This window comes from Amborella trichopoda, chromosome 11 (genome assembly GCF_054954075.1).
Source record: "Amborella trichopoda isolate Santa Cruz 75 chromosome 11, AtrichopodaSantaCruz75HAP2 v2.0, whole genome shotgun sequence".
Lineage (NCBI taxonomy): Eukaryota > Viridiplantae > Streptophyta > Magnoliopsida > Amborellales > Amborellaceae > Amborella > Amborella trichopoda.
Window position 1 is genome coordinate 25900572 of NC_142346.1, and position 144179 is coordinate 26044750.

General features: G+C 42.4%; 1 protein-coding gene and 2 long non-coding RNA genes across 5 annotated transcripts; 1 reads left to right on the forward strand and 2 right to left on the reverse strand.

Annotated features, from left to right (window-relative positions):
• Positions 1-17226: 17226 nt before the first annotated feature.
• LOC18425841 (TonB-dependent heme receptor A) lies at positions 17227-30541 on the reverse strand. The gene is made up of 2 exons (XM_011631128.3): positions 30409-30541; positions 17227-17744 (listed from the first exon to the last, which is right to left on the reverse strand). The coding sequence occupies exons 1-2, from the start codon at positions 30479-30481 to the stop codon at positions 17524-17526; spliced, it is 294 nt and encodes a 97-aa protein (XP_011629430.1). The 5' UTR covers positions 30482-30541; the 3' UTR covers positions 17227-17523.
• LOC148779817 (uncharacterized) lies at positions 20060-27802 on the reverse strand. The gene is made up of 2 exons (XR_016044972.1): positions 26236-27802; positions 20060-26139 (listed from the first exon to the last, which is right to left on the reverse strand). It is a non-coding gene; the product is annotated as an uncharacterized LOC148779817 (long non-coding RNA).
• A 6844-nt stretch (positions 30542-37385) lies between the features above and the next one.
• Positions 37386-103184, forward strand: LOC110006510 (uncharacterized). 3 transcript variants are annotated; one of them, XR_016044974.1, is made up of 5 exons: positions 37386-37628; positions 37927-38035; positions 38315-38548; positions 93966-94033; positions 102977-103184. It is a non-coding gene; the product is annotated as an uncharacterized LOC110006510 (long non-coding RNA). The 3 variants fall into 3 exon arrangements; XR_016044975.1 differs by having other exon boundaries at positions 102991-103184; XR_002279538.2 differs by lacking the exon at positions 93966-94033 and having other exon boundaries at positions 37388-37628; positions 102991-103184.
• The last annotated feature ends 40995 nt before the right edge of the window (positions 103185-144179 follow it).

Sequence of the window (144179 nt, forward strand, 5' to 3'; positions counted from 1 at the left end):
TTGGGGTTCCTTTTGGATTTTCAGCCCATTGGAATTATTGTTATTTTTTTTGAAGAAGAAGAAGAAGAAGAGAACAATTACAAAGGAAGAGGAGGAGGAGGAAGAAGAGTCAAAGGTGCCCATTTTTGTTTTTAGCAATTCGCCTTAAGATCATGTAAGAATTCGATCATCTTTTCCTCCTCCAAGTGGCAGGGAGGTTCTAATATCGGTCTTCCTCTGATTTCCCTTGACCTAGGTTGGCATCCAAAATCTCTTTGACGATGATTGTTGAATTTTTGTTGAACTTTTCCTTTAAACTGCTCCACTTGAACCTTGATTTTGGGATTAAAAATCACTTTCAGTTTCCAAATCCCGTAGCCTTCTGTATGGACGGATAGGCTCATCAGGGTTTTCCCATTAATAAAGTACTTCATGTTACACATTACACGTTAATGCCTTTCGAAGTGTAAGGCATGAATGCCTCATTTGGTTATTTGCATGGGGTGAGTGATCACCCAACTCCTTTTCGGTAATCTTTTTCATTGCAAATTTCGAATTACTTTTTGGAGGTTAACTCCGTAGCAGGCTCCTGCTCAGTGCTCAAGCTTAGATGAGACTCTCGCACTATAAGAGTGATTAAGTTGGTATTAGATAGACTTACGGCATGTTGGGAATCAACGGAGAAGCGTTCAGTGTCATTAGTTGCCCCTATTGTATCCTCTTCATGAGAGGAGTTTGCCCCTCTTGAATATTTTGACGGAGTTTCCCCTGCAGGGCTTTCTATTCCATTGGGAACTTGCTCTTCACATGATGAATTCTCTTGATATGGTGGTGCTCCGATTATCAAAGTCGTGCTCATGTCATTAATGACTTTTAGAGAGCCTGCCTCTTGAGGAGGTAATATGGTTGGATTTTCAATATCCAATTCTTGATCCCAGATTGGTGGATCATTCTAAAAATCTTGTGAAGGTGGTCCAAGTGAGCCCCTTAGAATTTCTAAAGGTTCGAACTCTATCAACTCTAGTAAAGATGTCAAACCTTTGGGAATAGTCCAATTGGGCTCTTTGCTTCTACATCATCTATAACTGGGTTCACCTCAAGAGGTGACTCGATTAAATATTTTAAGCTTGGCTCCTCATCCCATGTAGGTGGGTTTGCGAGGAAGTCTGGTGAAGGTGGCCCAGGTGGGCCCCTTAGAATTTTCAAAAGTTCGATCTCTTTTGATATTTGAGGTGTTGGCCCCTTATTTGGAAGCGTAATGGGAGACTTTGGGGTGTTGACCCATTGTTTGAAAGATGATCCCTTCTCGTTGATCTGGATCACATCAATTTCTGAAACATCGTCCTCATCATATTGATCCCACTTAGGTGGGTTGTTAAGGTTTTGAGGTGACGGGCTTCCTTTTAGCACTTGCTCATTTGCCCCCTCACGAGTTGGTTTCCAAGAATTAAGGTTTTTTTTGGCGTCATGGGCTTGGGAATCCATAGCTTTAAAACCATGGTTGAGTTTATGCTCGAGTTCATATTACTCTTGCAAGTTTGATTCGTTGCCATACACATATGGACCATTTATTGTGTTAACTTGGAAGTACGGGTTGAAAGGTTTATATGCCCTACTGTGGCTCTTGACGATGGGGATTTCTTGTGCTACTTTTGGGAGTGTATCTTGGAGTGGAATTCCATATGCAAAACCCTTTTATTCGATTATGGTCTTGGAGCTAAGATCATCCTCACTGCTTTGATCTTGAGTATCTTTAGTCATTAACCCCTGGGTGAGGTTATGCTCATTTTGTTCTTCATCTGTTAGACTTTCAAAAGTTGATTTCTTCTTGTGCTCCAAGGACTTTGTGGATGTTCTTCGGGTTTGGGCACAGCTTGTGATTCTCCTGAGTTAATCAAGATGACATCAGTATCCTTTGTCTGGACATCTAGAGTTTCTGATTCTTCTTTGTTGTCAACATCTTCCTTTTTGACACTTATCATGTCATTATCGATGAGATCTTGAACTCTATGTCTGAAAGCTCGACATTCTTCAGTGTTATGAGCATAGTTTTGATGCCAATCACAACATCGAGATGTATCACCTCCATGGAAAGGAGCAATCTTGGCTGTTATCGGTAATTCTATGAGCCTTGCGTGAAGCAATTTCTTCATGACATCGGTCATAGTCTCATCAATGAGAGTGAATTCCTAAGTGTGGAAGTCTGCATTCTCCATGTGGTAGAATGAATTTTAGTCTATTCTTGTGAATGGTTTGTGAAAGGGTTGATTTTCTTGATCATGTTCACTTCTCCTTCTTGAGAAGGTTTTTTGGCTGCGGCTTTATCTCCATTGGCTCGCTCATGTCGTGATACTCTTTCAAGCATTTCATTAAATGAGTACGGGCCTACCCCCACACTGAAGAACGTGACATATTCTGTAGTCATGTTCTCTAATGTTATGCTTACTTTCGCAACTTCAGGGAGTGGAGTTTCAATGACTCGCATAGCGGCCTCTCTGAATCTGGTTATAAACAGGGAAGGATACTCGCTCGACTTCTGTTTGGTGAAAGTTAACTCATCGACAGGTCTTGGCCTTCCTCCACTATAACGAGAGGAAAAGTGTTTGAACATTTCATCAGGAATTGCTTGAGGGTCCTCCTTCATGAATCTTCGGTGCCACATCAAGGGTTCTTCTTTTAAGTAATGAGAGAACATGACCTTAAGTTGGTTGGGTCGGTCTCGCAGTGTATGGACCATCAATAAGTAGGCGTTGATGTGTGCCTCAGGATCCTCTTTTTCTGAAAATTTGTTTCTAAACTGTGGCATCACAAACCTCACTTGTAGATCTTCTAGATTTCCTAAAATTTCTTGTACATAAGCCTTAAGAGTTGAGAAATCTCATTTTCCCATTTTCTCTAAAGAATCTTGGAGGTGATTTATACGAGCGAATTGAGCCATTGTTGTAGCTATGAGCTGGCTTGGTTGTGGTCTGTTGAACCTGATTTTGTGGTATGTGACTCGTATGAACCGGCTGTTGGGCCCATATAACGGGTTGCCCCAAGGACTGAGCCTGAGGAATGTGTTGAACTTGATGTGTCGGTTGTCGGCTTGTAGACTCACCTGAGTCAAATTGGGTCAAACAATATCCATTACTCGGAGGTTGCGTAGCTTGGCCATGCAAGGAGACCTGCAGGATAGGATCACCACTTAATTGGAATGGACGACTCAAGCTGCTATGACAACTAGACCTCTGACCTTGGGCGGCTAGGTCTGCCTGACCCTAATCTTGGTTAGATAATCTATCCCTAGGGTTAGGGTATTCTCTTGCCCCAACACTGGATTGAAAGAGTGAAGGAATGCCATGACTACTGCCAGAGGGACTCTACCCTCAAAGTAGTCTTGGGCTCAAGTGATAATTAGAATTAGACCTTGACCCGTAATGGGTTGGATTGGCAGACTAACAGCCCTAAGATTATCCTAGTGTGAGCCAAAATGTTGGACTTGGCCTAGGGCTTGAGTTTTGTACCTGACTTTCTTAGACTGAGTGCGCTGGATGGTGAATCCTCTATTGAGCAGGTCTTGAAAGTAAGCATGCATTTTAAGATTGTCTTTATATCGAGTTAGATCACAACCCTGATATTTACTAGTGACGGGTTGCTCGGGTAGACCTTTCTTAGTTGTATGTGAACCCACTTGCCCACTAACTGGCTGATTGCCAAGATTGGAATGTTGGGCAGCTATATGACCATCGGGGTTCATACGACTGAGATCGACTGACTCAGAGATTTGTGTCAGGGCCCTATTCTTGTTGTGCCGACTGGATTTGAGGTTAACCCCTATGTCTTGGAGGATTACCCCTGACCTGATCCCTTAACTATTCAGGGTATTACGAACCTTATTAGCCTATTAGCTCGTAACTTCTAAAGGGTGACTTGAAGGTAGCTTGGACGGTTAGGTTTGGTTCCATGCGGTTCGAGAGTCGGCTCACTGACACGAGTGCTATGGATGATTTGTAAGAGAGCACTGTGACGGTACCTCTCAGACTGACTAGGTTCTCTGGATCTAGACTTGGTGAGATCTAGACTCGACGCCTCATGGTAGACCTACTATGTCTCTCAAAGTAAAACACTAACTAAGATCTAGGCTAGTATTTGACTGGATGAAACCTGTTAGACTCAATGGGTTTTGGTTTGAACCCTGACCTGGGGTAAGCCTAGTCTAGCTCTAGAGGCAACTCTAATCTTAGACCTATGCTAGAACCTAGACTAAGATCTAAACTATATAGGTCCTCGGCTCCGACCAAGAGTGGGTCTGGGTTCGGACCAGGTTCACACCTGGTTTGAACCTGAACTGAGCTGGATGCAAGCCTAGACTTGGACCTAGAGGGTTATGAAACTCGGACCGGGTGTGGACCCGGACTGGATCAAAGTTGGTTTAGGTACAAGACCAAGAGGGGGCTTAGGTTTGGACCTAAGTGTGAACCTCGTTTGGACCTAAGCTAAGCTGAGTACAAGCCTGGACTTGGACCCAGAGAGTTTTGATGATCAGCCCCGGTATGGCCCCAGATTGGATCAAGGATGAACTTGGAACAAGCCTTCGGCTCGGACCAAGGGGGGACCTAGGTTCGGACCAAGGAGAAACCTAGTTCGAACCAAGGAGAAACCTGGTTCGGACCTGGGCTAAGCTGGGTAAGAGCCTGGACTTAGACCCAGAGCATTCAGCTTGAACCAAAAGTGGGTCCGGACTGAGACTATGATTAACCAGCCAGAAATAAGCAAGCAAGCACATGAAAACTTTTGATCAAGTAGTATAGGTTAGCTTCAGAGTGGGTTCTTAACTATTGAAATGCGGCTAGGTTGATATAGGTCCCCACATACGTTCTGGCCTCCTGTTAAAGGATGTCCACCAGGTCCTACTATATGCGGAGTTGCTTTGAGGTAAAGGATTACGGAGGGGCACTCACAGTTAAAGTTACGCAAATCCCAATAGCCTTGACTCTCAAAGCTAGGTTTCCCTCACGCCGTTAACGCGAATTTTGAGCATTTTGAAATATTAGTTTGCTGATTTCCCGAGCACTCCCGATCCGGTGTGTGCTGGAGTGTGTAACGAAGCATGCAATTAAAATAAAGTCAAGCACACAATGCACACAAAACAAAAAAGGAAATAAGTGAGCATTCGGCATTGATCATTCTTAACGATGCGCACTTCAAGGCAAAACTTGCTCAAAGTACAGTATAGATGGAGGGGTAAGCGACCCCTAAGAAGGTAAAGTTAGAACAATGAGACCAGGCAAGGTCCGTGCTAAGTTGAGCGTGGCCTGAGTCAAGGGTGACTCGAATGGGACATAGTTTAGGAAGGATGCAAGCAGCCCTCGATGTATATTTATTTTTTTATTTCTTAATTGTTTTTTATATTTTTTAACCTTGATGAAATACAGTTAAACTAAGTACGGTGAAAGTATGGAAAACATGGTTTCAATCAAAATTAACAAACAAAAATAAAATAAGAGTCAGAAACAACACAGGACCTATCTGAAGCAAAATATTGTTTTTATATTTTAAAAAAAATTATTTTAAATCAAAACTTGGTCAACAGGGAGCCAAAAGTCCCTGGAATGGGCCTGTAGGGCCCTAGAAATTTTTTGGGACACTTGCAATTGGGCGACACGGGTGGTGTCACCCTCGTAAGATGGGTGACACTACTACTGTCACTCAAAAAAAAATTTATTATTATTTATTTCATTTTTATATATTTTTATCTTGTTAATCTAGATGAAATAAAACTGCTTTAAACCAGGAAGAGGTATGAAAAAAAATTATTTATGATGAAATAAATTAAAACAGAGTAAAGTAGAACAGTGTAAACATAACAGTAAAATATATATTTTTGGTATTTTTAAAAAATTTATTTTGCTCAGAAATTTTGTGGACAGTCACAAGAGAGTCCCAAGACTCAGCCTACAAAATTTCAAAAAATAATGACTTGGGCGACAGGGGGCACTAGAGGGCGTGTCACCCTGAATCCAGGCGACCGCCTTGTGTCGCCTGGGCGGCACGCCTCGTGTCGCCCGGGCGGCACGCCTCGTGTCGCCCGGGCGGCACGCCTCATGGTGCACAAGGCAAACAGGATCTTCAAAAAAAATTATTTTTTTATTTTATTTTTATATTTTTATCTTATTAATCTTGATGAAATAAGACTACTTTAAACTTGAAAGAAGTGTGAAAAAAATATTATTTATGATGAAATAAATTAAAACTGAGTAAAGTATAATAGTGTAGACAGAACAGTAAAATATTTTTCTTTGGTATTGTTTTACATTTTAGTTTTCTCTGAAATTTTGTGGACAGTCACAAGAGAGTACCAAGAACCAGCCTGCAAAATTTCAAAAAAAATCTGGCTTGAGCCACGGGGGGCACAAGAGGCTATGTCGCCTTGGACCTTGGCGACATGGCCCGTGTCGCTTGAGCCGCACGTCCTGCGTCGCTAGGATGGCACGCCTCATGTCGCACAAGGAAAACTGGTTTTGGAGCACCGAAACCTTGGGTCCTTATCACAGCCGGGTTCTGGCCCCTTTTTGGACTGAAAACAATGAAAATAGTGAACAAAATTCGTAATTTGGCATTTAGATCAATCTCAAAATTCCCCATGGAGGGCGCCAAACTGTTTATGATGAAAAATCGTACACATCTGGTGGTGAAGGTCTCTAGGATCTGACACCTTAAACTATATAACATGCAATAAAAGAATGGTAAAGAAAGTGGGACAGATCAAATTCAGATCTGATGCCAGATCTACCAAAAAGCGAGCAGATATGCTCTCAGATTTGTGGCTGGGACGGCATGATTCGAAAATATCCAAATACAATTTTTAAGCAAATTAACCAAAACAGAGCAAAATAAAATTAAAGTAATGAAATAAGAATAAAAAAAGAAGGAAGAAAGTGATACCGAACAGGGCCAGATGGCCCGGGACGCCTGAGCCCTTTGAGGCCCGGCCCATACCAAAACCGGTCTTCGTTTGCCTCTCTGATCGTGATATTAGCTAGCAAGTCCCTTTAGTATAGGGTGGTTGTGCTCTATAGATGGATCTAGGCTATCACAAGTTTTAGGGTTGAAGTTCTAGGATGCTAGCTTTAGGGTTTCTCATCTCTCTGAAGCTCTAGGCTTTCCATCTTTGTCTCCCTAGGTTTTTCTCTCTCTATCTCCAATCGTATTTTCCGTCTCTCCAAATGACTATGAAAATAGGACTTATAGGGGTCAAAGCTTGTTGGGAAGGATATGCGCGCATAACAATCCAATCCCTCAGTCAAAGATGCACATTTTGAGGGCCACGAATTTGTGCGGCACGGGTCGTGTCGCCCAGGCGACAGGAGGTATGCTGCCCAAGTAAATTGAAAAAGTCAAAAATTGATTTGGGGCTGGTCGGAACTGGGTGGCACAGGTCGTGTCACCTAGACGGCACTCCCTGTGTCTCTTAAGCGGCACACTCTATCACCTGTGCGGCATGCCCTATGTCAATTGGGTGGCATGCCCCGTGTCGCACATACCAATTTTGGTCCAAATTGAGATTTTTCACTAATGGTGTGTTCCTTAGCCTCTTGTGAGTCTCTTAGAGAAAATTTGGGTCAAAACATATTTTTTTACTATTTTTAATGTTTTTTTGGTAAAACAGTGCAATTGTATGATGACTTGGGTGACACGCCTTGTGTCGCCTAGGCGGCACGCCCCATGTCACCCAAACCAAAACTTGTCCAAATTGATTTTTTTCAATTTGGATTGCTCCCCAGCCTATTGTGAAGCTCTCAGAGAAAATTTGGGTCAAAACGGATTTTTTTACTATTTTTAATGATTGTTTTGGTAAAACAGGGCGTTTATATAAATTTGGGTCAAAACATAGTTTCTACAAGGTTTCGAGCAGGCAGACTGGTTATGGGTCACAAGGTAGGTTGTGTGAACTATGGAATTAGGTTTATTAGGTTAAGTGTGATCCTAAGGGTTCAGGAAACTATAGAAATTGCCAGATTTAAAATAAGGTGTCTACAATACTATGCAAACAATGTTTACATATAGCGACCTGTGCTTGACGGTCTAGGCCAGTCGGTTGAGAAAACCCATATTACCTAGGCATAGAGTATAAAATGATAAGGGTTGAGATGGGTCATCCCTTGATGAGGTCGGAGTATGCACAGATGAGTAAGCCGAGGGACTGTGTGACCCTTGTGTATGATGGTGGCCTGTAGAGACGGCGACCAAAGTCTCATCCTTGTACCATCGTATGGCATGCATATTGATAGACCGTTTTAGGAAAACAAGCCACCTCTAGGGTGAAGCGTATGTATGTACGAGAGATATCCATACGCACTATAGGAGCTGTGGTCTCATTAGGTCTAGGTAACCTTGACTCTTCTCTATGGGAGGACCTGTAATCCACATACTGGGATTGCAACCCCCTGGCTCATCGGCCAGACTTTGGTGACCTGCGAATGAACCCTTGCTTAGACTGTGGGTCATGAAAAACACTCGGTCGGTTTGATAGAGCAAGTGTGGTCTGTAGTCTACAGTTGAAGGTGGAGTGCCCCATGATTATTCCTAAGTCATATGGATCATTTTCCCATCATATTAAATTAATTATGTTTGTTTTATGGTAAATATTATTTTAGAATTATTATTTGAATTTTTATAAACCTCTGGATATTTTATTTATAAAATTTGGATTTATAAAATTAAAGATATTGATTTTACAATAGTTTAAATATTCAAATAATATTTTAAAAGTTATTTTAGATTTTTTTAATATAAAATAAATTTTCATGGGGGCCCATTGTACACATGGGCCTACCATGTTTTAGAAGGTGGGGCCCACGTAGCCCCCACATAGGTGGCACACCCCACCCTCTTTGGATACTCCTTGTTTTTTGGAAAGAGTCAATCTTGACTTGTAGTCAAAGATTATCTTATTGAAAACATGAGTAGGCTTTTACTATTTTATGGAATGCACAATATTTGATTGAAATTAATTTGACTTAATTTTTATTGATAGGAAAATGGTTTAGGAAAGGGGGATAAGGGTTCATGCACCTTCCATAATGTTAATAGCTCATCTATAGAATGAATGGCTCAGATCTCTTACCCCATAAGTCACACTTTATCGATAGTCCATGTTCAATCTCACTTAAGAGGTAAACTATGAGAAACTCTAAAAAACCCTAAATCCAATTTTTCATTATAAATAGGGGTGTATCCTCCTATTCTTTACACATATCTCTCTTCTCTCTCTGTTGTCTCTCTCTCTCTAAGGGGCATGCCCCACTCACTCTCTCCTCCCTCTTTAGCTCTTCTCTCTCTAGCCCTTCTCTCTCCTAGCACATAGAGGGGGGCACGCCCCAACCCTAGGGTTTACCGCACTCTCTATCATCTCATTAATCCTAAGAGTTGGGTAGTATGGGATATGCCAAAATAAGTCATAGGTTTAGGATTTAGGCTTGATGCATTCTAAAAGTCTACAAAATAGTTTGGCTTAAACTTGCTTTTTCGGTTGAGATTGAAGGTAGATTGTTGATCCCGTGATCCCGTGCCATCGGATGGTGGTGACTCGGTGTGGGGTGTAATAAGCCCAGTTGAGGTAATCTCCGGTACTCTTAACTTTTATTTCTTGTAATCTTATCTTTATATTCTCAAGCATAGTACATAGTTATTTCAATGGCTTGGTTTTATTGTTTTATTGATTTTAGTTTGAAGTATATGTTATTGTAATAAAACCACTTGTAAGTGATCTTTTTCCAAAACAAAATGGGTGAAAATATATATATATATATATATATATATATATATTATTCCCATTAAAAGATCACATCGGTCTTTCTTTCAATATTCATTGGTAAACACTAAATTCATTATAATGAATGAATTGCAATATATTATAATACCAGTTCACTAATGACCATCAATGAAAAATCATACGTTATCAATGATTGTTTTGTTACCAATTATGAGTATATTATAAGTAAATTAGTAATTATCATCTTACTAATGATGATTATATTAATTGTTAATGGTCGTACATTTAATAAAATTAAAAATTTTAACGTTATTCTAGGTGTACAAAATAACATATCTTTACCAATTTTATGTCATCTTTAATAGAAAATTTATTATGAAATTAAAGGTTTCTTCTAATTTAAGGACATTAAAAATTTGAAATAAATATTATATATTTATTAATTTCGTATAAATCTGAATTTAAGAAATATGTTATTTTTTAGAAAATGAATTAATTCTTTATTTCGGAATTTTAATTTTAAAAAATAAGTCATGAATTTTTCTTAATTTTTTGATACTAAAAATTTAAAATTAAGAGACAATTTATTTATAAAATTCGCATAGTTATTACTTTTAGATTTTAAATAAAGTTAACACAGTTCTTATTTTTAAATTTTTAGTGTTTGAAAATTAGAAATTAACATAATCCTGAATTTTAAGAGACATAACATTTTAATTTTTACATATTCTTTGTGAAGTTCATTTTATAATACTAACATTTTAATATCTTATTTAGAGAAGCATAGTATTTGATTTTTTACAAGCTTTTAGAGTTTTTTAATTACACTTATTGGTAAGGGTGGACTTTTCTATCTGTGTACGTGTTGTGCTGTACTTGAAAAGACTAACTCTTCACTGCCCAAACGTTTTTGGGAAAGCTTTCTATGTTCCTGCTAAAACATAGAAGTTCTATCTTCCCCTTTATCCAACCGTCCATTTTCTAATGGTGGGCTCCCAATCACAATGTCACATCTCTACACTGTTTTATTTTTAATTATTTTTTATAAACTGTTTTGACACCAAATGGTGGACATCCATTCCTCTATTAAACTCGCATTAATGAAAAATAAAATAAAAAATATTTTTGATAAAATAAAATGACCAAAATACCCCTAAAAGTTTCAAAGGGTATTTTGGTCATTACGTTTTATCAAAAATTTATTGTTAATATTTTTTATAGGTGCGTCCCAATGATAAGATGGCACGTACTAAATTTAATATTCAGAAAAATTGTATTAAAAAAACTAAAAATAAAATACTTTGAGACGTCGGATCTAAAATCAAATAGTGAATGGCTCTCTTGATAAAAAATGGACAGCTGGATGATAGGGGAGGATAGAACTTCTATATTATAGAGGAATAAAGAAAGCTTTCCCAACTTTTTTATCAGCCTTAAACCACCCGTACTCACAAAGGATGACACAAAATCCCAACCTTTGGTTATGGTTGACTGTGGCTGATTGAGTCATGCAACTTTTCATGGAACTCTCTTTTCTGCACTGCTGCTTTGCCCTGCTTACCACACTCGTCAGATTCATAGGTAGCAAGTCTATGTGTTTTTTTTAATAAAAAATTAAAAATAGGAGATTTTTCGAAATCCGATAAGAATTTTGAGTTTTTCAAAAGATTATTAAAAAATCACATTTTTTTTATTTAAGCCGATATAAATCCGCATCTTTTTTCAACAAAAAACTTCTTTCATATAACTTTATTTCTTCATTAATGTAGTTGTATTGTATTCTGGTTTAAAGATATGAATATTAACGGTCAGGAGTAAATTAATAATCTTTATTTAACAAAACATTCCATCAAAAATTTCACCAATTTTTAAAAAAATTTATGAAAAGTACAACCAATATATTCTTCAAAAAGAGATATCAAAAGAATTGTATATCTCAAAATAAGAGGTAGAATTAGAAGAAGAGTAACTAATGAAAAATCTTTTCTTTTTTCCTTTTAAACTCATAATGTCCCTGTAAAGAGCAAGAGAGAGATTCAACAATACTAAATATTTATGCAATTACGAATTCAATGCGAAATTCGAATTTGCTTAAGCCTTTTTTTTGTTTTCTTTATGCAAAGAGAAGTGATTTCATATTTTTTTATTGGTAGATACAATATATCATTTTAGATGGACTATTATTTTACATATTTGGATCCATGTTTTCTTTTAATTAAATGCAATCCTATATTCAGGGTGTTTTTATTTTTTCTTTAAAAATAATCCTATAGTTATTGCTATTTACTAATTAGTCTTCGTGTTTAGTAATGTTGTTTCATTTTATGCTCCCAATAAATCTTTTGTTTTTTTTTGAACAAATGTTAACAACTTTATTAATGAATGAGGTTACAACGGAATTACATCATCTAAAATTAAAAGAGCATGCAAAGAAACACCTCTCTTAGCAAGAGAATCTGCTAGAGAATTGGCCTCCCTAGAGACAAGTTAAAATGAGATTGTCAAAGTAGCCCTTACTCCCATAACTTGGCACCAAAGGGCTCGAAATTCCCAAAGCACCCATTGTTCATTCTTGCACCAATAAGTCAAATTCGAATAATCACCTTCTACTATACAATTAACCCCAAGAATTTTGGAGGAAAAAATCTTAAGGCCTTGTAAGAGCGCCGCAATCTCAGCATGGTTAGCAGTCGCTAAACCAATAGGGCCAGCAAAAGAGAAAACTACGACCCCATTCCAATCTTTAACCACACCTCTTATCCCAACTTCACATGGATTACCATAAAAGCTCCAACCAAAATTGAATTTAAAGCAACCATGAGGTGTCCATCTACCTACCAGCCTACACTTTACTACCTTAAGACCGAAACAAATTTACAAGGTTCAGCCTCACATCCACTTCGGAAATACCCTACCCTTAGTCATAGCCAACCAACTCGAGAGAGAATGGATGATATTATTAATAACTCTATCAAAAAGAAGCACTTCCCCATTAAAGGTTCTTCCATTGCGCTCTTTCCATATCTCCCACAAAACTGCACCCTTCACAATTTTCCATATAATCTTCCCTACCTTTGGAAGAGTGGGAAATTCCAAATTAGTAACTATCCCCAAAACATTTTGAGGCAGTGCCACCCTCAACCCCAGTTGTCAAATGATTATATATCAAATTTTGGAGATAAAGTTGTAATGCACCAAAAGATGTGGCCCTAAATCACGATCCTCCTCATATATTAGATATATATTTGGAAGGACTTTACTCTCTTGGTAAGATTATCGATGGTCAATATCCTATCTTGCACTACCAACCAAATAAAACACTGAACCTTGTGAGGAATAGACCATTTTCAAATTGTAGCAGCTTGAGGCAAGGACCAATGTGAACCGTCATAGAGCAGTAAATCATAAGCTAAAACAGTAAATCATGAGCTGACTTCCCCATATATTGGTTCACTTTCAATATCCCACATCACCTCATCATCAAACCTCCTCACAATATATACGCCATTCAACTCCTTCATTAGAGATTTAAAATGTGTCATCATTCCATCATCCAATCTATTGTATCGAAAGCACAAATGTCACACAACTTGCTGGCCATTGAGATAATAAACACATGTACCTTATCAAATAACTCTGGGAAAGACACTTTCAGCGGACAATCTCCAAGTCATTTGTGATGCTAGAAGGATACTAGATTGCTCGCCCCTGTACATCAATGGATATTTGACTGAAGTAAAGGCTTACATAAAAGATACCTTTCCAAAAGATAGACCTATTTAAACCGTCTCTCCCACCCCCAATCCAAAAAGAAAATCTACCAATAACATACTTAACTGTCACAACTTTGCACCATAACTAATCTTTTAGATGAGAACTACGGCACCACTTGTATAATAATGCCGGATTCATTGGAACAATCTTTCTAATGCCCATACCACCTTCTCTTTTTCTTTTTTTTTTGAAGTGTAAATCCTATCCTCTATCCAATTGAAGAAGATGAAATTTTTTTTTCTACACCAAAGGATCCTCACATAAAGTTTCACATCATTTTCTCAATAAACTTAGCCACTTCTAACGGGGTTTGGATAAGTGACGTCTGATAAGTAGAGAGGTTTGCCTAATAGTATCTAGGCAAAGTAACTCTCCAACCCAAAGACAAGTAGCTTCCAAAAGTCTAATTTAAATTGAACTCGTTGAATGACCTTATCCCAGCCACATTAGGTCCAAACACATTCGTCAAGCACCATACAAAAGAATCATGACCATTAAAAAGAATAAAAATAGAACGAAAGGATAAATCCAAAACATGTCCCATTAATACATAGGAGTTCCAAATAGATAAAAGGTCTCTGGAGAGGACAATAGAAGGAACAAAATAAAAGTCTAATGGGCCACTGCCTCAAAAATTTCTAAGAAAATGCACATCAAGAGAAGCAATACTACAAATCAATTTACGCAGCACCCTCCTCCTCCTGACATCACCAAGGCACCGGACATTCCACGAGATCATTAAGGATGAAAACCTCCACCCCCTAGTGGCCCAGTGGCACCAGTAGCAAGTGGGTCAAAAGACAAGTCAGCAACCAGATCATCAACCTCCTTTTGCAATCGATTGGGAGGCCTCCGAGGACAGGGATTCTGAATCACCGGGACATCGACCAGAGCAATCGCTTCTTCCACCAACCTAATCTCTCATTTGAACTGGACCTTCATACCTTTCAGCATCTTAGCCGCTCACTCTCAAGCCACACCCCTCTTGAAGGCCTTGATGGACCACTTTGCAACGTTTGGGGGAAGATCCTCCTCAAAGGAATCTAAAGACTCTGTGACCAGGATAAGCCTATAAAAAAGGAATTGTGTCTATCCAAAATATCTACACCTTATCTTTCTATCTCTCTCTTTTAAGAAAGTTTCTCTCTCATGTTTGATCTTTCTCTCCCACATTGTGAAAGAACCTAAGGGTTTAGGTTATGAAGTTCTTCTCTCTTCTATCTCTCAAATTTGGATTTATGACTAAGGGTTTTAGGGTTTAGCAAAAAGAGAATCCATCTCTCTCAAACTAAGTTGTTAAAAGAATTCACCTAGGGTTTGAGTTTGTGATCAAAGGGGTTCATGTTTCATTGGCATGGTTTGGCCGAAATTTACTTTCTCGGTTCGAGATTGAAGCTACACCGTTGATCCTATGCCATAGGATAGTGGTGACTCAGTGTAGGGTGTAATAAACCCAGTTGAAGTAATCTCCGACACTCTTCTTTTTGTTTCTTGCAATCTTATATTTTATTCTCAAACATAGTATATAGTTGTTTCAATGACATCAAGTTATTAAGATCTTGGCTCTATTGTTATGTTGATTTTATTAAAATTTATTTTATTATAAAAAAGACCATATGCAAGTGATTTTTTACCAAAAAAAATATATATATACATATAATCCAATAAAAAATCACATAAATTTTTCTTTTAAAATAGATTCTATGCACGGCTAAAATAAAAGAGTGTGGTGATCGAACCTGCATGTCTTATGACGGGAGAAAGGCAAAACAAGATGGGTTTAAGTACTTTTTCGAGGGCACCCATCCCACCATCATAATACCCGCCGCCTTCAAATCCTCTAAAAAAAATTTTTCGGGTATGGGTACAGGTTCAATTGGAGCCGACCCGTTGCCACCCTAACAGACCCCTTATTAGTTTAGAAACCAAGGTCCAAGGCTGATCCGATGCATCAACACAAGTATTCTTGTCGACACCCAAGTTGCTGGAGGAGGACTCCTTCGAAGACGAAGGGAACGACGACACAAACACTAGAGGGGATGCCCCCTGTTCTCAACCTGGATAGAAACACCAAAATAATCACTGGCTACCTTTAAGATAATCTTATTTGGGATAGGGGTGCCTAGTGTTGGCTGAATCTTCAACCAAAGAATCCCAAAGGTCAATCCACTTGAGATTATCTAGTCAAACTCAATGGTAGTGAACACCTCTTTGGTCCAAGCCTAAATAAGAATACCCAAAATTTTCACCCAAGCGGCAAAAAAATGGATGAGAAACTCATTGTCCTGATTAGACTATTTTTCGCCATTATGAGAACACCTTTGAACCTCCAGAAATGTTGTTTAAGCACCCATAAGGTATCGTTTTTGTTCAAAAAGAATAAGAGCTTTGCTCGGGAGCGCTTGCCAAGACTCCAAAGCTTTTGCTCCAATGTCAATAATTTTAGCCCCATGGAAGTCCAAAACCTCTTCCTTATGAGAGGGCACAAAAGAGGGAAAACTCAACTTCTGGGATGCGCCAAGACCAAAGCAAATCTCCTTCCATTTTCCCCAGGAGTCGGAGCACCACGAACCATTTAGCCAGTAACCCTATGCAAGCCACCAGACAAATGGTTAGAACCAGAACCCCCACTAGAAGGTGAATCCTATTTTCTCCCTTCACAAAAAGCACCCAAATGGCCAGAACTGGGGCAACTTAAACCAAACCTCATAATCAATAGCTAAAGCACAAAAGCAGAGAAAGAAGGGCCAGAGAGGAAGGAGGGCCAGAGAGGACAGTAGATAGAGAGTGAAAGAGCTCCGCCATCACGCTTACCTCTCAATCCGTGGGACGGCTCTTTTATGGACCACTAGCTACGCTCTCTTAAGCACTTGTTGCATCACAGATGTTAACAAACATCGGTTTCATACTCCATGGAAAATCATATGCATCAACAAATTCCCCCTCAGAAAGAAAAACAAAAAACAATCTCAATGGTCTCCATCGAGACCCCTGGATCTAACAACGGCCCTGGAACACTGAAGGAGCTTGCATCGAAATTTAATTTTGCCAAACCCTAATATAGAAGATGAGACAGGAAATTCAATTTTGCCAAACCCTAATATAGAGGATGAGACAGGAAAGTGGGCACGCACCTGCTACGAACAAGCTCACAATGCAAGAATAAGCATTGGAGTGATTCATCATCACATTTGCCCAGCATGCATCTATTCATAACATAATACCGCAAGGCATGAGATAGTTGACAGTAATGGCCTTGTTATGAATGGCAAGGCGCCCAAAAACCCTGGCTCTAGCTAGCCTATCACTAGCACCGCGAACCAGGCAAAGTGAGGCAAACCAATATTTATAGGCATACACTGAATTCACCAGGGAAATTGGGAGCCAAATCATGGCAAATCTCCAGGATTGGGTATGAACACCTCATAAAGAAGTGCCACGAGTCCTTGAAAGAATCATATTAGATAAATTACTTCTAAAATCATGGCTTGACAAGCCAAAAATATTTCTTCCGCATAGATAGCCAACAGATATATCACAGATACAGAGAGATGCATTCTCTTTACTGAGTGGGATACAGTAGTTTCTGTAGGTCCTGCATTCTAACAAAGTTCTTCCACAAACACGTACACCAATTAAACTGAAATTTAGATAGTGTCCCATGCATAAATGCCTTATTACTGGTACCCAAAAGTCAAAGAACCAAGAAGAAAGACTTCAAAAGAAGAAAGCAATGCATTATACATGAAGCGGAAACCACTGTTTTAAAAAGAGGAAAGCATGAAGTGCAGACCAAAGAGAGGACCAAAGAGAGTTTAACACCAACTTTCCTTGGGCAAACATATATCCAGGCAAGAGTGCATTATTCATGACCAAAAATTTACCTCTCCCAAAAATTGGAATGTATAAGAAACAAATTCAACTAAAATTACATTGCATTCCGTTTCTGTAACAGTGTCAGAAACGGAATGCAATCTCCACATTTATTTCATCCACTGAAAGATAGTGATAGATCAAGCAGAGGCGGTCTTATTTTGCTGGAATATGACTGCATATACTGGGACGAATACACCAATGCCAAAGCAGGTCCACACCATAAGAGTCATCTTCAGCTTCTGATGCTTCATCCTGTCCAGGTTATACATGTGCTTTGCGTGAAGGTAATATGGCTCTGAGTGATCACCATGTCCTCCCCCCATTTTCTTGATCCCAGTCGAATGTATCTCTCGTGAAACTGTTCCAGATAATTTGAAAGTCAAACGAAAGACCAGAAGCATGGAGTGTAGCACTGAAACAAAATCTAATTTAGCATAGAATTGTTTGGATTGGAGCATATTAGAGGGTCTCCTATGCATCATGCGTAGAGGATTTGAACAGAAGAATTATTGATGGATACATCAAAAATTCCCAATAGTGCATCACTTCTTGAGCTGCATTCAAGAAAGTCAAAGGTATACATAGGCCACTTCAGCTATGACATGCAATATTCTTGTTGGTAATTCAGGTTCATAGGAGGAAAGGAAAATAGCAAAGAGAAGAAAAAAAGATGTGGATCCTGTAAAAACCATTCATTTCTCTCCTTTGGTTACACAGAAGGACCAGCATACATGACACGTTCTAATAAAATGGCATATGATGATCAATCTAAATTCTATAATCTCACAGCATACATGGATTCAAGAAATATCATTCATATACCAATACCTAGTCTCCTGTCAGAATCAATAGAACCAATGGCCATTTCTTAATCAAAGAACATAAAATACAAATAATGATGGAAATCACCTAAGAGGTATGAAACAGCAAGTATCAAAATTTAATAAATAATGTCCATCATATTGTTCTTTAGATCCCTAATAATGTTCACATGTTAAGAGACTATTTATCTTTTGTACATGGAGGTCACAATCATTCTTGTTCCTTGAATTTCAAAATGGTTTAAAGTGGATGTTGTCAAAGAGTCATTGAATAGATACAAAGTTCAAACAAAGAAAAATTCTCAAACTTCATGACTCACCCCAAGCCATCCAATTTGACAAAATGATTATGACCTCCATGTATCTATTAACTTCCCTTACAATATGAACAAAATCGCTCATGTAAAAATTACAAAGAATGCCCTTCGCTTCTTATACAATCCTCGCCAGTTTCCATGGGCTAGGATTCATTCATCCCTTGAGCCCTCTCCTGGTATTTAAGGAGTCTCCTGTAATGAGTGGGGTATGACAGTTAACTAGTCCAGCACTTTTAGAGTTGCATATACTGCAAAAGTGCTTCACTGTGGTACCATCTGTATTAGTGACGAACCCATCATTAATCAGCAAGCCCTTAGTTGCATAACCTATCTATGTTATAGGATTTGTACATTCCTTTCCTTATCATCCAATGGTTGCATCATACAAAGAAAGAGATTTTCATATAATAACTAATTCAATGTTAAGGATTAATAACTAATTCAATGTTAGGGATTTGAACATTCCCGTCTTTACATCCTAAGTATATTAACATTGGATGGAAGTGTGATCTATTGTCTCAAGAGCAGATTATTACACATGGACATTTGTATTCTTGTACCTAAAGTTTTCGATGGTTATTAACAAGTATTTTGTCCTTGAAAACAAGCCAACAAATGGTAAAAGTGTAGGTCTTCATTCTCAATAAACTCTGCATCTCCAAGCAGCTTAAGATAGATAAAATGAATAGAAAATTAGCTAGATGGTTCCAAGTCCTATGTGATTGTGTCCTCCTATTGCCCTTTACCACCCATCATTTCAGATTTTGTATGCAGACCGGATAAGACCCAACATTCCATCTAAGATCAATATTCCAATTTGTACTATGCGGGCCTCCGAAAATTTGCTTCCACTGCTATCACGAAGTGAATTCTAGAAGCTTCTCAGCTCTAATATATCTTACCAAATCAGCATCTCTGGCCACTACTGATAATTGTCTTTAGACTTACCTTCATATCCTCTCCAAGTGTCTAAACATTAGTTGCTTTCTTCCATCTACCATCATTTTACACTTTCTGATAATTGAGAGCACGCGCTCACTCTTGGAGACAATCACAAACTCAAGGTTTTCTCTTATATATCATTTCACATATTCATCCACAGGTTACATACAAGTTACATACACTCGTTCCTTTCACAGGTTGCACATATCTACAACCACATGCACACATCATTTCAATACATAGAGCCCATATATATAAGTGTTTACAACAAAAACTACCCACTACTTACGGGATTGGATAACAACAAACCATTACCTACATGGTTGGATAACAACTACCCATTAACACATGAAGAGAGAGATAACTACCCACGATCTTAACTACCCCCACATTCCACATTTACGTAGAGAGAGACAAAGACACGACTCCACATCTCCTATTATTCAGCAACATCTACTAGAAGAGAGAGAGAGAGAGATAAGAAAGACATGCACATGCACCCCACATCTCCTATTATTTTGCATCATCTTCAACACTTCCCCTTGATGCAAAATTTCATCTTTTTCCTTTAAATTTCTTGTTCTTGCTTCTTGTTTCTTCTTACTTCTTCTTTTGCTTCTTGCTTCATTTTCTTCTACTTTTTATTTTTTTTTAATGTTGCTTCTTCTTCTTCTACTTGCTGCTTGCTTCTTGCTTCTTGCTTCTTGCTCTTGCTTTTGCTTTTGCTTTTGCTTTTGCTTTTGCTTTTGCTTGCTTTTGCTTTTGCTTTTGCTTCTGCTTCTACTTCTTTCTTCTTGCTTCTTCCTCTTCTTCTTCTTTCTTTCTTCTTTTTTTTTTTTTCAAAAAAACACTTCTTTTTTTTTTTTTAATGCCTTCTCATGGCATTATCATACCTTTTCATGACATGACAAACTAGGACTTCAATGTTCTGTTTTTCTAAACACAATTTATTTTTTGTGCCTTCTAATTAGGCACCCTTTTTATGCCTTCTCATTAGGCACCCTCATGCTTGTTCATGGCATCATCATGCCCTTTCATGACATGACAAACTAGGACTGCAATGTCCTGTTTTCTAAATACAATTTCTGTTTTATGCCTTCTCATTAGGTACCCTCATGCCTTTTCATGACATGACAAACTATAATTGCAATGTCCTATTTTCATTTTTTCAAAAAACGTTTTTCCTATACCTACACTATGCATGGATTTCCCATCATGCGTTTCCATGGCACGACATACCAGGACTGCAGTGTCATGTTTTTCTTTTCTTTCCCAAAAATCATTTTCATTTTTCCTATGCCTACATAGGCATGGATTTCCTATGAGGACTACTCGTGTCCCCCTTTCAAAATTGTTTTTTTTAAATCTCATTTTCTGAAAGGTTTTGCAAAAACACAACATCAAGAGCTCTCCAAATTTGTTTCCCCAATTTCTTTTTTATTTTTATTTTTTACATCTCCATCTTTTTTTTCCAAGAACATCACATCTAAGATTTTTTTTTTTTTGTTCCTTTTTTTTATTGCAAATCACCTAACATTTTAATCAAAATATTTTTTTTTCTTTTTCAAAATCACCTTGTTTTTTTTATCAAGACCCAAATGTTTTCATTTTAATTTTCCAATACTCATAAAATTCAATTTTGAAAATTGGAATCAATAGTTGAAAAATATTTGTACTACTATGGTGTGCCATATGGAATAAAGCACGAAATTAAATATAGAAATTTGAATTTTGATCACCTTTCCCTTGAATTTTTTTTCTGACCTGTTGGATTAAATTTCCACCCCAATTTCTTTGGCAACCTGTGATCTCCTTATCTCCTTTTTGGCAACCTTAGCTCTCCAATGCCTATATTTTTCGTAACCTGGGCTCTCCAATGACAATCCTCAACTTGGGCTATCCACGCCAATGCCTATCTTTTTCTTTTTTTTCACAACTTAGGCTCTCCACGTCAATGCCTATCTTTTTTTTCACAACCTGGGCTCTCCACGCCAATGCCTATCACCTTTTTACAACCTACGATCTGATACCATGTTGAAAATTTTATGGACAAAGCTCTGATGCCACTGATAGGCACTTCTTTTTAAGTATGCGTAGCTGCTACCACTTTGGGTTATTTCGCAAAGCACACACTCACTCTTGGAGATAAACACAAACTCAAAGGTTTTGTCCACATATATCATTTCACATATTCATCCACACGTTACATGCACTTGTTGCTTTGCACATATCTACAACCACAAGCACAGGTTGCACATATCTCATCCTACAATGCCCATTTATAGGCGTCTACATCAATTATGCAACCACCCACAACTTACGTGACTGGAAAACAACTATCCATTACCTACATGATTGGAGAGATAAGAAAGACACGCACATGCACCCCACATCTCCTATTATTTTGCATCATCTTCAACAGGTTAGGATACCTGGCTTTCACTCAGACAACCCAGTCTCAAACACCTAGTTGAAATTTTATGGACAAGGCTCTGATACCACTGATAATTGAAAGCATGCACTCACTCTTGGAGATAATCATAAACTCAAGGTTTTCTCATATATATCATTTCACATATTCATCCACAGGGTACATACAAGTTACATACACTCGTTCCTTTCACAGGTGGCACATATCTACAATCACAGGCACACATCATTTCAATACATGGGGCCCATATATATAGGCGTACACAACAAAAACTACCAACTACCTATGTGATTGAATAACAACTACCCATTACCTACATGATTGGATAACAACTACCCATTAACACATGAAGAGAGAGATAACTACCCACGATCTTAACTACCCCCACATTCCACATTTACTTAGAGAGAGAGATAAGGACACGACTCCACATCTCCTATTATTTAGCAACATCTACTTACAGAGAGAGATAAGAAAGACACGCACATGCACCCCACATCTATTATTTTGCATAATCTTCAACACTCCCCTTGATGCAAAATTTCAACTTTTTCTTTTAAATTTATTTTTCTTGCTTCTTGTTTCTTCTTACTTCTTCTGCTTCTTGCTTCTTTTTCTTCTACTTTTTTTTTTTTTTGCTTCTTCTACTTGCTTCTTGCTCCTTCTTCTTTCTTTCTTTCTTTTTTTTTAAAAAAAAAAACACATTTCTTTTTTCTTTTTTTTTTTTATGCCTTCTCATGGCATCATCATGCCTTTTCATGACATGACAAACTAGGACTTCGATGTCCTGTTTTTCTAAACACAATTTCTTTTTTATGCCTTCTCATTAGGCACCCTCATGCTTTTTCATGGCATCATCATGCATTTTCACGACATGACAAACTAGGACTGCGATGTCCTGTTTTTCTAAATACAATTTCTTTTTTATGCCTTCTCATTAGGCACCCTCATGCCTTTTCATGGCATCATCATGCCTTTTCATGACATTACAAACTAGGACTACGATGTCCTATTTTCATTTTTTCAAACATCATTTTTCCTATACCTACACTAGGGATGGATTTGCCATCATGCCTTTCCTTTGGCACGACATACCAAGACTGCGGTGTCCTGTGTTTCTTTTCTTTCCCAAAAATCATTTTCATTTTTCCTATGCCTACATAGGCATGGATTTCCCATGAGGATTACTCATGTCCCCCTTTCAGAATTATTTTTTAAAATCTCATTTTTGGAAAGCTTTTGCAAAAACACGGCATCAAGAGCTCTCCAAATTTGTTTCCCCCTTTTCCTTTTTTTAAATCTCCATCTTCTTTTTCCAAGAACATCACATCTAAGATTTTGTTTTTGTCCATTTTTTTATTGCAAATCACCTAACATCTTAATCAAAATATTTTTTTTTTTTTTTCAAAATCATCTTTTCTTTTTTTTTTTATCAAGACCCAAACATTGTTTTCCTTTTAATTTTCCAATGCTCATAAAATTCAACTTTGAAAATTGGAATCAATAGTTAAAAAATATTTGGACTACTATGGTGTGCCATATGGAATAAAGCAAGAAATTAAATAAAGATATTTACATTTTGATAACCTTTCCCTTGAATTTTGTTTCTGCCCTGTTGGATTAAATTTTCACACCAACTTATTTGGTAACATGTGATTTCCTTATCTCCTTTTTGGAAACCTAGGCTCTCCTATGCTTATATTTTTGGTAACCTGGGCCTCAATGCCTATCCTCAACATGGACTCTCCACGCCAATGCCTATCTTTTCTTTTTCACAACTTGGGCACTGATGCTTATCTTTTTTTACACAAGTTGTGCTCTCGGCACCAATGCCTATCTTTTTTTCCTTTTTTTTGTTTCATCCAGAAAACAATCAACTTGGAATCAGAGCACAAGTTGTGAAAAAAAAAAAGAAGATAGGCATTGACGTGAAGAGCCCAAGTTGTACAAAAAAAGATAAGCATCAGAGCCCAAGTTGTGAAAAAAAAAAAAATAGGCATTGGCGTGCAAAGCCCAAGTTGAGGATAGGCATTGGAGAGCCCAGGTTACCAAAAATATAGGCATTGGAGAGTCTAGGCTGCCAAAAAGGAGATACGAAGATTACAGGTTTCCAAAAAAGTTGGTGTGCAAATTTAATCCAACATGTCAGCAAGGGAAAGGTGATCAAAATTTAAATCTCTTTATTTAATTTCCTGCTTTATTCCATATATAGCACACCATAGTAGTCCAAATATTTTCAACTATTGATTCCAATTTTCAAAGTTGAATTTTATGAGTATTGGAAACTTAAAATGAAAACAATGTATGGGTCTTGATTAAAAAAAAAGGTGATTTTAAAAAATACATATTTTGATTAAAATGTTAGGTGATTTGCAATAAAAAAAGGAACCAAAAAAAATTTCTTAAATGTGATGTTCTTCCAAAAAGAAGATGGAGATTTAAAAATAAACAAAAAATAAAAATAAAAAAAAAGGAAACAAATTTGGAGAGCTTTCAGAAAATGAGATTTAGAAAAAACATCTGAAAGGGGGGGACATGAGTAGTCCTCATGGGAAATCCACGCCTATGCAGGCATAGGAAAAATGAAAATGATTTTTGCGAAAGAAAAGAAAAACAGGACACCGCAGTCTTGGTATGTCATGCCATGAAAAGGCATGATGGGCCTAGTGTAGGTATAGGAAAAATGATTTTTGAAAAAGTGAAAATAGGACATCATAGTCCTAGTTTGTAATGACATGAAAAGGCATGATGATGCCATGAAAAGGTATGAGGGTGCCTAATGAGAAGGCATAAAAAAGAAATTGAGTTTAGAAAAATAGGACATCGCAGTCCTAGTTTGTCATGTCGTGAGAAGGCATGATGATGCCATGAAACAGTATGAGGGTGCCTAATGAGAAGGCATCAAAAAATGAGAGGGCATAAAAAAGAAATTGTGTTTAGAAAAACAAGACATCGAAGTCCTAGTTTATCATGTCATGAAAAAACATGATGATGCCATAAGAAGGCATAAAAAATAAAAAAAATAAAAGTGCTTTTTTTTAAAAAGAAAAAAAAAGAAGAAGAAAGAAAGAATAAGAAGTAGAAGAAAGAAGAAAGAAGCAAGAAGAAAGAAGAAAAAAGAAAGAAGCAAGTAGAAGAAGAAGAAGCAAAATAAAAAAAAGTTAAAGAAAAAGAAGCAAGAAGCAATAGAAGTAAGAAGTAAGAAGAAACAAGAAGCAAGAAAAGAAATTTAAAAGAAAAAGATGAAATTTTGCATCGAGGGGGAGTGTTGAAGATAATGCAAAATAATAGTAGATGTGGGATGCATGTGCGTGTCTTTCTTATCTCTCTCTCTCTCTCTCTCTAAGTAGATGTTGCTGAATAATAGGAGATGTGGAGTCGTCTCCTCCTTATCTCTCTCTCTAAGTAAATGTGGACTGTGGGGGTAGTTAAGATCGTGGGTAGTTACCTCTCTCTTTATGTGTTAATGGGTTGTTGTTATCCAATCATGTAGGTAAGGGGTAGTTGTTATCCAATCACATAGGTAGTGGGTAGTTTTTGTTGTAAACGCCTATACAAATGGACCCCATGTATTGAAATGATGCGTGCCTGTGGTTGTAATATGTGCAACCTGTGAAAGGAACGTGTATGTAACTTGTAACCTATAGATGAATATGTGAAATGATATATACGAGAAAACCTTGAGTTTGTGATTATCTCCAAAAGTGAGTGCGTGCTCTCAATTATCAGTGGTATCAGAGCCTTATCCATAAAATTTCACCACATCTGACCATAGGCCTGCTCTCTCCAATACCAAGCTCTGTTTTTTGGATTCTTCTATCCCGAATACCATTCTCCAGATCATTCAAATATTAGGGATTTATTGTCCAATTTAAACATCGATGCCCAAACCAGCTAGACTTTTGAGTTCACTTATCTCCTACTACTCAACAAGATAGGACCTATTTCTCTAGGCCCTATTAGTATCTTTCTGATAAGTGCTTCGTAGATAACCAATTAATTTTGCATATATTGGCTCTGAAGATCTTGGAAAAGGACATACATCAAATAAGTATGCTAACTGATGAGGATCATAATCTTGCTGCCATAAAATTGTTAACACTTTATGCCTCGCGAGCCATCTGTGTAACAGTTAGTGAAGCATCCCATTGTAAATAGTATCATAACAAGGAAATACCTGTTTTCTTGCCTTAGGACCTGTATTTTCACTACCCGCTCCAATGCAAAAGATACTGGCCAACACTGCTTTGATGACCAACCCAATTATAACCAAATGGTAAAAATGATTCGTTTTAAGCTCTTCCCAGATGTTGGGCCTCAAGTTTTCACCACACCAACCTCTTTCTATCATCCGTAGGAACTTTGTTCCATATGTCATCTCCTACAGCTCCAGTGTGAAGATGTAGGCCTAAAAACTTCGTCGGAAGCTCCAGAATTTTGCCTCAAAAAACTCGGGTTACAGTCTCCAAAAGTCCTACCTGCTCCCAGCACAAAGGCATAGCACAAGTTTTCTCCATGTTAACTCTTCAGCCAGATGGCAATTCAAAACATCTTAACATAAACTTTACAGCTAGAGCTTGTCCAACTGGCAACCCTCTATATATGATTGTATCATCTGCAAATTGGAAGCAAGAGACATTTGGCAAGCCGGTGATGGGAGAGAAGTGCTCAATCCACTCCGAAGCCAGTGATGGGAGACAAGTGCTCAATCCACTCCAAAGTATGCCCCTCCTTGATAACATGCTGAGTTTTCTGCAATATTGGTAAACAAAAAGGGGAACAGTAGATCACTTTGTCTAAGGAACCTAGAGAATAGCCTTTGGGTTCTCAATAGATCAACACTGAAAAAATAAAACAAAAACTTTACCATCCAGTAATTTACAGCAAAACTTCTACGATTTCATGACAACTTAATTTGCTCTATCGAATAGCAGTTCTTTCAATCATTTGCCCAAATGATTACATTCAATGATCTTCCATGATAATTAGCAATAAAGTCACACAATTGACCTACATCAGCCTTCTGAAAAGGGAAGCTAGCTGTTAATTTTGACTACAAAAAGGTCATATGAAGCATTTGATCGTCTGATTACACTAAATACCTAATAGCTCCACCAGTGCCCTCCTAGATTCTCTTTCCTACATTCAACAAACTTTAGAGCATTCAACATTCCATCTAGATGAGTTAAACTAAAACATGAACAAACCAGCCAAATGCTGCTTCTGTTACTCAATTTATTGAACAAATTTACTCTTGCCAAGACTTTGTCTAGTCATAGGATCCAGACACAGGGAAAGGATTTAAACATGACAACGTACACAAGTATTTAAACTGCACCCTATAAGGATTAAGATCACATCCCTACACTTTTAATAACTTCAAATCTATTAGTATCCTCAACTTGACCAATAAGTTCTTGGACTCCACTACATCTTATATTAAAAAATCAATAAATGTGGAGAACAACTTTGCAATGTCAAGGAACAGGTCCAGACACCAAAACCCAAAAAGGAACAACGGCTAAGGTTGGTACTTATCTATGTTTTAAACAAGAATATCTGGAATTACAAAAGATTACATTTACTAAATGGAAAAGTATTTTTAAGTTTGCAGTCACTGAATCAACATTTTAAACCCTGAAACAGCTTTGAAAGAGTTTAAAGTCCCGGTGACTTTGTTCTCATATCTCTTATCTTAGTCATATTTTAAATCCAGAAGCCACTTCCATTATTATATGGAGATAGTCATGTAGTCCTGTTGTGGAACTTCCAATCCTGCCAACGCTTTTGCGTTGGAGGGAAAAATAAATGACGCGCGAGAATAAAGGGTTAGGTGAGGTAACAAAATGAATTTGCAGCCCAGGATGATGGAAATCAGGGAAATTTATGGTATTGACCCCACCCCACCCCCCCCCCTCCCACCACCACATACACACACGGCGGGAGCCTTCTTTTCCCTCTTTTCCACTAGGTAAGCTAGGTCAAAGTTGCAAGTCTTCCAATTCAACAATGGTGAAACCCAAGGGAAGTAATTATATGTAGGAGAAGCTCTGGTACATAAAGGAATAGATAAGAAGGATTTAGCAACACAATTGAAAAAGAGTTATGTAAATGACATACAAGATGGGAAGATTGTGGAGTCCACAAAGCCCAGTTAGTGTAGGCCCACAGCTCTCCAGGAAGATGAGTTAAGGATTCCAAAGAGAACCAAAAATAGGTGTGGTTGGTGGAGGGAAAGAGTAGAGTTAAGGACAACCCAGTTAAAGATTTTAGGGTGCAGAGCAGGGTAATCATGTTGAGAAGGACAAGGGCTCAGATGAAGAACCTAGTAATTAATGAATGGGAGTAGAATAAGAGAGATGAAAAATTTCAAAATACTCGAGGGAGAAGTCCAAAGACTTAAAAACAGAATCTCCTAAACTCTCTCAAGTTGGAAAACTTAACCGAAAACAGCCTGAGACTCATTTAGTAAACAAAAAAATCTCCTAAACAAGGAATTTCAAGTTGGGTTCGGAAGGATTAAAATGAAAACGGGAAAACTTGATGGAAGTATATAGAGGTTTCCAGACCTAAAGGGAGAGGGGAAGCAGGGGCAAAGGAAAATGACAAAGAGGTGAAGCCGAGAAGATACCCAGAAACAGAGTTGCGGGAATTCCAAGTGAGTGATGCTGGACAGGACGTGACTTGTAGGCAAAGGGTCTCGTGAAATGAAATGACATTGGGGAAGGGATCCAGTTTTACTTAGGAAAATAGAGACCAAAAAGGATTTTGGAGAGCCATGGATTCCCAATCTGGCAGTTAGAGAGAACCAGAAAGGGGAAAATCTTTAGGAGAGATGAAGTTGGGGCTGTTTGTCTATGGTGAATGTGAAGAAAAGCCGCCATATTCTCCAGCTTGAATTGCTTGTCGATGTTGTTTTGCAAACTGAAGCTATGGTGGTGCAGCTGTAACTTGTAGTAACAGAGAGCCATTGGAAAAAATCTTGGCTGGTGTAAATAAAGTCTAGCTTAGGTTTGGGAAAAAAAAAAGGAGAAAGGAGGAAATGTAGATGTCGCATGTTGGACCTTCAACTAATGCAGTTAATGCCTATATTAGCCGATAGCCATGCTGATTGGGAGGACAAAATGATTTCCTACACATTTGGGTTCATTTTGGTCAAGCCCATGTGAGAGATATGGGTGGGCTATGGAACAATAGAAAAGGCAAGATATGGCAGTGCCCATTCTCCAGATTAAGAGCTTTGCACGAAGGAAATTCTCCCTAGGCCCTCATCTTTCTGTATTGCCAATCCCCAGTAAAAATGTAATGGTCATCTCCAGCTGAGTTCTGCTATTGATGATGAACATATTCTCCTCAAAAGAATATCTTAAATTGTACTGGCCCTGTTTCGGATGCCTTGGGCTCATTCCAAGGCTTTAGTAAAGCATATTGAAGAATCAAGCTAGTTTAATGGAAGACTAGATTTTCATTACTGTAAAGGGCTATACTCCTCAGAGTCCTTCGAATAACATTGAAGGAACTGAACAAAAAAAATATTCAAAGCAAGAATTCAAGGAACAAAAGGCCAAAGAGGAGGTCAACTGGGTCATCAAACAAACCCTCATGGAAGGTATGAAACTGAAGGCGTAATTGAGGGATGAAGTTCATTACAAGTTTTAGACAAAGAAACCATTGTACAAGCATACACACAAGTTACAAAGTAGTATAGAAGATACAGCAAATACATGATACCAAAATTCCAATAATGAATTCAATTCAGGCAAGGGGAACTCCCAGAATCAGACCTCAAGATCAACTCATATAAACAAAGCTCTCATATCCTTGATGATTTTAATCTTCAATTAATTACTGAGGAAATTGAGTCCCATCCTTCAGTTTAAGGAAGCAAATTTGCTTTCTCCCCCAACATAAAAGCCTATACGTATCAGATCTAAAATCACCAGCAGAACAGCACGTTCATCATGAAAGATCTACAAGTATATGGAGTGTTGCTTGTTTGACTAAAGTTCAATCAAATTAGTTCACACCGCAATGAAAACATTTCAAAAGATTAAAGGCTCTAATGACAGTCATACATCAAATAATATATACTGCAAACCGATTTATATCAATCACAAAGGGAATCACTCCACAAATTTGGACCATCAACATAGAAGAAAGTGACAAATCAATCCAAGATATGCCTTTCGAACAAATGGACATATCATTAGCGCCAGAATTAAAAGAAACACTGTGTTTCTCTCTGCTACCAGATAATAAAAATTTTCCATATCCCTATGCTACCAAAATAATATCTTCTGCACTTATTAAATCTCCCATCTGAATAGCTTTGCATTTGAAACCTAAACCCTAGCTAACAAAATTTAAGGCTCTAATGAAAAGAATGAAATGAGCCAAAGCTATAAACCACATGAAGATTAACACAGAAATTGGTAGACAGCGATAGCTAAAACTCACAGCAGGACCCCAAAGTGCAACACAAAAAGGAAGTGGAAAATGATAGAAAATTGCCTGTTTTGCAGAGAGTGGCATTTTTGGTAGAGTTAAGGAGCTTGAGGCCGGACCTAAAACCGCTGAAAGCCATGATTTCTCTCTCTCTCCTCTCTCTCACTCTCTCTGCAACTATGCCCTAAAAACGAATGCTAATTGAAAGGTCATCGCTCCAAACTTTTTGTGTAAGAGAATACAACTACGAAATTAAGGAAATTTGTTTCATGCTGGCTGGATCGCATTTCTACACTATGCGGTCTCAAAGTATATTTAAAATAAGGGTGCAGTTTGTATAGAGCCTAGGCTCTAAACAATCAAATTAGAGCCTACCTTCAAATGGTATCGAGAAATGTAATTTTAATATTAAAAATTTTTGTAAAAGCTTTAAAATATATTTTTATATTTATGTATAAAGTTTAAAGCTTCAAAAATAGTATAGATCAACATGAAAACGTGAAAATCTTGAAAATTGACGGTCCAAAAACATGTTACAAAATACACTATTTTCAAAACTTGAAATCCATTTGTTTCTCACGCCCATGCATATTGATGTCGAGATGATCGATTAGAAGATATTTAAGCATCAAAATAACCTCTTCTAATGAAATTTTTGATGTAGGCTCAAATTTGATTGTTTAGAGCATCGGCTTTATAAAAATTACATAAGAAAACCGAAATTAATAAGGTAGGGAATAGCTTAGTACTTGTTTATGTATATCATACATGTGGACACGCTTTACAATCGTCCGATGCAATAGTTGAGAGTCCTGATTCTTTGCACAAAGTTCGCCAACGCTCTTGAGGGTCATTGAGGACGCGCACCAGCCGTCAATTCTTCACGTCGTAGGTCGAAAGTGAAAGGATTTTATCATTTGCGAAACTCTTTGTGAAAATTTTACATTAGACCTATTCTTAGACTTAGAGTTGGCCGTTGGGTTGGGTAAACTTGATTAGGGTTTGGGTCTAGGTCTGGGTTTTGGACCCAGTAGAACAGATCCATGTCCAAAACGCCAAGTCCAAGTTGAATCTGGGTCAGGTCGGGTCCAAGTCAACCTGATTCGGAATTGATCTGAACATAATTATACACACACATACATATGGTTATACATACATACATATATTATTATATATATTTAATACATATACATATATGATATAATTAAAATATCTTTTGAAATATATAATATTTTGATAAAGTTACGTGTGCGTGTGGATATTTGAAATATATTTTTTGAATATTTTTTTAAAATTTTTTGGTAAGGTTCTACACCCAGACCCGACCTGGACTTAAACTGGGTCAATCCAAGTTTTTGACCTGATGGCTTGGATCCATGTCCAAAACCTTGGAACCATGCTCGGTCCAAGTCCAGATCGACCCAGACTTGACCCCACCCCTAATTAGGCTACAAAAAAATTATTGGGATCAGACTACCTCTAACTAAGCCACAAACTTTTGTTAAAAACAAAAGAAGAAAAAAAAAGATAAAGAAAAAGGAAATTTATAGAGAAGGTTGCAACCTTAAAATGTAGAATTGCAGGTGCACCTCAAAAATCAATCATAAAAAGTTGTTTGGATGTTGAAAACCCATCTAATTAATCATCTCGACATCGAGATGTATGAATATGAAAAGAAAAATAGATTTCGAGTCCGTAAAATAGTGTATCTTGCAACACATTATCTGTACCGTCCATTTTCCTGATTTTCATGTGTTTAGAGATCTACTTGACTTAAACCATTTTTAGAGTTTAAAATTTTATAACTAGAGATGAAAATAGATTCTCAAGCCATCTTAAGAATTTTTTATATCAAAATTATATTTATGATAAAACTTAAGGGTGTGCCATGATTAAATTGTTTAAGGTTGCAACCTTATACAAAGCACACCCTTATGCTTAAATATAACATATACAAAGCACACCCTTATGCTTATCATATTTAGAAAAATATATGTTATGTAGAGTAATGATCTTATGAGACATTCCCACACCCATGTGTGTAGGAATTTAAACGATCATCATTAAATTTGGCACAGATCTTTAGAAAAGTCAGGTCCTTATATATTATGCAAATGTCTCATTTTCTTACCTTTTTTAATCTCCAAATTTCTCCTATTTAAGAACTAGGCAGCCAAATGGATGTCGTTTTGTTAATGAGAGATTGGTTCAGATATTGTGAATCCGAGTTACTCCACTTATGTATCTTTTTGTCTGTAGGCTTATTGACATCCATTGTATGACCAGTCTCTTACTTAGAAAATCACAAGTGGGTGGATTCTAGGGGGTTGTAGAAGGGTCTAGTCGGGTTTGGGTCGACCTTGACTTGGACCACACGCAACTGAGTCCTAGTTGGACCCTAACCCAGACCAAGTCCAAGTCATTAGACCCAAACCCAACCGGGTGAGTTACTGGTTTATATAAGAGTATACAAAAATTTTATTATGTGCTTAATAATAAATAAAAGTATTATAGGTTATTCACATGCTGAAAAGGCCTACTAGACTTCATATCTTCCGTTGTTTCCAACACGATCGCACACATTTTTTAGGAAATTTGCACAATTTTAAACACATAGCACAAATACCATAGGATCGAAGGCCTCTTTAAAGGTCCTATGTCTTTGTCTTGCTGGTTCAAATGCCAATAAGCACCAAAGAGCCATCGAGCCCATGCACCCAATCCCTCTTTCTTTGGCGCCCCATGGGCAAGCTTTCGAATTTTGTTGAAAGCCTCAAAAGCATAATAAAAATTTCAAATATTTAAGGCAAATGACAAAGCATGATAATCCATTAAAGGAGAATTCTAAACAAGCCTAGCCACCTGGACCGGGAAGTGTGGAGATCTCGAGGCCCGAGTGGAAAGACATTATAATAAATAATTTAATAAAATATTTAATGAAAAATTTTTTAAAATAAAAATATTATAACATCCAAACAGCCGAAATCTATTTCGTAAAAAACACTTTTCTCGAAATATATTTCATTGAAAATAAATTTTTCTAGGTAACAAACGCCCCGTGAGGGAACCAAAAATCAAAACCCTCATGTGCTAAACAAATAGACGCTATGAAGTTTCGCATAGGGGCAATCAAAATCAGGAGACTCACGAGCCAAGAAACATTAGTAAAAGTCAAAGAACAAACTCAACAACCAGCAGATGTTTGTGCCAGAAATCAAAGACAGAGAGAGAGGAAGAGATAGAGAGAGAGAAAAAGATTAAAAAAAAAAAGAAACTTTTGTCGGGTTAAACACCTAAAAGGGCCCGTCCATCCCTATGTAATAAGAAAATCCCTCTTCCTCTGAAAATGAAAAATTAACGCCCGAGTCCAAAACTCAAGGAGTCAGGGATCAAGGGGCAACGCCGCTCGACAAAACACAAAAACCTTACCATCCGAACTCTATAGCGATGAGGATAATATCGAAAGCTCAAGGTGACCCAACGACACTAGAGGCATTGTCCGTTACTTTCTAAGACCAAGGCTCGATTGAAGTCCCCCAAAACTTCCCTTTGGATCATGACACAGGCCAAGATATCGAGGACGTAGAATACTAAAGGATCCCAATCCTACGATCCTAGGCAATTGAGGGCAAAAGACATTAAATAGATGCTTTACCCATTTGCAATTACTCCAAATCATGATCATGTGTATTTTGGTATTAAATTAAACTGAATAGGTTAAATATTGAATTATTAACTAAAGGTTTAAAAATTCGATCACGATCTGATTCTCAACACGGCTTATCCGGTTAATTCCCTACCACAATTTTAAAAAAAGTAAGCCTGCCAAACTTTTATACAAAGCTTTCACGTGTGTTACTTTTGAGTGAGTCAAGTTTTCTCTCGCTCTCTCTTAACGTGAAAATAGGCCCTTTATAGTTGGTCTCTCTCTCTATATTTCTCTTTCTCTCTCTTAACTGAATAATGATCTATATCCCTGTTTCTCTCTTAACTGAAATTAATAATAATAATAATAATAATAATAATAATAATAATAATAATAATAATAATAATAATAATGATGATGATGATGATGCTGATGATAATAATGATAATGACAATAATGATGATAATAATAAATAATAATAATAATAACAATAAGCCTTTCATAGTTAACTCTGAAAAAAATAAGCCTTTTATAGTTGGCTCTCTCTCTTAACTTTTGAAAAAAAAAATTTAAACAAATGCCTTTCATTGTTGTTGCTGCTATATTGAAATTTTAAAATATCATAATTTGATGTATTAAATTTTTGTGTTATTAATAAATTATTATGGGTGCAGTTTGTAAAGAGCCGAGGCTCTAAACAATCAAAATAGAGCCCACCTTCAAATAGTGTTGAGAAATGTGGTTTCAATACTGTAAATCATTGTGATAGACTTAAAATATATGTTCATCTCCAATTATAAAATTTAAAACTTCAAAAATAGTGTAGATTGAGCATATTGATGGTCCAAAAGTACATTACAAGATGCACTATTTTCAAAACTTGAAATCTATTTTTTCTCATGTCCATGCATCTTAATGTCGAGATAATCAATTTGAGGATGTATGGGCATCAAAACAACCTTTTCTAGCAAAATTTTTGAGGTGTGCTCTAATTTGATAGTTTAGAGCCTCGGCTCTATATTAAATTTTCCCAATTATTAATGTTACATAGATTATATTATTTTCATATTTAATATATTTTGTAATTTCAAATTACTATATTAATAACTTACACTTATATTAATAAATAGCTTATTATTAATTTGTTGTTGATATATTAACTTATTTAATAGAGCAACAGCAGTTTAATATAATTAATATAATTTTAAATTATATTAAGTTGTTATTCTTATATAGAATATATAATAATTTATTCAAACAATTCTAAGGCGTATATCGAACGACTCGTTGAATTGTCGAGAATTTTTGTTTTCAAGGATCATTCACCACTCTTTTTATCAAATGTTCAAAACCATCGGTCTACATGAGCCAACATGCATGCAATGATAATTATAATAGTACTTAAATTAGAAAAAACTAAAAAAAACTACAAAAGAACAACACTTAAGTTTGCCAAAGCAACACCTTCTTTAGCAAGATGGTCGGCCTCCATATTAGATTCACGAAACACATGGCCATACATAACATTCAAATTGCAGCATTCCATACCCACTTCCCTCACCATACCATGTAAGAACCATCGAAATTCAGCTTCTCTCTTTATCCTCTTAATCACATGTAATGAGTCCCATTCCACCACAACGATCCACTTCCCTGACCAAACCTTGTAATAACCATGGAAATTCAGCTTCTCTCTCTATCACCTTAATCACATTTAATGAGCCCCCTTCCACCACAACTGATTTGTTAAATTAGTTAACCAATTTAATACCTTGAAGCATAACGGTGAATTGTCGAGACAATTCATGAGTGGAACCAACACGATGAAGAGGAAGAACAATTACGTGTTTCATTTTGGTATCAGGTTGTATTTTAATTGTTGGATGTTTCATTTTAGACCATATATTTATATCCATGTTCATTATTTTAATCTCTTTTTTCAGTGATATGAATGAATGGTTAGCATCCATCTAGATAGGAAACAACGTCACAATATTCCCGTATTTTTACAAAAGAATGAAAGTACATAATGCACCACTCCCAATTTTTTTTAGAAACTAAAAAACCACTAACTTCATAGAGTTTTTGAATTTTTCTTGGGTTGAAACATTGATCCGCCCAATTCTCCAATCTGGATCGTTGATCCGCCAATCCAACACGATTTTTGGGGAGGCTGATCCGAATTACCGATCCGGTTTTTCAAACCTTGTATTGAAATCTTGTTGCCTTTATTTAAATTGACAAAAACATAATATAGTTGATGAATAATGCAATTTAGAGTGAACCACACCAAGTCTTGCACCTCTTAAAGACCAAACTCGGTTCCCTAATGAGCCCGATCCAAATCAAGGACTCCTGGTCATCATCACTTTTCAAAACGTTGGATAGGATGAAGATCTTATTTCTACCAGAAAGAGATGAAAGTCACATTTCAAATTGTTTACGAAGTTCATGTAATACTGTGTCTACCACCCGCCTTGTGCTTGCTGGACTGGACCAGATCCAACCCTGGCTGGAATTTATTGTGTCAAGGCTCGAAGCTAAATTACAACTTCTGGCCAAGTCCTGACAGGAAAATTGAATTGACCCATCGCTAATTGGGTTAGGCATACATATTGATATAATTATACAAATTTTTTGTCCGGGCTCATGCCAAGCAAAGGCTCCTCACTCGGCCCAAAGATTGCTGGACCCAAGCCTGGGTCAAAGGCCACAAAGTGCCAGCCGAAAGGAGCCCAATGCCAGGCCAATCGTGGAGGGCCATGGACCTGCACAGCCCGAGAGGCATCCATAGGAACTAGGGGCACCCCTTGAAATTTAGGGCACTCTATGGCTAGTTCATAATCCATCAACTCATTGGTTTTTGTCTTATCCAGATTGCTCTCCATGGATTTCATACAGGGAGTCCCTATTTTTTGATATGTTAAATGAAAATATTAGAAAATGCAAAAAATTCGTGATAATGTTTTCCTTTCTAGACCTCATTCTTTTCCTTTAAAGATAAATGAATGATTATCTTAGGAATATAGGCATGGGTTAAGTCCATTATTTGAACTAGTCAATAATTATAAATTATATTTCAATTCTTGTATTTTCTCATTACCAAAAATTAATTTTTCGTTTAAATTGGCATACAGTTTCTTTCTTTAAAGAATAATTAGTGGCAGTTAAATCCACAAAACTTTAAATATATACTTTTCATTGGAAAGTGGAAATGTAAAAGAAAAAAAAAAAAAAATCCACAAAATCAGGTATTTTATATAATAACCCTAGGTATCTAATCTCCACGTCCAACTTCACATGGACTCCGATTAAATAGAGGATAGATATCGACTCCTATTAAATAGAGGATAGATATCCCATTAATAAGATTATGTCATAGAATTTCCTTCTCTCTATCTTGGTTAATTTTCTTGATTCTTTTTCCAATATATATGGAATGATAGATTGGTTGATTCTTCTCTTCTATTAAAACAAAATTATCATATAAATTATTGATGAGATTTACTATTTGAATAATTCATTCTAATTATTGTCTGATATTATAAATCTTCTTGTGAGAGGAGGGAGATATTTGAAACCTTTGGCAGAGAGAGAGGAGAGACGTATCAGATTTTTGCAGAGAGAAGTAAGCAGCAAGGTATCTCATCTTTCTACTTGTTCTCTTTAATTTTTTTTGTGTGATTCTTTTACTGTATATTTTATTTGTTTCTTGTTGAAGATGTGATGAATTTATGGCTCTATTTCTCAAATTCATGTGAGTAGTCTATGAGATCTGAATTTTTGTTACAGAATTTGCTATTCAAAGAAACTTTGTTTTCGAGCATACCAAAAATGGGTTCACTTCTAGATCTTTTCTTTCCTCCACCAACTTTTTGAATCTTTGTGTCTCTCTTCATCATCAGATTTTCACCCAAATTTGGACAATGGTTTTGCAGTTTTAGGGAACAACAGCAGGTTTGTCGTCAGGCAAGGCTTCAATCATGAGAGAGATATGCCGGATCTCTTGCAATCAAACATGGGGAACAACAAAACCACCTTGAAAAGGTAATATTCTCTTCGCTCCTTTTATGTTTTCTTGGGTCTTTTTTCTTTTATATTTTGCTTTTTAAATTTTTCTTGAATGAACCAAGATAAACAAGAAAACAAAAGAGATATTATGCGAGAGATATTGGGTTTCAAAATTTAATCAAATTGAACACAAATAGAGAAGACCTAGAGATAAATGGGAAGAAAAGATCCATGACATACTTAGAAAGAATGGGTTCTTGATTGGGGGATTGTATATATTTTTGTTTTCTTCTCAATTACTCTTTCAAGTTTCAGGTCTGGAAACACAACAGGCAAGAGCATGAACGAGGGGAGAGAGCAATTGGTTATCAAATAAAGAGAGAAAATTATATTCTCGTGGGGAAACTTGGAGGATGAAAGATTGCAATGAAAGTTCTAACATTCGGTGGAATTACAGCCGAGCTACCTAGGGACGAAAGATGGACTGAAACTTCAAAAATGTGCATCAACAGGGGAGTGCACTTCTACTTGCGGAGCGGCCTCTTGTAGGTGAGAGTCTCTCTCTCCCTATGTATCTTTCTAAGTTAGGTTAAGGTTATTAGGACTTGTATGTGTCAAATATTCTCTCTATATGTGAGGCTAAGGGTGGCAACGGGCTGGTTTAAGGCTCCCTAGCCCTATTAGGGTTGGACCGAGCATAAAATAAATGAAAGTTCTGTAACAAAAAATTCAGATCTCATAGACTACTCACATGAATAGCAAATTCTGTAACAAACTAGGCTAAAACTCAAGCTACCTAGTGCTAGATTGGGCCAAACTAGGCCAACATTGGCCCTAGCTCAGCCTTCGGCTCAGTTCACCCATGCCCTACTTTCTAAGGCCGAGACGACTAGGCAATCCTGCTCGGCCCATTGCCAGCTCTATGTCAGGCTAAGTCGTTAGGACTCCTACATATTGATGTTGATTTGGAGGTAAAAGAACTCCTTTCTTGTTGTTAGTACTTGTACATTGTTTATACTCGGATTTGTATCGGTCACAAAGACAGATCAACTCAAATATTGTTGCAGACACCTCCTTCAAAATTATGGCTAAGAGAACTCCTAAAAACCTCGATTTTGGTCCTAAAGAACCACACAACCCCTAGTAGATCATAGGTAGCTTAGACCTAATTTAACTACTCCAAAACTATCGAAATCCTATTCAGACTTGAAGTAGAGCCCGATATTTTTCCAACGGTCCAAGAATCGCTTGAATAAGACTTACAGATAAAATGATATAACAAATGACAATTTAGTCCATGTGAGACCCAAGTGCGGGCCGCGAGCCGAGCTGTTACGCGGCCCGGAAGACCCATATCCAGCTTAATGATACAGACGCGGCCTGATGGTGTAGTCAACGTGTTTTATGAAGTAGTAAAGGCGTTTTCTTGAATTAGATAAAGCTAAAACTTCAAGATAAATCCAAAACATTTCGAAAAAATTTTAAAAAAATCAAGATAAATCCAAAACATTTCGAAAAAATTTCAAAAAAATCAAGAAAAATCACCAATTGGATCTTATAAATACCCCCTCTTGGTAATAAAAAAGGAGGATGAAAGAGAGACCAAAAAAAGAAAGAAATCCCTTAAAAATTTTTGAAAATAGAAAAATGGCCCAAAAATACTTAAAATAGGAAAATCCTTTAGAAAATTATTAAAAAATTAGAAAAATCCCCAAAAATCAAAGAAAATATTTGAATTCATATTCAACCTTTGGAGATCCCAAAAAACTTAAAAAACTAAGAGAAATTATTCTCCAATCCCAAGAAATCTTAAGAAAAGCATAGAATAGACCCTACCTAAAATTCCCAGCTTTTCCCCCTACTTTAGGAACTAGATTTAGGTAGAAGAACCTTAGATTTTACAATTTCAGCAAGAAAAGGCATCCAAAAATAGAAGATGCTGGCGTAAATTAGAGGAGCGGCTTGATCCAAATCTGAAACTCCGGGTTTTGGTTCCCTCGAGGTAAGTATCACTTTTTTTGCTTGATTTAGTTTGTTTTTATTCATTTAATTTACTTTTTTTTTTATTTTATTCTAAAAATTAAATTAATATTAGATTTAATTAAATTTAGAAGCGTTTTTAGGTCAAAATATGGATTTGGAGATGTCGCTACTAGTGAATTCAGAAAAGACCGGATCTGTATAGATCTAGGATTTTTCTGAACTCATAATTCAAGCGACCCCACTCTCTCTAAATTTTCAAAAGTAACTCAGTTTTTGCTAAGATTTGAACAGATCTCATCCCAAGGATCAAAGCGTAATCGACGTAGATAGGAGTGTAAACCGTGTTTATGCTCCGATTTGTTCTGATCCTTGGGATGAGATCTGCTCAAATCTTAGTAAAAATTAAGTTACTTTTGAAAAGGTAAAGAAAGTGGGGTCACTAGAATTATAGGCTCAGAAAAATCCCAGATCTATACAGATTCGGTCTTTTGCTGAATCCACTAGCAGTGTTAGCTCCAAATCCATATTTTAACCTAAAAACACTTTTAAATTTAATCAAAGTTAATAATAATTTAATTTTTCAGGAAAAAAAGAGGATAAAATAGAGAATTAGATGAATAAAAACAAACTAAATTAAGCAAAAAAAAAGTGATACTTACCTCTAGGGACCCAAAACCCAGAGTTTTAGGCTTGGATCAAGCCGCTCTTCCGATTTGCGCCACCATCTCTTTTTTTTTGGATGTCTTTGCTTGCTAGAATTGGTAGATCTAAGTTTCTTTGACCTAGATCTAGGGTTCTCCAGGCAGAGGAAAAACTGAAGATTTTAGGTAGGTCTACTTAGGCTTTTCTTGGTATTTTTGCTTATTGGAATTGGTAGATCTAAGGCTCTTTGACGTAAATCTATGGTTCCTAAAGTAGGGGAAACATTGGGGATTTTAAGTAAGGTCTACTTAGGCTTTTCTTGGTATTTCTTGGGATTGAAGAATAATTTTTCTTAGTTTTCTAAGGTTTTTAGGTTCTCCAGAGGTTGAATATGAATTCTGAGATTTTTTTTGATCTTTGGAAATTTTTTTAAATTTTTTAGGAATTTTTATAGTTTTTTTTTTGGGTATTTTTGGGCAATATTTATAATTTCGAGAATTTCTAAGGGATTTCTTTCTTTTTTTGGTCTCTTTTTTGTCATCCTTTTGGGTTAGGGAGAGGAGGTATTTATAATATTTAATTGGTGATTTTTCCTGATTTGTTTGGATTTTTTTCGAAATTTTTTGGATTTATCTTGGAGTTTGTGCCTTATATAATTCAAGGAAACGCTTTTACTGTATCATAAAACATGTTGACTGCATCACCAGGCCGTGTTTGAGTCATCAAACTGCATATGGGCTGCCAGATAGCGTTACAGACCACCCGTGGCCCGACACTTGAGTTTCATAGGGACTAAATTGTTATTTATTATATCTTTTTATCCGTATGTCTGATTTAGGCGATTCTTTGACCGCTGGAGAGATCTCGAGCTCTACTTTAAGTTGGGATAGGATTTGGATAGTTTTGGAGTAATTAATTTAGGTTTCCTATGGTATACTAGGGTTTGTGTGGTCATTTAGGACCAGAATCGAGGTTTTTAGGAGTTCCCTTAGCCAGAATTTCGAGAGGGTGTCTACAGTTGCCCCCCTTTGACATTCATTTGGGGCACCAAATGAATGGTAAAGAAGTAGACACCTGAGACACGATGAGAAGGAAAACCTTTTTCGAGGGATCATTCTGTTGAATGATCAGTACCCTCTTGGGTAGGAGGTACGCTGATGGATGCTTTTGATCCGTAAGACATCGAACTGACACTACTATCTTTGAGTCAGTGTGGTTGAGAAGTCTCCGACAATTGGGATCCGAAGTGACAGTCAACAGGAACCGTGCTATCTTTGAGCTGGTGACACTTCTTGTTGCAGTCACTCCAATGTTATTTGGGAAGCTGCTAGTGTAGTCATCTTTGACTTTAAACCGCTTTTCTAGGGTCTAATTCTCTAATAAAATGATATTTTTATTTAGAAAAAATGATGGGATGGTGAATTTATGGCTAATTGAACTTCTTGTTTGCTTTCGATTCTGATTATTGGAGTCCACAAATCCAGGCTTTTTTGGTATGAGAACCTATGGGTTGGTCTCTGTGTTCCTAAGGGTTAGCAAGCGTGGCAGTCCAGGATTTGGTGGCGGCGGACGTATCATATCCAAGCCTCTATGAAACTCCTTTGTATTTTAAAAAATTTTAAAAGGGTTTTAAGACAGATTGATTTTTGAAATAGAAACAGAGTTTCAGGCTATGTTTTAACCAAAGAAATTAAGGTTTTTGAAAACTCATGAGATATAAGGGAAATTTTGAAAATGGATGAGAAATTTTGAAAACAAGTTTTGGTAAGCAGTTTAGGCTCATGCTACCATGGATCTCTCTCTTCTTCTTCCTTTGTTTTTTTTTTTCAATGAGCTTGTCGACTTTCAGGACGAGGAATCACTAAGTATTTCACCATCTTCCAATCTTGGCTCCTCTGTCACAATTCAAGGAAGACTTTTTCTTGTTTTCGGAACAAACCGGTGTCTTAGATAATATGAGATGTGCCTCAGAGTGCTCAAAATATCCTTGGACTTCCAATTTTGTTCCTCCACTACTGCTCTTTCAAACTTCAGATAGTTGAGCCTCTTCAAGTTTTCTTGAATTGATGCCTTCCTTTGCTTTTTGACATCATTCTAACTTGAGAAGAGAAGAATTTCTGGAGATTTTAGAGAAGAGACGAAAATATAGAGAAATTCTATTTTTTCTATCACCCCAGGGTCCCTTTTCGGTGATCAGCTCGGTAGCTTTTTTTTTTCCAATGCTTGGGGTTCCTTTCGGATTTTTAGCTTGACGGAAATTTTTTTTCTCTACTGCTAGGGTCTCTTTCGGGTGTTTAGCTTAGTGGTTTTTTTTCCCAACACTCGAGATTACTTTCGATTTTTCATCTCAGCGGATTTTTTTTTTTTTTTTGTAGAAGAAGAAGATGAAGAAAGAGGAGGAGGAGAAGAGTCAGTGGCATTTTTTCTTCTTGTGGCACTTCGTCCTAAAAAATAGAGAAAAACTCCATCATCCTTCCTTCTTCCAAGTGGTAAGGAGGTCCTAGTCTTGGTTATCCTTAGATTTTCCTTGCCCCTAATTGGTATCTGATACTTCTTTGGCAAAAAGGTTGTTGAATTCCTATAGAATATTTCCTCCTTAGACAACTTCACTCGAGCTTTGATCTTCAGACTCAGAGTCACTCTCAGTTTCATTGTCCTTCAATCTCTCGTTGGGTTGGCTGAACTCATTCTTTTTTTTTTTTTTTTCTTTTTTTCAACTCCTTAGATTGTCAATACCACAGAGTAGAAAGCCTAAGCAAAGCATGGATGCCCCACTTGGATTATTTGAAAGGGATGAGTAAGTGATCACCCATGCCTTTTTGGTAATCTTTTTCAGTTGCAACTTCATGTTGCTCTTAAGGAGCACATCGCCTCAAGGCGTGTTGGGAGTCATCGTATAATGTGTGGGCCTCATCGGTTGCCCTTGCTTTATTTTCAACATCAAGTGAGGGTGCCCCTATCAAGTGGTTTGACAGGGTTCCCTTGTAGGGTCTTCTCCATTTGATGAGACAATCAGTATCTTGGATGAGACCGCCTCTATTGTATTTTCATCAGATGGGGCGATCCCTATCAAATTGGTGGATAGGACTGCCCATGTTGGATCTTCTTCTTTTCTTTCAATGTGGGGTGCCCCAAGTAGTGGAATCATGCCCCTGCCCCTATCATTTTCTTTGGATCATTTCTCTTCAGGGAATAATATAATTCTATATGTATGGTTCTTCATCTTGTATAGGCGAGTTATTCAGAAAATCCTGTGAAAGTGGCCCAGGTGGTCCCCTTAGAATTTCTTGGGGTTTGATTTCTTTTAACTCTTGCGGAGGTGTTGGATCTTCAGGATTGATCAAATTTGGATCCCTTGCTTTTTCTGCGTAATCACCTGTTCATCCCAAATAGGTGGTTTTACCAAGAAGTCAATTGAAGGTGGCCCAGGTAAGCCTCTGAGGATTTCTAGTGGTTTAGTTTATTTCATCCATTCTTGAGGGGATGGATCTGCTTTTAGGTTCACATTAAGGGATAGTTCAACATAATTTTCTAGGCTTGACTCTTTTGCTTCTTTGTGGATTGTACTGTTGAGATTAAGGAATTCCTCACAAATGTAGTCTTGGGAGTCCCTAGCTTCTATTGAGCTCGTTGATGACTTGAGCCTCCTGTGGGTCATCCACTGCACTTATTTGAAAGATGAGATCATTTTCTTTTGTGGAGACATGTATCACAAGGATGTCTTGAACTTTTTGTGTGCTCGTTTCTTTGACCAAAATTGAGATATTTGTTGTGCTTTTCTCATTTTCTTGAGTTTTAAAATTCTGGCTACAGTTATCCTCATCAATTGGAATATTCCCCCCTGCCCCACGCCTAGGACAGGTGTCTCTTGAGTCTTCTGTAAGTTTGTTTCTTCCACTTCAATTGGAACTTTTTGTGGGATAGTTTGCTCTTCCATTCTCTCTTAGATCATGGACCCTAAGCTAAGGCAATCATTGGCATTTTTTTTATGAAATTCCCTAGCCACAGGGTGTTGAGTGCATTCATGCTCATCTGGTATTTTTCTCATGGGGTGGATAAGTTGGTCCTTTTGTATCTTCATATTCTTAACTTTTATTGAGAATTGTTTCCTCCTTTTGTGGGTTGGACTTCTCTAATTCTATAGGAGCTCCCCATTGAATAGATTTAGACCTAAGGCAATTCTTATGATTCGGTTTCTGAAATTCCTCGATAAAATATGTCACTCTAACATTTTGATCTTCATTTTTAGGGTGATTTCTTCTTGTGTCGCAAGGCCATATTGGATGAATTTCAAGCTTGAACATGGATTTTAACTCGCCGATCTTTATCAAGTTTTTATCAAGTTGATACAGTCTTCGTTTTCATGGCGGTTTCTTCTTGTACCCCAAGGCCATATTAGATAATTTTCATGCTTGAGCAAGGACTCATCGATCTTTATCAAGTTGATACCAGCTAGGACTTCTTCATCTTCATCAATCCTGTCAGCTAATATTACATGGCTTTGCTTTGAATAAGCCCCATCTATATCTTTAAATGATTTGGTTGATGGTTTTGACTTGGGGTCGCCTTGCTTTGAATAAGCCCCATCTATGTCCTTAAATGATTTTGATGATGGTTATGACTTGGGATCGCCATCAAATTCGTCAATTGTCATCTCTTCGGGGTTACATTCAGATGAATCTTCACTATAGTCAGGCTCTTGTTTCTTCATTACTTCATCTCACTCTTGCCCCAATATGGTTTCATCAGGCTCTTGCCCTAGTGTAAATGGTAACCGATCTTGGGCCTTTTTTGTTGCACTCTCATAACGTGAAACCATTTCTAGTATTGAGTCAAAAGAGAAAGGCCGAATGCTCTATGGCCATACCGATCTTAGAGGATTCAAAAAGTGTGCAATCAACGACTTTTGATGCAGCCTTCCAAAATCGTTGGACAAAATCTATAAACAACTCACCCGGATTGAATTTAATGGAGACCAATTCATCAAGGGTCATTGATCTCTCCCTGGTCCCGTGATATTGCTCAACAAAATGTTGAAACAACTCATATGGACTTTGATTTGAGTATTTTGATACCACCTTTCGGAACCATGTTAAAGCTTGTCCGGAGAGAGTGTACTGAAACATGGCCTTGAGATGGCGAGGTTTCTCTTCAAGTGCAGGAAAAATTAATAGGTAAGTGATGATGTAGTTTTCAGGATCACCTTTCCCATTGAACTTATTTTCAAATTGAGGGAATTCGAAACCCGAAAGAAGAGGTTCGACATCCCCAAGAATATCCTTGATGTAAGTGGTTAGAGCCCATCACTAATTTTCTATGACATGGTAGACTTCTGGAGGACCGTGTCGAGCACAATAGCTTGCGTCGAATGTCTACCAAGTATACTTTCCTTGAAGGATAAGCTCTCTTCAAACGGTCATTTGACAACATTCTTCTTAAATGTGTGGACGCAGAAGAAACAAATAAGGTCGTGAAAGAAGTACACTTGGGAATTTGTGGATTGCATCAGTCCGTTCCTAAGCTCTATGGATGGATACGCAGATTGGGTGAGTATTGGCCTTCGATGATTGCTGATTCCTTAGACTATGCTAAGATGTGCTAGGTGTGCCATATCCATTCAACCCTCGTTCACCAGCCTCTAGAGCACCCTACAATGGCATCTTGGTCTTCTCACAATGGGGGATGAACATTGTAGGGCCTATTGACCCTCCTTCGGCAATGGGTCATGTCATTATTCTAGCTGCAACAAATTACTTCTCTAAGTGGGCTGAAGCTGTCTCCCTTAAAAAAGTTATTAGGACCACAATAGCTAATTTCCTGGGACATCACATCATATATCGGTTTGGAGTTCCTGATCGGATTATATCGGACAATGGCCCTCAGTTCAGAGGTTATCACATTGATCGCTTGGTTAACCAGTTCGGTTTCGAGTGGAGGTACTCAACGGAGGTACTCAACTATGTACCACCCTCGAGCCAACGGATTAGCTGAAGCGTTCAATAAGACCCTGTGCAACATTTTAAGGAAATCACTATCAAAGATGAAGAAGAACTTGTATGAGAAACTCCCTAAAGCCTTGAGGGCCTATCGCACTACCACACGAAATGCCACTGATTCCACTCCTTATTCCCTAGTCTATGGGGGAAAATCAGTTTGACCCCTTGAAATTCAAATCCCTTCGCTACGTGTCGCTATACATCACGGACTAATAGAAGATGAGAGAGTCAAACTTCGATATCAAGAATTGGATGCACTCGATGAAAAAAGGATAGAGGCTCAGCAGAACATCAAGCTCAATCAGGGGAGAATGGAGAGGGATTTTGACAAGTCAATCAAGGTCCTCTCATTCTCCCGTGGCAATTTAGTTCTAGCCATCGAGAGGCTGATAGTAATGCATGTGTAGACACCCCATTTTTAATCTTGCAAATTCTGTGGTTTTTTGAACCCTTAGAACCATACTTAACCTAGTAAACCCAAATCCATAGTTCACATTGCCTACCTCGTTATTCGGAAGCAGTTGGCCTGCCCAGAACCCTGCAAAAACCCTTTTTGACCTAGATTTATGTTTTTCCAAAAAAATCATTAAAAATAGTAAAAAAATCATGTTTGACCCAAATTTTCTCTAAGACCTTCACAAGAGGCTGAGGAACACACCAGAAGTGAAAAATATCAATTTTGACAAAAATTAGTGTGTGCGACATGGAGCTTGTCTCCCAGGCGACACGACCAGTGTCGCCCAGGCCAGGTCTGAGACCTCTAAAATGCGTGTTTAGCTGAGTTTGCTGGCTGGTTACGGGAAGATATTCTCCCCAAAAAATTTTCCCTCCCTTTTAGCATCTTTTCAGAACCATTTAAAGGGGGACGGAGAGAGATATAGGGGGGACTTCAGAAAAGGAAACACTAGAGAGAGAAAAACCCCTTGCAGAGAAAAAGAAATAGAATAGATAGACATGGAAAACGTGAGGGAGTTACAGGAGAGAAAACCCTGAAAATTGTGTCAAGTAGCCTTAGCCCCTTGAGAGAAACCCAGATCTACCCTTAGAAGACATACCAGATCTACCCTTAGGACACAAAACCCTAAATCAAAGCCTACAAACCGAAGAGATTTGCCGATAAACATCCGACTCAGAGAGACACAACAGGATCGGTTTTGATACAGGCGAACCCCTGAAGGCTCGGGAGTCCCGAGCCATCCAGCCCGGCTTGGTACCATTTATTTCTTTTTCTTATTATTGCATTATTTTAATTTTATTTTTATTTTTTTTGTTAATTTTATTTAAGATCGCATTTTGCACGCTCTAGATCATGCTGACACTACCACAGATCTGAGAATAGATATGCACGTTTTTGGGCAGATCTGGCCTCAGATCTGAATTCAATTCGTCCCATTTCTTTACCACTCTTTTAATGCATTTTCATTTAGTTTAAGGTGTTAAAATCTAGAGATCTTCATCGAAAGCTCTCTCTGATATTTCACGGTAAACAGTTTGGCGCCCACCGTGGGGCGTTGTCTTTTTTATTTTTATTTTTCTTTTAAAATTGGTTGGAAGTTTAGGCTCATGACATATAGGAGAAAAAATTTCATAAAATTGGTTGGCAGTTTAGGCTCATGCCACCGAGGAGCATTTTGGCGCCCACCGTGGGGCATATCGAGCGTGATCCGAGCATCAAAATTTCAAAAATCTCAGAATCTTTGGAAACTTTTCAGGCATGTTCTAGGTACCATTTTGTGAATGTTCACAAATTTTCAGGTCAAAATAAAGTATTTAAAAATACAAAAAATATGTTTTTGTTAGATCTGCGGTCCTCTCGTGTCGGTTTATTTTAATTTATTTTAAGAAACAACGTTTTTTTTTGCTGTTTCTCCAAGTTTATAGTAAGCTTATTTTATCAAGATCTATAAGAAAAAAATATAAAAACAAATAAAAAATAATAACGTTTTGGGCAACATTAGGCGTGCCACCCAGGCGACATAGAGCGTGCTGCCCAGGCGACATGGGTCGTGCCGCCCAGGTCCAGGGCGACACGCCCTTTGGTGCCCCATGTCGCCCAATTCAGATTTTTTTGAAAATTTTCAGGCTGGGTTTGGGGTCTCTTTTGTGACTGTTCGCACAATTTTATAGCAAAATAAAATTTTTAAAAATGCCAAAAAGTTATTTTGCTTAATACAGGTCTGTTCTATCTACTGTTCTTCTGTTTCAATATCCTTATTTTATCAAGATAAACAAGATAATTCTTTTTTAAATTTTTTTTTTTGGGCGATATGACCTGTGCCGCACGGGAGACCCGGTCCGTGCCGATCAATCACAGAGGTCCCAAACAAATTCTGGGACCCACAGGCCTATTTCAGAGCCTTCAGATAAGTCTGTCCTTCTCCTGACTTTTCTTTTTCATTTTAGTTTGTTAATTTTGATCGAATTCCTATTTTTCCTTCTTTCATCATGCTTATTTTAGTTGTTTTTCATCATATTTAAAAGAAAATATATATATAAAAATATAAAAAAAAAAAAAATTGATTGAAGGTTGCTTGAAACCTCCCTGAACTGTGTCCTGTTCGAGTCATCCTCGACTCGGGTCGCGCTCGACTTGCACGAACTGTGCTCGATTTCACTACTTTGGCCATACATTCTTAGGGGTTCTGCACCCCTCCATCTATATTGTGCCTCGAGCGAGTTTCACCTCGAAGCGCGCATCACTAGGCACGATCAGCGCCGACTGCTCACTTGTTTTCTTTCTTATTGTGTGCCTGTGTGCTTGAATTTATTTTCATTTGTGTGCTTCTTTACACACTCTAGCACACACCGAACGAGAATCTAAAAAAACCAGAAAACAAATTTTTTGAAAACCTGCAAAATCTACGTTAATGGCATGAAGGGAACCCAGCTTTGAGAGTCGAGGAAGTTGGGATTTGCGCAACTTTAACTGTGATCACCCCTCCGTAATCCGTCGCCTCAAAGTAACACCGCGTATAATAGGACTTGGCAAAATCCTATAACAGGAGGTCAGGAGCTATGCGGGGACCTATATCAGCCTAGCCGCATTCAGTAGTTAGGAACCCACTCTCAAGCCAAACCTACCTACAGTACTATACTAGGTCAAACTGTTTCGTTTGCTTGATTGCTTATTGATCTTAGGTCTCAGGCTGAATTTGCTTTTGGTCCGAGCTGAACCCTCTGGGTCCAGGTTTAGACTTGTACCCAGCATAGCCCAGGTTCGAACCAGGTTTCGCCTTGGTCCGAACTTAGGCCCCTCTTGGTCCAAGATGAAGGCTCGTTCCTAGTTCATCTTTGATCCAGTCCAAGTCCATACCTATTCTGATCATTAAAACTCTCTGGGTCCAAGTTCAGGCTTATACCCAGCCTTGCCCAGATCCGAACCAGGTTCACACCCAGGTTTGAACCTAGGCCCCTTTTGGTCTGAGCCAAGGGCTCGTTCCTAAACAAACTTTGATCCAGTTCGGGGCCACACTCGGTCTGATTATCATAACCCTCTAGGTCAAAGCTTAGGCTTGCACCCAGCTCAGTCCAGGTCCGAACCAGGCTCACACCCAGGTCCGAACCTAGACCCACTCTTGGTCCAAGCCTAGACTGGCACCCATCTAGTCTAGATATTAGTCTAGGTTCTAGGATAGGTCCAAGCTTAGAGTTGCCTCTAGAGCTAGACTAGGCTTACCCTAGTTAGGATCTGAACCAAAACCCATTGAGTTTAGCAAGTCTAGATTCCGGTCTAGTCCTAGCCTTGGTCTTAGTTAAGGTTTTGCCCCTAGAGTCAGGCTGAGTCTACCCTAAGTCATCGAGTTTATATCTTACCTAAGCTTAGACTCTAGAATCAGGCAAAAGAAAGTCATCATGTTGGTTACCCAAAACGATTATGATGACCGCTCCACGGCTGACTCTAAACCGAACCTTCCCAAACCTAGGGACCAATATGTCGCAATCCCTTGGGATTACGGCAAGAACTCAGGCCAATCCATTATCCATCATCCAGATCTTCAATTAGAAGTTGAGTCCCAAGGATCCACTCCTAACCCTGAGCTCTGTATGGTCTGAAATTTGGCTCCACCTGAAAAACATTGAACAGCCAGGGGGTCCGGCCTGGCATTATCCTATAGGGAACCTTACGTAGCCACAATAGGAGCTGTCTGACCTTAGGCAACCAAAGCAAGAGCAATGCGAGGGAAGAAGTTCATGCAGCATCTAGCACCAATTCCCATAACTCGAACTAAGATAACCCCGAGATGCAGCGGTCTCAAAACCAAGACCCACTTCGGTCTAGGAGATCCAATCCAACCTCGAGCCACCATAGTATCGCTCACGATGTTCTTAACACTAAACGGAGCAGAGGCATCAGTTTAGATCAACCCTTAGGCGAGATGGGCATTCAAGTTGCCCTTAAAAGTCTGGTTGACTTAGATTACAATGTTCATGCCTCAACTCACGGGTCAAACCCAAACCAAGTTAGCAGTATAAGTCAACTCCTGGCACAACCAAGTCAGCCGATTCTTCAATCGGTCCTCTTAGTCCATACGGTCCAACAAACCGTGCCATTTCTGCAACTGGAGGGGACAACTATGGGCCAGTATGCCCCTCAGGCACAAATGTATCTAACCGTTTCGGTAACCGCGACCCATCAACCTCAGGCCCATATAGGCCCACATCTACCCCAAATCTCAACTTCCCAATCTACACTTGGGAACCCACCGACCGGTGGGCCTACTCTCATGCCAAATACCCAACAAGCACCTTAAAAGCGATACAAGATATGCTTGTAAGGATGAGTATGCATGAAATCCTACCCCTAAAGGCCTATGTTCATGAGACCCTTGGAGGCATGAAAGACCTTCCCCTTGGGTTTGTCATCCCAGAGTTTAAAAAAAAATTCCATGGGAAGAGTGACCCAGATATTCACGTCAACGCGTACCTCCTCTCCAGTCGAGCCTTGCAAGATAGGCCTAACCAGTTGATGGCCCTGTTTTCACAAACTTTGACCGGTGAGGCTTTGAATTGGCATCGGAGAATAATGACCACTCAACCAAACATAACTCCAGACGAAATGTTCAATTTTTCTCTCATTACCGTGGGTCAACACCAAGATCTCTTTCCCTGGACGAGCTCAGTGCAACCAAACAAAACCTAGGAGAATGTCCACTTACCGACCACTTACCGACCCAACTAAAATCTCCATGGCCTTAGAAAATGCAGCTTTTGAATACAAGACCTTCTTTAGCCAGGGACTTGTCCCCCACTCTTTCGACTCCATGATCGAGTGGGTGGCATGACATGAAACGTCGAGAGGGACACCCCTCAGTACTAGGCCCGATAACAAACCCATCACGACTCCCCAGAATAAAAATAAGAGCAACGACAAGGGGAAAACTTCTGGTCAGGTTAACAAAATTGTCGTTAACAGACTGGCTTGGGGTTTAGCCACCTAGCACAATAATAAGAATCAAAATCGAAGGAGTCAGCCTAGAGCTAATGCTCAAAATAACAATCTAAGGAGAGAGGACAACTTCACTCCTCTCAAAGACCAGTTAGAAAAAGTGTTGAAGTTACTTTTGAAGAAAAACATGGTTCAACTCCCACCACCATCTGAACCACCATTTGAGGTTAATGATAAGAACAAATGGTGCAAGTGGCACAGAAACGATGCCCATGATACCCAAAAGATGGGTATCTTCACAAACCTACTCCCCAAAAATACGATCGCAACGATAGAAGAAACGGGAACTCCGAGTAACTCAAAGAGGATGTTATCAAGGGGCAAGCCTACACTTATTCTCCTACAAACACTTGCTTGTAGTTCTTGACCTCTTAAGGCTAGATCACTTGAAAGAGCCCGAGCTGACCCCCTGATCACCCCTAATCCTTCTTCAAGGGGCACACACGTGTCGCCATTACAGACGTCCCCTTGCCCTAGACTCGGGCCTTTGCATGACTCAATTCTTCTCCGACCCACTCCTTCATCGAGCAAGCACCTACAGCCTTGGCACTCAAAGGTTTCCCCCAAGAGTGCCGTCCTGTACCAGGCCTGTCACTTTGGTCATGTCTCTGGAGGTCACAAGAGACCTCAAGGCATTGACCTGAAGGAAGATCGAGACCTTCATCCTCTCTGGCCCAAGATGACTCTAGTTTCTATCCTTCATCCATTGCTGCACCTGATGGAGACAGCTCTCTCCCGTGCAAGAAGGGCTGACCAGCTGCAACCTAGATCACAATTTTTGTGTGAGGTCCATCAAAACCTCAAGGCTAAAGGCGATAGAGGTCTACAAATTTTGACTAGGGAGGTGACCAAGGCAGTCAAAACAATCAATTTTGACGACCCTCTTCACCTGAATCCCTTCTACCCCTTCAGATGATGAAGCCTGAAGAAGAGCTTCATGAACCTTGTGCTTTGGTTACTGTCATAGAAGAAGACCTAGCCACTCAGCAGCCACGGTCCCAAGATCATCGAGAACCGATCCAAACACTATCAATATACAAGAGTTGAGTACAGTCAGGGCCCCCTACTGGCTGACGTACCATGTACGACCCATCAAGTTTGCAAGCCCTCAGTTGCCACCAACGTTGACCTCCATAGAGAAACGGTCAGTGTAATGGTTGTAAGGCAGCCCGGTGATGCGCAGGAAGAGTGCATGAACAAGTTTGAGGATATGGTGCACTTGATAATGGAAAAGATCGATCCTATCGACATCGCACGCCAGTCGGCTTATCATGAGTTCAATTCCCATCATTCTGATGGTGCACCTCCATGGCAGCCCCCTCCTTCTACCTCACAGGACAATTCTGTCCCTCATCTCGTCTCTTAGACAGACATTGATGCTATGGTCACCCATAGCCTAAAGAACAGACAAATCCCAAGGATACAGGGTGCGACGCCTTATTAAAGGCCACACCCCTCGTATATTGATCAGGTCCCATTTCCCTCCGATTATAAGAAAGGGATGTTTACCTTATTCAATGGAACCACGTCCCCAAACTAGCATATTGCCCACTTTCAGACAGCATGTCGAGAAACAGCGGCTGATGGGAGACTTCTTCTTCAACAATTCGTTGAGACCCTTGATAGCCCAACATTTCAATAGTATGCCCGACTTCCTTCAAACTCAGTGCATATAAGGTAGGAGATGGAGAAACTGTTCTATCAACACTTCTATGAGGTTGAGAGAGAGGGTCAAACCATCGAACGTCTCACTCTGACTCAAGACCCCGATGAGCCCATGGATTAGTTCATATCAAGATGGAGAAATTTGGCTTACCGCCATCTTAATCCTATACATGAGAAGGAAGCAGTCTAAACTTGCATGCAAAACATGCGACCCGAGATCGCTCTACATGTCGAGGCCTCTAATCCGACCTCCATGTCAGAGTTGATCTCTAAATTAGTTCACATAGAAAGTTTATCATGCCACCATGGTGGGACATGACAACCATCTACAAGCTCAGTAAACAACAGGGGCAATAGTAGCTTTTAGAATAAGACACGGGGTAACCAACATAAAGGGGTAATCAGTGCAGCCGTCATAATCACTGACTCAAAGAAGGCTCCCTCCCAGACTTTGGACCTCTCTAAAGGGGTAAGCACAGAAAAGGTAACACCCCAGGATGGCAAGCAACAACAGTTGTACAACCGGGTGCCCCCACCTGCCAACCTTGATCAGGGTGATTATTTCACCAGGCATAGGAACAAGGTCTATCCCTTCAAGAAGGAATGGATCCCTACGCTGTTCCGGTTATTATTGGAACAAAATATGATCCAGCATTTGGAAGCCAAGTCCCCTGAGCAACCTGGCCTTGACACTCAGGCGAATTATTATGCCTACCATCGAAGGATCATCATCCCACAGATGACTGCTACATGCTGAAAGATATTATCGAGGCCCTAATTCAGAAGGGTCAAATAAAGTTCGAAGACATAAAGAAGGCCTTTGGGGCAGTCAAGGCCTCCCATGTAGTAACCATTCAAGAGGAAGACGAAATGTCTGCATTCCTTTACTCCTTCTTCATTATAGTGCTTCAGGAAGGCATAATCACACTGAAGCAGGCAAGGCAACCTTGTCACCTTGCTAAGGGGACTGAAGATCATTGGTGCCCATACAATCAGATAAGAGGCCATCACCTGTTAGAATGCACAAGCTTCCATGATATATTCGCAAAGAAAATGCGGGAGCGTCAAGAGTTTTACTATCTCCCTATAAGTGATCCCCAAGTCATTCCTCTATCGGGGCAAGAAGATCTCACAAAGCAAGACCTTCCTATCAATGACTCGGACTCTGTCGAATCTTTGACTTCCCAGTCATGGATAGTCTGCCATGGCCGAAGAAGACTCAAGTCCTTAAGGCGAGAAGTACTTCGCCAAGCTAGAGCTGTTCGCAAGCCTAGCAAGATGAATCAAACATCACCTCCGAAAGCCAAAAAGAGATGGCCACCAAGGGCTACTCACCGAAGAAACAAGACTGCTCAACCCATAGTCGAGCAGGAATTTCTCAGGCTCCTTCCTCCTTTGGACTTCATCCTTGGCATGATCCTTCTTCCTTCTTCATCCTGTCAAGAAGACGTTCCCGTGCTAACTCCCACCCAGCACATGTCCAATGTAGGTGACGACGTTAAAAGCACTTCCCAATGGTCTAAGCAAGGGAAAGACCTAAAATAGCCCCTGCACCCGTCCAACCCTGGTAATGACGTAAAAAGCTGCTCAGATCGGTCTGATGAGGGGACCGACCTTAAAAGTCCCCCAACTTTTAACCCTTCTCGTTCGTCTTCTCCTACTTTTCATTCTCCCTCTTCTACGTTCCCTGCAGGTGCAACCTTGATATACCTAGACTTCGAGGCTCTCGATCGAGAATTCGAAGGAATCAATATAAGCAGGACACAGTGAAAAAGATTGAGAAAGACCCTAGCATGTGCAGTCTCCATCATAGAAGTCGGGCACCTTGAACTTCACTAGTCCGCCACTGCCTCCTAATTCAAAGACTAGTCTTCCTATCGTACAGCTCCTTGGTCTCCTTCCTAATCCCAATACTTTAAACAATCCACCTATTCTCCAATTCCTTGAGACCCATTTGATCCCATACACCCAGTCTCTACCAAAACCACAAGCGTTTGTCATACAAACCAAGCCTGCTATGCAATCAAGTTAGCCAGCCGGCCAAAACAAACCTTCTCTACTCAAACCTGCTCCACAACCCAACATACCACCCAAATAAGTGGCAGGACCAAAAGAACAAGGCTTGGATCAAGAAAAGGTGAAATATGATGTGATAGGGCATCTACGAAAACTTCCAGCACTTATCAGTATGTACGACTCCCTCATGCTCTCAAAGGTTTACCTGATGGATTTGGTTCAAACTCTCTCTAACCCAAAAGTGTACAAAATCGAAGTAGAACCTATTGAGGTCAACCCAAAAATTTTAGAAGGATGTATGCCAATCACCTTTTTAGAGGATGATCTGTAGCTCGGGAAAAATTTCATAATCGCCCTCTCTTTGTTACTGACGAATTACATGCTTGCCCCATCAACCGAATTATGTTAGATGGAGGGTCGGCAGTCAACTTTATTTCAAGGAGGATCCTTACTCTATTAGGGTGGGGTCCGAAGATCTTACCCCGACCCATGTCACAGTTCAAGGGTTCAACCAATCAGGAGAGATGCCAGCTAACATGGTACGCCTTCGTTTTAAGATCGATGAGTTGAATGATTACGCCTAGTTTCATGTAATCGACACCGACACTTCCTACAATATTCTCCTCAGTCGGTCATGGCTCCATTACCAGGGGGTGGTTCCATTAACATTACATCAATGTTTCAAGTATAGCCGAGATGGGAGACAACATACGGTCTATGCTGACAAAAGACCGTTCCTTGTGGCTGAAACTCACTTTGCCGATGCTAAATATTACTTCACGGTGGTTAGGTGCCTCGATCTCACCCTCTGGATCCCTAGAAGATTGAGCGACATGTGTCTCGGGTTTTAGGAGAGACCCAGGACATCAGATTGCTCTCTTGGGAACCTCGTTTGAAAATGGGGGCAGGTGTTACCAACCGGTGAGAGAGGAATTAATGGTGGGTTCAGGACTTACTCAAGCTGATTCTCTTGGGCGCCCTCTTAGATCACGAAGAAATCCTCCCAGTAATGAAACTGGTTCAGAATTGCCTCCCTTGGCTCGTATTCTTCTTATTTTGTGCTTTCCTGGAATCACACACATATATGGAAAAGGTTATGGGATACATGGGTCACACCTCACCTTTTTCCTCTTTGATGATTATAGGCAAGCATGCGTATTCAAAAAGAAAGAAAGACGGGGGGGGGAGAGAGAAGAATTCCACTAAGCGAGAAGATCAGAGCAGTGACTAGGCTGGTGGATAATTGAGGGTAACGTGGTAGCAAAATGGGCTTGATAATCGAGAATAGCTCACTGGATTGCTACTAGACGCTATTGCCAATAGCGACTAGCTAAGCATGATGGTCGGTCTGTTGTGGCAGTAAAGCGGGCCAAGCGAATCTGCGTAACAACATTATGGCTAGACGATAGAACTGCCATGAGATGCTAACCTCAATCCTTCTTGGTCGAATGAAAGAGTAGCATAGGAAAGATTAAAGAGATGAAGGGAATGGACAGAAGGAGAGAGAAGAAGGAAGAGAGGAGGGAGAAGAAGGAGAAGGAGATGCAGTCAATGCTAGACATTGCCGACTATTTCAGGAGATGGGGGAGATGAAAGCAGTCAACGCTAAGTTTTGCCGACTGTGTCAGATGAGAAGAGAGGAAGAGAACCAGCTAGAGCTAAGTCTCATCAACTGACAAAAGAAGAGAGGAAAAACCAGTCGGCGCTAGGTCTCATTGACTGACAGAAGAGGAGAGAGAAGACCAAACGGCACCGAGTCTCGTCGATTGATAGAAGAAGAAAGAGAAGATCAACCGGTGCTAGGTCTCACTGACTGACAAAAAGAGAGAGAGAAGACCAATCAGTTCCAAGTCTCGCTGAGTGGTAAAAGAAGAGAGAGAAGACCAACTGGCACTAGGTCTCACTGACTGGTAGAAGAAGAGAGAGAAGACCAACCGGTGTTAGGTCTCATTGACTGGTAGAAGAAGAGTGAGAAGTCCAACCAGGGCTAAGACTCACCGACTGGTAGAAGAAGAGAGAGAAGACCAATCAGCGCTAGGTCTCGCCGACTGGTAGAAGAAGAGTGAGAAGACCAACCGGTGCTAAGTCTCACCGACTGGTAGAAGAAGAGAGAGTAGACTAACCGATGCTAGGTCTCGACAACTGGTAGAAGAAGAAAGAGAAGACCAACTGACGTTAGGCCTCACCAGTTGACAAAAGAAGATAAAGACGAGAAGAGAAAATGAGAGAGAAAGAGAGAAGAGAGAGAATGGAGAGTAAGAGAGAGGAAGAGAGAAGAGAGAGAAGAGAGAGTGAAGAGAGAGAAAAAGAGAAGAAGAGAAAGAAGAGAGAGAAGTGAGAGTTGCCTGACCAAAAGGTACTGCTGCTTTTCTTCTCTCTCCTCTCTCTCTCCAAGATGTACGCACAGGCTCAAGCAAGGAATCAAAATTTTATTTAATCTTCCAAGAATCAAATGAAGGTCGGGGGGGCTGTTTACAATGAGGCAGTGCATGTTTATATAGAATTGTGCCCAAACATGGGTGGATTGATCAAAATTAGACCTAATTGTAAAAAACTAAGATTTAATTGAATTAAAAGAAATTCTAAAATTTAGTGCCAAAGGACTATTTTGCCCCTGCTTAACAATGTGTGGAATTCTAGAATAGTCCCTGCTACTGCCCGAGATCTTGCGTGATCTTCCATGGTTGACCCGAGGTTGTTCTGATGCCCATTTAATTAAAATATTATTGTTTTCTTATAGGGCTCGGCATGGCGATCATTTTGATACCAACTTCGAGTCATGAATCATGTTTTTGAGCCATGATCATGAGACTTGAAATTTGTTTGAATCTTGGAAACTTTAGATCGATAGTGTGGTTGTTCCTTAATGTTTTTAGTGATTTCTTCATCATAGTGCACTGAGCATGCCGTCACACTCTCGTGGCAACAAACGGAACCCGATTTGGAGCCTGAATGAAGATTTCACAACTTTTGAGTTTTGGTCGAAATCTGAAATCTAGTGGCCAAAATTTCTTTCACTTCGTCAGCTTCGTGTATGAAATCTGACTGTTCATCATGCGCGGGGTTCTGACCAATGATAGCCCTAGACCTTATGCACATAATGGAATTGGTTTCATGTCAACCAATTTCGCGAGCATCGTGATTTGGTCTATGGCATGTCGCTGCTGAATTTTCGGCAACTTTTTCATGGATTCCCTTGCTCAGACCATTGGGGAGTACTTTTAACATCATCACCCTCATCAGACGTTTGTTGAGTGGAAGATGTCATGGGGACGTCTTCTTGACATGACGAAGAAGGGAAAAGGATCGTGTCGTGAATGAAGTCCAGCAAAGTTTGCAATGGAGGAAGGGGCCTGAGAAATTCCTGCTCGACTATCGGTTGAGAGGTCATGTTTGTTCGACGATTAGACCTTGGTGCCCATCTTTTTTGGGTTTTTCGAAGAATTGTGTTATTCGTATCACTAGGTTGATGAACAGCCTTAGCTTGACAAACTGCATCTCGCCTCAAAGACTTGAGTCTGCTTCGGCCATGGTTGATCATCCATGACTGGGAAGTTGAGGGTTCCGCAGTGTCTGAGTCATTGATGGGAAGGTCCTGCCTTGTTAAATCTTCTTGCCCTGATGAGGAAGTGTTTTGAGGATCACTTACTGGAAGATCATAGAATTCTTGATACTCCCGCATCTTCTTTGCAAATATGTCAAGGAAAGTTGTGCATTCTGACAAGTAATGGCCTTTTATCTGATGGTATGAACACCAACAATCTTCAGTCCCCTTAACAAGGCTTGCCTACTTCGGTTTCATTATGCCTTCCTGAAGCATTATAATGAATTCCTTGCACTTCATCCTCCTCTTGGATAGTTACAACATGGGAGGGCTCAGCTGCCCCGAAGGCCTTCTTTAAGTCTTCAAGTTTTATCTGATCCTTTTGAATCAGGGCCTCATTGATGTCCTTTAGCATGTAGAAGTCATCTGTAAGATGATTAATCCTCCGATGGTAACCACAACAATTCGCCGATTGTCAAGGCCAGATTGCTCGGGAACTTGGTTTTTAGAAGCTTGATCATATTTTGCTTCAATAATAACTTGAACAACGCATGGACCCATTCCTTCTCGAAGGGATAGACCTAATTCCTATGCCTGGAGAGATAATCATTCTGACCAAAATTGGCTGGTGGAGGTACCCTATTGTACGACGGTTGTTACTTGCCAGCCTGAGGTGTTACTGTTGTTGCAGTTACCCCTTTAGAGAGGTCCAAAGTTTGGGGGGGAGCATTCTTGAATCAGTGACTATGACAGCTGCACTGATTACCCCTTTATGTTCTCTACCCCGTGTGTTATTCCGAGAGCTACCACTACCCCGGTTACTTGCGAAACTTGTAGATGGCTGTCGTGTCACACCACGATGGCGTGGAAAAATTTCTATGTGAATTGATTTAAAGATCAGTTTTAACATGGAGGTCGGATTGGAGGCCTCGACATGTGGAGCGATTTCAGGTCGCGTATTCCGCACGCAAGTTTGGACTGCTTCCTTCTCAGAAATATGATTAGAATGGCCAAGTTTCTCCATCTTGATATGAACTGATCTACAGGCTCATCGGCGTCTTGAGTCAGGGTGATAAGCTTGATGGTTTGAACCTCTCTCGCGACCTCATAGAAGCTTTGATAGAATAGTTTCTCCATCTCCTCCCATGTATGCATCGAGTTTGGAGGAAGTTGGGCATACCATTGAAATGTCGGGCTATCACGAGTCTCGACAAACTGGTGGAGAAGAAGTCTCCCGTCAGCTGTCGTTTCTCGACATGCCTCTTGGAAGTGGGCGACATGCTGGTTTGGGGAGTCGATTCCACTGAATAGGGGAGACTTCCCTTTCTTATAGTCTAAGGGGAAAGGGACTTGATCAATATAGGAGGGGTATGGTCTTTGATAAGGCGTCACCCCTGTATGCCTGAAATTTGTCTGTTCTTTAGGCTATTGGTGACAATAGTGTCAATATCAGACTAAGAGATTGGATGAGGGGCATAATTGTCATGCGGGGTAGATGGAGGAGGCTACTGTGGAGGTATACCATAAGAGTAATGAGAATTGACCTCATGGCTAGCCGACTGGCATCCAACGTCAATACGATCGATCTTTTCCATCATCGTGAGTACCATATCCTCAAACTTGTTAATGCGATTCTCTTGCACTTCACTGGGCTAGCTTACGACCATTATGCTAACCGTTTCTCTAGGGAGGTCAACGTTAGTGGCGATAGAAGGTTTGCGAGCATGACAGGTCAGACATGGTAGGTCAGTCAGTAAGGGGTCAACATGCCCTGGCTAAACTCAACTTTTGTGCACAGATCGTGTTTAGATCGGTTCTCGACGGTCTTAGGACCATGGCTGTTGAGTGGCTGGGTCTTCTTCTGTGACAATAACCACATCACAGGGCTCATAGGGCTCTTCTTCGGGCTTCATTGTCTAAAGGGGGTATAAGGGATTCAGGTGAAGAGGGTTGTCAAAATTGGTTGTTTTGACTGCCTTGGTCACCTCCCTAGTCAAAATTTGCATACCTCTATCATGTTTAACATTGAGGTTTTGATGGGCCTCTTGCTAAAACTGTGATCTAAGTCGTGGTCAACTCTTTTAGCACAGGAGAGAGATGTCTCCATCAGGTGTGGCAAAGGATGAGGGCTTGAAACAAGAGTCATCTTGGGCCGGGGAGGATGAAGGACTCGATCTTCTGTGAGGTCCATGCCCCGAGCTCTCTTATGAGCTGCAGAGACATGACCAAAGTGTTGGGGCTGGTTTAAAACATTGCTCTTGGGGAAAACCTTCGAGTACCAAGGCTGAAGGTGCTTGCTCGATAAAGAAGGAGCAAGCGGGAGCAGGGTTGACTCATAAGGAGGCTTGAGTCGAGGACGAGGGGAGGCCTGAGATGGTGACACGTGTGTGCCCCTTGAAGAAGGATCTTAGGGGACTTAGAGGTCCACCTGGGCTCGTGCTGGTGAGCTGGCTTAAGAGGCCGATAACTATGAGCAGGTGTCTATAAGAGAATAGGTGTAGGCCTGCCCCTTATAGGGAGCGCTTGTGTGTGCATGGGAGGAGGACAAGGAGGTCCCCTCCTATGTACTCAGGTTGGTGAAATAATGGCATTGCCCCGAGCAGTGAGATTGCATAGGAGTGGCGTGTGCAGGATCTGGCCTTGGAAGGTTCGATCTTGGAGATGGACTCAAGGTAACATAAGGGTTGCCTCGAAGTGTGACTCGAGTGGGTGACCCATGAGCCTTGTGGTGTGAGTAAGGGGTGGAGACCATAAGGTTTCCACCTCGATGTGTTGAGGCTCTAGGGACAAAGACCAATGGTGTAGGAATGTGGGGGGTAGCCTTATGGCAACCCACAGAAGTAATGGCAACTTGCTTGCCTTTTACAGAAAGGGACTAAGCAGCCTTCCGGCATACCTCAGGAACACGACTGGCAAGTGACTTGCCGATGGCTGGGTGCATGCTGTGTTGGGCAACATAAGAGCCACCCATGCAAGGCGCCTTGGTAGAGTTTTCACCAGAGCGAAGAGATGGGGAGTGAAGGACATTCAAGTCCCTCCTCACACCGGTCCATGTTAAGACCTGGGAACTAGACAAAGGGTCTTTGCTCAAGAGGATGGTCGAGAACGAAGTCGACGGACCTTGTTCCCTAGGGACACTCTTGAATAAGGTGATAAGAAAATTCTTGATTCAGATAAATGGGTTACAGAACCCAGCAGCCATAAGTGAATGTGAAAAGAGAATGAAAATAGATAAAGAAGAAACTAGCCAAACAATAACGATCCGACTAAAGGGTAGTAAGTCCACAGTGGAGTCGCCAAGCTGGTTAGGTGCCTCGATCTCTCCCTCTGGATCCCTAAAGGACCGGGTGGCTCGCGTCTCGAGTGATCTTTTGAAGTGCTGATGACCATCTTTGAGCAATTCTAGGGCTATTCTGAGACTTTCGGGTATTTTTCACTATTTGTAAGCTTTATTGACCTGCTTCCTACAGGGAACCAAGGTGATGAAAAATACATTCAAACAACTGCATGACCCTAAACTGCTCAGCCTCGGTCAATATTGCATGACCCTAAACTACTCAGCCTCAGTCCATACTGAATGACCCTAAACTGCTCAACTACAGTCCATACTGTAAGACCCTAAACTGCTCAGCCTCGGTCCATACAGCATAAACTGCTCAGTCACAATCCATACTGCACCCTAAACTGCTCAGCCTCCGTCCAATCTGCATGACTCTAAACTACTCAACTTTGGTCCATACTGGATGACCCTAAACTGCTCAGCCTCGGTCCATACTACATGACCCTAAACTGCTCAGCCACCGTTCGTACTGCTCAGCCTATGTCCATAATGCATGACCCTAAACTGCTTAGCCTGGGTTCATACGCATGACCCTAAACTGCTCAGCCACGGTCCATACTATATGACCCTAAACTGCTCAGCCTCGGTCCATACTGCAAGACCCTAAACTGCTAAGCCTAGTTCCATACTTCATGACCATAAACTGCTCAACCACAGTCCATACTGCATGACCCTAAACTGCTCAGCCTCGGTCCATATTGCATGACCCTAAACTGCTCAGCTTCGGTCCATACTGCATGACCCTAAACTGCTCAGCCTTGGTCCATACTGCATGACCCTAAACTGCTCGGCCTCGGTCCATACCGCATGACCCTAAACTGCTTAGCCTCGGTCCCTTCTGCATGACCCTAAACTGTTCAGCCTCGGACCATACTGCATGGCCCTAAACTTCTCCCCTCGGTCGATACTGCATGACCCTAAACTGCTCAACCTCGATCCATACTACATGACCCTAAACTGCTCTAACGCGGTCCATACTGCATGACCCTAAACTGCTCTGCCTCGGTCCATACTACATGACCCTAAACTGCTCAACCTCGATCCATACTGCATGACCCTAAATTGATCAACCATGGTCCATACTATATGACCCTCTATTGCTCAGCCTCAGTCTATACTGCATGACCCTAAACTGTTAAGCCTAGTTCCATACTTCATGACCATAAACTGCTCAACAACCGTCCATACTGCATGGCCCTAGACTGCTCAGCCTCGCTCCATATTTCATTACCTTAAATTGCTCAGCCTTGCTCCATACTGCATGACCCTAAGCTGCTCAGCCTCGGTCCATACTGCATGACCCTAAACTGCTCAGCCTCGGTCCATATCGTATGACCCTAAACTGCTTGGCCTCGGTCCCTACTGCATGACCCTAAACTTCTCAGCCTCGGTCCATACTGCATGACCCTAAACTTCTCAGCCTCGGTCTATACTGCATGAACCTAAACTGCTCAGTCTCGGTCCATACTGCATGACCCTAAACTGCTCTGACACGGTCCATACTGCATGATTTTAAACTGCTCTGCCTCTATCCATACTGCATGACCCTAAACTGCTCAGCCTCAATCCATACTGTATGACTCTAAACTCCTCATCCACAGTTCATACTGCGTGACCCTAAACTACTCGGCCTTAGTCAATACTGCAATACCCTAAATTGCTCTGCCTCGATCCATACTGCATGACCCTAAACTGCTCAGCCTCTGTCTATATTGCATGACCCTAAACTCCTCAACTATACGGTCCGTACTGCATGACCTTAAACTGCTCAGACTCGGTCCATGCTGCATGACCCTAAACTTCTCAGCCTCGGTCCATACTACATGAACCTAAACTGCTCAGCCTAGGTCCATACTTCATGACCTTAAACTGCTCAGCACCATGGTCCGATATATATGACCTTGAACTATAGCGGAGGTCTAGTTGCACAACCTCAAACTGCATAGTCCTCGTTGTAAGACTTTAAACTACATAACCATGTTCCAGTTATATGACCATAAACTATAGTACACGTCTTGGCAGCATGACGATAAAAGGCTCTGCACCATGGTCTGAACAATATGACCTTAACTATAGCAGAGGTCTAGTGGCACGAGCTTAAACTGCATGGTCCTAGTTGTATGACTTTAAGTTGCATAACCATGGTCCAGTTGTATGACCTTAAACCATAGTACATGTCCTAGCCGCATGACGATAAAAGGCTCAACAACATGGTTTGAACTATATAACCTTAAACTGTAGCAGAGGTATATTTGTTCTACCCTAAACTGCATGGTCCTAGTTGTACGACTTTAAACTGCATAACCACGGTCTAGCTGTATGACCTTAAATCATAGTGCACGTCCTGGCTGCATGACGATAAATTGCTTTGCCCAGGTCATGAAGGCCTGACCATAAACTCGCCACCACATATGCGCACAAGCTTTTTCGTGCACTTTCATGCATGCCTTAACTAACCTACCTGTTAGTGTGTGTGCACAACCTTCATTACCTCCTCAGTGAGTTCATTCCTTTCATCATCTTACATCATTCCCCAGTGAGTCTCGGTCCATACTGCATGACTCTAAACTGCTCTGACACGGTCCATACTGCATGATTTTAAACTGCTCTGCCTCTGTCCATACTGCATGACCCTAAACTGCTCAGCCTCAATCCATACTGTATGACTCTAAACTCCTCATCCACAGTTCATACTGCGTGACCCTAAACTACTCGGCCTTAGTCAATACTGCAATACCCTAAATTGCTCTGCCTCGATCCATACTGCATGACCCTAAACTGCTCAGCCTCTGTCTATATTGCATGACCCTAAACTCCTCAACTATACGGTCCGTACTACATGACCTTAAACTGCTCAGACTCGGTCCATGCTGCATGACCCTAAACTTCTCAGCCTCGGTCCATACTACATGAACCTAAACTGCTCAGCCTAGGTCCATACTTCATGACCTTAAACTGCTCAGCACCATGGTCCGATATATATGACCTTGAACTATAGCGGAGGTCTAGTTGCACAACCTCAAACTGCATAGTCCTCGTTGTAAGACTTTAAACTACATAACCATGTTCCAGTTATATGACCATAAACTATAGTACACGTCTTGACAGCATGACGATAAAAGGCTCTGCACCATGGTCTGAACAATATGACCTTAACTATAGCAGAGGTCTAGTGGCACGAGCTTAAACTGCATGGTCCTAGTTGTATGACTTTAAGTTGCATAACCATGGTCCAGTTGTATGACCTTAAACCATAGTACATGTCCTAGCCGCATGACGATAAAAGGCTCAACAACATGGTCTGAACTATATAACCTTAAACTGTAGCAGAGGTATATTTGTACTACCCTAAACTGCATGGTCCTAGTTGTACGACTTTAAACTGCATAACCACGGTCTAGCTGTATGACCTTAAATCATAGTGCACGTCCTGGCTGCATGACGATAAATTGCTTTGCCCAGGTCATGAAGGCCTGACCATAAACTCGCCACCACATATGCGCACAAGCTTTTTCGTGCACTTTCATGCATGCCTTAACTAACCTACCTGTTAGTGTGTGTGCACAACCTTCATTACCTCCTCAGTGAGTTCATTCCTTTCATCATCTTACATCATTCCCCAGTGAGTCTCACCCATGCTCACAATATAGCGAACCATCCCACCATTTATAATCGTTGTAAGTTGGTGGGTCACCATCATCCACTCACATTTCATACATCATCCATCTCTTGTAGATATCCCCGAGCTATCTCCCCAAGTGAGTCAATCCACCACCATACTCACTCCATGGCCTTCATAAGCTGCCATCCATAACCATTACGGTCCAACTGTAGGACCTTAAACCATAGTGCATGTCCAAACCACATGACGTTAAATGTTTTGAACAGGTCTAGGAGGCATGACCTTAAACACGCCCTCACAAAAAAAATAAAAAATAAAGGAATAACAGGCATGGTCATGGTGTATACCTGAAAGAGGGGAACACTATGAGTAAAAATTATGGATGGGCATGGTCACGAAACCATGAGTAAAAGAGTTCCGTGAATAAAACAAAACTGGGCATTGTGAAAACCCAAAAGGGCATCGTGAGTAAAAATGGACGAAAAGGGTGGGCATGGCAGAAAGTCATGGGTAAAAGAACTCCAAAATAAGAAGAAGTTGGTGAAAACCTTCTCTACTGTGTCGCTTCCCAAATTCAAGTGAAATTCCATAAATGATGCTTGGATCAATAACTAGGTTTATGCAGCACTCGTCTCAACAGGTGGCTTCAACCCTCACTCAAAAAGAAGAAAATCACCGGTGTCACAATACCAAGACACCAAAAAATCACGAGCTTTAAGGAAAATATTCCAACGGCTTGAGTTCATTTACTAAGAAGGACTTGAAAGACAGAAGATTCACCAAGAAAGCAAGACAAGTCTCATGACAAAGTGCATCATTCTCACAAGGTCATCAACATACTTTCAAAAATGTTGAAGATGCCCCAAGGAAGTTAAGTCAGCTATGACCTTGGACCGGCAATCGGGGTGATTGTCCTAGCTGCGCAGTAGTGGGTAGGGGTGGTTGTACCCATAGCTGATCACCTCGATAAACTGAGGTACCCTACTCGCCAAGGAATAACGGGTCAGTCAGACTTTGAACCGGCAATTGGGGTTATTGTCATAGCTGCACAGCAGTGGGTATGGGTGGTTGTACCTAGAGCTGGTCACCTCAACAAACTGAGGTACCCTACTCGCCAAAGAACGACTAATTCATAAAGCAGACGGCACCGACATAAGGCCCTTTAGCACACTATTCATCCTCGAAACATGGCTCAACACTAAAGGATGCAAGCAAACCCAGACCAAATGGGAACAATGCTCTTTGACATGGCACTCAATTACCAGATGGACCTGATTCTGATTGACGAGCTCCGTACAAAATCCTCAGATTTAAAATCGTAAATAGTCCGCATGAGGGTGAGGACTTCGAAAAGATCCCTCAAAAATTTCTCTTCTCTCCTTAAAGTCTCCATGGATGGACCCACGAACAATGCATCCCTACGTCTGAGCAGCCTAGTTACACCATTACGTGAATCTCCTCGACGTTCACATGGTCCTGTGGCTCGGAAGAAAAAAAAGTAAAAGTCGAAGGAAACTTTACGAATGATTGTCCTTCTCGCTTCTCTTGAAGAACAACATTTGGCGAGGCAAGCTGTTTGAACATATTTTTCAGCACCTTGGTCCTCGGTAGGAAGTAGGTCGATAACGCTTACAATACAGTGAAAATTCTTGACAGTCTCAGAATTCCCCCATAATGGGTCAAGATTTGTGTTAGCACTTCAAAAGGCCACTTGCCAAGTTTCATCATGATCAGACATGCGTAAGGCAGTGAACACAAAGAAAAAATTTCAGCAAAATCGGTCTCTAACACCTTGAAACAGACCCAACAACTGGAACTACATTTTCAATGTTTCAAATCACTATGGGACCACAGCTATTGGATCCGTAATGGTTAAAAACCCCTATGGGTCAAGTTTCAGCTTAATCGAGCATCCAGAACAAAGATATGAGCAAAACATTGAAACAGGAAGGGTCGCACAGTATTCCTGTGTCGCCTCACTGCACCAAAACACCATTAAAGGCTGTTGTTTTTACAATCACGGGCAGACACTTTCGGGGCCCGTAACTCACTCGTTTCGAGTCGGATCGCTTCCAAATTTGGTGACCATATTCGTCTCTTTAAGATGAACAATTTGATATGTGGCACGCCACTAGATGATTTCCGCATAAGGAGAAAAGCTAGAGATCCCATGCACCCATCCAATCTTGGTGATGACGTAAAAAGCTACCCAGATTGGTCTGATGAGGGGAACGACCTTAAAAGTCCCCACTTTCCAACCCTTCTCCACCTTCTTCTCCTTCTTCTCATTCTCGTATGTCTTTTGCAGATACGACCTTGATGTGCCTAGACTTCGAGGCTCTCAACCGGGAATTCGAAGGAATCAATATAAGTAGGACACAATGGAAGCAATTGAGAAAGAACCTGACACAGGCAGTAGGATTTTTAACAGTTGCTGATGCCCTAGAAGCTAAAGCTAAGGCAGAGCCACCTTCATGAAAGAAGCGCAAGAAGTCAAAGCCAAAGAAGCCCCAGTGGTCCCCTGAGCCTGACTTCGAGCAGAGATTGAGAGAATCAAGAGGACAAAGCTTCTAATCTCAAGAGGCTTGCCACATGATACAAGTTTGTGAAGAACCACCTGGCTTGGAGCAAACACTCAAGGAATCCGTACAAATGCACTATGGTTAGTACGAAGACACTCTTCACATCATCATTGCTGAACCTCAATTCCCCTCTAATGTTCAAGACAAGCCTCTCCAACCTGACATGTTCACCATGTTTGAGGTTGACCTTTTCGACACTCGATTCGACGAAGGTGCAGAAATTATAACCCACTCTGGACCTCTATCAGAGGTAGAAATGTCAGGATCATGGGTCTCTGCACTTGAGGTTGATAAAAAAATCTCTGAGAACGATGATGAAGAACTACAAGAGGCTCCAGAAGAATGGGAAGAAGGTGGTCAAGCCACAACTGACGAACTTGAGGAAATAAACCTTGGAGACGAAGCGGATCCCAGAACCACTTTCATTTCAATGAATATGTCTCCAAGAGAAAAAGAAGATTTCACCACCTTCTTCAAAGCAAACCAAGACATATTTCCTTGACACTATCATGAGATGCCTGGGTTAAACCCTTAAGTAGTAGTTCACCATCTCGGCATCAATCCAACTATCAGTTGACAAGGATCTGGCTTGACCTCGAGATGCAGATAGACACCGAGATAACCAAGCTCTGACAAGCGGGTTTCATCCGTGAAGTCAAATGCCAGAAATGGCTAGCAATTGGTCAAATAAGAGTGTGTATTGACTTTCACGATTTGAACACCGCCTGTCTTAAGGATGACTTCCCGTTGCCATTCACCGAGATGCTCATCGACTCTACAGCTCACTGCCAGATCTTTTCCTTCATGGACGGATACTCCGGGTATAATCAAATAAGGATGGCACCCGAAGATGAAGAGGCCACCGCATTCTTAACTCCAAAAGGGGTCTTCTGTTACACAATGATGCCTTTTGGATTAAACAATGTTGGGGCCCCATATCAGAGAGCAATGACGACCATTTTCGAAGACATGATACACAAAGAGGTGGAGTGTTATGTAGATGACTTGGTGGTAAAATATGAAGATAAGGATGCTCACATGAAGGACCTTGAAAACGTATTTGAGCGACTACGTCCTCATCAACTTAAAATGAACCCGTTGAAATGCGCTTTTGTTGTGCGCTTTGGAAAATTCTTGGGGTTCATCGTCAGACATCGAGGGCTTGAAGTTGAGCCGGTTAAGATCAAGGCAATCCAAGAAATTCCATCACCCACTAAACTTCGAGAACTACGCTCTCTTCAAGTGCAACTAACATACATTCGCAGGTTTGTCTCAAACCTCTCAGGTCATTGTAAACCCTTTGCACATTTGCTAAAGAAAGATACCCCATTCTTCTAGGATGAAGCATGTCAGGCAGCCCTTGACGACATCAAGAATTGTTTGCTCAACCCTCTAGTGCTCTCTACACCAGTATTGGGGAAACCCCTCATTCTGTACGTGACTACTCTAGACGAGTCACTCGGAGCATTGTTGGCACAAAGCAATGAAGAGGGAAAGGATACTGCGTTATATTACCTCAGCCGTAGGATGCAAGTAGCCGAGAGGTACTATCCCCCTATTGAGAAGATGTGTCTGGCTCTGATCTTCATAGTACAAAAACTCTGCCATTACTTGCTTGGTCATGAAGTGAAACTTCTATCAAAAGCTGATCTTGTAAAATTTCTCATGACACATCCATATTTGTCAGGACACCTGGCCAAGTGGGCATTATTGCTGATGTATTTTGACGTCACATATATCCCATAAAAGGCCATCAAGGGCCAGGCCTTGTCTGACTTTCTAGTAGCACACCCTGTGTAGGCCGAATCTCCTCTTTCAAGTGACCACCCTGATGAAGAAGTATTTTGTGTCGACCTTGCTCTTATGAGGGAATTACACTTCGACGGAGCCTTCTAATTGGAATGAGGAGGCACCGTATTAGTATTCTTGACTCCCACTTTCTTTCTCCCTCGCTCAAGCTGCTTCTCATAATGAAGCAGATTATCAGGCCCTTATAATCAGACTCGAGATAGCTTTCGATCTCGATTTGGAGGAGCTCAATATCTACGATGGCTCTGAGTTGGTTATCTGACAGCTCAAAGGGATTTATGACGTAAGAAAAGACACCCTCAAGCCTTATCACGATACTGCAAAATCGTATATGGCCCAATTCGAAGATGTATCCCTGAGTCATATCCTCAAGAGGCTAAATTCGCAGGTCATTGCATTTGCGAAACTCGGAGCTACAATTCAGTTGTCCTGATCAAGACCCACACTTGTTTCGGTGGTAGAATGGAGGCACATCGAGCTAAGAACTGAAGTCAATGTGGATGACGAGAGAAATATCTTCCCCGTGTGTCCTCCTTATCCATTTGAAGCACTTCTATCGGCCAAAGAAGTAATCAAGACCGAACAAGAAATAGCATAGAGTCGAGGAGCTAATGGTCGAAATCAAGAACCACAATTCTTTGACCTAATATGCGCAAAAATTGAGCAGGTCGAAGATTGGAGAGACCCCATTACTAGTTTCCTAAAACATGGCAGGCTCCCGAAGATCATGCCGAACGTAACAGTATACGTCGAATGTCCACCAAGTATACCCTCCTAGAAGGTGATGTTCTCTTTAGACGGTCATTTGTTGGCATTATTCTCAAATGTGTTGAAATCCAAGAGGCAAATAAGGTGTTAGAAGAAGTCTACTCAGGCATTTGTGGACTGCACCAGTCCGGTCCTAAGCTCTATGAACGAATACACAGGTTGGGAGACTATTGGCCTTCTATGATCACTGATTTCTTAAGCTATGCTAAAAAGTGGCAAGTATGCCAAATACAATCCAGCCTGGTTCACCAGCCTCCAGAGCCCTTACACCCTACGGCAGCGTCATGCCCTTCTCACAATGGGGTATGGATATCGTAGGTCCCATTGACCCCCCTTCCGCAATGGGCCATGTTTTCATCCTAGTCGTAACATATTATTTCTCTAAGTGGGCTGAAGCAGTCCCCCTTAAGCAAGTTCTTGGGACAACGGTGGCCTCCTTCATCCGACATCATATCATATACCTCTTCGGAGTGCCCGACCGGATCATATTTGACAATGGCCCTCAATTTAGGAGTCATCATATTGATCGCCTAGTTAACCAGTTCGATTTCGAATGGAGGTACTCGACTATGTACCACCCTTGGGTTAATGGATTAGCTAAGGCTTTCAATAAGACTCTATGCAATGTTCTAAGAAATTCAGTATAAAAACAAGGAAGAACTGACATGAGAAGCTTCCCGAAGCACTATGAGCTTATCGCACTACTATACAAAATGCTACTGATTCCACTCCTTATTCTCTGGTTTATGAGGGTGAAGCAGTTTTACGTCTCGAAATACAAATCCCTTCATTGCGAGTTGCTATTCACCAGGGAATAACCGAAGATGAGAGAGTCAAGCTCCAGTATCAAGAATTGGATGCACTCGATGGAAAGAGGCTAGAGGCTCAACAGAACCTTGAACTCAACCAAGGGAGAATGAAGAAGGCTTTTGACAAGTCTGTCAAGATCCGCTCATTCACCCGTGGGCCTATTGTTGTGCATGGTCTGCGTAAAGGGAAGTTTGAGCCTAAGTGGAAAGGTCCCTTTATAGTAAAAAAGGTCTTGCCCAATGGAGCCTACATACTAGCACATCTTGGTGGAGAAGAGGTGATGCCCCTATCAACGGGCGACAACTAAAGAAGTACTATCCGTGATGTGTATTAAAAAGAAAGGGACTCAACGCAAAAACAAGCAAGATAGTCCAAACAAAATGCTAACTTTTTTCTTTTATATGCAGTAAAAATGACTTACAAGTTACAAGAACCCATTACTAGGGAGGTTACAAGTCTCTTGCATTTGAGGATAAGAGGACGGTTACAAACCAAAACTTGTGCTTTTGCTCTTGCATATGAGAGTAAGAGGTAGGTTACAGGCCAAAACAAATACCTGTTCCATGAGGAAGAAGCAAATCCACAAAAGGAAGGACCTCCTCCTGAAGAAGAAGCAAAACCACTTGGAGTGTTAGCTTTAATTCATCTGACGAGTAAGAGGAAGGTTACAGGCCAGAAGACAAAGCAGAGCCACTCCAAGAAGTTAGCCTCAGTCCATCCGACGTGTGTGTCAAACATACAAGCCAGATACCTCATCTGATATGTATGTCGAACATACAACGTAGGATCCATTCGACATGCATATAACATATACAAGAGGGGTTGCCCTGGCAAGGAGCTGGCCTATGACGAAAAGCATGCCCTGTTCACCGTGGATGCCCTTCCACAGAACAACATGAAACTCACTGTTATTCTGGAGGATTTGGCTTCCAAAAGGTACCACAAGCCATGCCCCATCCTTCACCACTTTTTGCCGGCCCATGGACATTGCCGTACATAGCTCATCGCCGAGCATCACGAACCCCGCACATGACTTATCGACATGCGAGCGTCAGTCTTCACATCGTGACGAGCCTCACGTGCTGATCAATGCCGGTTGGGTACTCTAGAGGCCAGCACCGGTTGCGTGCCCAACCCCTAGCACCAACTGTTTTGGTTGAGGGTAGGCGTCGGTTCTATTAGCACTCCAAATCATCAGCACCGGTTACCTTAGTGCCAGTTGGAATTCTGTTAGCGTCGGTCCTGTTGCGGCAGTTCGCCTCCCGAGACTCCTCATTTTTATACCTCCTTAAATGGTCACATGATTTCCAAGGATGACTATTCACCTCTAGCAACCGTACGCCTTCCTCGCGATGGTTCACCTCTAGAAACTGTACGCCTTCCCATGCTATTTCACCTCCTGTAGCCGTACGGTCCACCTCCTACGACCATTTTTCATCCTTCGAAATTGTTCTCACAGGACCAAAAACTCACAGGAAAACTTTCCCACCTGTCTTTTTAGCCTGGACTTCATCAGAACCTCATCGGGAAACCTCTGTGACACCACTAACAGTGTCAAAAAGCAGAGATAACCCCAGTAAAAGTCTTGAAAATGCCGAATAACTTTGACAATCGCCAGGAAACCCCTACTAGAAAGGAAAACGGCAGCCAGAATTCCTTCCCTTTTGCAAAAAACTACCTGGAGGACTCTCATTTCCCTGCTAGTCTCTCTGTAATTTTGCCAAATTCTGGGCAAAGTACGCACGTCGAAGGTCTTCTCAGCAAAACCCTTGCCGAAATCCTGCTGTCTACTGAAGAACCTTCCCCACAGAGATTGTTGCTGAAATCCCACTGCTGGTCAGAAACTTCAAACGAGCGCTCTCTCCTCATGGTTAAGGAAAACTTCTGCTCAACTTTTTTTTTTACCTTTGGTGAAAATAAGGGAAAATGAAATTTTACCCCCTTATATAGACTACACTGCCCTCAAAAGCCCTTCACAAACTCGAAATACCAGTTGCGTCCAAGGGAAGCCTAGCGACAATGAGCCAGGTTGGGCTTCGACACAAGGCTCAAGGTAACTCTCATCGAATCATCCTTAGCACCAGTTGATGCAGCACCGGGTGAGTCTCCAAACAACCCTAGCACCGGTTGACTTAGCGCCAGGTGTGTTTTCAAATACAACCTTAGCGCCGGTTGACTTAGACTGGGTGTGTTTCAAAATACAACCCTAGCGTCGGGTGTGTTTCCAAATATGACCCTAGTGCCGGTTGACTTAACGCCGGGTGTGGTGTGTTTCCAAATACAACCCTAGCGTCGGGTGTGTTTCCAAATATGACCCTAGTGCCGATTGACTTAGCGCCGGGTGTGCTTCCAAATGCAACCTTAGCGTCGGTTGACTTAGCACCGGGTATCTCTCCAAAACGATGCCAGCACCGGTTGTCTTCAGATAATATCACAGGTCATTCACAACCCCAGCTGAACATCGCTGATTGTGCTGTGAGAACTCAGCGCTGGCTGAAAATTCACAATAAACCATCAGTGCTACACATAGAGCTGGCCATATTTTAAGCAGTGTATGCCCTATCACTATCCCTAGTGGACTTGCACCCATGCTGTCGTACCTAAACTATGACCTCCCCAATGGAGTCATGAGCTGTCCCTTATCTCCCACTAGGAGTCACACCCATATTGCGGCCCATCATCCTCAACGAAGTTAGGGTCATTCTCACCTTCCCAATAATCAGTGGTTCAGCCTCACACTAAGCTACCTTATCCCCTGGGAGTCGGGTTACCAGTCATAAAGTCTCATCTTTCACCCCCGAGAGTGCCTTACCCCTTAAAAAACCACAGCAAGGTCAACTTATGCTGGTCATCCTTCATCAGGTCACCATTTCCACCTAGCCCTCAGTTTGTGATTGGTCTTAGCCATGTTATCCCTAGGGAGTCAGATTACCGTCCACATGCCTATTCCCTATAAAGCTCCACCTACATGGTAATCCACACAACGTTCCGTGCTGCATGTTAAGCTGCATAGCCCTGGTCTAGATGCACGACCCTAAACTCCACAACCAAAACTATATGACCTTAAACTATAACAGAGGTCTAGTTGCATGACCTTAAACTGCATGGGCCTAGTTGTATGACTTTAAATTGCATAACTACGGTCCGTGCTGCATGACCTTAAACTGCACAGCCCTGGTCTAGATGGACGACCCTGGTCTAGATGCACGGCCCTAAACTCCACGGTCCAAACTCTACGACCTTAAACTGTAGTGGAGGTCTAGTTGCATGACCTAAAATGACATGGTTCTAGTTGTATGACTTTAAACTGCATAACTACGACCTATGCTGCATGACCCTAAGCTTCATAGCCTTGGTCTAAATGCATGACCCTAAATTCCACGGTCCAAACTATACAATCTTAAACTGTAGCGGAGGTCTAGTTGCATGACCTTAAACTGCGTGGTCCTAGTTGTATGACTTTGAAATGCATAACTACGATCCATGCTGCATGATCCTAAACTGCACGACACTAGTCTAGATGCACGGCCCTAACCTCCATGGTCTAAACTATACGACCTTAAACTGTAGCGGAGGTCTAGTTGCGCGACCTTAAACTGCACGGTCCTAGTTGTATGACTTTACACTACATAACTACGGTCCATGTTGCATGACCATAAACTGCACAACCCTGGTCTAAATGCACAACCCTAAACTCCATGGTCCAAACTCTACAACCTTAAACTGTAGCAGAGGTCTAGTTGTACGACCTTAAACTGCATGGTCCTAGTTGTATGACTTTAAACTGCATAACTACGGTCTGTGCTGCATGACCCTAAACTTCATAGCCCTGGTCTAGATGCGTGACATTAAACCCCACGGTCCAAACTATACGACTTTAAATTGTAGCGGAGGTCTTAAACTGTATGGTCCTAGTTGTATGACTTTAAACTGCATAACTATGGTCTTAGCTGTATGACCTTAAACTGCAAAACCACGGTCCGAACTATATGACCTTAAACTGTAACGAAGGTCTAGTTGCACGGCCTTAAACTACATGGTCCAAACTCTATGACCTTAAACCATAGTCTATGTCCCGGTCGCACGACGTTAAACTGCGCAACACCATGGTTTGAACTATATGACTTTAAACTGTAGCGGGGGTCAAGTTGCATGACCTTAAACTGCATGGTCCTAATTGAATGACTTTAAAACTGCATAACCACAGTCCAACTATATGACCTTAAACCACATTGCACGTCTTGGCTGCATGACGATAAAATGCTTTGCCCAGGTCCAGGAGGCATGACCATAAACTCGCCGCCACATACACGCACACGCCATGACGTGCACTTTCATGCATGCCTTTCCTTACCTACCTGTTAGTGCGCACGCATCACCTTCATTACTGCCCCATGAGTTCATCACCTTACAGCATCCCCTAGTGAGTCTCACCCATGCTCACAAAATGGCGAACCATCCCGTCATCCATACTCATTGTAAGTTAGTGGGTCACCATCATTGACTCACCTTTCATACATCACCCATCTCTCATGGGCAGCCTCGAGCCATCTCCCCAAGTCAACCAAACCTCCACCATACTCACTCCATGGCCTTCATAGACTGTCATCCATCACCATTACAGTTCAGCTGTATGACCTTAAACCGTAGTGCATGTCCAGGCTGCATGCCATTAAACTGTTTCGCACGAGTCTCAGAGGAATGACCTTAAACAATCCCTCATAAAAAATAAAAATAAAAAAAAAAGAGAGAAAAGAAATAATGAGCATGGTGTATATCTGAACAAGGGATTGCTATGAGTAAAAATGACAAGCGGGCATGGTAACGAAACCATGAGTAAAAGAGTTCCATAAAAAAAAAAATTGGGCACGGTGAAGACTCGAAGGGCATCGTGAGTAAAAATAGACAAAACGGGTGGACATGACTGAAAGGTCATGGGTTAAAGAGTCCCAAAATGAAAACAAGAAGTTGGTGAAAATCGTCTCTACGGTGCCACTTCCCAAGTTCAAGCGAAAATTTGTAAAGGATGCTTGGACCAATAAACAAGTTGATGCAACATTTGCTTCCACAGGTGACTTCAGCCAGCACTCCCTTCATCATCAAGACGTCCAACAGAGTGTAGACATTAAAATCATCCCTAGACATTTTTTCTTCAGTCCTGGGTAAACAGGTAGCCCAGTCGACATCCTACTTAAGTCTTGGGTGAACAGGTAGTCCAGTCGAAATCCTTCTCTAATCCTGGGTGAAAAGGTAGCCCAGTAGACATCCTTCTTCAGTCCTGGATGAACAGGTAGCCTAATCGACGTCCTTCTCCAGTCTTGGGTGAATAGGTAGCCCAGTCAACATCCTTCTTCAGTCTTGGGTGAACAAGTATTGCAGTCGACATCCTTCTCCAGACCTGGGTGAACAAGCAAACCAGTCGACATCCTTCTTCAGTCTTGAGTGAACAGGTAGCCCAGTCAACACCCTTCTTCAAGGCTGGGTGACAACGTAGCCTAGTCATTATCCTTCTTCAAGGACCTTCTCCCCATGCATGGAGTATGCATGCCTTTTTCTTCTCATATGGACCTTCTCCCCATGCATGGAGTATGCATGCCTTCTTCTTCTCTTATGGACCTTCTCTCCGTGCGTCTTTTTCCTCTCTTACGGACCTTCTCCCCATGCATGGAGTATGCATGCCTTCTTCTTCTCTTATGGACCTTCTCCCCATGCATGGAGTGTGCATGCCTTCTTATTCTCTTATGGACCTTCTCCCCATGCCTGAAGTATGCATGCCTTCTTCTTCTCTTATGGACCTTCTCCCTGTGCATGGAGTATGCATGCCTTTTTCTTCTCTTAAGGACCTTCTCCTCATGCATGGAGTGTCCATACCTTCTTCTTCTCTTATGGACCTTCTCCCCATGCATGGAGTATGCATGCCTTCTTCTTCTTTTATGAACCTTCTCCCCATGCATGAAATGTGCATGCCCTCTCCTTCTTCTATTATAGACCCCTCTCTCCATGAGGCTTGGTGACAAAGTAGCCTAGTCATTATCCTTCCAAGGCAGAAATAGACAAAGCCAAGGTGGAACCTACCAGAGACTTCAGCTCGCTTAGCTAGCACGACTAGACCTTCGAGATCGGCTAATATAACCTGCCCCCAACTAGACTCGGTATATGAGACCAATAGTGGTACTCTGATCGTTAAAAGAAGACCTGGTGTAGCAAAAAAAAAATGCTACCAAAAAGTCTCTTATCCCCCTAAAGTCTTCACGGAGGGACCCGCGAACAATGCATCCCTATGTTTGAGTAGCCTAGTTACACCATTATGTGAATCTCCTCGGTGTTCACCTGGTCTAGTGGCTAGGAAGGAAAATAGTAAAAGTCAAGGGAAACTTTTCGAATGATTATCCTTCTAGCTTCTCTTGAAGCACAACATTCGGCGGGGCAAGTAGTTTGAACATATTTTTCATCACCTTAGTCCACAGTAGGAAGCAGGTCAATAAAGCCTACAAAATAGTGGAAAATTCCCAACAGTTTCAGAATGGCCCCAGAATTGCTCAAAGTTCATCATCAGTACTTCAAAAGATCACCTGCTAAGTTTCATCACGATCAGACATGTCTAAGGCAGTGAACACAAAGAAACAATTTTTTGAAATTGGCCTCTAGCATCGTGAAATGGACCCTACAACTGGAGCTACATTTTCAATGTCTCAATTCACTGTGGGACTACCGCCATTGGATCCGGCACCATCAAAACCCCTATGAGCTATCGGCTTGATCAGACACTTTAAAACAAAGATATGAGCAAAACATTGAAACATGAGGGGCCACACACTATTCCTCTATGGCCTCAATGCACCAAAACACTATTATAGGTGGCTGTTTTTACAGTCACAGGCAGTAACTTTTGGGGCCTGTAACTCACTTGTTCCATATCGGATCGCTCTCAAATTTGGTGAGCATATTCATCTCATTAAGACGAACAATTTGATATGTGGCATGCCCCGGGACGATATCCGAGCAGGGAGAAATGCTAGAGAGAATTTTTCGATCCGTGAAGAAATTATAGAAAATTCAGCAGCGACACCCCTCACTCTTTGAACCAAATCACGACGCTCGCGCAGCGGATCGATGCAGAACCAATTCCATTGTGTGTGTAAGGTTCAGGGGTATCATTGGACCGAACTATGTACAAGATGAACGGTAATATTTCATGCACAAAGCCGATGAAATTACTGAAATTCCAGTCGTCGGATTCCATATTCTGGTCAAAACTGAAAAGGTTCGAAATCTTCGTTCGGTCTCCAAATCGCGTTCCAATTGTTGCCACGTGCGCTACTACAAGGAAATCAATAAAAAACATTAAGGAAAGTCCGCACTATCGATCCAAAATTTCCAAGATTCAAATAAATTTCAAGTCTCGTGATCATGACTAAAAAATATGATTCATGACTTGAAGTTGGTATCGAAACAATCACCATGTCGAGCCTTACAAGAAACTAATAATCTTTCGATCAAACAAGCATCCGAACAATCCCGGGTGAGCCACGAAAGATCATGCAAGTTCTCTGGCAGCCATAGGGACTATTCTGGAATGCCACACATAGCTAGGCAAGGGCAAAACAGTTCTTTTGCACACATTTTTAGAATATCTTTTAATTCAATTAAATCTTAATTGTCATCAATTAGGTTGATTTTTTTTCTATCTACCCATGTTTGGGCACAACTCTATATAAACAGGCACTGCCTCATTGTAAAAGGGACACAAAAAAAAACTGTGGCGTTCAGTTGATTTTTGAGAAGATTGAATAGAAAATTTGATTCTTTGCTTGATCCTGTGAGTATGTATTGGAGAGAGAGAGAGGAGAGAGAAGAAAAGGGTCGAAACCCTTCAGGCAGGCAACTTTCCCTTTACTCCTCTCTCTTTCTTCTCTCTTTTTCTCTCTTCCTTCTCTCTTTCTCTCTCTTCTTTCTCTTTTTTCTCTATCTCCTTTCTCTCTCCTCTTCCCTCTCTATTTCTCTCTCTTCTTTCTCTCTCTTCTTCTCTCTCTTTCTCTATCCTTTCTCTCTCCTTTTTCTCTCTTATTCTCTCTCTTTCTCTCTTCTTTCTCTCTTCTCTCTTTCTCTCTCTTCTTCTCCCTCTTCGTCTACCAGTCGGTGAGACCTAGCCCTAGTTGGTTTTCTCTTTATTCCTCTGTCAGTCGGCGAGACCTAGCACCGGTTGGTCTTCTCCCTCTTCATCTATCAGTCGGCGAGACCTAGCGTCGGTTAGATTTCTCTCTTTTCCTCTATTAGTCAACGAGACCTAGTGTCGTTGGTCTTCTCCCTCTTCCTTTGTCACTCGACGAGACCTGACACTGATTGGTCTTCTCCCTCTTCCTCTATCAGTCGACGAGACCTAGTGCCGATTGGTCTTCTCTCTCTTCATCTATAGCCCAAGTAAGTCCTGAACCCACCTTTTAAATTCCTCTCTCACCGATTGGTAACACCTGCCCCCATTTTCGAACGAGGTTCCCGAGAAAGCGATCTCACGAATATCTCGAATCTTCTTCGAAACTCGCGACGTGAGTGGCCCTATCCCACAGGGATCCGAAGGGCGAGATCTAGGCACCTAACCAGCAGTATGAACCGAGGTTGAGCAGTTTAGGGTCATGCAGTATGGACCATGGCTAAGAAGTTTAGGGTCATGCAGTATGGACTGAGGCTGAGCTGTTTAGGGTCATGCTGTATGGACCGAGGCTTAGCAATTTAGGATCATGCAGTATGGACAGAGGGAGAGCAATTTAGGGTCATGCAATATGGACTGAGGCTGAGCAGTTTAGGGTCAAGCAGTATGGACCGAGGCTGAGCAGTTTAGGGTCATGCAGTATGGAACGAGCAGTTTAGGGTCGTGAAACTAGACCATTATGTTGGCCACGATGTAGGTGGAGCTTCATAGGGAATAGGTTTGTGGATGGTAATCCGACTCCTTAAGGATAAAATGGCGAAGACTATTCACAAACTGAGGGCTTAGATGGAAATGGTGGCCTGATGAAGGATGACAAGCAGAAGTGGACCTCACTGTGGTTTGAAAGATGAATCACTATAACAGGTAACCTGACTCCCTGGGGGTAAGGTAGCTTAGTGTGAAGCTGACCCACTGGGGATTACAACCCTAACTTCACTGGGGATGATGGACCGCAGTATGGGTGTGACTCAAAGTGGGGGATGAGGGACAGGTCCTGACTCCATTGAGAAAGTCACAGTTTAGGTGCAACGGCTTGGGTGCAAGTCCACTAGGGATGACATATCTTGGATTGGGTACAACTCCACCAGGGATAGTGGTAGGGCATACATTGCTTGAAATACGGCCGACGCCATGTGTAGCGCTGATGGTTTATTGCGAATATTCAATAGGCACTGAGTTATCACGACACAACTGACGCTGTTCAGCTGACATTGTGAATGACCTGTGGTATAATCTGAAGACAACCACACTGAGTTAACCGGTGCTGGGGTCGTTTTGGAGACATACCCGGCGCTAGGTCAACCAACGTTAAGGTTGTATTTGGAAACACACCTGGTGCTAAGTCAACTGGTGCTAGGGTTGTTTAAAAATTCACGCGGCACTGCATTGACTTGTGCTAGGGATGGATCGATGAGAGTTACCTCTGGGCTTGTGTCGAAGCTTGATCCGGCTCATTGTCGCTTGGCTTCCCTTGGACAGAACTGGAATTTTGAGTTTGTGAAGGGCTTTTGAGGGTAGTGTAGTCTATATAATGGGGTAAAACCCTGTTTTCCTTTATTTTTCACCAAGGTTAAAAAACTTAGATGTAAGTTTTCTTTAATTGTGAGGAGAGAGAGCTCGATTGAAGTTTCCAATGAGTAGTGGGACTTCAACAACAGTCTTTGCAGGAAAGGTTCTTCGGCAGGCAGCAGGATTTCGGTAAGGGTTTTGCAGAGAAGACCTTCGACGTGCGGAGTTTGCCCCGAATTTAGCAAAGTTGCAGAGAGAGTAGTAGGGAAGGGAGAGTCCGTCGGGAAGTTTTTCACGAAAGGGAAGGAATTTTGGCTACCATTTTACTTTCTGGTAAGGACATTTTAAGGGTTTTCTCGACAGTTGTGGTAGTTTTTCGACACCACTCGTGGTGTTGCAGAAGTTTTCGGGCACTTTCAAGAGGTTTACTAGGGTTATCTCCACTTTTCAACACTATTAGTGACGTCGCAGAGGTTTCCCGACGAGGTCTGAGGAACATCCTCTATACTTATAGCAACCGGTCTCTGAAAAACATTTTGTGGTGGTTGTCACACTGCTTCAACTTTCAAGAATGTAATGGGGACATTTAGGGCTTTCTGATGATCCGGTGTATAGGTGATCCTTGGAGCCCAAAATTCTACGCCCATGGCTTGCTAGATCTGGCTCACTTTCCGGCCAAGGTGGCTGAAAACTGGGGGCAAAAGGTGAAGACCTTTTTTCAAATGAAGAGGGAGTTTCTTGAGGGATGATGGTTGGGATGTTGGAATGAAGAGTAGTTAAGGGTAAAATTCTACCCTGCCTTTCTTCTTCCTTGAACATATTTACTAACATCCTTCCAACATCCTTAACATCTTCATGAGAGAAGGACACAATCTTGCTTGTGGACTCGTGACCTTCATCACTCAACTTCTGAGGTGATGCCAGATTTGTGAAGTAATATTTAGCATCGACGTAGTGAATTTCGGCCCTAGGGAACTGTCTTTTGTCATCCTAGAATGTATGCTGTCTCCTGTCTTGGCTATATTTGAAGCACTGATGCAATGTTGATGGAACCACCCCTAGTCATGGAACCCTGGGCTACCGAGGAGGATATTGTAAGAAGTGTCGGTGTCGATTACATGAAACTGGGCATAATTGTTCAGCTCACCGATCTTAAAATGAAGGCATACCGTGCCAGCCAGCTTCTCCCCCGATTGGTTGAACCCTTGAACTGTGACGTGGGTCGGGGTAAGATCTTCGGACAATCCCAATCGATTAAGGATCCATCTTGGAATTAAGTTGACTACCGACCCTCCATCTAACATAATTTGGTTGGTGGGGCATGCATGTAATTTGCCAATAACAAAGAGAGGGCAATTATGAAACTTTTCCCCTAGTTGCAGATTGTCTGCTGAAAAGGTGATTGGCATACATCATGATAGAATTGCTGGGTCTACCTCGATAGGTTCTACTTCGGTCTAGTAAACTTCTGGGTCAGAGAGAGCTTCAATCAAAGCCATTTGGTAATCCTTTGAGAGCATGAGGGCGTTGTAGACACTGAGAAGGGTTGGAAGCTTCCATAGATGTCCTATCACATCCTATTTCACCTTTTCTTGATCAAGGCCTTGTGCTCCTGGTCCTGCCACTGATTCGGTGGGTATATTGAATTGAGGAGTAGGTTTCAGTAAAGCGGGTATATTTTGGCCAGCTGGCTGACTTGATTGCACGATGGGCTTGGTTCGAGTGACAGAAGTTTGAGGTTTTGGAAGGGGTTGAGAGTAAGAGATAAAAGGGGTCCTAGGAAATTAGTGAATAGAAGGATTGTTTAAGGTATTGGGATTAGGAAGAAGCCCAGGGAGCTGTAGGATAGGCAGACTAGCCTTTGGATTAAGGGGCAATGGTGGACTAGGGAAGTTCAAGGTGCCTGACTTTTGCGGTTGAGATTGCAAAGTTCTCCCTAATATGAGATTTATCTGCCCAGAGCTGGGTATTGCTACTGAAATTTGCACCATGTGGCAAGCTCCTTGAGAATAGAAGCTTTGCCCTCTCGACTCTCTTAATCTCTGCTCAAAGTCAGGCTCAAGGGGGCACTAAGGCTTCTTTAGCTTTGAGTTCTTGTGCTTCTTTGATGAAGGTGGCTCTGCCTTGGCATTAGCTATCAGAGCATCAGAAATTGTTAAGAATCCTGCTGCATGTGCCAGGGTCTTTCTCAATTGCTTCCATTGTGTCTTAGTTATGTTTGATCCCTCAAGTTCTCTATCGAGAGCATCGAAGTTCAGACATATCAAGGTCGTACCTACATAAGACATAGATGAAGAAGAATGAGAAGCAGGAGAGGAAGGAGGAGTATGGTTAGAAGGTGGGGGACTTTTAAGGTCATTCCCCTCATTAGACCGATCTGGGCAGCTTTGTACGTCTTCACCAGGATTAGACAGTTGTAGGGGGTCTTTTAAGTCTTTCCCTTGCTTAGACCGCTGGGGAGTTCTTTTAACATCGTCACCCTCATCGGACGTGTGCAACGGGTCTTTTAGGTCTTTCCCTTACTTAAATCGTTGGGGAGTTCTTCTAACATCGTCATCCTCATTGGACGTGTGATGAGTGGAAGATGGCACGGCGACGTCTTCTTGACAGGATGAAGAAGGAAAAAGGACCGTGCTAGGGATGAAGTTCAGCAAAGTTGGCAATGGAGGAAGGGGCCTGAGAAATTCCTGCTCGACTGTGGGTTGAGTGGTCTTGTTTCTTTGGCGAGCAGCCCTTTGTGCCCGTCTCTTTTTCGTTTTTTGAAGTGATGTCAGATTCATCTCAATGGGGTGAAAAACTGCTCTAGCTTGACAAACCGCTTCTCGTCTTAAGGACTTGAGTCTGCTTCGGCCATGGTAGATCATCCATGGCTGGGAAGTCGAGGGTTCTGCAGAGTTTGGGTCATTGATCGGAAGGTCTTGCCTTGTGAGATCTTCTTACCCCGATGAGGAAGTGATTTGGGGATCACTTACAGGGAGGTCGTAAAATTCTTGCCACTCCCGCATCTTCTTCATGAATATGTCAAGGAAAGCTATGCATTTTGACAAATAATGACCTTTTATCTGATGGAATGGGCACAAACGATCTTCAGTCCCCTTAGTAAGGTGGCGGGGCTGCCTTGCCTGCTTTAGTGAGATTATGCCTTCCTGAAGCATTATAATGAAGAGGGTCGTAGAGGATACCTGGCATTTCGTCCTCTTGAATCTTTATCTGACCTTTCAGAATCAGGGCCTCAATGATATCCTTCAACGTGTAGCAGTCATCTGTGGGATGATTGATCCTCCGATAGTAGGCACAATAATTTCCCTGAGTGTCAAGGCCAGATTGCTCAGGGAACCTGACTTCTGAAAGCTGGCTCCAATAATAACTGGAATAGCGCAGGGACCCATTCCTTCTTGAAGGGATAGACTTTATTCCTATGCTTGATGAAATAATCACTCCAATCAAAGTTGGCTGGTGGAGGTACCCAATTATACGATTGTTGCTACTTGCCAGCCTGGGGTGCTACCATTGCCGTGCTTACCCCAATGTTTGAATGGGAGCCTGACCATCACGGCTGCACTAATTACCCCTTTCTGTTGGCTGCCCTGTGTGTTATTCTGACAGTCACCATTGCCCTGGTTGTTCGCTGAACTTGTAGAAGGTTGTCATGCCCCACCATGATGGCATGACAAACTTTCTATGCGAACTGATTTAGAGATCAACTCTGACATGGAGATCAGATTAGAGGCCTCGACATGTAGAGCTATTCCAGGTCGCATGTTCCTTATGCAAGTTTGGACTTCTTCCTTCTCGAGCATAGGATTTGGATGGCGGGAAGCCAAGTTTCTCCATCTTGATATGAACTAATCTATGGGCTCATCAAGGTTTTGAGACAAGGTGAGAAGCTGGATGGTTTGAACTTCTTGATAGAACAATTTCTCCATCTCCTCCCATGTATGTACCGAGTTTGGAGGAAGTCGGGCATACCATTGGAATGCTGGGCCATCAAGGGTCTCAACGAACTGGTAAAGAAGAAGTCTCCTGTCAGCTGCTGTTTCTGGACATGCTGCCTAGAAGTGGGCGTTATGCTGGTTTGGGGGGGTGGTTCCACTGAATAGAGGAAACTTCCCTTTCTTATAGTCCGAGGGGAACGAGACCTGATCAATATAGGAACGATATGGTCTTTGATAAGGCGTCGCACCCTGTATGCCCAAAATTTGTCTGTTCTTTAGGCTATGGGTGACCATAGCATCAATATCTGACTGAGAAACTGGATGAGGGACAGAATTGTCCTGTGAGGTTGATGGAGGAGGCTGACATGGAGGTACAGCATCAGAGTGATGGGAATTGACTTCATGGTTAGTCGACTGGCGTGACACGTCAATACAATCGATCTTCTCCATCATCGTGCGCACCATGTCCTCAAACTTGTTCATCTGATCCTCCTACGCATCGCTGGGCTCGCTTACGACCATTACACTAACTGTTTCATTATGAGGGTCAACGTTAGTGGCAACAGAGGGTTTGCGAGCTTGACGGGTCGTACGCGATAGGTCAGTCATAAGGGGTCAGCTTGCTCTGACTGAACTTGACTTTGGTACGCATATCGCCTTTGGACCAGTTCTTGACTGTCATTGGATTGTGGCTGAGAAGCCTGTTCATGACGGTCTTAGGACCGTGGCTGTTGAGTGGCTGGGTCTTCTTCTGCGACAGTAACCACAACACAGGGCTCATTGAGCTCTTCTTCAGGATTCATCATTTGAAGGGGGTATAAGGGATTCACATGAGGAGCTGCAAAAATGAAGTCTCGGTGCCCTGGACATGCTCCTTTAGTTCCGCCACCGTTTGAGTCTCTTCTGCCATCTCCATAGTTTTTGACTCAATTGTGCCATTGAGTTCGGAAAAATCTTCAACCAATGAGGCCTCCATGGCCCTCCTCTGAACCATCTCCATCTCAAGGCCTGTGAATTCCTATCTCAGTATTCGCATCTGTTCTTTGATTTCGATCATTCTCTTGAAGCTTCCTTGTGCCTCCCTCTTGAGATCCTACTGACAGCCAGTTATCGTGGCCTTCTTCTCGATGCAAGCATCTATCTTCTCATGACAAAGCAAGATCGACTCTTCTAAGAAGGCTAGTCGGCTAATTTCTTCCTCATGATGTAGCACACCCAACCGCCAGCTCTCCAACTCGTTTAGAGTTGCATTAAAATGGGAAAGCACTTCTGGTGCACTCCCAACTACGGTGGTCACAGCAAACTCCTTCAGTCTTGTCAAAGCTTTGCCTAGCTCGTTGAAAGGTAACTCCCTTAAGCCCTGAAGGCCTGCTCGAAGCATGCCTGCAATCATGTTAGAAACCCCACTAAAAATGGGCCTAGATGGCGTTGTTGGGATTACTACTGCTGAAGAAGCCTCAACCTACCCAGGTTCTTCAATGTCAGCCTCCGTGCCTTGACCTTCTCCCATTGGGACCTCTACTTCAGTCCTAGCAGGCTCTGAAGAAACTTGTTCCCCTTGCTCTTCATCTTCCACTTCAGCATTAGCAAGTTCAGCAACCGCCTCCTCTCCATCCAATTCAACTCTAGCCACGGCTTATTCCATTTGGCTTGCACCTTAAACAGTCAGAACCTCAGCCACGAAGAGCTCAGTCCCCTCATCTTCATGACCTGGGACCATGGAGGCAGCAACCTCTCAGTGCCCATGCACATCATCAACTACAAGCTCTTCTCCTTGAGTCATAGTCCATGCCTCAGTCGAGGCACTGAGCTCCTGATGCCCGGAGGCGACATCAACATCAGATTCCCTTCCTGGAGCAGTTTCTTCGGGACCTGTAGCATCATCAGTACCCACCCGAGCTGCCTGCGACTCAGGGACTGCCACTGTATTTACCGCCACAAGACTCGGAGTCACCTCCCGATTAGAAGCAATGACAATGGGCTCAGAGCAGCCGGAGTTGTCTGCCTTAGGTTCTGAAGAAACATAAGACAATTTAGGAGAAGCAGAGGTGGTCCAGAGAGCGCAGAGGGTGATATTGGGGGAGTTCCTAAAAGATCAAAAGAGGAAGAGCTACCTCATAGTTCTAACATCATAGGCAGTTTGTCACTCTTGTGCCTCCGAGTACGCCCATTAATTGAAGACGGTGCATGGGTATCGACAGTGGTCGAGTCGAGCGCTTTCTTTTCTTCCCCCTGCCAAAGTAGGAGCGGCCGCTACACTCCAGCTAACTTACTATGGGGACCACTCCCGATTAGGGTGTTCAAGTCTTGTGGGGGACGCTTTCATAGCCAGGGACTGGTCACCCCTCATTCCATACGAAGATGGAACTAAGATTATCGAAGACACTCCTAGTCCGTGTCTTCATTACAAGAAATTCTGACGAGGTCTCATCTGCTGCTATCTTGCATAGAAGCCCTAAAGCTCGCCAGTTAGAGGGACCTTCGTAGGGAAGGTGTACGGTTACCTCGTTCATGTGTCAAGGGGAGCAGCAAGACGTGGTGACGTTCCGCTTGTATGTTAGGCGACGCTAAAGGACGTGGCGACGGTTGTCAGTCGGCGCAGCTGAGTTCGAGGTGTCACTACTAGGATTCGTGGCACATGTGAGAGATCCGATCACAGCTGACATTGGCTTTTAGAGGACACAACCGGCATTGGGCATTGACAATCTCAACCGGTGCTGAGTGTTGACGCATGAACGAGGTAATCGTACACCTTCCCTGCGATAGTTCACCTACAACAACCGTACACCTTCCTTACGACGGTCTGCCTTCAGTAACCGCTCATTTTTCTGGACCTTTTAGTTTCCACCGAAAATCCCTTGCCGTTCTCGAAAAACCTCTGAAAAATCACTACAACAAAACTCCCCAAGAAATTCCCAAGACTTGCAGAAATTCCTATCACTGCACTTTTTGCCTTTTCCACCTTCAAAATACTAAGGCCGGAGCTCTTCCCACCATCGAAAAGTCTTATGTGCTAAAAACTTCCTCTGCAACTTCACCAAATTCTTGGCAAAGTTTGCTGGCTGAAGGCCTTCCATGCAAAAACCATCGGGAGTCCCACTGCTTGTCGAAACTTCAACCAGGCACCCTCTCCTCACTGTTAAAGAATAAATTTGTTTAAGTTTTTTTAACGCTTGGTGAAAAGTGAGGGAAAGTAGGGTCTTACCCCCCTTATGTAGCCTGCACTACGCTCGACCACCCCTCACAAACTGGGAATCCCAGTCGCGTCCAAGGGAAGAGAAATGACAATGAGCCAGAACGAGTCAAACTCGTGTCATGACTCAAGTATCAAACCATGCCCAACTCTAGTATCAATTCCAAACAACCCTAGCGCCGGTTGATTTAGCATCGGGTGAATTCCAAACAACCCTAGTGCCGGTTGACTTGGCATCGGGTGAATTCCAAACAACCCTAGTGCCAGTTGACTTGGCACTGGGTGAATTTCAAACGACCTTAGTGCCGATTTACTTAGTGCTGGTTGTGTTCAAACAATGTCACGGCTCTTTCACAACGCCAGATGAGTTTTAACAACCCAGCGTCGATTGCGTTTTTGAGAACTCAGTGCCATTTGAACACTCGCAAGAAACAATTATTGCTATACCTGACGCCGACTGTATTTCAATTCGTCTATTGTTGCCCATTTCCAGCTGAAGCCGTGTATGTCCCACCACTATCCCAAGTGGAGTTGCACCCAGGCCGTTGCACACAAGCCATGAACTATCATTCCCAATGAAGTAAGGAGTAGGCCATTATTCTTCATCCCCATAGAAGTCACGCCCATACTACAGCCAATTATCTCTAGTGGAGTAAGGGTTATTCTTACCTCTTCAATTCTCAGTGGGTCTGTTTCACACCAAGCTATCTTATCCCCAGGGAGTCAGGTTACTTGTCATAAGCCAATTCTCCATAGAGTCTCGTCTTTCACCCCAGGGAGCCACGCTTGCCCCTGTAAGCCTTAGTGAAGTCCGCTTTCGTTCGCCATCCCTCGTTGGTCCACCATCTCCATCTGAGCCCTTTGTTTGTGTAAAGCCTTAACCATTTTATCCCCAGGGAGTTGGATTGCCATTCATAGACCTGTTCCCCAGGGAGCTCCACCTACATGGCGACACAACCTTGGTCCGTGCTGCACTACCCTAAACTGCATAGCCCAGGTCTAGCTGCACGACCTTAAACTGCACAACCTTGGTCGGTGCTGCAGGACCCTAAACTGCACAGCCCAGGTCCGTGCTGCATGACCCTAAACTTCACAGCCTAAGTCTAGCTACACGACCCTAAACTGCACAGTCTCGGTCCCTGTTGCACGACTCTAAACTACACAGCCTCGATTTGTGCTGCACGACCCTAAACTGCACAGCCTTGGTTCATGCTGCACGACCCTAAACTGTATAGCCTCGGTCTGTGCTGTACGACCCTAAACTTCACAGCCTCGATCCAGGCTGTATGACCCTAAACTGCACAACCCAGGTCTAGTTTCATGACCCTAAAACTACATGGTTCGAACTATATGACCTTAAACTATAGAGGAGGTCTAGTTGCACGACCTTAAACTACACGGTCTAGCAGCATGACCCTAAACTGCACAGCCTCGGTCAATGCTGCACGACCCGAAATTGCATAGCCCAGGTCTAGCTGCACAACCCTAAGCTGCACAACCTCGGTTTGTGCTGCATGACCCTAAACTGCATAGCCTCAGTCTGTGCTGTATGACCCTAAATTGCATAGCCCAGATCTAACTGCACGACCCTAAACTTCACAACCTTAGTCCATGTTGCACAACCCTAAACTGCAAGGCCTCTGTTCATGCTGCACAACCCTAAATTGCACTGCCTCGGTCCGTGCTACACGACCCTAAACTTCACAGCTCAGGTCTAGTTGCACGACCCTAAAACTGCATGGTCCAGAATATATGACCTTAAATTGTAGTGGAGGTCTAGTTGCACAACCTTAGACTGCACAGTTCTAGTTGTACGACTTTATCTGCATAACCATGGTCCAAACTATATGACCTTAAACTGTAGCGGAGGTCTAGTTGCATGACCTTAAACTGCACGGTCCTAGTTGTATGACTTTAAACTGGATAACCACGGTCCAGCTATATGACCTTAAACCATAGTGCACGTCCTGATCGCATGACGATAAATTGCTTCGCACAGTTCCAAGAGACATGACCATAAACTCACCCCCACATACATGCACACGCCTTTACTTGCACTTTCACGCATGCCTTCCCTCACCTACCTGTTAGTGTGTGCGCGCAACCTTCATTACCTCCCCAATGTGTTCATTCCTTTCATTGTCCTACATCTTTCCCCAATGAGTCTCACCCGTGCTCACAAAACATTGAATCATCCTACCATCCAAACTCGTTGTAAGTTAGTGGAGCACCATTTTTCACCCACATTTCATACATCATCCATCTGTCATAGATAGCCTCATGCCATTTCCCCAAGTGAGTCAAACAACAACCATACTCACTCCATGCCCTCTACACACTGTCATCCATTATGGTCCAGCTGTATGACCTTAAACCATAGTGCACGTCTTGGCCGCATGACGTTAAACTGTCGCGCACAGGTCCCGAAGGCATGACCTTAAATATTCCTTAACAAAAAATGATGAAATAAAGGGCATGGTGTATACCTTAACAAGGGAACACTATGAGTAAAAATGATGGACGGGCATGGTCATGAAACCATGAGTAAACGAGTTCTGTGAGTAAAAATCGGGCATGGTGAAAACCTGAAAGGGCATTGTGAGTAAAAATGGATGAAAAGGGTGGAAATGACCGAAAGGTCATGGGTAAAAGAGCCCCAAAAGAAAAAAGAAGTTGGTAAACATTGTCTCTTCAGCGCCGCTTTCTAAGTTCAAACGAAAATCTATAGTGGAAGTTTGGACCAATAAACAGGTTGATGCAGCACTCGCCTCAACAGGCTACTTCACTCCTCACTCAAAAGAAGAAAACCCCTGATATCACAATGCTAGGAATCCAAAAATACGAGCTTCAAAGAAAATATTTTGACAGCTTGAGTCCAGTGGCAAAAGAACTCGAAAGATAGAAGACTCACCAAGACGGCAAGACAAGTCTCATGAGTACGAACGTTATTCCCACGAGGTCACAAACACATTCTAGAAGCAAACACTATAAAGGCAAGAAACTGACAAAGCCAGCGCGAAACCTGCCAGAGACTTCTGCTTGCCTAGTCGGCAGGCCCAGACCTTCGAGATCAGCTAATAAAACTGCCCTCGACTGGGCTCGGTAGACAAGACCTATAGTGGTACTCTGATCATCAAAAGCAAACCTAGTGTAGCAGCAAAGAGCACTGACCAAAAGAAAATAAATGAACCTAGACCAAATGGGAACAATGCCCTTCAACATGGCACTCAATTGCCAAACGAGCCTTATTCTGATTGATGAGGTCTGTACAAAATCCTCAGCTTCAGAATCACAAACAGTCCGCACGAGGGTGAGGACTTCGACAAGATCCCTTAAAAAAGTCTCTTCTCTCCCTAAAGTCTCCACGGATAGACCCGCGAACAATGCATCCATACATCTGAGCATCCTTGTTACACCATTACATGAATCTCCTCGGTGTTCACGTGGTCCTGTCGTTAGGAAGAAAAAAAAGTAACAGTTAAAGGAAATTTTCCAAATGATTGTCCTACTTGCTTATCTTGAAGCACAACATTCGGCAGGGCAAGCTGTTTGAACGTATTTTTCAGCACCTTAGTCCCTGATAGGAAGCAGGTCAATAAAGCCTACAAAACAGTGGAAATTCCCGACAATCTCATAATGGCCTCAGAATTGGTCAAGATCTTCATCAACACTTCAAAAGACCACTTGCCAAGTTTCATAGTGATTAGACATGTCTAAGGCAGTGAACACAAACAAACAATTTAAGCGAAATTAGTCTCTAACACCATGAAATGGACCCTGTAACTAGAGCCATACATTTGGTGCATCAAACAGCTATGGGGACCATCACCATTAGATTTGGCACGATCGAAAACCCCTCTGGGTCAAGTTTCGGCTTAATCACGTACTTCAAGATAAAGTTATGGGTAAAATACCGAAAAGAGGTAGGCCGCACACTATGCCCTTGTGGCCTCACTGCATCAAAACACCATTAAAGATGGTTGTATTTATAGTCAGGGGCAGTCACTTTCAGGGTTCCCTCCCAAATTTGGTGAGCGTGTTCGTGTCCTCAAGAAGAGCAATTTGATTTGTGGTACGCCCCGTGACGAAGCCCGAGTAGAGAGAAAAACTAAATGAAAGTCGCTAATACGTGAAGGAAGTTGTAAAAAATTCAGCAGCAGCACGCCTCGTTCGAGCAGCCAGATCACGACACTCGAATACCCGATCGGCACAAAACCAATTGCATTATGTGCATGAGCTCTGAGGCTATCTTTGGTCTGAACCTCGCGTACGATGAACAATTGGATTTCACACACAAAGGCATCAAAGTTTTTGTAAATTCTGGCCGTCGAATTTCAAGATTCTGGTAAAAACCTCAAGACGACAAAATCATCATCCGGACACGAAATCGGGCTATGTTTGTTGCAACGTGATCGTAACGGCATGCTTAGTGCACTATGATGAAGAAATCACATAAAAACATTAAGGAACGAGCACACTATCGATTTGAAGTTTTCAAGATTCATCTAAAATTCAAGTCTCATGATCATGGCTCAAAAACATGATTCATGACTCGAAGTTGGTATCAAAATGATCGTCATGCCGAGCCCTATAAGAAAACAATAATATTTCCATCAAACAGGCATAAGAATGACCTTAGTTCAGTAATGGAAGATCATGCAAGTTCTTGGGTAACAGCAGGGACTGTTATGAAATTCCACACATTGTTAGGCGAGGGTAAAATAGTCATTTTATACCCATTTTTATAATTTCTTTAAATTTAATTAAATTATAATTATCTTCAATTCTAGCTAGTTTTGAGCATTTTTTAGCCAACTTTATATAAACATGCAAAGTTAAATTGTAAAGGACCTTCAGTTCATTTCTCATTGATTCAATAAAATTTCCATTCTTGCAGAAGTTCTTGGGTATGTCTTGGAGAGAGAGAGAGGAGAGAGAAGAAAAGGGTCGGTACCCTTCGAGCAGGTAACTTTCTCTCTCTTCCTCTCTTTCTTATCTTTATCTCTTTCTCTCTCCTCTCTTTCTTATCTCTACTGCTTTCTCTCTCCCTTTTATCTCATCTCTATCTCTTTCTCTCTCCTCCCCTCTGTCTCATCTCTATATCTTTTTCTCTCCTCCCCTGTTTCTTATTTCTATCTCTATCTCTCTTCTTCTCATCTCTATCTCCTTCTCTTCTGAAGCCAGTCGGTGACGTTTAACGTCGGATGGATTTCTCTCTCTCCTTCTCTTCTGTTGCAGTCAGTGAAGCCTAGTGCCTGTTGGATTTCTCTCTCCTTCTCTTCTGTTGCAATCAGCAAAGCCTAACGTCAGTTGTACTTCTTTCTCTCCTTCTCTTATGTTGCAATCGGTAAAGCCAAGTGCCGGTTGGATTTCTTTCTCCTTTTCTGTCACAGTCAGCGAAACCTAGCACCGGCTCGATCTCTCTCTCTTGCTTCTCTTCCATCACAACCGGTGCAAGCTTAGCACCGGCTGAGTCTCTCCTTTTCTCTTCTTCTGACACAGTCGGCAAAGCCAAGTGCCGATTGCATTTTCTCTCTCTTCTTCTGACACAGTCGATGAAGCCTAGCACCGACTGTATTTTCTCTCTTCTTCTGACACAGTCGACGAAGCCTAACACTGACTATGTTTTCTCTCTCTTCTTCTGACACAGTAAGCGAAGCTTAGCATCTATTGAATTTTCTCTTTCTTCTTCTAATACAGTTGATGAGCCTAGCACTGACTGTGTTTTCTCTCTCTTCTTCTGACACAATCAATGAAGCCTAGCGTTGACTACATTTTCTCTCTCTTCTTCATGCACAATCGGTGAAGCCTAGTGCCGACTATGTCTTCTCCTTCCTCTGATCTGTATAACATAGTCCATGAAGCCTAGCACCGACTATGTTTTCTCTCGCTTCCTTCTAACATAGCCGGCAATACCTGGCACCGACTGTGTCTTCCTTCCCTCTCTCTCTCTTATTCTCCCACCTTTCATACTTTTCTCTTCCTTTCTTCTCCCTCCCTTCTTCTATTCCCTTCTTCTCTTAATTCATTTCTTATTCTTTCCTCATAACCATCATTCTGTTACTCGTTCTTTCGACTAAGAGGGATTGAGGTTAGCCTCTCATGGTAGTCTTGACGTCTAGTCGTAATGTTGTTGTGTCAGGATTACTTGGCCCTCTTTATTTCCACGAGAGACTAACCATCGTGCCTCAAAGAGGAAAAGAGTGAGGTCGATTCCGTACAAGTTTTATTACTGGGGGGCTTTCTTCATGATCTAAGAGGGCACCCAAATGAGACAGCCCGAGTAAGTCTTGAACCTACCTTAAATTCCTCTCTCACCGATTGGTAACACCAGCTCCCGTTCTCAAATGAGATTCTCGAGAGAGCAATCTCAAAAACATCTCGGGTCTTCCCTTGAAACCCGAGATGCATGCCACTTGATCCCCAAAAGGATCCGAAGGATGAGAGCAAGACACCTAACCAGTCACCTCCGGCGTACTTGGTGCGAATCTTAGCACTATAACGATTGAGCCTGTTGACCTGATCAAGAAAGGGCATTATTGCTTGCAACATGATAAAGTCCCTACGCGTATGTCAAATGAGAGGATGAATGACCTGCCCCTAATAGGAGGTGACTATAAGAGATGAGCTTATGTTGGGTTCCTCTCGAGTAGCAGATGCATGGCCCCTTTTCATTCTGTGGGAAGTTATGAAAGGGACTTCTTTGTGGTTTAGTCCCTCCCGCTCGCATGGACCGAAATCGTCTTCTACACCTCTTTGGCTTACAAGGGCTGGCAGCACGATCCTCCCCTGGGCTGAGGTGATCGAGATGAGGAAGACGATTCGTTGGGATTGGCATCCATCGGTTTTTCCTTAACCTCCATGAGAGGCTCTTTGTCTTCAATAATGATCATGTCTTCCACCATAGAAGCCTTCATCTTGGGAATTCCTGAAACCCTGGGTATTCAATAGGTATACATCTGCAGAGGCGCATCATCTATATCTACAAGAAACATAGCAGGAGCAGGGTCAAAGGTGTTAAAGTTCAAGCAAAAGTCAAAGGAACGAAAGGCACTAGGGCTCACCTGACGCTCAGTCACTCGAAATTCTAGCCATCCTGTGCTCTAAGCTGCCAGGTACGTGCTCTCCCTGGTGCACCTCTCTGCCCTCTAGCAGCCGAGCGGGCCCTACTCTTACACCAGGTCGTGAAGCCACTATGCACCCCCCTCTCTAACTCGGACCGACGTGCACCAATTCCTCAGGCCGCTGTGTGCGTCTCTCCACTCAGACTACTACATGCATCTCCCTGAACGAGCCGTCGTGTGCTTCTTCCCTCACACATGCTGTACAGTCGCATGTGCATTTTTGCAAGTCTCGCCCTCTCGCACGTGTGATCTTGCGGTTGCCATGCATTGCGTGTACGGTCCTTCACCTCCATGACTCATGTCCCTGCTCATGCATGCTGACTGTAACCCCTCGGTTGCCCCAACCACTTGTGGCCCTCAGAATTCTTGCAACAAAAAATCATGCAATTGCCAGAAAATTCTCTACAGCCTCGGTAGTCGTCGGAATACTGCCTTCGATTGCTCACACCAGAAAACCCCTACTGTCACCAGAAGACCCTCTCCAGCTACTACTGGGACACCCCCTGAAACCACTTGTCGAGTTTCTTCCCCTGGAGCTCCCTCATCGGTACATTCGCTGCTGGAAAATATCTGCAAGCTCTTAGCTTTCCTCACGCTTTTCCTTGGAACATGCAAGAAAATTCTTCGACCCAGAAAGTCCCCTAAGACTCACTGCTTTCTCCAGCACTCACGCTCGCTGGAAACCCTTGCTCTTGCTCGTCAAAAATCCCTAGTCACTAAAGGCCCTAAGTTTTCACTATGGAAAAAGAGTAAAAATATAGGGTCTTTCCCCTTTTTACCCCCTCAATAAAATCCTATGTACCACTCTAACCCCTTTGTAAAGGCCATATGCCACCGAAATTCAAGTGAACTTACCCGTCATTCCTAAGAAAGGTCGGAAGCATTTTGGGAAGTAAGCATAGTAGAAGACCAAACGATAATGAGTCAGATTGAGTTGGTCTTCGACCCTAAACTGCCTAACCTTAGTCAGTGTTGCAAGACCCTAAGCTGCTTAGCCACGGTCCGTGCTGCAAGACCCTAAACTGCCTAGCCATGGCCCAAGCAATACGACCTTAAACTGTAGCACACGTCCTGTCGCATGATGTTAAACTGATTCGTCCATTGGTCCAAGCTAAATGACCTTAAAATATAACACACGTCCTGGCCGCATGATGTTAAACTTCTTCGCACACCGGTCCAAGCTATACGAACCTTAACTATAACACACGTCCTGATCACATGACGTTAAATTGCTTCGCACCACGGTCCAAGCTATATGACCCTAAACCATAGCCTAGGTTCTGGTGGCATGACCTTAAACACGCCTCCAACAAGAAAAACGGGCATGATGAAAACCCGAAGGGGCACCATGAGTAAAAATGATGAACGGGCATGGCCATGAAGCTATGAGTAAGAGCATTTCGTAAATAAAAACCAGGCAAGGTATAAATCCCAAAAGGGCACCGTGAGTAAAAATGGAAAAGGGTGGACATGACCTCGAGGTCATGAGTAAAATAGCCCAATAAAAAAGACGGAAGTTGGTGAAAACTGCCCTGCAATGCACTTCCCCTGTTCCGGTGAAAACCTGGAAGGCCGCCTGAACCAATAAGCAAGTTGATGCAGTGCTCGCCTCCATAGGTGGCTTCAACCAGCACTTCAAGAAAAATTCCCAGTATCAAATACCCTGCTATAGTGACCCAAAAAGAGCCTTCAAAAAAAAATCCAACAGCTTGAGTCCATTCACAAAATGACCCAAGAATCAAAAGAATCACTTAGACGTCAAATCGGGTTTCCATGTTAAATGACCCAATCCTCAAGAAGTCAACCAAAAACAAGAAAACCACGACGGTAAGCTAGAGAAGCTCCCCAAAGGCAGATAATTGCCAAGCCAGGTCAAAACCTGTCACCAATTTCAGGATGAAGCCTCCTCAAGGTTCCTAGTTGCTGTTTAAGTTTAGACATTTCATGCCGGTCACCAGATATCCCTGACTAGGCGTAGTTGATACTGGGGTTCACGCCCCAAAGAGGCCGCCTCGCTAAAAGAGGTACCTTGCTTGTCAAAGCAAACCTGGTGTAGCAGAACACACGCTCACTAAGGGCTCCTTAGCTGTCTATTCAAAACATAGCCTCAGACATGAACTTCCACTAAAAGGTACGGTCTCAGACATGGACCTCCATTAGAAGACCAAAAAGCCCTTGAGCAAGGCCCCGACTACCAAACAAGTCTGGATTCTGACGAACTGGGTCAATAAGCCCTTAAGCAAGGCCCCCAGCTATTGGAACAAAAGATATGAGCTGTTGAAATCGGTTTACAACCCCTTAAGAAGGGCCCACCAACAACGTAAAGCCTCTTTGCCCCCAAAGCCTCGACGGACCTGGGTTTACAAACCCTTAAGCAAGGCCCCAGACGATGATCACCTTTGTCACCCCTCTGCAAAGCAACTTCGCCTGATTTCCCCTTTGACGGTCATGTGATCCAGTGGCTAGGAAGAAAAAGAAATCCCAAGGACCAGTTTTGATACCAAATGTTGTCCTTCTTTCTTCTCTCGAAGCACAACATTCGGTAGGGAAAGTTGTTGAAGGGTAGTTTTTTACACTTGTTATCCTCAGTATGCATAGGGAGAGAGCAATTTGTGACCTAGGTCTGTAGGTACCAAAATGCCTTTAGACTACATAAGTGGTCAGATGTCTTAATCTCGTCGTTGAGTCGGGATGACATGGTGGTACGTGTCTCGGATTTTGAGGAGAACCCGGGACTAGAAACCGCTTTCTCGAGAATCTTGTTAAGAAACAAGGGAAGGTACATTAATCAGTGAGAGAGTAGTTTGATGTGAGGCGTGACACACCTCACCTGGGTTCGTTATTCACTCGGGCTGACTCACGTCGGTTCCCTCTTAGATCATGACGGAAAGTCCCCCAATCCTACAACTGGTTCAAAATCTTCTCCCTTGACCTGTACTATCTTGTTTCTACAATCACACACACATGGTGAATTTACATGACATGGGCCAATGGACCCCACCTTGTGTTTGGGTGATTGCACACTGACGTGCACATTCAAAGGAAGAAAGGGATGAATATGACGATAGAGATTAGGGTGATTGTGAGGAAAAGAAGGAAGAAATAGAATGGGGAAAGAGAAGAGAAGGAGAAGTTTGACTGGGTGGCTAGACTAACACAGTAGCTAGACCAGTACATTGACTGATTTTGCGTGGTAGCAAGACGGGCACGGTAACTCAGATTGGAACAGCAACAATACTACTCGATTGAAGAACCAACATCAACCAGCCTGACATGATGGTGAGTCTGACGTGGCAGCTAGATGGGCACTGTAACTCAGATCGGCACAATAGCAATACTGCTCGATGATGAGACTATCATGACAGTGCTAGACTTAGCCTGTCCCTTGGTCAAACGAGAGAGGAAGAAGAAAGAAGAGAGAGAAGAAAGAGAGAGAAAAGATAAGAGAGGGAGAAGCAAGAGAGGAATAGTGAGAGAGAAGAAGGAAGAAAAGCAGAGAGAGAAAGAGAAAGAGGAGAAAGGAGGTAGAAGAAGAAGAGAAGAAGGAATAGAAGAGAGGAGAAGAGAGAAGAATAGGAAGATGAAGAGAGCGAAATAGAGAAGAAGAAGAGGAAAAGAAGAGGATGAGAAGTTAGAGAAAAGGGAGAAAGAAGAGAGAAAAGAGAAGAAATAAGAGAGATAATAGAGTAGAGAGAAGTGAGAGAGAAGAGAAGAAAGAAGAGAGAGAAGAGGAAGAGATAAGAGAGGAGAAAGAAGAGAGAAAACAAAGAAGAAAGAAGATAGATGAAGAATAAGGGAAAAGAAACATGGACAACGATGGAGTTTCACCGTCCATGATAGAAGAGAGAAAAAGGGGAAAGAAGCATGGGCGGCAATGGGGTTTCGCCGTCCATGACAGGGAAGACAGAAAGAGGGAAGGAGAGAAGGAACATGGACGGCGATAGGCTCCGTCATTCATGATAAAAGAGAGATAGTAAGAGAGAAGGGGAGAAGAAACATGGACGACTGTAAGGGCCACAATTCAATTGAGCCTGATCACTCGTGGTAGTAGAGAGAAGGAAGTCGAAAGAGACAGGAGCACACAATCGACGCTACGGGTGAAGGATAGTGTCGTCCTTGTGATTTGGCCTAGTGTCGTTCATGTAACATGGAGGCAACGCCACGTACAGGTGAGGGCATTGATGTGGGTATAAGGGTTAACGCCATGTGCATGAGGAGGCAATGTCGCACATGAGCTTGGGCAGCGTCGGCTTATTGCTGGCCTAGGTAAAGAGGGGCAAAAAGAGGGGGTGTTAACGCCATGCACAGGCAAGACTAACGCCACGCATGAATGGAGGCATCGCCGCGAACATATGGAGTAATACCGTGCACGCCATGAGATAACACTGTCTGAGAATTGGACAGAGAGCGGAGAAGCCTTAGCATCGCTGTTTGGAGTAACGCCACCTGGGCTAACGCCGTGAGTGAAAGGCGGAAGATGTAATGCCGAGCATGAAGCCGGAGGAGCGCTGTGTGAATGAGTGACCAATGTCATGTGGAAAAACAGAGATGGGCATCATCACGAGCGTCACTGTTGTGTGACCATCACCCTGTGCGACCAGAGGGTAATGTCGCGTGCGGTTGACCAACCTGGTACTACCATTGATAGGGTCAGTGCCGCACCGAATTTGTCAATGCCACGCCGCGCGAGTGACATCAGCAACAACTCTTTTCCTCAACCACCCTTGTTGTCAGCCATAATGAATCTTACTTACCCACACACCTATAAATCACGCCCTTCCCCAATGCCGTGTGCCTTCCCTTTCTTTCCCCCTCAAACATTTTTTCTTTAGCGCCTAGTGCGAGTTTTGTGCTACCGTCATTGGGAAGCAGGGGCAACCTACGCGTGAGAATCCAAGAGTGAGGCTGCCGTAGGGGAGTAGGGGTCGACTTGCGTAAGGAAGTTTAGGGGAGCCTTGACCTTTAGATAAGTGGATTTAGTGCTATTCCTCCCTTAGATTTACTTGAATGGGATAAGACCAATAGAATGAATGAATGTAGAGTGGGTGAAAAAAAGAATAAATTGGAATAAATGCTTGAACATGGCCAATGAATTTTGGAAAAATGATATTGTTATTTCCTTGACAAACTTACAAGTTTGCTTGATATGATTAAGACTAAAATTATGATTTAAGTCGATCTATTAGATTGTGTATAATATGTTGATGGCATGTTAATGCTTGATGAGATTTTCCATCAACTATGCGGGCTTTTACCCTGTACTTTCCACTGACCAAAAGATGCTCGAATGGGCCCAAATCTGTTTTAAATGAAAGATATACATGCATAGTTAAATTTTTCTTTTTGTATCATGATAAAATGTCACGTGGATCAAAAGATATGGCCTAAAACGTGAGACATGTCACTGCTCATAGTTGCTGTAAATTCCAGCAATTGTGACTCTTTTTGGGAGGGCTAAACAACGTCCAAATGTCCTCAAATTACCACCGTTGGGAAGCCCTATGAATAGACTTAAAGTTACATGTTTTGAGATTTTCAAAATTTTCTCATAGATTTTGAGTTATACTCCAAAATGCATTAGTGTGTCATTGGCCACTGTTTTTCAGCAACTATTATTTGTTTAGAAATGAATTTTTGACGAAACTAATGAGGTCCGATTTCTGTGATAAGTGAAACATTGAAATTTTCTCATCTAGCTATTAATTGAAGCGTTAAAATTCCCTTGATAAGTGACAAGTATGAATGCTATATGATAATTGCCTTGCATAGGCCACAAGGTTATGTGAATGATGATCCACAACAATGTACTATGTGAAAAGTGATAAGCACCATATTGATGTGATTATTTCATAATGAAAGTTTCATGATAAGTGCCAAAATTCCATTGATGATATCCATGTGTAAATGTTATGTTACGATTCACGTAATGAATGTTTCGTGTTAATTTTCATACTGATATGATGAGAATGTGATTTATTTGTTATGAGGCATTGAATTGGCATGAGTGAATTGAATGCTCGAGAATGGAAGGAGGCCTTAATGATGATCACTACGCAATGGGACACCCATTGGTAGTGGGCATTGTATTATTACATTGATGAGAATACTGGCCACTGCTTTACTGATACTGACCACTACACGATGGGATGCCCATCGGTAGTGGAGATTGATACATGAAGGAGGTGATGTCGGCATATTCCCTAACTTGCACAATGACAAGAACTGGTTAGGGGAGAAAGGAGGGTCGCTCACGGTGATGCATGAGATGAGATATGTGACTGATGGATGTCGTGCAAGGTAAAGGCCCCCAATACGCGTTGGGGAACCTGTGTGTGAGTTGAGGGTATTACGAAGTGGATTGCCCTACTTGTCATTACCTTCCCTCCTAGGGGATGGTAGAAGTCCTGAGCAGTGAGATTGGCTTGGCGTGATGGATAGGGCTTTTACTAGCAGAAGTAGGTAAATTAAGGAGTGAGTGTGTAATGAATGAATTGAGACTGTGATTTTCTATAGTTGTAATAACTGCATGATATTGTCTATAATTGATACACGATATTGTCTCTAATTGATGCATAATACTGTCTATAATTGATGCACTGTTGCTTTGATATCTTGTTTATAATTGATGTACTGATCTGATGACCAATATACGTGACTATCGAACTGCCACTGATTATGATCTAGTTAATTGTTTATTGCACATGGGTAGACATGTTACCAAAGTATAACACTAGATCTGCTTATTGAGCTTCAAAGCTCATTCCATTATTTTCCCTCCTTATAGACTTAAAGTGATAGGTCCGGAGTTGGGAGTGCGGTTTGCAGCTAAAGATCGAAGAGGCCACTCTAAGAAGGATATTTAAATCTTGTAGGTAGCTGGGTTCTCATCCCTATTTGTATTATTTTCTTTGAACTACGTTACTCTGGGCCTTGGAGCCCTGAACTCTATTGTACTACTTCTAGGTTGTAATGTAATGAAACATCATTTCTTATGACTGAATTTGTTAACTTTTAAATTTTTAGGCTTGTCAGCATCGACTTTCCTTGGTTTGATTGATTATTAAGAATAAGGGGTTGAGTCTGCTCCTACCTGAGTAATAAATGCTACATTGGGATCACGAGCCCACGCCCAGTCGCCCTCCATCATCAGGGGTAAGGTGGTTGGGGGCGGGGTCATGACAATAGCGATAGGCATTGCCGTTCATGATAGAAGAGAGAGTAAAAGATAAGGGGAGAAGAAACATGGATGGCGATGGGTTCTGCCATCTATGATAAGAGAGAGAGAGTAGGAGAGAACATGGATAGTGATGGGTTCTGCCATCCATGATAGGAGAGAGAATAAGAGAGAACATGGATGGTGATAGGTTCTGCTATCCATGATAGGAGAGAGAATAAGAGAGAACATGGATGACGATGTGTTTTGCTGTCCATGATAGGAGAGAGAATAAGGGAGAACATGGACGACGAGGGGTTTCACCATTCATGATAGGAGAGAGAGAATAAAAGAGAACATGGATGGTGATGGGTTTCTGTCATCCGTGATAAGAGAGAGAAAAAAGAGAACATGGACGGTGATGGGTTCCACCGTCCATGACAAGAGAAAGAGAGACTGGAGACAGAAAAGAAAAGACACGTGCGACAATAAACATCGCCATGCGTGTCAGAAGGAACACAGACATGACCCAACCCGTCACTTGGGAAAAGGCCCGGTTCAGTGTCTTTATCAAAGAGTAGGGGAAGAAATGTCGTGCGCAGCAATGAGCATCGCCGTGCACAACATGGGGAAAGAGGAACTTGGACTGAGACCCGGCCCGCCATTATGTGAAGGCCCGACTCATTGTGTTCATTCCAAGAGATAAGAAAAGAAAGGGAATGTCATGTGCAGCGATGGGTAACGTCATCGATGACTGGGAGAGAGAGAAAAGATAGAATAAAGTGAGACTAGGAAAGGGGAGAGATATGAAAGAAAGTAGAGAGAAAAAAGGAAAGTGGAGAGAGTTTAGGAAGAATATTAAGAAGGAGAGGGGAGAAATTAAGAAAGAGAGAGAAGAAGATTTAGAAAGAGTAGTAAAGGAGGCATGCACGGTGCTGCCACTGCCATGCATGTCAAGAGAGAGGAAGATAGAGAGAGAGGAAAAGCATGCACGACACTACCATTACCGTGTATGTCAAGAGAGGGGATAAGAGAGAGAAGGAGATAAAGAGAAGCATGTTGACGTTGTCACTACCATGCATGTTGAGGGTGAGCAGAGAGAAAGAAAGAAAGAAAAAGAAAGAAGAAAAAGAGAGAGAAAGAAAGAAGAAGAAGAAGAGAGATAAAGAGGGCAGAAGAAGAAGAGAGAGAAAGAGAGAAGAAAAAGAGAGAGAAAGGGAAAATAAGAGAAAGAGAGTAGAGAGAGAAAGAGAGAATAGAGAAAAGGAGAGAAGAGAGAAATAAATAAGAGAGAAAGAAAGAAAGAAGAGGAGAGAGAATTACCTTAACTTAGGGTTATCGAGCCTGTTCTTCTCTCTCCTCTCTCTCTCCAAGACGTGCCCACAATCTCAATGTAAAATCTTGATTTTTATTCATCAAGTTGAAGCTTGAAGGGGGGATCCTTTTACAATGAGACATAACATGTATTTATTGGGTTAGGCCCAAAACATGAGTGGGTGCCCAAACCTTACCCTAATTGATAAAAATTAAATTTACTTGAATTAAAATAAAATCTGAAAATGGGTGCAAAATTATGATTTTGCCCTTGCTCAACAATACATGAAATCCAAACTAGTCCCTACTGCAATCATGGGACATGTTTGATTTTTTTAGGATGATTCGGGGTTTCTATGGTGCTCATTTGGTCAAAAGATGATTACTTTTTTGTTGGGCTCCGCATGACGATAATTTTGATACTAACTTCGAGCCATGGATCGTGTTTTTAGGCCATGATCATTTGACTTGAAATTTATACGAAACTTGAAAACTTCTGATCGATAGTGTGCTCATTTCTTGATGTATTTCTTTGGTTTCTTTGATGAATTGCACTAAGAATGCCATCATGATCGAGGTGCAACAAACACAACTTGATTTCATGCTCGAATGAAGATTTTTACCATCTTGAGGTTTTTGCCGGAACTTGAATTCTGGCGACTGGCATTTTGTTGTGACTTTAACATCGTCGCACGCCAAATCTAACCATTCATCATACGCGGGGTTCGGACCAGACATAACCCTGGACCTTACTCATGTAATGCAACTGGTTTTGCATCGATCTGGTACACGAACACCGTGATATACCGCTTGAGTGGGTCGTGCTACTGTTGATTTTCATGCAACCTGATCACGAATCGTCATCTTCTCTCTAGATTTTCTCCTTGCTCGGGTGTCGTCATAGGCTGTGCTATATATCAAAACGCTCGTCTTGACAAGACGAGTATGCTATCAAAATTTGGGGTTAATTAGACTCAAAATGAGGGAGATATGAGTCTTCAAAGTTGCTATGTGTGACTGTGAAAACCATTCTCCTTTAATGGAGATTGGTGCTGGGAGAGCACATGAATAGCGTGCAGCCTCTCATTTTTCAATCTTTTGCCCATAACTTTATCCATTAACGTCTGTTTAAGCCGAAACTTTACCGCTGAGGGTTTTCGATCGTGCCAGATCCAATGGCGATGGTCCCATAGCCATTTGATACACCAAGAATAGGGTTCCAGTTATAGGGTTTGTTTTAGGGTGCTAGAGATCGATACCAAAACTGTTCCTTTGTCTACACTGCCTTAGTCATGTCAGATTGCGATGAAACTTGGTAGATGGCCTTTTGGGTCCCTAAGAAGATCCTCACTCGTTCTAAGGCAATTATGAGACTATCAAGAATTCCACTGTACGTCAGGGCTTTATTGATCGACTTCTCCTTTATTCCGCATCTGGGACCCAAGGTGCTAAAGAATGTCTTCAAACAGCTTGCCCTGTTGAATGATGAGCTTCTAAAGAACGGAGAAGGACAGCATTCAAAAAATTTCCTTTGGCTTTGTTAATTTTTTCTTCCTAGCCACAGGACCATGTGAACGTCGAGGAGATATCCACGTAATGTTGTTACTAGGATGCTCAGACATTTGGATGCATTTGTCGCAAATCCATTCATGGAGACTTTGGGTGAGAAGAGACTTTTCGAGGGATCCCGTTGAAGTTCTCACCCTCAAGGGACTATTTTGTGATTTAGAGGGTTTTGTTTTTAAAGACGAATTGCTACTGGTGGGGGAGATCTCATGGAATGCTCAGCATCCACGTCAGGAGATCTTCTTAGGTTGCAACAGCTGGGGACCTTGCTTAAGGGCTTGCAGACCAAGTTGGTCAGAATCCAAGCTTTTCTGACAATCGGGTGCCTTGCTTAAACGCTTTATTCCCAATCAGTTGGGGTTTTTGTGTCTTCTAGTGGGGGACATCTCGTGGAATGCCCATCATCCATGTCAGGGACTTTTCTTTTTGCTATCGGTGGGGGACATCTCATGGAATTCCCATCATCCACATCGGGAACTTGCTTGGCTGCTGGTGGGGGACATCTCATGGAATGCCCATCATCCACGTCAGGAGCTTTTCTTTGGATAGACAGCCAAGAATCCCTTGGTGGGCGTTGTTTATTGCTACACAAGGTTTGCTTTTGACTAACAGGGTACCTTTGTGGGCCCTATCCTACCGAGTCTAGTCGGGGGCTTTTTGTTGGCCTGTCCCGAATGTTTGGTCTAGTTAAGGAGGGGTTTGATGAGGTGGCCTTGAAAGGGCTCTACCCTGATTGTTGGGCAAGTATTGACATGATTTGACAGTTTCTTTCCTTTGAGGAGTGTCTTTTGGCTTGTCATAATGACTTTCATATTTTCGGTGAAAGGAACCTCGACTTGCCATCTTGACGATTCTTTTGACTCTTGGGTCCATTTTATGCGTGGACTAAGACTGTGGAATTCTTCCTTGAAGCTCGTATTTTTTGGTCTTGATATCAGGGCATTCTAACACCAGGGATTTTTCCTTTGAATGTCTATCGAAGTCACCTACAGAGGCTAGCGCTGCATCAACCTGCTTATTAGTCTAAGCACCCATTGCTGGTTTTCACTTGGGCGGGGAAGTGGGGCTGTAGAGACGTTTTTCACCAACCTCCTTTTATTCGAGGGTCTTTTGCCCATGAACCTATGGCCATGTCCATCATTTTTCTTCCATTTTTACTCACGGTGCCCTTTCGGGTTTTCACCATGCCCAATTTTTAGTCACGAAACTTTTTTACTCATGGTTTCGTGATCATGCCCGTCCGTCATTTTTAGTCATGGGTTCCTGAATTCAAGTATACACCATGTCTGTTATTATTCTTTTGTGTGAAGGCGTGTTTAGGGTCATGCCTTCAAGACCTATGCGAAGCCTTTTAACGTCATGCGGTCAGACATGTACTATAGTTTAAGGTCATACAACTGGACCGTGGTGGTGATGAATGCCAATCTGTGAAGGCCATGAAGTGACTATTGTGGTGGTTTGACTCACTTTGGGGAGATGACACGAGGCTGCCTATGAAAGATGAATGACGTCGGTATGGAAGGTGGATGGTGGTGAACCACTAGTGGAGGGTGAGTGTGGAGGGCAAGATGGATCTCAGTTATTTATGAGCGTGGGTGGAACTCACTGGGAAATGATGGATGATAATAAGGGCAATGAATGCACTGATGAGTTGTGAAAATGGTACGCACAGAAGGGGTGTGCGCGTATGCGTGGAGGCGTGTTTAAGGTCATGCCTCCTGGATCTATGCAAAGGAGGTTAACGTCATGCGACCAGGATGTGCACTATAGTTTAAGGTCATACAGCTTGGACCATGGCTATGCAATGTAAAGTTGTGCAGCATGGACCATGCAGTTTAAGGTCGCGCAACTAGACCTTCGCTACAATTTAAGGTCGTTTTGGACCATGTAGTTTAGGGTTGTCCATCTAGACCATGGCTGTGCAGTTTAGGGTCATGCAGCACGGACCATGCAGCTTAAGGTCGTGTAACTAGACCTCCGCTACAGTTTAAGGTCGTAAAGTTTGGACCATACAGCTTATGGTCGTGCATCTAGATCACGACTGTGCAGTTTAAGGTCATGCAGCACAGGCCATGCAATTTAAGGTCGTTCAACTAGATCTTCGCGATAGTTTAAGGTCGTATAGCTTGGACCATGCAGTTTAGGGTCGTGCATCTAGACCATGGCTGTGCAATTTAGGGTCATGTAGCACGGACCATGCAGTTTAAGGTCGTGGAACTAGGCCTTTGTTACAACTTAAGGTCGTATAGTTCAGACCATGTAGTTTATGATCACGCATCTAGACCATGGTTGTGCAGTTTAGGGTCATGCAGCATATACCATGCAGTTTAAGGTCGTGTAACTAGACCTCTGCTATAGTTTAAGGTCATATAGTTTGGACCATGTAGTTTAGGTCGTGAATCTAGACCATTATGTGGGTCGCCATGTAGGTGAAGCTCCATGGGGAGTAGGTCTACGGATGGCAATCCGACTCCCTAGGGATAAAATGATTAAGGCCACACACATGCAGAGGGCTCAGATGGAGATGGTGGCCCGACGAGGGATGGTAAATGGAAGCGTACCTCACGAGGGATTAGGGGGTGAGTGTAACTCCTTGGGGGTGAAGGGTTGTGGCATGCTTGTGCTCTGGTATGGATGATAGGCCAGGGCATTGGTGTAACTCCACTGGGGTAGTGGTAAAACACTTACGACAATTTTTAGGCTCAAACATGCACGACGCTAACATGGGTGGCAGTACCATGCACGATGCTAGCCTAAGTGATAGTTGCATGAATGGTGATAGCATGGGCGGCAGTAACATGCGCGATGTTAGTATGGGTGGCAGTAACACGTGCGGCGCTGACATGGGTGGTAGTTGCATGCACGATGTTAGAGCATGCACGACGTTAGTCTGAGTTAGAGCCTCGGGCCTGACCTGACCCGGTCTTAGTTAATTTGACGTTTGATGCTTGTCTACATGGGTGACGGTGACCTGTGTTTGGGCTTCGAGCTTAAGCTCAACCCGGTCCATCCCATCATCATTTGGTCTTCAGGGTTTGGGCTGTCATTTGCAACTTGCAGGGGGTATTTTGGGGAAGCTTCTGCTATATAAGGGGTAAAACCCCATTTCACCATTTTACCTTTGGGTAGAACGACTAAGGAGATTTAGCAGTGAGAGACAGAGAGGCGTCTCGGCGAGGATTCTGGCGAGAACATAGCGCTTACGGAACTCATGGGGAATTCACATGGCATTCGCAGAGAAGCTACTAGAGGTCTTGGTGAAGGCTCTGTCGTGTTGGAGAAGTGAAGGAGGGAGGTCGGAGACCTCATCAGTTATTTGACGGAAAACACTCACGGGGCGTTCGAAAGTTTCCTGGTGATCTTCTACCATGGAGAAAGAGAGGGAAAGGTGTGATAGTGGTGGTGTGTCAGGTTTTCCGACATCGGTATAGGATTTCCCGGTGGGAGTATGGGGTTCTTGGCTAGAAATCGGGTAGTCGCAAGGCAGTGAACAGTCACTATCAGCGAATGGTCACTGAGAGGTGATGGTCGCCATCCACACGTGCGAGGGCATGTGTTAGGCCTCGTCACGGCTGACAGCTGTCAGGTGTTGTGCCCGGGATTTGAGGTGACACGTGCAAGAGATTTGAACACAAATGACATTGCTCAAAGATCACAGGTGGTGATAGTTGTGATGAACACAGCATGCGTTAGCCCTTGAAAACGCAGTCAGCGTTAGCCCCTTGAAAACACAGCCAGCGTTAGCCCCTTGAAAACACAGCTGGTGTTAGCCCTTGAAACATAGCCGACGCTAGCCCTTAAAAAACACAGCCGGTGTTAGCCCTTGACAAACATAGCCGACATTAGCCTTTAACAAGCACAGCTGGGGCTGATTTTTAATCAACACAAGCGGCGTTAGTCATGCGCGACGATAATCAATTCCTTTCACGCGTCGCGATAGGCTTGCGCCTTAGTGATTCACACACGATAGTCAACCCTTCAGGTCAGTCTAATGACTGGGTCTTCATACAGAATCCCTGACCTGAAGAACCTTTCAAGGGGAGGAGAGCTTGGCACAAGTGAATTTACTGGTGAGAGTCTGGTCAAGGGTGAACCCATTTAGTTGAAGGAACCATTATGCAAATCGGAGTGGCCCCTTAGTGTTACTTTCACCACCAACCCGGGTTGTTTTGAGGATCAGGAGGGCAACGATGGGAATGTCAGTATTGAGGAAGGGGTGGCCCTCCTCCATTGCATGCACAAGAACGTGGCTTCTGGTGAGAACTTGCCCACATTGGAGAAGAGGATGGTAAAGACGAAGGGACTGATATGGTCTCCTACTGGTCTCCGAGTGCAAGGGGAGAATAGGTATTTGAAGGGGTACCCTTCTTGGACCATTAATGTGCTGGGTTTGTATAGATGTACCCTCGAGCGTGCCTCTCTATTAGTTACAGTGCAGTGTTCAGGCAACTATTATGACTGATGCTCAAATACCATCAAGGTATTTCTAGAGACATGAGTCATGCAAGCAATACATGGCTCATCGGTCATGGCGAAGCAGGGATCTCCTTGCTAGATCTTCATTTTATCAGTGGGATCCCTCTTATAGGCATGATGTATGACGAGTTTGTGCCCCAAAACTCGGTGATTTTTGGTGGTGTCCGCCTTGGGGAAGAGGAACTGCCCACTGGTCTTCAAGAGATCTTCGAGATTTACCAATTGCTTTACTCTAAGTCCAGCAATGGTCGTGTGACCTTTGCCAAATGGTTGAAATTCTTTTATGCGAATTACCTGAGGAGGCTGATCAAGGTGTTTCAAGAAGAAAAGGGAAGGCGGCTATGAAGGGGACGCCTCCAATTTACCAATCCCAAACCAGTGACGACTGTGTATTTTTGGCCACATACCTGGCCTTGTTCCTATGAGATTTTTTTCTCCATGGAGGAGCAGATACGATCCGTCCAAGCACGTTCTATGTGGCTTGTGACATGGTGAGGGGGTGCCAGTATGCCCTTGTGCAACCAGTCCTGTGTAGGGAGCTATCTCAAGAGGGAAGACCAATAAAGGCAAGGAGGGCGGCAATGGCCTTGTCAGAGGCGAAGCTTTCCTTGAGGACTTCAATTCACTGTGTATACGAGTGGTTTGGAGCCTATTTTCCTACCACTTATATTAGAAATCTAGACGTGGGGGAGAAGATGTGCCCCTTCTTGATGAGGATTGCTGCGCAGAAGGCTGTCTTGCAAACCCTAAGGAATGCTCATAATTTGTTCGGGAACGAGACTTTAGGCATGCATCGGGTCCCCTTTCTGATCGGGGGTCATACTAATCGAGATTTTATTGATGAGATGGGTAAGGAGCTAGATGGTGCTCCTACTACCATCAAGGAGCTCATGTTTATCTTGAGTATCAGAGGTGGAGTTTTTCCTTATCGGTCCCCCTATAGTGCCAGGCTCAAAGGGTATTTCCCCCATGGGCTCGATCAGGGTTGCCCTTTCTCTGTATTCTTCGAGAAGCGCCATGCCAAAGTGAACACAGGAAAGGAGGAGCTAGGGACTCTTCATGACTCATGGCAGCCAAAGCACATTCGCACCGCATGGTTCACCTGTTTAGAAACGACAGAGCTCAGCAAATATTTGGTAACACACTTTGGCCGAAGAATCCGAGGGACCGAGGCTTATGCACTTTGATGGAGGATCACTAGCCGTGGATATTGGGAAGCAGACCACCCATGGAAAGCGGAGAACTGCAATTGGCGTTAGGATGCTAGGCGAAGGAAGGTCTTCAAGACTCCTCTTCTACGCGAGGTTTTTACCTTGGACTACCCCTAGAACTGGCGATCTCTTGGGATACCCCACGAGATAGCAGTGGATGACTCTTCTCTTCTTGCCATGGAAAAGAAGACGAGGAGCCTTTTTGATAACCTCACCTCTATCTTTCAATGGAAGGAGGGTTGAAAGGTCCCTGATCATGAAGGGCACCCTTGAATGCATTGATAGGGAGTGGCTCGCACAGCGCTCTTGCTGCAGGCTCTTCTCGTGGGAGGAATTCTGAGATGACTGCTCCTTCCCACGAAGAAGTAAAGAAAAGGAATCACGCTGCTCCCACTGGCACTCGTGCACGGCCTCATGCTGTGAGGCCCCCTCCAAAATGCAGGAGTGTCAGACTTCCTGTCATTCTAGAACCGACATATAGCTCTTCATCTTCCGACTCCTCAGATTTGTTCGCTACTCCTTTTGAGTCATCTTATGCCCTTTATCCATCATCTTCTACTTCTCTTGAGTTGTTTTCTACCTCTTCAGAGACTAAGGTAAATGACTCCGGCCCTCTGAGCCCATCGTCATTGCTTTTGGTAAAGAGGGGACACCTGAGCTTGGGGTAGTGCCCCCGATTCCAAGAGCGGCTCCTGGGTTAGATCCAGTTCCAATGGAGATTAATGGGGCTAGAGATGAAGGTCCTACAGTTTCTGCTCAAGGGGAGGAACCCAAACTTGACCGGGCCTCTGAACCTCAGGAGGTTGCTGCCTCGACTGAGACAGGGATTGTAGTCATGGGTTGTGAAGGCCCAAGGATCCCTCAGGAGGAGGAACCTATTGTTGATGAGGCATCCAAGTATCAAGAAGCTGTTGCCCCAGCTAATGAAGTTATGGGTGATGTAGACCCAAGCCATTCTCAGGGGGAAGATCTTGGGGGCTCAGAGGCAGTGGCTCTAGAGAGCGCAGATCCTAAAGATGAAGGGGCTGGGATTCTGGCTGTGGAGGATGCAGGCCATGTAGAAGAGGTCACGACTGAGACTGGAGTGGTGGTCCTAGAGGATGAAGGCTAAAGGGAGGAGGTAAGCCCTGAATTCGTCGAAGCTGAGGTGGTAGTTCAGGAGGATGAAGGGCAAGGAGAAGAAGCGACCCTAAACTTATAGAAGCCGTACTAGAGGGTGAGGGGCAAGGAGATGAGGCTGCTTTGGAGCATGCAGAGACTGAAGTGGTGGCCTCAGCGAGTGAAGGTCAAGGTGAGGAGGTTGTTCCTGACCTTATTGAGACTACTCCGAAAAGTGAGGGGCAAGGAGAAGAGGCCGCCAAGCCTACTGAGACTGTGTGGTGGCTTCAGACGTTGAGAGCCAAGGAGAAGCTAACCCTGTGAGGATTGAGCCTATTGAGGGTGAGACTATGTTTGAGGACCAGGAGTAGAAGCTGGTTCTGAGAGGGGAACCTGATGAGAACAGGACCATGAGTGAAGGGCCAGGCGAGGAGGCTACCGCTGAGGGGACCGAGCAACTGGAGACTGGGGCTCCCTCTGAATCTGAGGAGCCTGAGGCTTTGGGCTTCGAGATTGTTCAGAAGAGTTAGTGACTCATATGGCTATCATCCCTTCAAGCCCCGCTGTTCAAACTGATGCTCCCTCCATTGTGGTTGTCCTGACTGCACCATCTAGGCTTAGCTTCAGCGGGATATCTGACATGATCTTGGATATCCTTCGTGTGGGCATTCAAAAGTTAACGGAGCTTCCCTTTGCTTGTTTCAACAGAATGATGGCTCTGAAGGCAGAGATACAGAGGACAAGGGAGGAGTTTGATGGGCTTGAGGAGGAGGCGAAAGCTTGGGAAACAGAAGATGCGGTTCTAACCAAGGAAACTCCCTTTCTCTTTTTTCTTTCTTTGTATAATGACACTTGTAACAATTTTTTACTTATGAATGAAATACTTCTTTTTCTTTTCTATCTCATTCTGATGCATGACTTTAATCTTTCTCTTTGCTTCTCTGCACTTCATTTCTTGCTCTTGGTAGGCCACATTTCAAGACATTCACTGTTTCTTCCCTTTTGTGAAGGAAAACCCTATTCCTTGCTTTGTCTTGTGACCAACTACTGTGGTTTCAATGACCTTGAATGGGGGAGTGGTTGCCTCCTCCCCTCTTAACATTTGGTTGGGCAGGGGCTCATAATTAATTGTTCTCGTTATTTGATGATTCTGCTCATTGTAAATAGTCCAATCAGACGGGGCTTTGGCTTCTATTTGAGGTGCATTCACTTCAAGCTCATCATAGCTCTTAGTCTCAGGCGCGAACTCCTTTAGATGTTTTGTGGCGATACACGTAACCTCCAATTGGTTCTGGAGACTGTGAACTTCACTTCTTAATTCTACTAGGGGATCCTACTCTTGAGGGCGAGAGGGTTGTCTTTTCTCCGACTGCTCTCCTCCCATGAAATCAGGGAAGCGTAAGACCTGTAACTGACTGCCGGCCTGAGATGACCCTATCGTGGTACGAAGAGCATCCTCTTTGCTTAGGGAAACTGGGATTTGGATTACCTTTCATAGTGGTTGGTGCACCAGTTGTGCCTCCAAGAGTGCAATGGGGACACACAAGACTTTTTGATGGTCAGGTGTGTAGATGACCTTTGGGGCCGGGAGATCTATCTCCATGACTTCCTCAGTCTCAGGAGTGACTTCTGGTTCATCTTCTTGCAGAGGTGGCTCAAGACCGGAAGTAGAGGGAAAGCCTCATCTTAGGGCAAAGATGGAGTTTCCTCAAAGATGGTGGATAGCATACTGGGTTGAATGGAAGTCAGAGGGAGGATTTTGCCTTGTCTTTCCTCCTCTTTGAACATGTTTAGGAGTGTTCGCCCTATGTCCTCAACATCTTCATGAGGCAAGGGTTCTGTCTTCCTCATAGACTTGCGGTCACCATCATTTGGCTTTTAGGGTGACACCGAATCTGTGAAGAAAATACTTGACATCAACATACTGAGTTTCAACTACAGGAAACGGTCTTTTATCGGCATAGACCGTATACTGTCTCCCATCTTAACTATACTTGAAGCACTGATGCAATGTGGACAGAACCACTCCTTGGTCATGGAGCCAAGGGCGGCCAAGAAGGACGTTGTAGGAGGTGTCTGTGTCGATTACATGAAATTGACTGTAATCGTTTAATTCACCAATCCTGAGACTAAGGTGAACCGCGCTAGCCGGCTTCTCTCCTAACTGGTTGAACCCCTGGACTGTGATATGAATCGGAGTGAGATCTTCTAATCCCAATCGAGTGAGAATTCTCCTTCGAATAAGGTTGACTGCTGACCCTCCATATAGCATAATTTGATTGATGGGGCATGCATGTAACTCATCGACCATGAAGAGAGGATGGTTGTGAAATTTTAGTCCCAACTGAAGATCTTCCTCTGAGAAAGTGATCACCATACAACCACTCAAGATTATCGGGTCGACCTCAATGGGTTTCACCTCGGTCTTGTACACCTCTGGATAGGAAAGAGCCTGAACCAGAGCCATACGGTAATCCCTTGAGAGCTTGAGAGCATCATAGATTCTGAGAATGGTAGGAAGCTTCCTCAAGTGCCCTATCACATTGTATTTCACCTTTTCCTCGTCAGCCTTTGTGCTCCCGGTCCTGCCACTGGCTTGGGTGGTATAGTAGGTTGAGGAGTAGGTTTAGGTGGAGGAGGTTTGTTTTGGGCTGCTGGCTGACTTGGTTGTGCAACGGGCTTGGTTTGGATAGTCTATGTAGATTGGGTGACAAGAATGAGGCTTAGGAGGTGGTTGGGTGTATGAGCCTAGAGGCATCCCAAGGAACTTGAGGATGGGGGAATTATCTCGGGTATTTGTGCGAGGAAGCATCCCAGATAACTTGAGGATGGGTGGATTGTCTGGGATATTTGGGTGAGGAGGGAGTGGTGGACCAGGAAACTTCATGACCTTTGGCCTCTGAGGTGGAGGTTGCAGCGTCTTCCCCGATCTCAGGATCATTTGCCCTGTGCTGGGTGATGCTTTCAAGATTTGCACCATATGACAGGTCTTCTTGAGAATAGAAGCGCTGTCTTCTTGATTCTCTAAACCTCTGCTCAAAGTCGGGCTCAGAAGGCCACTAGGGTTTCTTTGGTTTTGACTTCCTGCACCTCCCAAGAGAAGAGGATGGCTCTAACTTGGCTCGAGCCACTAGGGCGTCAGCAACTGTTAAGAATCCATCCGCCTAGGCTAGAGTCTTTCTCAGCTGCCTCCTGTGCGACCTGCTTATATTGGTTCCCTCGAGTTCATCTTCAAAGGCCTCAAAGTCTTGACATTCTCGGATTGTACCTACAATAGATACCGAAGAGGAAGGAGAAGAAGAAGAAGAGGGGTTAGTATGTGAGGGACCTTTAAGATCATCCCCCTCATCGCACCAATTTGGGTAGCTTTTTACATCATCACCGGAGCCGGACGTGTGTAGGGGATCTTTTAGGTCTTCGCCCAGCTTAGATCGTTTGGGGTACTTTTAGTGTCATCACCCTTATTGGAAGTGCCCCGAGTAAAATTTGGCCTAGGGATGTCCTCTTGATGAGATGAGGTAGTAAGGACGATCGTGCCGGGGATGAAGCCCTGTAAGGTCGGTAATGGAGTAAGAGGCCTGAGCAATTCTTGCTCGACCAATGGTTGAGGAATATTGTTTTTTCGGTGAGCAGCCCTTGGTGCCCATCTCCTCTTGGTTTCATTTGCCATCTTGTTAGGTTTGTGAGCATCCCTAGCCTGACGAATAGCCTCTCCCTTTAAGGACTTGAGTCTGCTCCACCCATGATAGACTCTCCATGGCTGAGAAGTCAAAGGTTCAGCAAGATTGGAGGCATCATCATGGGAGACCTGTACTGGGATGTCCTCCTGGCTGAGAGTAATATCTTGAGGGTGTTCTTCTATAATGACGTAAGCAATGTGACCTCTCTGCACTTTCTTGGTGACTATGGCTTCGAACCCATAGCATTCACTCAGCTTGTGGTCCCATATCTTGTGATACGGGCACCAATGATTCTCAGTTCCCTAAGCAAGGAACCTGGGCTGCCTCAACGGCTTTTGTGTGACAAGTCCTTGTTGGAGCATCATACTAAATAGAGCATAAAGGAGATCTGATGGTAGCTCATCAAAAGAGTGTGGGCCTTCGTCTTCCTCTTATACTATCACCGCGTGAGAGGCTTTAGCTGTCCCGAATGCTTTCTTAAGTTCTTCGAGCTTTATCTGACCCTTCTGAATCAGAGCCTTGATGAAGTCTTTAAGTGTGTAACATTCCTCTATGGGGTGGCTTATCCTCTTATGATAAGCACAGCAATTTGCTTGCATATCGAGACCAGCTTGATCAAGAAACTTGATCTCATGTAGCTCAATCATATTATGCTAGTGCGTGAACACATTCCTTTTTGAAAGGATAGACCTTGTTCTTATGCTTGACCCAATAGTCATCTCAATTAAAGTTTACAGGTGGGGGTACCTAGTTGTATGACTGTTGCTGCTTGCCTCCCTGAGGCTTTGTCTATGTCTTTGTTGTGCCTACCCCTTTGGAGAAGTCCAAAGTTTGAGCTGCAGCCTTTTACGAACTCTAATGGTGATGACCACACTAATTACCCCTTTCTGTTGATTGTCCTGGGCGTTGGTCTGAGAATTACCATTACCCCGGTTGTTTCCTGAGCTCGAAGACTGTTTGATGTGACCCACCATGGTGCCGTGACAGGCTCTCTATGCGAACTAACTTAGAGATTAGCTTTGACATAGAGGTCGGATTGGAGGCCTCAACATGTAGGGCAATCTCGTGTCACATGTTTCATACACAAGTCTAGACCGCTTCTTTCTCTAACATAGGATTGGTGTGGTAAGCAGCCAAATCCGTCCATCTTGCTATGAAGTAGTCCACTGGCTTGTCTGGCTCCTAGGTCAAGGTGAGAAGCTTAACGGTTTGGACCTCTCTCTCAACTTCATAGAAGCACTGGTAGAGCATTTGTTCCATCTCTTCCCAAGTGTGTACTACATTTGGGGGAAGCCGAGCATACCACTGAAAGTCTGAGCCATCAAGAGTTTCAACAAGCTGATGGAGGAGGAGTCTCCCATCAGTTGTTGTCTCTAGACGTGCCACTTGGAAATCAGTGATTTGCTGGTGCGGGGATGTTGTACCATTGAACAGGGAAAGCTTCCCCTTTTGGTAATCCTAGGGAAACAGAACCAGATCAATGTATGAGGGGTACGACTTTTGGTAAAGTGTTGTCCCCTGCATTCTTGAGATCTGTCTGTTCTTCAAGCTATGGGTCACCATGGTGTCGATGTCTGCCAGTGAAACTCCTTGAGGGACAGAATTGTCTTGCGAGGATGGTGGGGGAGTCTAATTTGGAGCTGCGTCTCTCGAGCGATGGGAATTTGCCTCATGATAGGACAAATTGGCTAAGGATCGTATGCTTTCCATGTGGTCAATCTTCCCCATCATTGCTCGTATCATGTGTTTGAACCTATTCATGCGTTCTTTTTTGATGTCGTTAGTTTTATTCACGACCATGACACTGACCATTGTTTGAACACATTTTTCTACACCTTAAGTCCCCGATGCGGAATAAAAGAGAAGTTGGTTAATAAAGCCCTGATATACAGTGGAATTCCTGATAGTCTAAGAATTGCCTCAATGGGTTAGAATGTTCTTAACCATTTTAAAAAGCCACCTGCCAAGTTTTGTCGCAATCCCACATGTTTAAGGCAGTGTAGGCAAAGAAACAATTTCAGAAAAATTAGCCTTTAGCACCCTGAAATGGAACCCGTAACTAGAACTCTATTTTCAGTATGTCAAGTCACTATGGGACCACTACCATTGGATCCAACACAGTAAAAAACACCTAAGGGTCAAGTTTCAGCTTACACAAACGTTCCAGGACAAAGTTATGGGTGAAACATTAAAAAGGGGTAGGACACATGCTATTCCTGGGCGGCCTCCCTGTACCAATAAAGGAGATTGGTTTTCACAGTCAAGAGTAGAAACTTTGAAGACCTGTATCTTACTCATTTTTAATCGGATCGTGCTCAAATTTGGTAAGCGTATTCATCTCATCAAGACGAGCGTTTTGATATCTGGTACGCCCTATGACAATGCTCGAGCGGTAGAGAGAAATTGGCAATTCATGATGACAATTGCAGAAAATTCAGCAGCGAGATGCCTCACTCGAGTAGCTAAATCACGACGCTCGCATAACGGATCAATGCGAGACTAGTTCCATCGCGTGTGTAAGGTATGTGGCTACATCTGAACCAAATCTCGCACGTGATGGATGGTTGGATTTCATATATGAAGGCGCCAAAGATGCTGCAGATTCTGGCCACTAAAGTTTAAGATCCGGCCAAAAACCCAAGATGACAAAATCTTCGTCTGGGCACATAATCGAGCTGCGTTTATTGTAACGCAATCATAACAGCATGCTCAGTGCAATTCAATGAAGAAACTAAAGAAAAACATCAAGAAATGAGTGCACTATCGATCATAAGTTTTCAAGATCCGTGCAAATTTTGAGTCGCATGATTGTGGCCTAAACACATGATCCTTGGTTCGAAGTTAGTACTAAATCGATCGTCATGCCGTGCCCAATGAGAAAGTATCATCTTTTGGTGAAACGGGCGTCAAAGCAACCCAAATCAGCCATGGAAGATCACGCACGTTCTAAGGCAGCAACAAGGACTGTTTCATAATTTTATGTATTGTTTGACAGGGGTAAGACTGTCATTTTGGCCCATTTTTAGATTTTTTTTAATTCAAATAAATTGTAATTATCAGTAATTAGGGTTAATTTTGGGCATCCACCCATGTTTGGGCAAAAGTCTATATATATCACATGATATCATTACACAAAGGACCCCACTTGACTTAATAAAATTTCGATCTTTCTTCATTGTTGGGTTATGTTTTGGAAGAGAGAGGGAGGAAGAAATATTTGGGTCGGTACCCCTGGGCTTAATGTAAATATCTTTCTCTCTTCTCTCTCTTCTCTCTATTATTTTCCTCTCTTTCTCTCTCTTCTCTCTCTTCTTTCCCTCTCTTTCTCTCTCTTCTCTCTCTTCTTTCCCTCTCTTTCTCTCTCTTCTCTCTCTTCTCTTTCTCTCTCTTCTCTTTCTCTCTCCTCTTTAAAGGATGCTAAAACCCCATCACCGTCCGTGTTTCACTCTTTCTTTTTTCTTATTCTCTCTTTCCTTCCCTTGTGGTTTCGTATGACTACGACCCTCCTCTTCCATCTTCCCTATGGTCCCTCATGACCCCAACTTTCTCCTCTCCATCCTTGTGGTTCAGCACGACCACAATTTCTCTTTTTTCTTATTCTTTTATCCCCTACATGTCCACCTACCCCCTGTGGACCCTCGAGTCCGCCTCCTCCTTTTTCTGGTAGTCCCTCATGTTAACCTCCCTTTTTCTTCTTTTCCTGTGTACCTACACATCATCCCCTTTATGCACCCTTGCGTTCCCTTTTTCCTTCTCACGATCCGTGGTCCCACGCAACCATCATTCCCAAAACCTTTCTTCCCTAACGCCGCGCATGAACTCTTCCCTTACTGTCGCTTGTGCAATCTTCCCTTACTTCCGCTTGTGCATGTAATCTTCCCTTACTACCGTTTGTACAACCTTCCTTACCATCGTCTGTGCAACCAACTCATCACCGTCTGTGCAACCAACCCATTGCTATCTGTGAGACCAACTCATCGGCATTTGTGAAAACAACCCATTGCCCTGTGCAACCAACCCATTGTTGTGTGCCTCTTCTTCCCTCTCCTCAACCCACCGAACCTTCTTCACCTCCAGGCCCTTGATCACAGCCAGCTGTGCATAACACCTTGCCTTCCATGTATCTCTTCAATTCTCTCCCATCTTCATGACCTCCTTCCTGCTGTCCATAAACTCCTTCCTATTTGCCACTTCACTGCCACCTATCTGCCATCCCTTTCACATATCTCCATCATTTTCATCACATGTCCCTGTTGTCTGCCATTCCCTCCCCTCTCTTCTCTCGCCATCCCACTCAATTGCGACCAAGCCCCAACCTGGTTGCTGCACCCATCGATCCTCCAACCAACAGCATCACCTTAACTCTCACCTCCCAATCTCTCTTTTTCATTCTTCTTCCTCTCCCCTTCAATCAACCACCTAGTTTCCACCGCGTGCAATCAGGCCTCTCGTTGTCCCCGTCTCTCTCATTCTTTGTCTCCATGCATCAGATAGCAGCTGGTTGCTGCCCTCTTCTTACAATTCTCGCCCATCTCTCTTCTTTCTTCCTGTGACCACGATCACTTGCTACTACCCCCTTCTCTCAACCTCTGTTGTTGCCCCCTTATGTCATCTCTGCCTCTCTCCACCTCTGTTGTAGTCATCTCCGCCTCTCTCCACCTTGCTGCTCCACTAATGGCAATTCTCTTACCTCCATCTCCATGCCATCTTGGCCACTCTGTTGCACTTACCTCCACCATCTCGTAGCTGCCCTTTTCCCGCCTGCAACTTCCATCCTCCTCTCGCCTCGACCTTCCTAAGCCTCATGCTCTCCTCTCGCTCCAACCTTCCGCAGCCTCATATCTCACCCATGACCACCACCATTTCGTCTTAGCCTCCTTTCCCTACTCTCTCAAGCCTGCCATTCTCTGCAACAGCTCTCTCTCTCTAAAAAACCCACGAGCGAAATCCCCACTCTCCCTTTTTTTTTTGTTGTAAAATTCATGACTTTCATTTTCATTCAATCCACTCAAAGTTTAGTCCACCTCACTTCATTTCATTCCACCTCAAGCCTCCTTCTCACTCTTAAGTAACTTTACCTTTTTCTTTAATTATTAGCTAAAACAATACCCTCTCATTCATATAAAAACCCAATACCCCAACTCCCATTCTCTCTCACACCCAATAGCCCAACACCCTACTCTCTCTCTCTCTCTCTCTATTTTAATTATTTTATTTTATTAAACCACTGTTTGAACGTATTTTTCAACACCTTGGTCCCTGGTAGGAAGCAAGTCAATAAAGCCTACAAAATAGTGGAAATTCCTGATAGTCTCATAATGATACCAGAATTGATCAAGATCTTTAATAGCACTTCAAAAGACAACTTGCTAAGTTTCATCGCAATCAGACATGTCTAAGGCAGTGAACACAAAGAAACAATTTCGACAAAACGGTCTCTAACACCTTGAAATGGACCCCATAATTAGAGTTATATTTTTTGTGTATCAAACAACTGTGGAACAACCACCATTGAATCCGGCACGGTCGAAAACTCCTATAGGTCATGTTTTGGCTTAATCGGGCACTCCATGACAAAGTTATGTGTAAAAGACTTAAAAGGGGTAGGCCGCACACTAATCTCATGCGACCTCACTGCACCAAAACACCATTGAAGGTGGTTGTTTTTACAGTCACGAGCAGTCACTTTCAAGGCTGATATCTCACTCGTTCTGAGTCAGATCGTGCTCAAATTTTTTGAGGGTGTATGTCACGTTGAGACGAGCGTTTCGATATGTGATACACCCCAAGACGATGTCCAAGCAAGGAGAAAAGCTAGGGAGATTGACGATCCCTGAAGAAGTTGCAAAAACTTCAACAGCAATACGCCGTGCTTGATAGACCAAATCACGACGCTCACGCAATGAATCGATGCGAAACCAACTCCATTGTGTGCGTATGGTCAAGGGCTATCACTGGGCCGAACCCCATACATGATGGGTGGTCAGATTTCATGCATGAAGTCGACAAAGTAACTGAAATTTCGGCCACCAGATTCCAGATTCTGGCTAAAACTCAAAAGTTGCGAAATCTTTGCGCAGGCTCCAAATCGTGCTCTATTTGTTGCCACGTGATCGTAACAACATGCTCAGTGTGATTCAATGAGGAAATAACAAAGAAACATCAAGGAACGAGCACATGATCGATCCGAAGTTATCAAGATTCATCCACTATTCAAGTCTCATGATTATGCCTCAAAAACATGATTCATGGCTCGAAGTTGGTATTAAAACGATCTCTATGCCGAGCCCTATAAGGAAAAAATAATATTTCGATAAAACGGGTATTAGAACAACCTCGGGTCAGCCACGCAAGATCACGTAAGATCTCAAGTAGCAACAGGGACAGTTTTGGGATTCCACCCATTGTTAGGCATGAGCAAAACAATCCTTTTGCACCCATGTTTAGAATTTCTTTAAATTCAATTAAATTGTAATTATCTTCAATTTTAGGTATCTTTTTGGCATCCACCCATGTTTGGGCCCAATTTTATATAAGCATGCAAACCAAAATTGTAAAGGGCTCCGATTCATTCATGAGATCATTCAATAAAAATTTCCATTCTTGCATGAGCCTGTGAGTACGTCTTGGAGAGAGAGAGAGGAGAGAGAAGAAAAGGGCTGGTACCCTTCGAGAAGGTAACTTTCTCTTTCCTCCCCACTTTCTCTCTCCTCTCCTCTTTCTCTCTCCTCTCCTCTTTCTCTCCTCCTCTCATTTTTCTCTCTTCCCACATCACAACTGGTGTAAGCCTAACGCCAGTTGGTTCTCCTCTCTCTCATTCCCAGTGTCGACTCGTTCTCGTCTCTTTCATTCTCAGTGTTGGGTGGGGTTCTCTCTCCTCTTCCTTCATTCCCAACATCGGGTGAGGTTTTGTCTCCTCTTCCTTCATTCTCAGCACTGAGTGGGGTTTTTTCTCTCCTCTTCTTCCTTCATCCCAACACTTGATGGGGTTTTCTCTCTCCTCTTCCTTCATCCTAACATCGGGTGGGGTTCTCTCTCTCCTTTTCCTTCATTCCCAACGTCATGTGGGGTTTTCTCTCTCCTCTTCCTCCTTTATCCCCATTGTGCTCTTAAAATCCGAAGCAACACAACAACCACCTCGAAGAGTATTTCAAAATCTAGTTGTTATAAATATAGAGGAGGCTCCTCAACCTAGTGACCAACTGAAAGTTTTACTTTTCCCTGATCTCTCAAGAGGAAAGCAGTTGATCAAGAGCAACTTTCTTCGCCTCAAGGGCAAGATCCCCTAGAAAACCCACGAAAGGGAGGACCTCCTCATTAAGAAGAAGCAAACCCACGAAAGGAAGGCCCTCCTCATGAAGAAGAAGCGAAATCCCTTGGAGAGTCAGCTTTAATTCATTTAACGAGTGAGAGGATGGTTACAATACAAAAGACAAAGCAGAGCTGCTCCAAGAAGTTAGCGTCAGTCCATTCGACGTGTATGTCAAAGATACAATTCAGATATCTCACCTAACATGTACATCTAACATACAACATGGGATTCATTCTACCTGCATATCAAACATACAAGGTGGGTTGCCCTGGTAAGGAACTGGCCTATGACGAAAAGCATGCCCTATTCACAGTGGATGCCCTTCCATAGAACAACATGGACCTCACTGTTGTGCTAGATGACTTGGCTTCCAACAGGTATCACAAGCCATGCCACATCCTTCTCCACTTTTTGCCAGCTCATGGACAACGTCGCGAGTAAATCATCGCCGAATGCCATAAACCCCGCACATGACTTACAGTCGCATGCGAGCATCATTCTTCGCATCGTGATAAGCCACACATGCTGATCAGTGTCGATTGAAGCCAGCACCACCTGGGTCCTCCAGAGGTCAGCGTCGGTTGCGTGCTTAACCCCTAGCACTGACTGCTTTCCTTCAAGGTTAGCGCCGGTTGTCTCTACGTCAATTTCATTTCTGTTAGCGCTTGCCCTGTTGCGACTATTCGCCTCTCGAGACTCCTCATTTTTCAAAGCTTAAGTTTCCACACCCCTTAATGGTCACCCGATTTCCAAGGGTAACGGTTCGTCTTCGACAACCGTACGCATTCCTCACGACGGTTCACCTCCTATAATCGTACGACCCACCTCCTATGACCGTTCGTTTTCTGCCAGAACTTTTGCTATACGGCCGGAAAGCTACTATGTTTTTTGCCCTGAGCGTCACTAGAACCTCACCGAAAACTCCTGCAAACTTCCCTTAAGTTCTCGAAAAACCTCGACAACACCACGAACAGTGTCGAAATGTTACCACAACCTCTGATAAACCCCTTAAAAGATTCTCAGAAAACTCTCAAGACATGCAAAAATACTCACTGTTATGTTTCTCGCTTCTTCTACCAGAAAAAAATTACAACCAGAACCTCTTTTGTTTCCCGAAAACATCCCCAAAGAACTCTCCTTTCCATGCTCCTTTCTTTGCAACTTCAACGAATTCTTGGCGAAGTCTGACCGCTGAAGGTCTTCCCTACAAAAACCGTCGGAATCCCACTGTCTGCCAAAGAACCTTCCCTGTAAAACTTTTGTTGAAGTCTCACTGCTAATTGGAACTTCAACTGGGCACCCTCTCTTCATTGTAACAGAAAAAAATTTCTTTAAGTTTTTTTTTACCCTTGGTGAAGAGTGAGGAAAGAGGGGATTTTACCTTCTTATATAAACTACACTACCCTCAAATGTCCCTCACAAACTGGGAATTCTAGTCGCATCGAAAGGAAGCCAAGCGATGATGAGCCGGGTCGGGCTTTGAATAGAGGCCCGAGGTAACTCTCATCAATTCATGCCCAGCGCCGGGTGAGATTCGAATCCCTTTAGCGCCGATTGATTTAGTGCCGAGTGGATTCTAAACAAACCTAACGCCGGTCGCTCTACTCCGGGGGACTTTCAAACCACCTTAGTACCTACTGACTTAGCGCCGGTCGTGTTCAAATAATTTCAAGGCTCGCGCCAACTGAGTTTTTTTTAGTAACCCAGCACCGGTTGTGTTTTTGAGAGCTCAACACTAGTTGGACATTTGCAAGAAACCATGATCACTGCACCCAGCACCGGCTATATTATAAACAGCATATTGTCACCTACTCCAGGCTGAAGCCATGATGTGCCATCTCTAGTGGACTTACACCCAGGCCATTGCACCCAAATCGAGACCTCCCCAATGGAGACAGGAAGTTGTTCCTCATTCTTTAGTAAGAGTCACACCCATACTGTAGCCCATTATCACCAATAGAGTTAGGATCATTTTTATCTATCCAATGCCCAGTGGGTCTGTCTCACACTAAGCTAACTCATCCCTAGAAAGTTAGTCTCATCTTTCACGTTAAAGCATATGCTTACTTGCTTAAACCCTAGTGTGGTTCGCCTCTGATGGTCATCCTTCATCAGGTCACCATTTCCCTCTGAGCCCTCTACTTCTGTATGGCCTTAACTATTTCATCCCTAGGGGGTAAGATTACCATCCATAGACTTATTCCCTACAGAGCGCCATCTACTTGACGACCCACACTATGGTCTAGATGCACGGCCCTAAACTCCATGGTCCAGACTATATGACCTTAAACTAGCGGAGGTCTAGTTGCACGACCTTAAACTTCATGGTCCTAGTTGCATGACTTTAAATTCTGTAGTCACGGTCCGAACTGTATGACCTTAAACTATAGCAATGGTCTAGATGCACAACCTTAAACTCCATGGTCCGAACTATATGACCTTAAACTGTAAGGGAGGTCTAGTTGCACAACCTTAAACTGCATGGTCCTAGTTGCATGACTTTAAACTGCATAATCATGCTCCAGTTGTATGACCTTAAACTATAGTGCACGTCCTAGCCGCATCACGATAAAAGGCTCAGTACCATGGTCCAAACTATATGACCTTAAACTGTAGTGGAGGTCCCACTGTATGACCTTAACCCATAGTGCATGTCCTAGCTGCATGACGATAAAAGGCTCAGAACCATGGTCCGAACCATATGACCTTAAATTGTAGCATAGGTCTAGTTGTGTGGCCTTAAACTCCATGGTCCTAGTTGCATGACTTTAAACTGCATAACCATGGTTCAGCTGTATGACCTTAGACCATAGTGCACATCCTAGCCTCATGACGATAAAAGGCTCTACACCATGGTCCGAACTATATGACCTTAAACTTTAGCAGAGATCTAGTTGTACTACCTTAAACTGCACGATCCTAGTATGACTTTAAACTACATAACTGTGGACCAGCTGTATGACCTTAAACCATAGGGCACGTCATGCTGACATGACAATAAACTGCTTCGCACAGGTCCAGGAGGTATGATCATAAACTTACCCCCACATACTCCCACATGCCTTTACCTGCACCTTCACGCACGCCTTCCCTAGTCTACCAGTTAGTGTGCACATGCCACCTTCATTACCTCTCCACTGAGTTCATTCATTTCATCACCGTTCCTCATTCCCTAGTGAGTTCACCCACGCTCACAAAATGGCAAACCATCCTGCCATCTATAATCATTGTAAGTTAGTGGGTCACCATCATCCACTCACATTTCATACATCATCCATCTTTCATATGTAGCCTCGAGCCATCTCTCCAAGTGAGTCAAACCACCACCATACTCACTCCATGGCCTCCACAGACTGCCGTCCATCACCATCATGGTCCAAGTGTACGACCTGAAACCATAGTACACGTCCAGGCCGCATGACGTTAAACTGTTTCGTACAAGTCCGGAAGGCATGACCTTAAACATGCCTTAAAAAAAAAAAGAAGGAATGACGGTCATGGTGTATACCTTAACAAAGGAATGCTATGACTAAAAATGGCGGATGGGCATGGTCACGAAACTATGAATAAAAGAGTTTCGTGAATAAAAACCCGGGCACGGTGAATACCTGAAAGGGCATCGTGAGTAAAAATGGACAAAAAGGGTGGAAATGGCCGAAAGGACATGGGTAAAAGAGCCCCTAGAATAAAAAGAAGTTGGTGAAAACCATCTCTACGGTGCCACTATCCAAGTTCAGGCGAAACTCTACAAAGGACGCTTGGACCTATGAACAGGTAAATGTAGCACTCGTCTCAACAGGCGGCTTAAGCCAGCACTCCCTTCATCATCAAGACGTCTAACAGGGTGTAGACATTAAAATCCTCCCTCATGTTCCTTCTTCAGTCTTGGGTGAACAGCTAGCCTAGTCGACATCCTTCTATAGTTCTGGGCGAATAGGGGGCCTAGTCGACATCCTTCTTTAGTCTTGGGTGAACAGGTAGCCCAGTTGACTTCCTTCTTCAGTCCTAGATAAACAGGTAGCCTAGTCGACATCCTTCTTCAAGGCTGGGTGACAATATAGCCCAGTCATTATCCTTTCTTCAAGGAACTTCTCCCCATGCATGAAATGTGTATGCCTTCTCCTTCTCTTATGGACCTTCTCCCCATGCATGAACTGTGCATGCCCTCTCCTTCTCCTATTATGGACCTCTCTCTCCATAAGGCTAGGTGACAAAGTAGCCCAGTCGTCATTCTTCCAAGGAAGGAAACTGACAAAGCCAGGGCATAACCTGCTAGAGATGTCAGCTTCCCTGGCTGGCACGACCAGACCTTCGGGATCGGCTAATAGAAGCTGCCCCCGATTGGACTGGATAGACGAGACCCATAGTGGTACTCTGATCGTCAAAAGAAAACATGGTGTAGTAGCAAACAAATGGCGCCAATTTGTCTCTTCTCCCTCTAAAGTCTCCACAGACGGCCCTGCGAACAATGCATCTGTACGTCTGAGCAGCCTAGTTACACCATTACGTGAATCTCCTCGACGTTCACGTGGTCCTGTGACTAGGAAGAAAAAAAGTAAAATGTGAAGGAAACATTTTGAATGATTGTCCTTCTCACTTCTCTTGAAGCACAACATTCTGTGGGGCAAGATGTTTGAACGTATTTTTCAGCACCTTGGTCCCTTGTAAGAAGCAGATCAATAAAGCCTACAAAACAGTGGAAATTCTAGATAGTCTTAGAATGAACCTAGAATTGGTCAAGATCTTCAACAGCAGTTCAAAAGACCACCTGCCAAGTTTCATCACAATCAGACATGTCTAAGGCAGTGAACACAAAGAAACAATTTCAGAAAAATCGGTCTCTAAAACCTTGAAATGGACCCCATAAGTAGAGCTATAATTTTCGTGCATCAAATAGTTGTGGGACCACCATCATTAAATCCGGAATGGTCAAAAACCCCTATGGGTCAAGTTTTGGCTTAATTGAGCACTCCAAGATAAAGTTATAGGTAAAAAACTAAAAAGGGATAGGCCACACACTATTCCCATGCAGCCTCATAGCATCACTTTTGAGGATCATATCTCACTCGTTCTGAGTCAGATCGCGCTCAAATTTTGTGAAAGTGTTTGTCTCGTAGAGACGAGAGTTTCAATATGTGGTATGCCATGAGACAATGTTCGAACAAGTAGAAAAGATAAAGAGCAGTTGCTGATTCGTGAAGAAGTTGTAGAAAATTCAGCATCAACATGCCTCGCTTGATGGACCAAATCACGATGCTCACGAAACGGATCGATACGAAACCAATTCCATTGTGTTCGTAAGGTCTAGAGCTATCATTTGACTTAACCCCATACATAATGGACGGTCAGATTTGATTCACAAATCCAATGAAGTAACTGAAATTTCGGATGCCGGATTCCAGATTCTAGATAAAACTCAAATGTTGTGAAATCTTCGTTGAGGCTCCAAAATCACGTTCCATTTCCTGATGGCATGCTCAATGTGATTCAATGAGTGCACAATCGATCCGAAGTTTGTCATATTCATCCAAGATTCAAGTCTCATGAACATGCCTCAAAAACATGATTCATTGCTCGAAGTTGGTATCAAAATGATCATCATGCTGAGACCTACAAGAAAACAATAATATTTCGATCAAATGGGCATCAGAACAACCTCCGGTCAGCCACAGAAGATCACACAAGATCTCGGGCAACAACAGGGACAGTTCTGAAAATCCACACATTGTTAGGCAGGGGCAAAACAGCCCATTTGCACTCATTTTTAGAATTTTTTTAAATTCAATTAAATTGTAATTATCATCAATGTTAGGTAGTTTTTTGGCATCCGCCCATGTTTGGGCCCAATTCTATATAAGCATGCAAACCTGAATTGTAAAGGGCTCTCGGTTCATTCGTGAGATCATTCAATAGAAATTTTCTTTCTCGCTTGAGCATGAGAGTATGTCTTAGAGAGGGAGGAGAGAGAAGAAAAGGGTCGGTACCCTTCAAGGTGGTAACTTTCTCTTTCCTCTCATTTCTCTCTTTGCCCCATCACAACTAATGCAAGACTAACACCGGTTGGTTCTCAACTCTCTCATTCCCAGTGTCGGTTGGTTCTCCTCACTCTCATTCCCAACACCGGGTGGGGTTTTCTCTCCTCTTCCTTCATTCTCAGCGATGGGTGGGGTTCTCTCTCCTCTTCTTTCATTTTCAGTGCCGAGTGTGGTTTTCTCTCTCCTCTTCTTCCTTCATCCCAATGTCAGGTGGGGTTTTCTCTCTCTTACTCCTTCATCCCAACAACGAGTGGGGTTCTCTCTCTCCTCTTCCTTCATTTCCAACCTTGGGTGGGTTTTTCTCTCTCCTCTTCCTCCTTTATCCCAATGTCAAGTGGGGTTTCTCTCTCCTCTCTTCCTTAACAATCGGTGAACCTTAGCACCAGTTGGATTTCCCTCTTTTCTCTCATCACAGTCGGTGAAGCCCAGAGCCGAAAGGATTCATCTCTCTTCTATTACAGTCGGCGAAGCTTAGAGCTAGTAAGATTTGTCTCTCTTCTATTGCAGTCGGTGAAGCCTAGTGCCGGCTCGATCTCTCTCCCTTGCTTCTCTCCAATTGCAACCGGCGTAAGCCTAGCGCCAGGTGGTTCTCTTCCCATTCTCTCTTCTCATTAGATACAGTCGGTGAAGCCTAACACCGGCTGCTTTCTCTCTTCTCTTTTGAAACAGTCTTTAGCGCCGACTGTATCTTCCTTCCCTCTCTCTTTTATCCCCTCGTCTCTTCTCCCTCCCTCTGTCTGTCCCCTTCTTCTCTTACCTCATTCATTCCCCCATAACCACCACTCTTCTATTCTTTCATCTGACAAAGAGGGATTGAGGTTAGCCTCTCATGGAAGTCTTGTCGTCTAACCATAATGTTGGCGTGCCACGATTACTTGGCCCGCTTTATTGCCAAGACAGATTGACCATCGGGCTTAGGTAGTCGGTATTGGTGATGATGCCTAGTAGTGATCCCATGAGCCGGTCCTAGTATCGAGCCCATTTTTCTACCACATCAGGAAAATTAATCGCTAGCTTGATCCTCTCGTTCAGTAGAACTCTTCTCTCCCCCGTCTTTCTTCTCTTCTTCTTTTTGAATGCGCATGCTTGTGTAACACCATCAAAGAGTAAAAGGGTGAGGTCTGACCCACCCATCTTATAGCCTTTGCCATATATGTATGTGATTGCAAAAAACAAGAGGAATGCGACCCAAGGAAGGCAATTCCGAACCAGTTTCATTACTGGGGGGCTTTCTTCGTGATCTAAGAGGGCGTCCACCGAGCTAGCCCGAGAAAGTCCGAAACCACCTTTAAAATTCCTCTCTCACCGGTTGGTAACATCTGCCCCCGTTCTCGATCAAGGTTCCCTAGAGAGCGATCTCAGAAGCGTTCCAAGTCTTCCCTCGAAACCCGAGATGCGTGTCGCCTGATCATCCAGGATCTAGAGGACGAGATCGAGGCACCTAACCAACCACCTCATGTTATTTCTTCTACCCCCTTCTTTTAATTTTATTCCATTTCATCCCCTTCCCATCATTTTATTTTATTTCACTCACTCACCTTACTTTCCCATGTTTTATGCTATATTTCACTTATTTTATCCTACCCTACCTTACTGTATTTTATTTTATTACCTCATATTATTTTATTTTATTTCTTTTTCATCCCTTTATTTTATTTTACCTCACTCCATTTTAGTTTAATTTATTTATTTTATTTCGTTCCATTCCAATTATATCTTCTAACATTAATTTAATTTCATTCATTATTTCACTTTCATCTCTTTTAGACGACCTAGCGAGAGTCAAGCTAGTCTTCACCTCTCCTCTTTCTCTTCTTTGCTTTTTGACCAGAAGGCAGCCTAAGCCTTGTGCTGCTGTACCGGTCTGTCGTCGAGCAGTATTGCTGTCGTGCACGTCTGAGTTATCGTGCCCATCTTACTGCCACGTCCGACTAGCCATTGCGCCAGACTAGCTATAGTGTCAATTCTATCGTCGAGCAGTATTGTCGCCATGCCAGTCTGAGTTACCGTGCCCGTCTTGCTGCCATGTCAGACTAGCCTTCATGCCATGCTGGTCGATGTTGATTCTATCATCGAGTGGTATTGCCACCGTGCCGATCTGAGTTACTGTGCCCCTCTTGCTACCACGTCAAGTCAATCACCGTACTGGTCTAGCCACTGTGCCAACCTAGCCTCCTGGTCGAACTTCTTCTCTCATTTTCACTTCTTTTATCTCTTTATAGCAAGGCGGGATCTTATGACCCACACCTCTATATTTTTTATGTGTGTGTGTTTGCAAGAAAGGAGAAAGAAGTCAACAGAGGTGATTCCAAACCGGCCGCAAGCCAGGGGGCATTCCAACATGATCAAGAGGGCGCCCACGTGAGATAGCCCGAGCGTGTTACAGACCCATGTGAGGTAAGTCCCACCTCATGACCTTAATTCCTCTCTCACCTATTGGTACTCCTGCCCATGTCTTCTTTACATGGTTCCCTAGAAAGTGATCTAAGGTCTTGAGTCCATCTCGAACCTGGAACCATGCCACCAAGTCAACCTGACCCGGAGGGCAAGATCAAGGCACCTAACCAACCGTTTCATCGGGAAGGTTAGTCTCAGGTGCAATTGAAGGCTTCTGAACTTTGCGGGTCGCGCACAACAGATTGATCAGTCAGGGATCAGCATGCCCCGACTGAACTCAAATCTTAAATGCGGAGCGTGTGAGGACCGGTTCTTGACGGTCTTGGGACCGTGGTTGCTGAGTGGTATGGTCATCTTCTACAACCTGACAACTGTGCAGGATTCTCGCACCTCCTCTTCAGGTTCTATCATCTGAAGCAGGTAGAAGGGGTTCTTATGAAGAGGGTCATCAAAGCTGGCTACCCCGACTATTTGAGTGGCTTCTCTAGTCAGGATTTGTAGACCCCTGTCATGCTTGGCTTTGAAGCTTTGATGGACCTCATGTCAAAACTGCGATTAGGACTGCGACTAACCAGTTTTCTAAGGTGAGCAAGAATCGTCGGCATCAGATGAAGCAATGGGTGTGGACAAAAATTGGGGTCAACCTGGGCCAGGGAGGACAAAGGACTTGATCTCCCATTGGGTCTTTGCCCCGAGCTCTATTATGGGCTCCAGAGACATGATCGAGCCAATGGGGGTGACTCAAGATGGTACTCTTGGAGAAGGTCTTTGAGTACCAGGGCTCGAGGCACTCTCCCGAATGAGAAGGGGCAAGCGAGAGAGGGATCCACTCATGACGGTGTCTGAATCGAGAGCAAGTGGTAGTTATGGAAGGAGGCCCATGTGCATCCCTTGAAGAAGGATCACGGGTGACTTGGGGGTCAACCCGGGCTCAAACAACCGTTTTGGCCACAGGAGGTCGAGAACAGCGAGCAGGTGTCTGTAAGGGAATAGGAGGAAGACTGCCTCTTACAGAGTGCGCTAGTGTGTGCTAAGAGGGAGGATGGGGCGTCATCCCCCGTGTACTCGGGTTGACGCAGCAACAATGTCGCCCCAAGTGGTGGTATGCACATGCATGCGTACAGGTTTTTGCCAAAGGAGGCCTGATCCTGGACACTGACGCGAGGCAATATAAGGGTTGCTCTGAGGTGTGGCTCGAGTGGATGACCTTCGAGTCTTAGTGTGTGTGTGAGAGGCAGAGGCCCCAAGGTCTTTGCCTCGATGTGTTGAGCCTCTAAACATAGAGACCCAAGGTGGTATAGGAATATGGGGGATAGCCTTGAGGCGATCCACAGGAGCAACAAGAACTTGCTTTCCTTTTGCAGCTAGGGACTGGGCAGCCTTTTAGCATACCTTAGCAATACGATTGATAAGTAACTTGCCGATAATAGGGTGCATGCTATGAGTGGGGGAGTGCCACCCATGCAAAGTGCTTTGATGGGGATTCCACTAAAGCTTGGAGATGGGGAGTTAGGGACCTTTAAGTCCCTTCTCACACTTATCTAGGTCAAGAGCTGGGAGCTAGGCATTGGGCCTTCACTCAGCAAGAAGGTTGAAAACGAAGCTGGAGGAGCTTTTTCTCAAGGGGAACTCACGAATGCGGGGATGAGAAAATCCCCGATTCGGATAAATGGGTTAGAGAACCCATGAAGCTATGTTAGTGCAATGCAGAAAAACAAAGGAGAAACTAGCCAAACAAGAACGATTCGACCAAGGGGTAATGTATCCTCAATGGATTCGCTAAGCTGGTTAGATGCCTCGATCTAGGTGCCAGGTCAGGATGACCTGGTGGCACTTATCTTGGGTTTCGAGGAGAACCCGAAACTTTAGACCGCTCTCTTGGGAACCTTATTAAGAAACAAGGGCAGGTACACCAACAGGTGTGAGAGGAATTTGATGTTAAGCTGTACATACCTCACCTGAGTCCGTGACTCACTCAGGCTGACTCACGTGGGTACCTTCTTAGATCACGATAGAAAGCCCCGCAGTCATACAAGTGGTTCAAAATCGCCTCCCTTGACATGTACTCTCTTGTTTATGCAATCACACACACATTGTTAATTTACAAGACTAGTGGGCCAATGGACCCCACCTTGTCTTGGGATGAATGCACACAGACGTGCACATTCAAAGGAAGAAAGGGATGAATTTGACGATAGAGAATAGGGTGATTGAGAGAAAAAGAAGGAAGAAATAGAATGTGGAAAGAAAAGAGAATAATGGCAAGTTTGACAGGGTGGCTAGAATAACACAGTAGTTAGACTAGTATAGTGATTGATTTTGTGTGGTAGCAAGATGAGCAAGGTAACTCAGATCGACATGACGGCAATACTACTCGACGGCAGAACCAACACTGACTAGCCTGACATGAAGGTGATTCTAACATGGCAGCAAGACGAGCACGATAACTCAAACCGACATGACGACAATACTACTCGATGACGAGACTACCATGATAGTGCTAGACTTAGCATGTTCCTTCGTCAAAGGAGAAAGGAAGAAGAAAAAAGAGAGAGAAGGAAGAGAGAGAGAAAAGAGAAGGGAGGAAGAAGCAAGAGAAGAATAGTGAGAGAGAAGAAGGAAGAAAAGAAGAGAGAGAAAGAGAGAGGAGAAGGGAGGTAGAAGAAGAGAAGAATAGCATAGAAGAGAGGAGAAGATAGAAGAAGAAGAGGAGATGAAGAGAGAGAAACATAGAAGAAGCAGAGGAAAAGAAGAGGATGAGAAGTGAGAGACAAGGAGGAGAAAGAAGAGAGAGAAGAGAGAAGAAAGAACAGAGAGAAGAGTAGAGAGAAGTGAGAGACAAGAGAGAAGAAAGAAGAGAGAAGAGAGAAGAGAGGAGAAAGAAGAGAGAAAAGAAAGAAGAAAGAAGATACATGAAGAATAAGAGAAAAGAAACATGGACGACGATGGAGTTTCGCGGTCCATGACATAAGAGAGAAAAAGGGGAAAGAAGCATGGGCGGCGAAGGGGTTCCATCATCCATGATAAGGGAGAGAAAAAGAGGGAAGGGGAGAAGGAATATGGATAGCGATGGGCTCCACCGTTCATGACAGAAGAGTGAGAGTAAGAGAGAAGGGGAGAAGAAACATGGACGGCGATGGGTTCCGTCATCCATGATAAGAGAGAGAGAATAAAAGAGAACATAGATGGTGATGGGTTCTGCCGTCCATGACAAGAGAGAGAATAAAAGAGAACACGGACGATGATAGGTTCTGCCATCCATGACAAGAGGGGGAGAGACAGGAGAGAGAAAAGAAAAGGCATGCATGACAATAGACATTGTCGTACGTGTCAAAAGGGACTCAAACACGACCCAGCCCGCCAATTAGGAAAAGGCCCAATTCAGTGTCCTTATCAGAGAATAGGGAAAGAAATGTCGTACGCTGCGAAGAGCACCGCATTGCACAACATGGGGAGAGAGGAACTTAGACAAAGGCCCGGCCTGCCACTCGATTTAAGGCGTGGCTGACTGTGTTCATTCCAGGAGATAAGAAAAGAAAGGGAATGTCATGTGCAGCGATGGGTAACACCGTGCATGACTGAGAGAGAGAGAAAAGATAGAATAGAGTGAGACTAAGAAAGGAGAGAGATAGGAAAGAAAGTAGAGAGAGAAGAAAAGAAAGCAAAGAGAGTTTAGAAAAGAAGATAAAGGAGAGGGAGAAAATTAGGAAAGAGAGATAAGAGATTAAGAAAGAGAGAGAAGAAGATTTGGAAAGAGAAGAAAAGGAGGCATGCACAGTGCTGCCACTGTCGTGCATGTCAAGAGAGAGAAAGAGAGAGGAAAAGCACGCATGGTGCTGCCATTACTGTGCATGTCAAGAGAGGGAACAAGAGAGAGAAGAAGATAAAGAGAAGCATGCACGATAATGCCACTGCCGTGCATGTTGAAGGTGAGTAGAGAGAGAGTAGAGAAAGAGAGAAGAAGAAGAAGAGAGAGAAAGAGAGAAAATAAGAAGAGAGGTAAAGAGGGAAGAAGAAGAGAGAGAAAGAGATAATAAGAAGAAGAGAGAGAGAGGGATAATAAGAGAAAGAGAGAAGAGAGAGAAAGAAAGAAAGAAGAGGAGAGAGAAGAGGAGGAGAGACAATTACCTTGACTTAGAGGTATCAAGCCCGTTCTTCTCTCTCCTCTCTTTCTCTTCAAGACGTGTTCACAATCTCAATGTAAAATCTTAAAGGGAGGTCCTTTTATAATTACACATAACATGCATTTATAGGGTTGGGCTCAAAACATGGGTGGATGCCCAAAACGTACCCTAATCGATGAAAAATACAATTTACTGAATTAAAATAAAATCTGAAAATGGGTGAAAAATTACGATTTTGCCCTTGCCCAACAATACACGAAACTCCAAAATAGTCCCTGCTGCAACCATGGAACGTGTTTGATTTTCTTAGGTTGATTCTTGGTTGCTCTGATGCTTGTTTTGGCAAAATATTATTACTTTCTCGTTGGGCTCATAGGTGTACAGATTTGGATATATATTAGTTAATTAAAATTATGATTATTGAGATTATCTCAATCCCTACAATCTTGGGATCAGTGCAAATAAGTTGTATATGTTCTCCGTTGCACTAACATATGATTCTCCAAAAATTTAACATCATATAAGAGTCATTAATGTTGATGCTCTAGTTGCGGATCTAGAGAGAGTTGCTGCCTTGCTAAGATCGCCATAGAGAGAAAGGGTTGCTACTCATCAACAACTCACTGCTGCCTTCCTTATATAGCATGCAAACGTATTTGTTTTCAAACTCACTAATGCCTTTCTCAAAGAAGCTCATGGAGTGAGACAGAGTTGCTGCCTTCTTTCTTATTTCTACTTGAGCCATATATATGTGTGTGTGTGTGGAAGATACTACAAAATGCCAATAGGCGACAATGAACAGCGATTTCTTCTACCCTCATCACCGCTCAAAGTTCATCGCATGGTCACGATTGTCTGGTAGTGTTTTATTTTTCATTTTTTTTCTACAAATCGGAAGGACCTGATCTTTGAAACGTATGTTCATAAAAAATAGGTGAATCTATGAAAAATATGAAAAAAATATTTTACATGAAAATAATTGACCAAAATATCCTTAAAAAGTTTTGGGGGTACTTTGATCAATTTTTTTTAAGAATTATTTTTTTTATATTTTTATTAGGTGCACCTCACTAAGATGTAGACACGCTCTGATTTGTAGAAAACAAATAAAAAATAAAATACTATCGGATAATTATGACCGTGTGATGAACTTTGGATGGTGATGAGGGTAGGCAAAATCATTGTTCATTTTTTGCCTATAGGTGTTGGAAAGACTTTAATGCAACGGTTGTATAGTAGTATAATGCAACCACACCTCTAGAAAACTATATTTTTGGCATTCGTATGACCCCAAAATTTGCACACACATTCTCTTCATCCTTATAATCAATCACAAAAAAAAAAAAAAAAATTCAATTTGTATCCTAGATATGGTCAAAATTAGTACACATCAAACAATGAATCTTGTCCATCCATTTGGTGAATTTCAAAATCTAGGCCTTAACAAATTCAAAATCACTTTTTCATTTTTAGTATTATTAATCTAATGATGATAACACTATATAAAAATTTTGGGAATAAAAAAATCCTTCTGAGGCCTATATCTAACCATCTCAATAAAATGGACGGCTTATATTAATTGGGTTAGAATGAAACTTTCTAGAGTATTTTTTCAAAAAAAAAAAATTTGTGATTGTTCTTCACAATGAAACGATTGTACATTTAAAATTTTGTGTCAAACAAAATTTTTTAACATGAGTTTTGAAGATGGTTGCATATACTACTATACAACAGTTGCATGAAATCATTCCCCTATATATATATATATATATATATATATATATATATATATATATATATATATATATATATATATATATATTCCATTGACAAGAAACCCAAACTCCCTTGACATTCTCTAAAAAGACCTTTGCTTTACAATGGCTACTGAAACCCAATACTGCATCTTTTCGCGAATTATCACAAAAAAAAGCCAGAAGTAACCACAACATTACCTTTACCATACTTTTAACTTCAAACCCAAACCAATTCCTAATCTTGCTTTTATTACATCTCCTGAAAAACTTACAACATAACCATGAGAAGAAGAACCGTTGGATGGACCTAAACGATCAATATGTGCTCGCATCATGCCAACACGGCATACGGATTTCATTTGTTATATGATCCAAAAAGAAGTTACGACCACTTCACCCATGATACAAGGCTCTTCAACAGGTTCTCATTACCCTCTTTCAAATTTTGATTCATATGCCAAATTCTCTACACCACATTTTTCCTTTCTCCAAGCTATATCCTCTCAAGAAGAACCCAGGTCCCTTACCCAGGCAATTAAGTTTCCCCATAGGGAAAAGGTAATGGAAGTTGAGATTCATGCATTACAACAAAACAATTCTTGGACACTGCAGCCCCTGCCTCTTGGTACCCATTCAATGCATGTGGGTATGCAAGATAAAATACAAGGCCAATGAAACTATTGAACGGTACAAAGCTCGTCTTGAGGCCAAACGATATACACAGGTCAAAAGACTTGACCATCATGAGACATTTGCGCCGGTTGCTTCACTGTGCAATGTGCATTTGCTCTTGCATCTATCTTAAGATGACCCCTATATCAGCTCGACGTGCACAATGCTTTTTTGCATGACGAATGGCTACCTAGGAAGTTTACATGCAGATTCCACCAGGGTTTACTCAACAGTGGGAGACTCGAGTTTATCAACTTATATAAGGGCTCAAGCAAGCATCTCGGCAATGGTTCGATAAGTTTTCTTCCACTTTACAATTTGTTGGTTATATTCAGTTTGTTGCAGATTATTCACTATTCACCTTAACTGTTGGCAAGACTTTCATTGTTCTCCTGGTTTATGTTGATGATATTAGCATCACTGAGTACAACAACTGCTTCATTTTGTTGTTTAAATGGTTTCTTCACTCCAAATTTCATATCAAGGATTTGAGAGTCTTAAAATAGTTTTTGGGCATAGAAGTCATCCATTCCCAAAGAGGAATATCTATTAATCAAAGAAAATATATTATTGATATTTTGGTAGAAGCTGAACTCACAGGTGCCAAAGCAGTTGCTTTTATCATGGAACAACACCTTCGGCTTACTACCACTGACGGCAACCTCCTTCATGATCTTGATTGGTATCGATATCTAGTGGGACGACTAATTTATCTCACTATCACAAGACCCGATACATTATATCCAATCCACATCCTTAGCCAACTTATGCATAGTCATTGGCGACTTCACTACATTGCTGCTTTTCGAGTACTTCGTTATCTCAAAGGCACGCCATCATTTGGATTTCTTTTACCATCCAATTCCTCCCTCTAGGTAGTAGCTCACTATGATTCAGATTGGGTCATTTGCCTCATGACCCGACGATCAACTACCAGTTATTTTATTTCCCTTGGTGCTTATCCACTTTCATGGTGTGAACTCGCAAGGCTCAAAACCTTACTTCAGGACCTTGGTGTATCCCACCCTCATCCAATGCGTCTATACTGCAACTACGAGGCTGCTCTCCACATTGCTGCTAACCCTGTATTTCACGAATGAACTAAGCATATAAAAATCAATTATCATCATATCCGAGAAAAAAACCGTTCGGGAATTGTTAAAACCTCTCACATCTCTACTAAGCATCAAGTCACAAACATTCTCACTAAAGAGTTAAGTCGCAAGCAATTTCAATTTCTTCAAAGCAAGTTGGGCGTCTTCACGTGCCCACTTGAGGGGGAGTATTGAGCGATTGGTTAGAGATTTAATAGGATATCACAACTGTATAGATTTGGATATATATATATTAGTTAGTTTGTTGTACATTTTAATTAGAATTATCTCAATCCCTACAATCTTGGGATCATTGTAACTAAGTTGTATATGTACCATGTTGCACTACTCAATAAAAACATACGATTCTTCATAAATTTAACACTATTTTTCTTAGGCCCCTTTTCTTTTCTCTCTAGAACTAACAATGTTTTCTCTCTCCAAACTGATAGCATCATTCTTCATCTGGTTGTTTACCTATAAATATTACAAGTACTTCTCTCTCTAGAGAAGCGACAAAAAGGTCCCTCAACATCTCTTTTAAAATTGTATTCTTCTCATCACTTTCCAAACTTTCTTCCTCAACTTGTCATAGTAAAACTCTCCGATGATAATTATCTACTATAAAAAGGCCACACTATTCCTACTACCAGAGGCCAAGGAATCATGGGTACCTTGATCGCTCTATACCAGAGCCCTCTAAGTTTCTTCTTTCTGATAAAAATGTTCTTGAGCCAAATCATGTAAAGCGGGATGCTCATGATCATCTCCTGATAATGTGGATCAACTCTTTGTTACCTAAAATTCTCGCACAGGTCATTGACATCTCTATAACCAAAGATATGTAGTCTACCTTTCATGATTCCTATACACAACAATTAGAGGTGCAATTGATGCACCTTTATATAGAGCTTCAAAATTACACACGTGGGACACAATCTATCCAAGATTATTTAAACAAGATGAAATACCTCTTTAATCAATTGGTAATCAAACAACATCCAGTCATTGACAAAAAGTCGGCTATGTTTGACTTGGGCTTAGTGAGGAATGCAAAATGTTTGTCATTTCAATCATGGCTTAGCCACCTCTATCATCATATATAGCTCTTCATCCTCCTTGAATATAGCTCTTCAATCTTTCACCTATTGGAAACAATTCCCACTCACGAGGTTCTCTATGCCTCCTCTCAAATGCCTAAAGGAAGAGGAAACTGATGAGGTCGTAGAAGAGCAAAAGGATAAGATTTGACAATCTGGTGGCCCCCAAAGTTGTCCACCATTTTATGCAGATTGAAGTTGTGAGATTAGGGATCTAAGAATTGCTTTAAACATGTTTGCAAGAACTTTGGCTATAATTTTATAAAGGCTACCTAGTAGACTTATAAGCCTAAGATCATTCAGATGTTGAATGGTATCTTTTTTAGAGATCAACACTATGAAGGTGAGTTCATGAATTTGGAAATTTTACCTTGAGAATAGAAAACCGACAGAAGTTCAGCCAAATTAAACTGCCTAGATCCCAAAAATGAAGAAAAATTTCCATAAAAGAGTCGTTAAGCCTTGGAGCCTTACTCCCTTGAAGGTAAAAAATTGCTTATGTTATCTCCTGTAGTTCGAAAGGCCGCTTATGCTATAAAGCTTGGTGAGGAGTGAGTTTTTTAAAAGAAAATTGGTACATTGAGAAGTTGGGTGTTTAACTGTGAAATAGACCCTCTGAAAATGTTGGACTATAGCTTCCTCAAAAGCTAATAGATTACTATTGTCTACCCCTAATATACTGAGGCATTGAATAAAATTGTCTCCTCTTAGCATTGGCAATCATATGGAAGAGTTTCACATTTCTATCCCCTCTCTCTCAACTATAACACTCTAGATCGCTGCTTCCAAATAAAATTTCATCCTTTAGTAGATGTTCTTGGAGTGAGATATTAAGTCCAATTTTCTATAATTTCAACTCTGAAGAAAAGACATGGTGTTGTTTCTTAAGAGTGTCAAGGTGCTAAAGTTGCTCCAATAAGGAATCAATCATGTCTGACACATTCCCAAGGGAATTGTGGTGCCAATATTTAAGTTTATATTTTAATAATCTCAATTTTTATCTAATATTACCACAAAATCCCACAACACTTCAGCAACAGCCCATTCGTCTTTTACTATGTCAAACAATTGCTTTTCCTTCAATCACATATTTTCGAATCTAAAAGGACATATGGGCCACAAGACAGAAAGTCCATTCGTAGCAGTAGAGGGATATAATCTAAAAGCTTTTGGGAGACCTTTACAATTAAGATAAAGAAAAGTTGTCTCCCAAGTAGGATAGCAAATTTATTGTTACAATGAAGAAAACTCTTCCTTGTTGATAGGTCTTTTTTGTTTTCTGTTATTATCTGATAATAAATTTTTTTTTTTCTGTCTAGTTTGAATTATTCAGAGTTTTTATTAGCTTTCCTAATTTTTTGGAGTTTACCTATTCTCTTGGAATGTAACCGTTGCACTACAGCCTATTTAAGAGGTTTGAGAATAATAAAATGGTATGTGGATTACTACCTTTACACTTTTGTGTTAATCTTGGAGGTACATGTTCCCTCGAAGTAACCTACTGGAGGTGCCAGATCCCTCGAAGTAACCTATTGCATTTTTATTTCTCTTGGGCTAGCATTTAGACTCAAAATATAGCTTGATTATGCCAAAGTGGTATCAGAGCCTGACAATGCATCAATGAGTGGAGCAGATAGAGAAGATAATGGACTCACTCTCAACCAACCAGAAAAAGGATGTCTTGAACTAAATAACTGAGATGCTTAACAAGCTCAGTGCTTGTGTGGACCAAATAGCAAATGAAAATGCTAAGGTTGTTGAAAATTTTGCAACCCACACGCATGGACGTCTAAACGACTTCCAGCATGTCGGTTCTACCAGCTTCCATACACCAAAACCTGTGAAGTTGGATTTTCCTCGCTTTGATGGTAGAGAAGAGCGAACCAGCTAGTTGTGCAAGGCTGAAATATTCCTTCAACTTCTTAAGATAGAAGTGGCTGATCGTGTCTCCTTGGCATCCTTTCATCTTGAGGGCGACACACAATCGTGGTATTAATTGCTGAAACAAGAGATGGTTTCCATCTCTTGGGATGAATTCAATGATGGGCTTCACTCTCGGTATGGTCCAAATCATCTCTATGATATTTCGGGACTGTACAAGACTATCAAACCAGTTTTGAAAAGTTGCTTGCCAAGGCTGGACCTCTACCTCAAACATGGCAGGTGAGTTGTTTCATTAGTGGTTTACGGGATACAATTGGCACTAATGCTCAAGCTAGCAGGCCGACCGACTACTCTGTCATCAGTTATTGGGTTGGCAAGTCTGTACGAAGCAAGAGACCTCTGACACCAAAAGGCAACTCTGCATGTTCCAAAGGTTGGCTATCAACCTCGCAATACATCTACCACGAGCTCAGCCACGACGCCAGTGAAGAAGATAATGACAGAGGAGTTGAACGACCGAAGACACAAGGGGTCCTGTTTTAGATGCAATGAAAAGTTTGGGTCGGGGCATCACTGCAAGAAGTTGATCCAAATTCAGGCGAGCCTAGAGGACAACGATGAAGATGTGGAAATGGAAATAGAAGATAGTAGCGGTGGGAAAGATGAGGACGTACCTGAGATATCTTTGCATGCAATTGTTGGAACACGTGCAACAAAAACTATGCGAGTTTATGGAAATCTGCATTACAGGCAGTCACTGTACTCATTGATTATAAAAGCACGCACAACTTTGTGAGTGAAACATTGAGTATGTCATTAAAACCTATCTCAAGTGGCAGACTGGAAGTGATAGTGGCTTCAGGGGAGAGACTAACCAGCCCCAGGTAAAAGTACTCACATTCAATTAAATTTACAAGGAGTTCCTATATTTGTAGGCTTTAATTTTTACAATTGGAGGGCTATGATGTTGTTTAAGGGACTCAGTGATTAAGAACACTAGGATCCATTGTGTGGGATTTTTCCAAAAGAAAGTGACACTATAAGGCTTATCAGTTCCAAAAAGTAAGGTTGTTTGCAACCTACAATTGCAACATGCAGCTAAGAAGGAATCTTG

Bases quoted from the DNA above. Each gene is read 5' to 3' on its own strand.
- LOC18425841 (XM_011631128.3), bottom strand. From the start codon at position 30,481: ATGGCTTTCAGCGGTTTTAGGTCCGGCCTCAAGCTCCTTAACTCTACC. The intron at 17,745-30,408 runs GCAATTTTCTAT...TATCTGGAACAG, and splicing joins TGCCACTCTCTGCAAAACAG to TTTCACGAGAGATACATTCG.